General features: G+C 53.7%; 2 protein-coding genes, 1 long non-coding RNA gene and 2 other non-coding genes across 10 annotated transcripts; 2 read left to right on the forward strand and 3 right to left on the reverse strand.

Moving 5' to 3' along the window:
• Positions 1 to 35311: 35311 nt before the first annotated feature.
• NR4A2 (nuclear receptor subfamily 4 group A member 2) lies at positions 35312 to 41011 on the reverse strand. Of its 4 annotated transcripts, none has more exons than XM_077181802.1 (8): positions 40851 to 41011; positions 39782 to 39903; positions 38762 to 39627; positions 37844 to 37973; positions 37682 to 37770; positions 36865 to 37067; positions 36274 to 36452; positions 35312 to 36195 (listed from the first exon to the last, which is right to left on the reverse strand). In XM_077181802.1, exons 3-8 carry the CDS (start codon positions 39623 to 39625, stop codon positions 35939 to 35941), a joined length of 1722 nt encoding a protein of 573 aa, XP_077037917.1. In that variant the 5' UTR covers positions 39626 to 39627; positions 39782 to 39903; positions 40851 to 41011; the 3' UTR covers positions 35312 to 35938. The 4 variants fall into 4 exon arrangements, with proteins under 4 accessions (XP_077037917.1, XP_054492336.1, XP_077037915.1 ...); XM_054636361.2 differs by having other exon boundaries at positions 37607 to 37770; XM_077181800.1 differs by having other exon boundaries at positions 35312 to 36452; positions 37607 to 37770.
• A 5838-nt stretch (positions 41012 to 46849) lies between these two features.
• On the reverse strand, positions 46850 to 49355 carry LOC143694544 (uncharacterized). Of its 2 annotated transcripts, none has more exons than XR_013183120.1 (2): positions 49177 to 49355; positions 46850 to 48171 (listed from the first exon to the last, which is right to left on the reverse strand). It is a non-coding gene; the product is annotated as an uncharacterized LOC143694544 (long non-coding RNA). The 2 variants fall into 2 exon arrangements; XR_013183121.1 differs by having other exon boundaries at positions 46850 to 48193.
• Positions 49356 to 64252: 14897 nt separating this feature from the next.
• Positions 64253 to 64324, forward strand: TRNAA-CGC (transfer RNA alanine (anticodon CGC)). The gene has a single exon. It is a non-coding gene; the product is annotated as a tRNA-Ala (tRNA).
• A 201-nt stretch (positions 64325 to 64525) lies between these two features.
• TRNAG-GCC (transfer RNA glycine (anticodon GCC)) lies at positions 64526 to 64596 on the reverse strand. Its single transcript has one exon. It is a non-coding gene; the product is annotated as a tRNA-Gly (tRNA).
• A 6927-nt stretch (positions 64597 to 71523) lies between these two features.
• On the forward strand, positions 71524 to 121272 carry GPD2 (glycerol-3-phosphate dehydrogenase 2). Of its 2 annotated transcripts, none has more exons than XM_077181804.1 (17): positions 71524 to 71828; positions 81507 to 81614; positions 86230 to 86398; positions 88195 to 88319; positions 90012 to 90109; positions 90997 to 91160; positions 103097 to 103249; positions 104773 to 104917; positions 108922 to 109115; positions 111717 to 111851; positions 112097 to 112272; positions 112738 to 112869; positions 113371 to 113529; positions 114302 to 114414; positions 114494 to 114572; positions 114668 to 114766; positions 118305 to 121272. In XM_077181804.1, the coding sequence occupies exons 2-17, from the start codon at positions 81513 to 81515 to the stop codon at positions 118425 to 118427; spliced, it is 2166 nt and encodes a 721-aa protein (XP_077037919.1). In that variant the 5' UTR covers positions 71524 to 71828; positions 81507 to 81512; the 3' UTR covers positions 118428 to 121272. The 2 variants fall into 2 exon arrangements, with proteins under 2 accessions (XP_077037919.1, XP_077037920.1); XM_077181805.1 differs by lacking the exon at positions 71524 to 71828 and adding an exon at positions 80936 to 81023.
• Positions 121273 to 123901: the final 2629 nt, after the last annotated feature.

Here is a 123901-nt window from a genome sequence, read left to right on the forward strand (position 1 = left end):
TATAAATCCCACATTTGTTTGTGTGTTTTGAAACTGGTGAGCTAAAGCGTTATGCAAACAGCATTAAAGCAAACCCTTCCCACAGAACATTCCCTCTAAACCACCCCAGAGGGACAGGGGGGACCATGCACACAGGAGGGACATTTCCAGGTGATGGCCAATCCTCATTGGCAAGGATTGCTTTGTTATTTAGAACCAGCCCTAGGAAGAGAATCTGTGGGACCTGAATTAGAAACAAAACCCGTATGATCTAAATTAAAGGTCGCAACATCACATTTTACCTCCCCTCCAAGAAACACTTGATTCCTCACTCAGAGCCCCTGAGGAGGGCGTGGGGATGAGGGCAGCCTGTCCCCCCAGGAGCCCCCAGCACATCACATGCAGAGCCCTCTGCTGCTCCCCAGCACCAGCTGAGCCCTGCTAGGGCTGGGAAAGAGCAGAGCTGTCCCACCTGTGAGGCACAGACACACCCTGAGCCCCAGGCTAGGCACAGCAGCACCTGGCTGTGCAGGGCCACTGTGTCTGTCACTGTGCAGGGCCACTGTGTCACTGTGCAGGGTCACTGTGTCACTGTGCAAGGTCACTGTGTCACTGTGCAGGGTCACTGTGTCACTGTGCAGGGCCACTGTGTCACCTCCAGGCAGGGGACAGGGGTGGCACTGGCCGGGCCGCCCTGTGCCCTGGGCAGGGCACTGTTTAATGCCATCACTGGGACAGCACATCCTGAGGTCAGAACAACCCCTCCCTCGGCAGCAGGAGCAGCCCAAGGCCATGCTCAGAGTAACAGATGAACTCCTTGCAGTGGAAGTTTTGTGATGATAAACACCCGGCTCCTTCTCCGTGCGTGAGCCACCCCTACACGAACTTCTGTTGATGCTAATTTAGCACTTTCATTTATAAGTTGCTGTGATCCATTCAGCAGCTCGTTTTCAATAGCAGGGATAACCACAGATTGCCCACGGACTGTTCTCGAGTCTGTTGGCTGCAGCGTTTCTTTTTCTGTCTGATTAGTCACTTCAGCCACACGCTGCCGTCTCTGGGCCTCGCAGCTCCCTACAACTCCAAGGCTCGTGTCCCCAGCCCAGAGCTCAGCCCAGCTGCAAATGCTCTAAAGCTGTGGCAGGGAATCCTCAATTAAAGGACTTCGTGTCTGGAGTTTTTTATTTGCCCTGACAATCCAGCCCAGGCTGGGTTTCAGAGCAAGGCACAGCTTTGTATGTGCACTGGAGCTGAGAACGTGCTTGCAGCTGCTCCTTAAGGTTCTCACTTGCTGAGGATTTCATTATTTCAGGTCACTCCCCCCTTCACTCCAACACTCACCCCGAGTTTTGCTAAGAAGGCCAAGGTTTGTGAACTGCAAAAACAACTGCTACTTGTTAGACTGACACTAAAAATGGCAATCTTAATTTAAACTAAAGCTCCAAAGACAAGTTCTTTAGCGTTCCCTCTGGGACTTAGTGTCACCCTGAATTGCCATGTCACACCAGGAGCTCCCTGCACCCCTGGCACTCTGGGGGTCACACCTGAGGGCCCTGAGCTGGGAGGGGGCAGCTCCAAAGCCCCCAGCTCAGCCCCTCTGCAGAGCTCCCAGGGAAAGGCAGGACCTAAGTGGGGCTAGACAATGTAAATTCTATTTAGATGGCACCTCAGACAATGAGATAAAGCTCATAAACTCCGTTTTATCATCCTCTCTCTTTGAGGATGAGTGAAATCCTCTTTCCTTGTTTGCAGAGCGTGAGAAAGCCCCTGAGAGCGAGGCAGAGTGCACACAGGCTGCGGTGGGAATGGGAGCAGGGAGGGCACTGCCCTGCCCTGCCGACTTCATCCAGGGGACAGCAGAGCCCCGGGGCTGCCAGGGCCAGCCCAGCAGTGGCTCTGAGGGGCAGCAGCAGCACCACCCACCCTCCCTGTGCCCTGGCCCCATCCTGGGTGTGCCAGCACATCCCTGAACGCAGCACCCTCTCCTTCCTGCAGAGCTGCCTTTGCACCTTCCCTCTGACACTGGGAGCACTTTACAGACAGCCCTGCGACTCCAGGCTGGTTTCCAGAGAAACAATCCATCTGTTCAAGCCAGCCCAGGACCAGGCACAGCCCCGGGAGCCAGGCATCCAGAGCTCCTTCCCTCCCCTGGAAGTTCTGCTGCCTGCGAGGGGCTCCGAGCTCGAGTTCTTGTAGATAAATACAGAACATACTTACAGCTGCCAATGACAGATGTTCAGTGTAAATATTATTCCAGCAGATTTCTTAATCAGATGGTGTAATGCATGATAGTGTCATTTAAAAGAAAAAAAAATATGGGTGAATACAGTGAAAAAATTACCATTTGAAAGGCAGAACTATTTTTGGCAGAATTCGTAATGAGCTAATTTTTCTCGTCAGCAAAAATTATGCTGAAAGAGACACAAAACTTATTTCTTAGTTGTAAGAAAGCGAATAATTAAAAATTATATACATGTTCACCTTTATGTTCAGGTGCAGAGGAGTCCCACACACCATGACCTGTATTTGTTCAGCACCATGGAAACCATTTCACTCCATTATCCAAACATTATTTACATAAAACCAAGGGGGAAAAGGTAAGAGAAAATAAAAGTGACACAGGCAGAAATAATGACAGCGATCGGATTCATGGTGGAGAAGTGGGCAGGGAACCAAGAGGGCTTTAATGAGATTTACATTCACGGAGGGGAGCGGGTTCCGAGCAGCTGATTGCATCCAAATGGGGTGGGATGGGAAGGCAAAGCCAGGGAGTGGTGTAGGATTGGGATTGCTCCTTCCTGCCCCAGAGCAGTGTAGGATTGGGATTGCTCCTTCCTGCCCCAGAGCAGTGCAGGATTGGGATTGCTCCTTCCTGCCCCAGAGCAGTGCAGGATTGGGATTGCTCCTTCCTGCCCCAGAGCAGTGCAGGATTGGGATTGCTCCTTCCTGCCCCAGAGCAGTGTAGGATTGGGATTGCTCCTTCCTGCCCCAGAGCAGTGCAGGATTGGGATTGCTCCTTCCTGCCCCAGAGCAGTGTAGGATTGGGATTGCTCCTTCCTGCCCCAGAGCAGTGTAGGATTGGGATTGCTCCTTCCTGCCCCAGCACTGCCCCATCAGAGGGACAAACCCCGGTGAAACAGAGCGGGGACAGCTCGGCAGGACAGGCACAGGGGACAGCAGGGACAGGGACAGGGATGGGGATGGGAATGGGGAATGAGAATGGGGAATGGGGAAAGGAAACAGGAACAGGGACAGGGACAGGAATGGGGCACAGGAATGGGGAATGGGAACGGGGATGGGGAATGGGTAGAGGAATAGGGACAGGAATGGGGAATGGGAACAGGGACAGGAATGGGGAACAGGAACAGGGACAGGAATCAGGCACAGGAATGGGAACAGGAATGGAAATGGGAACAAGAATGGGAATAGGGATGGGAATGGGGAATGGGAACAGGGACAGGGACAGGAATGGGGACAGGAATGGTGATGGGAATGGGAATGGGAATGGGAACGGGAATGGGGATGGGAATGGGGACGGGGACAGGGACGGGGACAGGAATGGCAAAGGGAATGGGGATGGGAATGGGAATGGGAACGGGAATGGGAACGGGGATGGGAATGGGGATGGGAATGGGGATGGGGACAGGGACAGGGACAGGAATGGCAAAGGGAATGGGGATGGGAATGGGGAATGGGAACAGGGACAGGAATGGGGACAGGAATGGCGATGGGAATGGGAACAGGAACAGGAATGGGAACGGGGATGGGAAATGGGAACAGGGACAGGAATGGGGATGGGAATGGGGATGGGAATAGGAATGGGAACGGGGATGGGAATAGGAATGGGAACGGGGATGGGAATGGGGAATGGGAAGAGGGACAGGAATGGGGATGGGAATGGGGAATGGGAACAGGAACCCAGTGCCATGCTGTGTTTGGGAAGGACAGCTGGACAGAGAGCTGGACAGACAGCTGGACAGACAGCTGGACAGCAGCCCCGCTGTCTCAGGCTGCAGGGAGGGACCCTGTCCCACAGCAGCTCCTCAGCAGGGTTTTCATGTCCCTGCCCCAAAGCTGCCCCTGCACCCCCCAAACGCTGCTGGCAGTGACAGCCCCGGCCCTGGGCACCCCACACACCCCACACTCGCTAAAATGCTCCTCCTTTGCCACCTGCTGAAGCTTGCCAGAGTTATTCCCTCCCTCTCTCCATGGATAACAGCACGGGGACAGCCAGCAGATCCAGGGAATAGCAAGGAAAGCTGCACTGAGAGCAGACACCTCCCTGGGTGCACAGCTCAGCGAGAGCCAACCCAGGATTCTGCACACGGGGAAGGGAAACGGGCAGAGAAAAAACAGGAGAGAACAGGCAGAAAAAAACAGGCAGAAAACAGGCAGAGAACGGGCAGAAAACAGGCAGAGAAAAAACAGGCAGAGAACAGGCAGAGAAAAAACAGGCAGAGAACAGGCAGAGAAAAAACAGGCAGAGAACAGGCAGAAAATACGTAGAGAACAGGCAGAAAACAGGCAGAGAACAGGAAGAAAACAGACAGAAAACAGGCAGAAAACAAGCAGAGAACAGGCAGAAAACCTCCCCAGCCCTGGGGCACAGGGGACACCCCGGGCTGAGCCTGGCAGGGCAGCAGCTCTGCCCTGGCTCCAGGAGCCAGCCCTGGGCTTCCAAAACAATTTACAGCTGAGTGCCGGAGCACGGAATGCTTATTGTCACTTAATTAAAAGAATTTCATTTTAATGCCTTTTGCCCATTTAGAGCCAATTAATGCAAGGTGCTAAGTACTCTTAAATCACATTGCAGCCAAGGCTGATCAGCCGTTCACAAGAAGAACCTTTTCTGATTTGATTCTCAGCTGAGATCCTGAAGTGCTCTTCCAAGTGCCTTCTTTGGGATGGGAAGTTGGAGGGAAGCAGAATTGGAGGCTCCCTGTGGCAGCAGCACCTGCAGAACGTGGCAGTGCAGCTGCTGCTACCCCAAAACACACGGAAAAGAACTTCAGTGCCATGGCAGGGACACCTTCCCCTGTCCCAGGTGCTCCAAGCCCTGTCCAACCTGGACTGGGGCACTGCCAGGGATCCAGGGGCAGCCCCAGCTGCTCTGGGCACCTGTGCCAGGGCCTGCCCACCCTCACAGCCAGGAATTCCCTCCTGAACAATTCCTTCCTAATTTCTGAATAGCCCAACCAAAGTTCTCAGTGGCAAAGGAAAACCCAAAGCACCTGATCAGCTTCAGAATTCCACCACTGGAAGCTGCTCAAATTATTTCCAGCCAAGAGCACACTGGAACCACTGGTTCCTGTGCAAACACAAGGGGCACAGGAAGCTGCACTGCAGCAGGAAATACAAACACACCCAGATTCTGTGTCCCTGTCACACAAGCACTGGGAGGGACCGGTCCCAGTAAGCACAGCCTGCTCTGAACAGCACTGACAGGCACCAGCCATGGTCCTGGGGCAGCTCCTGCCAGCCAGGGGCACCTGCTGCAGGAGAGAGCACAATGCCCATCTCACCTGGCAGCAGGAGAGGGCACAGTGCCCACCTCACCTGTGCTGCAGGAGAGGGCACAGTGCCCATCTCACCTGGCTGCAGGAGAGGGCACAGTGCCCACCTCACCTGTGCTGCAGGAGAGGGCACAGTGCCCACCTCACCTGGCTGCAGGAGAGGGCACAGTGCCCATCTCACCTGGCTGTAGGAGAGAGCACAGTGCCCATCTCACCTGGCTGCAGGAGAGAACCCAGCCCCACCTCACCTGGCTGCAGGAGAGGGCACAGTGCCCACCTCACCTGGCTGCAGGAGAGGGCACAGTGCCCATCTCACCTGTGCTGCAGGAGAGGGCACAGTGCCCATCTCACCTGGCTGCAGGAGAGGGCACAGTGCCCACCTCACCTGGCTGCAGGAGAGGGCACAGTGCCCCCAGTGCCCATCTCACCTGGCTGCAGGAGAGGGCACAGTGCCCACCTCACCTGGCTGCAGGAGAGGGCACAGTGCCCCCAGTGCCCATCTCACCTGTGCTGCAGCTCCCACTGGCGCTGCCCTGGCCTTGTGGGCAGGTGTGAGAGGCAGGAGCCTGGCAGGCAGCACAGGGGGCTCTGCTCCACCTGCAGGCTCTGCAGCTCTCCTGGCTTTCCCTGTTCAGGAGCTCCTACCTGCTGCTGCCTCTGGGTTCACCCCATTTACAGAGGCGTGCCAGAGCCCAGGGTGCTTCACAGAAAAAAGGTGTCAGGGAGGAGCAGCAGCACCACCAACAAGGACAAGACATGGCAAAACCCTGCCCAAACCCTGCCCACACCCTGCCCAAGCCCTGCCCACACCCTGCCAAAACCCTGCCCAAACCCTGCCCAAACCTTGTACAAACCCTGTCCAAACCCTGTCCAAACCCTGCCCAGACCCTGCCCACACCCTGCCCAAACCTTGTACAAACCCTGCCCACACCCTGCCCAAACCCTGCCCAAACCCTGTCCAAACCCTGCCCAAACCTGCCCAAACCCTGCCAAAACCCTGCCCAAACCCTGCCCAGACCCTGCCCAAACCCTGCCCAAACCCTCCCAAACCCTGCCCAAACCCTGCCCACACCCTGCCCAAACCTTGTACAAACCCTGTCCAAACCCTGTCCAAACCCTCCCAAACCCTCCCAAACCCTGCCCAAACCCTGCCCACACCCTGCCCAAACCTTGTACAAACCCTGTCCAAACCCTGCCCAAACCCTGCCCAAACCCTGTCCAAACCCTCCCAAACCCTGCCCACACCCTGCCCGAACCCTGCCCGAACCCTGCCAAACTCTGTCCAAACCCTGCCCAAACCCTGCCCAGACCCTCCCAAACCCTGCCCAGACCCTGCCCAAACCCTGCCCAGACCCTGCCCAAACCCTGCCCAAACCCTGCCCAAACCCTGCCCAGACCCTGCCCAGACCCTGCCAAACCCTCCCAAACCTGCCCAAACTCTGTCCCCGTGGTGCAAAGCCAGGGCTGGGCCTCGAGGCCCCTGGCCATTAAAGGGGGCAGAGTGAAGGACAGAAGTCACCCATAACTGCAGAAACTGGAAGTGAAAATTCACCAGCAGCTGCCTGACCACTGGGAAGGAGCCCAAGCACATCACAGACCGCTCATCACTGAATGAACAGAAGCACAAGAGGTTTAGTGACGTCCCAAGACTCAGTATTTGATCATGAAGAGCCCTTGCTAATTGCAGAGGGACACCCAGGGCCTGAAGGAAGCCAGCAGCTCTTGCAGTGCCCTAAGCCCAGCGTGCCCTTCCCTGGGGGTGGCCCCAGCTCCCCCTGATTGCTCTGGGTGAGCCCCACCGGGGGCCAGGGCCCAGCTGGGCTCTGATCTGGTTCAATATTTCCTTTGTGGCTGCTGCAGGATCATCCCTGCCTTTGGAGAGCTCTGCTTTGATGTCTCCTGCACAGCTCTGCTTTTCATGTGCCAGTTGGTGAGAGGAGCTTGGATCCCCACAGGAGAACACTCACCAGTCCCACTGGTGCCTGCCTCAGTGCATCCCATAATTGCAGGCATCCTGAACTAGGTGATGATAAAGCTGTGAAAAATGGCTTTCCAAATCACACTGCTGCATGCAGTAATGAATAACCATAGGCTAAAACACACCTTAAAGCTGGGGGTTCCGTGTTTTAATTTTTAACTTTTATTTTGAAAGAGGTGTCTGATGTCATTTATATTTTTTTTTAATTCCCTTTCTCAGTCTTAAATAAAGGTGCAAGACTGGTGTTTGCAGCAAGGCAGACTCCACCTGGCTGGTTATTTGCCTTTAGGGAGGACAAAAGGCAAGCTAAGCATGGGCAAAAATCTGTAAAAATTTGGTTTTGTGGGCAGGGCACAGAGCAGCCCCTTGCAGTGCCCCCACATTGCTGAGCTCAGGGTGACCAGGGGGACCCGGGCAGGCTCTGCCTGCAGCCACAGCAGCTCCTGAAGCAGGGGATGCTGTCCAGGGAATGCCCCACAGCCCTGGGGGAGCCCCAGGCAATGCACAGAGCCGGGCACACCCTGATCGCATCAATTCTATTGTATTTGTAATTACCTTCATTCATCAAATGTGCTGCGGGGCTCATCATCATCATCATCATCATCTCACAGAGCCATGGAAGCCACCCCAGCCTGAGCTGGGCACGCACAACCTGCAGGCAAGGAGCTGGGGAAAGGAAACTTCCCATGGAAGTTATTGTATTTAGAGACCTGATTTTCACTAAATATTATCACACAACCTGCAGGCAAAGAGCTGGGGAAAGGAAACTTCTCTTGCAGGTATTTAGAGACCTGCTTTTCACTAAATCTCATCTTCCCATGCTCCTCAGGCCTCCATAAAAAATAATCTCAGGTAAAGCCCTTAAACACCCCCACCTGTGCTACTAATGGATAAAGGAGGAAAAAAATGAATGGAAGGGAAAAAAGAGAGTCAAACCCTTTAATTTTGCCTCTAAGTACAGATTTTATCCCTGAAACACTGACAGCCTGGAACCTTGGTACAACTGACCAGAGGGTAGAGAGCAGGGCAATGCAAAGAATGTGACTGCAATTAAACACACCTCAAAAAAGACCCAGGATCCCCGAGGCTGGAAAAGCCCTCTGGAATCATCAAATCCCACCCTGTCCCCAGCCCAGAGCCCTGAGTGCCACCTCCAGAATCCCTGGGACACCTGCAGGGATGGGCACTGCAAACCTCCCTGGGCAGCTGCAATCCCTGAGCCCCCTTTGCATGGGGAAATTCCTGCTGTGCCCACCCTGAGCTGCTGTGGTCTCCCCCAGACCGTACCTGGGGCCACAGGAGCCCATGGCAGGCAGGAACTGCACCTACACAAACCTTGCAGGTGCTAATTGATGGCAATCCACTAAAGGGGGATTGGCAGCACAATCTCAGCCGTTAGGATCGGTCTGTGAGTGGGATGTGGGATCAATTCCCCTGCAGACAGGGGTGCTGCAGCCTGGGGTGCGTCCCAGCCCAGCCCACACAGCAGCAGCAGCAGCACTCGTGAGGCGCTGCAGGGCCCCTCGGCCGTGCCAGAGGGTCACTCACACCTGAGCCATGAACTCGGTGTTTGATTGCATGGGATGGGGCTGGGCTGGGCTGGCTGCACACGTGAGGAATGCAGGACCCTCGTGCCGGCTCAGCAGCAGCTCTGAAGGACGAGCTTGGTGCCATGGCAGGGCTCAGAGCGAGCAATCAGAGCAATCAGCCGTGAGGGGAGCAGGGCTCAGGGCAGCACGGAGCCCTTTGGCCACGGCTCCAGCAGCAGCTCCAGCCACGCCAGGCTGTGACCCAGCCCTCCTGCTCCCCTGCCCAAGGTCCCCCTGCAGCTCTCTGTGCTTGTCTGCTTGGCTTAAATGAGTTCTCGGCCATTCCAGCAACCTCTCCTCTCCCCATGGATGTGTCCCTCTGCTGAAGTGGCAGTGACAGCTGCCCTGCAGCCCCACTGCTGTGCACCTGAGACCAGGAGATCAGCACAACCATTCCAGCACAACCATTCCAACCGGCTGCCAGGGCTGCACCACAGCTGCTCCCACTGCCCCAGGCTGCTCCAGACCCAGCCTGGCCTTGGGCACTGCCAGGGATCCAGGGGCAGCCATGGAATTACCTGGGCCAGGGCCTGCCCAAGCTCCCAGGCAGGAATTCCCAATTCTCAATGTCCCATCCATCCCTGCCCTCTGGCACTGGCAGCCATTCCCTGGCTCCTGTCCCTCCATCCCTTGTCCCCAGTCCCTCTCCAGCTCTCCTGGAGCCCCTTCAGGCCCTGCCAGGGGCTCTGAGCTCTGCCTGGATCCTTCCCTTCTCCAGGGGAACATTCCCAGCTCTCCCAGCCTGGCCCCAGAGGGGCTCCAGCCCTGGCACAGCTCCGTGGTCTCCTCTGGGCTCTCTCCAGTGCTCCCACGTCCCCCCACACTGGGGGAATGCCAGGGTCAGGTCACCCCCTCCCCTCTGCCCCCATGGGCTGCAGGGCAGAGCCCCCTGGGCACGGCAGGGCTCATCCCTGGTGCCCTGAACAGCAATCAGGCAGTGCCCTTTGGGGGCTCCATTTTCACTGCCTGGATACCTGAGGGGAAAAAAACAACATTTCCCTCAGTGCTGCCCCACGGGGCCAAGCTTAAAAAGAGCTATGGGAGCTTTTTAAATAGCTGGAGCTGCAGGGAGGCTGCTGGAGGGCATATAATAAACGGGTAAATAAATGGATAAATAAATGGATGAATAAACGGATGAATAAATGGATAAATAAATGGATGAATAAATGGATAAATAAATGGATGAATAAACGGATAAATAAGTGGATAAATGAAGGGATAAATTAAACAAACGGGCACATCCCGGTCCCGGCGGGCGCTCCCGGGCGGGGCAGCGGCGGCGCAGTTCCGGCAGTGCCCGGCAGAGGGCGACACAGGCGGCACCGCCCCGCCCGCAGCGGGGACGGCACCGGGACAGGAACGGGAACGGGAATGGGACAGGAATGGGAACGGGACAAGAACGGAACGGAAACGGGACAGGAACGGGAACGGGACAGGAACGGGAACGGGAACGGGAACGGGACAGGAACGGGAACTGGAACGGGAACGGGAACGGGAACGGAATGGGAACGGGACAGGAACGGAACGGGAACGGGACAGGAACGGGAACGGGACAGGAACAGGAACGGAACGGGAACGGGAACGGGACAGGAATGGGAACGGGACAGGAACGGGAACGGGAACGGGAACGGGAACGGGAACTGGAACGGGACAGGAACGGGAACGGGAACGGGACAGGAACGGGAACTGGAACGGGACAGGAACGGGAACGGGAATGGGACAGAAACGGGAACAGGACAGGAACGGGAACAGGACAGGAACGGGAATGGGACAGGGGAGCTCAGGGCTCCAGGCAGAGCTCAGAGCCCCTGGCAGGGCCTGAAGGGGCTCCAGGAGAGCTGGAGAGGGACTGGGGACAAGGGATGGAGGGACAGGAGCCAGGGAATGGCTCCCAGTGCCAGAGGGCAGGGATGGGATTGCCAGAGCAGCTGGGGCTGCCCCTGGATCCCTGGCAGTGCCCAAGGCCAGGCTGGACATTGAGGCACCCTGGGACCGTGGGAGCTGTCCCTGCCACTAGAGTGGCACTGGGTGGGCTTCTAAGCCCCTTCCAAGCCAAAGCATTTTGTGCCTCTCTGGTTCCGTGACCTTGCAAACAAGAACACCACCACAGACAAATGTGCTCCTCTGCAAATGCCCTCACTGTGCCAGGCAGGGACAGCCTGGCAGGAAGCCCTGGGCACCTTTGGGTGTCCCTTGGTCACTGCAGAGCTCACCTGCCTGAGCAGAGCATCCCATTGCCCCCCTCCATCCTGCACCAGTGCACACCTTTGCCTTTGAATAAGGAAATCAAGCCCAAGCCCGTGTAAACCCATGAAATTCAGACACTTCAGACTCAGGATTTATGGCTAAACACCTGTAAATTCTTCTGAAACAACACCAGCAGTTGGTCCCAAGACAGCCTGGTTGTCTCATAACAGACAAGCACAGCGTTTGCCACTTCAAGAACACTCAATGACATCACAAAGACTGCAGAGTAAAGTTTGGAATAGATGCAGATTGTGAGAGAGAGACATAGCAATAATTAAACATCTGTCATGTCCATCCACCTTAAATCTGACATAAATCCCCCACCCTGTGCCACAGCTGGATCAGATATGGCCAGAACTCGTGAACAGGCTTTTAAAACCATCTTTGTTCTTTGATAACCTTTCCACAGCAGCACCCTCCCAGGAACCAGCCCTTTGCCAGGGAGCACAGGTCATTAAACACCCATGAGAGAGAAGCTGAAGGGAGCAGTGCCAGCCTGCTGCCCTCCCAGAGGGCTCACCTGGACAGCTGGGGCTGCCTCACCCTTCCACGCTCCCATCCCAGCATTTCATCTTGGAAAGAGAAACAACCATCAGGTGAGAAGCCACAGAACCCAAAGAGCTTCCACAGAGTGTAGGATTTTTAAAAATATCAAAGAGAAAAGCAATAAATACACGCCAAGGGGAAATGGTGAGTGGCAAATGATTGAAGTGTGAGGGATTGGTCCTGGGAAATATTCCTGTTAAGGAAGCAGGGGAAATGCAGCCAGCCTGGCAGAGGAGGGTGTGTGGGTGCCTCTCACCTGCCCTGGGACAGCAGTGCCATTGCCTGGGAGCTCTGGAGCTTTTGGTTATTGGAACTGAAGGATTTGTGCTCACATGGACCAAGGTGAGCTCAGCCTTGGCATTCACCTGTCTGCTGCCCGTGCAGGGATCTGGGGGCACAGATCCTGGGCAGGGCATTTAGAAACATGGGCACACCAAAACATCCACAGAGAACATGGGCACATCAAGGAATCCATGAACTGGAGCTCAGAGAACACGGGCAGATCAAAACATCCACAGAGAACATGGGCACATCAAAACACCCATGAACTGGAGCTCAGAGAGCATGGGCACATCAAAACATCCACAGAGAACATGGGCACATCAAAACACCCATGAACTGGAGCTCAGAGAACATGGGCACATGAAGGAATCCATGAACTGGAGCTCAGAGAACATGGGCACATCAAAACACCCACAGAGAACATGGGCACATCAAAACACCCATGAACTGGAGTTCAGAGAGCATGGGCACATGGAGGAATCCATGAACTGGGGCTCAGAGAACATGGGCACATGAAGGAATCCATGAACTGGGGCTCAGAGAGCATGGGCACATCAAGGAATCCACATTCTGGGGTTCAGAGAGCATGGGCACATCAAGGAATCCATGTTCTGAACGTGGGCACATCAAAGCACCCCTGTCCTGGGGCTCAGAGAACATGGGCACATCAAAGCATCCATGAGCTGGAGCTCAGAGAACATGGGCACATCAAAACATCCACATTCTGGGGCTCAGAGAGCATGGGCACATCAAGGAATCCATGAACTGGAGCTCAGAGACCATGGGCACATCAAAGCAGCCCTGTCCTGGGGCTCAGAGAACATGGGCACATCAAGGAATCCACATTCTGGGGCTCAGAGACCATGGGCACATCAGAGCACCCATGAACTGGAGCTCAGAGACCATGGGCACATCAGAGCAGCCCTGTCCTGGGGCTCAGAGACCATGGGCACAACAGAGCAGCCCTGTCCTGGGGCTCAGAGGCCATGGGCACATCAAGGAATCCATGTTCTGAACATGGGCACATCAGAGCAGCCCTGTCCTGGGGCTCAGAGACCATGGGCACATCAGAGCAGCCCTGTCCTGGGGCTCAGAGACCATGGGCACATCAGAGCAGCCCTGTCCTGGGGCTCAGAGGTCACATCTGCTGCCTGCCTGTCCCTGCAGGATGGCCTCAGCCACCTGCAGAGCTGCCAGCTCCCAAATGGACAATTCCCTCTCCCCAGGGGCTTTGAGCACCGCAGCCAACAGGAGAATTTTGGTGATTCGGGTAAAGGCAATCCAGCAAGGGAAGTTTCCCTGCAGGGTGGGCATTCCCAGGAGGGTAATGCCTGGATTGCTTCAGAATAAATCCCACCAGGCTGTTGATTCAGTGAATCACTCACATCCCTGTGATTGCGCCCCTCATGCCCCCCCATTTCCAGCAGTATTTTACCTTAATTGATTACAATCAAATTCCTTCAATTGATCCCACATCCCTCAAAGTCTGCTGGCCTAAAGACTAATCCTTCTGAGCTACTACCTTTCACACAAACCTCAGGTGGGTTTCCAATCTGATCTGATTACCAGACCCTTGATATTCATCACTTTCCATCATATTTATCATACTTGCTTCATTTCCTAGGAGAAAGGGTCTGATTCATTAAAAATTATATGCTCCATTTAAGCAGGTTTTCTGCATACTTTACCCGGGAAAAAATGCTGAATGCATTTTTTTCCACATAAAAGTATGTCTTTTTTTGTGATTTATCAACCTTTTATGCCCTGCCTATCAGCAGCTGCCTCTCAGCCACGTACCCCAGTGGTGCAGGACTCCTGGAAAGGGTGATAACAGGCATTTCCAGCTCCCAGCTCAGAAACCACAAGCATTTCAGACAGAACAAATGCCACGTGCTCTCAGCCTCTCTGATATTTCTGTGGTTTTATTCCAGCCCCACCATTCCCGGCTCCAATTCCCTGGAATGGTTTAATTAACGCTCGATTCCGTCTCCGTTTGGAGGGAGTGTTTGTGGGTCAGATGCAATGCAAATGGTGTGGGGGCTGGCGTGGGTTTTCCTGCAGGAGCAGAGATTTCCACAGGGCTGTAATTCCTCTCTCTTTATTACTTTGGAGATTTAAGCGATCGTTTGCTGCGAGCCACGCCACAGTTAAGGAGGGAAACTTTTAATAACATCCAGGACGGGATTCACTCCTGGGCACAGAGCTCAAACAAGGCTCAGGCCCACCTGAAGCCTTCAGGATGGAGTTTACACAGGCAGGCACCTTTTCACAACCTCTCCACAAGCTGACAAATCTCGGAGCCGAGACAAAAAAGCCTTTTGAACACTCACCTCCTGAAAGTGCCTCCTCCTTTTGCTTCCTTTCCCAGGTGAGGGGAGGGAAAAGGGGGTAAAAGAAGGAGCAGGAGGCTGATGATCAAAAGGAAGAAGAAGAGACTGTTCTCAGCTCTTTTCCCAGGATCCCTGAGGATGGAAAACCCTCCCAGCCCATGGAGCTCCAGCTGTGCCCATGCCCACCCTGTCCCCAGCCCTGAGTGCCACCTCCAGGCCTTCCCTGGACACCTCCAGGGCTGGGCACTGCAAACCTCCCTGGTCTGAGAGAGGTTCACCTGCAGTTCAAACCAAAAACGCCCAGGATGTCCCCAGAGCTCTCCAGCATGGAGAGTGTCACATGTTTCTGACAGAAAAGAAAATGCCACTAATGAAATATCAGGAGGATGAAGCAGAACAAAGGACAGCTTTGGCATCACTCTCCACACAAACAGCAGATATTCCTCATGCAGCACCAGGCTCCTGGCCTGCTGGAAAGTGCCCTTGCCCATGGCAGGGGGCTGGAACTGAAGGAGTTTTAAGGTCCCTTCAACCCAGGCCAGCCTGGGATTCTGCTGCTGTGACATTTAGACAGGGCTTGAAACCAGGGCAGCCAAACCAAACCTTTCCTTCATCATTACCCAGCACTAGAGCCCGCCTCAAGCTCCTTTAAAGAGAAAAATTGTCTTTTTCCTGCAACTGAAAGTCAGCTTGCACAGGAAAGACCCCCAAAATTGGGCTATTTGCTCGCAATGCCAGGGGCAGCGATTCCACAGCCCCTTCTCTGGCATCCAGACAGCCCTGGCAGGGCACAGCCTTTGCTGGGCGTGGGGACAGGGAGAGCCTCAGTGCCTGGGGATGCCAGGGAGCCCCAGGCAGGCCCAGCAGGGCCAGGTCTGAGCGGGAGCAGAGCAGGAATTGTCAGGAGCGCGCCTGGCCCTGGAGCTGAGCACGAGCTGCGAGCACCAGAACAGGGGCTCAAGCTGTTCTGTGACTCTCAGCTCCATTCTGAACTGGTAATTATACAGCACAGGAGCTGGCAGCTCACACACAGAGCAGATTTAGCTGTGACAAAGCGCTCCTGTTCCCAAAGGGCAGGCAGCAGGGCTGCAGCATCTCTGGGCTCTGGGCACGGCTGCAGGGGAAGGGGTCCCTGCCATGCACAGGGATGCCATGGAGGGGCTCTGAGCCCCCTCCCACCCCAAACACGCTGGGATTCTGCTCCTGAGGGCAGGAAAACAAAGCACAGCCACGACAAACTACACAAAACTTTCCCTCTCTATCGAACACAGCTGTGAAAGCAGCCGGTTCCAATGCTCTGTGGAACAAACAGAGCACACCCACACTGCAGGCCAGGCTCACCTCACCCGTCATCAGCCTGCTCCTAAATCAGGGCTGCAGCAAAGCCATCAGGCAATCATCTCCCCTGTTCTGCTGAAACTTGCTCAGCTTCACCTCAAGATCCCTTCTGGTACTGGCGACACAGTTTCTTCTAATTATTTATTATATTCTAATTATTTACTATTCTAATTATTCTAATTATTTATTATATTTATTATTAATTATTAATAATTATTTATTATTTATTAACTGCCTCACTCTGGGTTTGGGAGGCCACACTTCTGACCCCACACACTCAGAGTCCCAGACTGGCAAGGACCTTAAATGCCATTTATTCACCCTATCCATGGCAGGGACACCTCCCAGTGTCCCAGGCTGCTCCAAGCCCATCCAGCCTGGCCTTGGGCACTGCCAGGACAATTCCCAGGGCTGGTCACAGCAACAGCAGCACAGCAGCTCCTGTGCCAGACACAAACCCCTCAGGTGCCACGGTGAGCTCTCAGCTCAGTGTGCAGTTCACAGCACTGCTGCCTTTTTTGGGGAAAAGTTACACTTTGTGCAAACTACAAATTCAGTTTACAGGATTTCCCTCCTCCCAGCTTCAGCTGCTCCTTTAGTGCACGCTTTCCCCTTACTTTGCTATCCAGAGCACCAATGTCCCCACAGGACTGCTTTACAACTTTAAACCTTCCCAGTGTTCCTACAGTTCCATCTGGTCCATTTGCCAGGCACCTCAATGCTGGAAAACTCCTTTGTGCTGACGCCCTTTCAGCCACACCTGCCCCTGGCCTGCATCCCTCTGCACTCACCACTTTTATACATTCGATATAAAACACTTGTTTATCTGTAAATGGGAGAAAATAAAGGAGCCAGCCCAAGATTCCCTGTGAGTTTCCCTCCCTGGAGCATCCCTCCCATGGAGGCAGGGTGAAATTACCCAGTGTTTGCTGGGAAAGTGCCTCTGAGGAGGAACACGAGGAGATTCAGAGATTAGGAGCCCTAATGGAGTTTGGAGGGGCTGCATTCTGAATCTATCAAACCCTGACATTTGAGGGAGCTTTATATTTTCCTTTAAGAGTAGTGCAGGCCCCAGTGAATTATGTAATGGAATATGGCTCCCCAATGTAATCAAAGTTGACCTAACAGATTTGTCTTTCTGGTGCTACAATCCACTGAAAATCTTTAAGGAAATCAGAACTGGATTCAAACAACAAAGAGGAAAAAATCACTTTTTAAATATAAAACAGGCCTAGAGAAAGCAACTCCTACCAATCAGGAATGCTGCAGCCATGGAATGGTTCAGACTGGAATGCATTGCTCAGGGTGGGACACCCAAAGGCAGCCACAGCAGCACTGACTGAATGCTCCAGGGGAGGCTGAATAAATCCAGGTTAGAGCACAAAAACTGTATTGATCAGCTTGAGGAGAGGACTCCTTCCTCACCCAGAGGAACAAAAGCAAAGGACTCAGGCTTGCCTCACAAATGCATTTCAAGAAGCATTTTCCCATTTTTCCCTAAAGAAATGGCACAACATTGAACTGATTTGATTAAATCCCTCAATATAAAAACATCCAAATGAGCCTCCCCCCAGATGGTTTAATCACACCTTAAGTCAAATTTACCTGTAGCTAAAATATCTCAATTCCAGGATTGCTGTTAACTGAAGAACGTAATGCTGATTTCTATGAAGTTAAGAGCAAGGAGTAAAATTCTAAAAATCCAAATTTCTCTCACCAAGCAACTGAGCAGAGGAACCTGGATCAGAAGGCAGAGCCACTGCTGGTCCCTGAACACACACAATAAAACCAGTCAGATCCCATTTGCTAAAACATGTGATTCAATTAATTTCGCCATCTTTACTGAATAATTCACTTGATGAATCAATTCTTCTGGTAAATAAGCACTTCCACATCCCATTGACCTCTGTGTGGGCACAACTGACTTTTCCTCTTGGCATTGATGTTCTTTGGGGCCAGGAGGGACGGTGGCTGGGTCAGGAGGCAAATCCAGAGGAGCCACTGAAGAGCCCCTGGCACTGAGGTGTCGCAGGCATCTTTTATGGAAAATCTTTTCCTTGGGATTTCTCCTCCTGAGAAGCTGAGAGGCCTCAGGAACAAAATGTACCCAATGGTTATCTGCTGCTGTGGGATGCAACAGGAACAAAATGTACCCAATGGTTATCTGTGCTGTGGGATGCAACAGGAACAAAATGTACCCAATGGTTATCTGTGCTGTGGGATGCAACAGGTGCATCTGGATTGGGCTCATGGGGTTGTTTCTAATTCATGGCCAATCACAGCCCAGCTGGCTCGGACTCTCTGGTCAGTCACAAGATTTGTGATCATTCTTTTTCTATTCTTAGCCAGCCTTCTGATGGAATCCTTTCTTCCATCCTTTTAGTATAGTTTTAATATAATATATATCATAAAATAATCAATCAGCCTTGTGAACCATGGAGTCAGATCCTGGTCTCTGTCCTCACCCTGGGACCCCTGTGAGCACCATCACACTGAGGGACCCACCTGGGCCCAAGGCAGCCCCTGCCAGGGGCAAGGGGGCCAGGAGAAGGTTCAAGCCGAGCCCAGGAGAGGAACAGCCCCAGGGAATGACCCTGGAAGCTCAGCAGGGAACAGGGAATGCCCCTCGGGACAGCCCCATGTCACTCCAGCCAGCCCAGGGGACAGTGATGCATTTGGAGACTTTCCCCTCGTTTGGTTCCCTCCCAAAGGCGCCTTGGCCATGCAATAGGATTTGGGGGCTCTTAAGGACAATTTTTTCTTTGGCTGCTTCTATGACTAGTGAAAAATGTTATAACATTTTTAAAGAGGAGGCTTTCCAGTAAGCACCTCCAATTTCCTTAAAATGTTTGCCGTGGAACCTTTATCTCGGAGAACAGCTAAACATAAGGACACAGAGACAGAGAGGAGATATTCCTGCATCTATTTGAAGAAATCTCATCCATAAAGAAGCAAATTGCCATGGTAATTATCACTCCCTTCCTTGTAATGGTAGGAATAACCGTGCCTGGGTTATACATATGGACCGCTCTCATCCCATGCGTTCATCCTGCCTGCAAAGAAATGATCTTTTATGGAGCACCAGCCTGAAATGTGTTCTGGCAGGGGGAGCGAGGTGCTCAGAGCTGGAACTGCTCCTGGGGGGCTGCAGGGCGCCTGTAGCCACCCCAAACCCAGGAGAGCAGCTCTGTGCTCCAGCCAGGCTGAGCATCGCCAGCTGGGCACAGGCACAGGGGCAGCTGCCCTGGGGCACAGCCACATCCTGCCACATCCTGCCAGATCCTGCCAGATCCTTCCAGGCTCCTCCAAAAGCCCCAGACAGGCAGGGGCTGCACTGAGGGTGCCAGGAGTCACTGAGGGACCAAGGGGTGAGTGGCTCTGCCATGGGCTGGGCTGGAGTGAACAGCTGGTGTAAAACTGAGCCTCAGATCTGCCTCGTTAATCCACATCTGGCTTTGTATTTAGTTCCTCTGGTCACTGCAAAGAATCCATTCCAAGAGGTCAAGGAGCTGGAGCGCTCCTGTCCCTGGTCCATAAAAATAAATAAGTAAATCATCACATTCTGCTGGACAGTGAGCAGGGGCCTTTTGGGAATGGGAGCTCCATGCCTGCTCAGCTGGGCTCCAAACCCTGCAGGACAGACCCACGGACAGAGGGACCCTGCAGGACAGACACACGGACAGAGGGACCCTGCAGGACAGACACACGGACAGGGCAGCCCCACAGGACAGACACACGGACAGAGTGACCCTGCAGGACAGACACACGGACAGAGTGACCCCACAGGACAGACACACGGACAGGGCAGCCCTGCAGGACAGACACACAAACAGAGCAATCCTGCAGGACAGACACACGGACAGAACAGCCCCACAGGACAGACACATGGACAGAGTGACCCCGCAGGACAGACACACAGACAGGGCAGCCCCGCAGGACAGACACACGGACAGAGTGACCCCACAGGACAGACACACGGACAGGGCAGCCCCGCAGGACAGACACACGGACAGAGTGACCCTGCAGGACAGACACACAGACAGAACAGCCCTGCAGGACAGACACATGGACAGAGTGACCCTGCAGGACAGACACACAGACAGAACAGCCCTGCAGGACAGACACACGGACAGTGACCCCACAGGACAGACACACGGACAGAACGGCCCCACAGGACAGACACACGGACAGAGTCCCAGCTGTGGCTGCCCTGCATCCCTGGCGGTGCCCAGGGCCAGGCTGGACGGGGCTTGGAGCAGCCTGGGACAGTGGGAAGGGGCCGTGCCCATAAAATCCAGCAAGCAAACACCAGGAATCCCCTCCAAAGCAATAAATGCCTCTTTTCCAAATCCCCGTCCTTCTCTACTGAGCTAAAGGAGGTGGCCAGGCCAGGCCTTTGCCAGTGCAGGAATGTTTGAGCTCCCTGCTCCCCTGGCTGTGCCATGGAAATGTTGCACAGGAATCTCCCTCCAAAGCCCTGAGCCCCAGCCCTGTCTGTGCAGAGCCCTTCCTGCCCCTGCACCCCAAATTCAGCTCCTCAGGAGCGTTCTCTGTGATTTGCATCGGGCTGGCTTTGACTCATGGATGTTTCCAGCAGCTGCCCTGTGCAAACCTGGAACTGGAATCTCTCATTAGTCAGATTTCCCTGCCTTCTGCAGGGAGCAGCGACTGCTGCTGTGAAATTGTCTGTGAACAGTGGAAAAGGACGAGGATCTCACTTATGGCACCGAAAACAGGAGGGTTTTCATCACGAGTACAGCATACAGGCACAGGGCTGGAGAGCTGTGCTGCACCTGCAGCTAGAGTGTGCTGGGGACTTTTTTGGTCAGCCCTGACTGCTCTCCATGTGCAAGGAGCAGAGAACTTGGAAATATCCCACGCTGAGCACTCATCCTGCCTTTCACTCCCAATACTGGTACGTGTGTGAGGAAAACGCTGATTTTTTTAGAAGTTTTTTCCTCAGATTTTTGGCCTCAAGTTTACATTTTAAAAAAAGTTTAAAAAAAAAGCCCCTATTGCTATTAACAAATGCAATTAAACTGCAAGCTAGAATGTTAATTTGGGCTCTTAGTACTTCCTAATATGTTTTTTTCCCTCCAAAATCAGCTCCAGGATGAGGCTCTGTCCTTCTGGAGGTGTCTGAGACCCCACAGACGCCACCACCCGTGTCCTTTATCCCCACTCACATCCCTGGGGGTGCCACTCTCGAGGACCAAACAGGGAAATGACCATTAACAAGGTCCCTAATTGCATTTAGGGCGTGGGTTTGGCTGTGCCAGGAGGGAGGCAGCAGAGGAGATGTCACAGACATCTTTTATGGAAAATCCTTTCCTTGGGATTTTTCCTCCTGAGAAGCTGAGAGGCCTCAGGAACAAAATGTACCCAAAATGTACCCAATGGTTATCTGCTGCTGTGGGATGCAACAGGTGCAGCTGGGATTGGGCTCATGGGGTTGTTTCTAATTAATGGCCAATCACAGCCCAGCTGGCTTGGACAGAGAGCTGAGCCACAAGCCTTCGTTATCATTCTTTCCTATTCTATTCTTAGCCAGCCTTCTGATGGAATCCTTTCTTCTATCCTTTTAGTATAGTTTTAATATAATATATATCATAAAATAATCAATCAGCCTTGTGAAACATGGAGTCAGATCCTCGTCTCTGCCCTCATCCTGGGACCCCTGTGAGCACCAGCACAGAGGAGGGGACCCATTCTATGTGCCCAGCCCTCCTGTCCGTGTCCCCAGGACACACACATCCCATTCCCATCCCATTTCTATCCCATTCCCATCCCATTTCCCGGCTCCTGTGCCCCGGGGCTGCTCTCCCACGTGCTGTGGAGCTGCAGGAGCGGCTCAGAGCCGATGTGCTGTGACAGGTAAAGGGCACCGTGCGGGCTCGGGGCTCCGGCAGCCACAGGGGCTGTGCTGGGATGCGCTGCACCCTCTGTGTGCCGGCACGGAGCAGGAGAATCGCTGCTCCTGGCAGGCGGGGCTCCCTCTGCCCGGTGCCTGCAGAGCCAGGGATGGACACCAGGAACGGGCAGCAGCACACATTGCCTTCAGGGGAATAATGCACTGCAAACAAACCCTCTGTGTGAAATCCAAACACCCCACAGCAGCTACGGGAAAGCCTAAATCGTGGGGACATCTTAAAACCCCTTCTGATTTTGCTCTGATCCAGCCTAAATCGTGGGGACATCTTAAAAACCCTTCTAGTTTTGCACTGATCCAGCCTAAATCGTGGGGGCATCCTAAAACCCCTTCTGGTTTTGCATTCATCCAGCCTAAATTGTGGGGACATCTTAAAACCTCTTCTAGTTTTGCACTGATCCGGCCTAAATTGTGGGGACATCTTAAAACCCCTTCTGGTTTTGCACTGATCCAGCCTAAATCGTGGGGGCATCCTAAAACCCCTTCTGATTTTGCATTGATCCAGCCTAAATTGTGGGGACATCTTAAAACCCCTTCTGGTTGCTCTGATCCAGACTAAATCATGGGGACATCTTAAAACCCCTTTTGTTTTTGCATTTGTCCAGCCTAAATCGCGGGGACATCTTAAAAACCCCTTCAGGTTTTGCATTGATCCAGCCTAAATCGTGGGGACATCTTAAAACCCCTTCAGGTTTTGCACTGATCCAGCCTAAATCGTGGGGGCACCCTAAAAACCCCCTCTGGTTTTGCTCTGATCCACTCAGGAGGAAAAGTTTACATTTTCATGGAGCACAAGCACGAAAGTTCAGAATGCCTCCAGGCTCTGTGTGTCACAGAGGGGTCTGGGCTGGGAGGGACCATAAAGCTCCTGTGTTCCCAAGCCCTGCCCTGAGCAGGGACAGCTCCCCCAGGGCAGGAGCAGCCCCTCCTGGAGCCCAGGCACCTCCTGGCCATGGGCACCGACAGCTCTGCTCCCTTCTGAGAGAAAAGGCTTCAACGTGTTGCTCTAAAAGTTGCATTTTAGTGCATCCAATGGGCTTTGTACTCAGCATAACTCCCAGACAATGCCACTGGGCTCAGCAGGGCTCCTGCAGCCACGCTCCCAGGAAGAAAAATGCTGTAAATAGTGCGTTCCAGGCCGCTATTTCAGGATGCACAAGGTTGGAAGGCACAAAAAAACTATTACTGCAATAATTCCTGCTTCTCCAGTTCCGTCTGAAAAATCTCAGCGCTCACTGCCCGGCCTTTGCAAGGCTCGTGTTTGTGTTCCAATTTTTCCCACATATTTGATGACGACTGTTTTCGCCAGCAGAGCGGCCAGACTCCCTCACAGAGCAATTACACAAGGAATTAATTATAGCAGGAGCAGATGAGAGCAGCACCCAAAATAACTCCAGGTCAGATTGATGCTGGGGGTCGACTTCATGTAATCAGACTGGGCAGCCCAAAACTGAGCACCCCCAAACCTGAGCACCCCCCAAAACTGGGCAGCCCCAAAACTGAGCACCCCCAAAAACTGGGCAGCCCCAAAACTTGGCACCCCCAAAAACTGGGCACCTGTGACCGTGTTCCCAGGGGTCCCAGGATGAGGGGAGAGACGAGGATCTGACTCCATGTTTCACAAGGCTGATTCATTATTTTATGATATATATTTATTAAAACTATACTAAAAGAACAGAAGAAAGGATTCCATCAGAAGGCTGGCTAAGAAAAAGGAAAGAATGATAACAAAGGTTTGTGGCTCAGAGTCTGAGCCAGCTGGGCTGTGATTGGCCATGAATTAGAAACAACCACATGAGCCCAATCCCAGCTGCACCTGTTGCATCCCACAGCAGCAGATAACCATTGGGTACATTTTGTTCCTGAGGCCTCTCAGCTTCTCAGGAGGAGAAATCCCTAAGGAAAGGATTTTCCATAAAAGATGTCTGTGACACGCACCCCCAAAAATCTGGGCACCCCTTCCAAGGGGAGCCCAGGGCAGGAGCCTCCATTGGGTTTTTCTCCTCCTGCCAGTGAGGAGCTTGCAGGAGCAGAGGAAGTTTTCCAGAGCTGAGGAATTGCATTTTGTCCTGGGGGAAACCTTGCCTACCTTGCAATTACAGCTCAGCAGGTGGACAAAGCCTTTCCCCCCCATGAACTGCAGCCTTTTAACGCAAGGAGCCCTTCCTGCTCCAGCTCTCCTTTTCCCAAACATCTCCCAAACTGTGGGGTGAATCCCCTGCCATCCCAAAGCTGGGAGATGCTGCCTGGAACAGCCCCAGCGCTGCTCAGGGCTCTGATGGGAATGAAAGCCCAGCCTCACACACTGGGTTTTACACCAGATCATGGCAGTTTCACACCAGATCATGGCACCAATGACAGATGGACACACATTGAATGCACCAGAGGTGACAGATCCGGGCTCCAGGGTGGGTGACACCTCCAGCCTCATCCAAACACCTCAGGGAAGGGAGGGAAGGGCTGAGGGACACAGCAGGAGCTGCAGCCAGGGCAGGGCCACCTGCACGGCAATCCTGCTCATCTGCCAAAAAGCCACGTGGAAATTAAACTAAAAACAGGAAATTCACCTGTTGGAGAGAGGCCAGAGGAGGCTCTGGAGCTGCTGCAGGGCTGGGAGAGCTGGGAATGCTCCCCTGGAGAAGGGAAGGATCCAGGCAGAGCTCAGAGCCCCTGGCAGGGCCTGAAGGGGCTCCAGGAGAGCTGGAGAGGGACTGGGGACAAGGGATGGAGGGACAGGAGCCAGGGAATGGCTCCCAGTGCCAGAGGGCAGGCATGGATGGGACATTGGGAACTGGGAATTCCTGGCTGGGCTGGGATTCCCAGAGCAGCTGCATTTTTTGGAATTTTGTTTGGGTTTTTTTTTTTTTTTGTTTTTTGGGTTTTTTTGGTTTTGTTTTTTTTTTTTTTTTTTGGGGGGGGTTTTGTTGGTTTTTTTTATTTAGTCTCCTTTAACATTTTGAGTTCACTTGTGCCCAAATCCAGAGGCATTCAGAGCTCAGCTCAGCCCCAAAGCCAAAGCAGCTGGGTTTCATAAACATTTGCTGCCAACACTTAACGTTGATGAGGATTTTCTCCCTCTGCAGCTTCATTTCCCCTAAAAAGTTGGTATTTTGCACTGCTCTAACTCAGGAAAATTTAAGGGCTTTTTTGGAGATATTTGGTGGATTTTATTTTTCCCCACACCACTGTCTGGTGGGAATCTCTATTTTTCCCTTTGGAAATCAGGCACATCTAGGGGCAAGGCAGAGAAATGCCACCTGGTAAACTTAAATACAGATGTGCTCTCCCAACACCCGAAATTAAGCCATTGTTATTTCACCATTCAGGAATCCAATGACTCCTAACCATAATTTAGCTAAGATCAAGTGTAAAATCTGTTTAATAATACCCGCTACATCCTCTATCCTGGAGATTATATCCTGCATTTGCAGGGCATTGACTCCATAATCTAACAGGTCTTTTCCATCTCTGACTTCTATTAGCCTATGAATTATAACAAAAGGACCATTAGGCAAACCATAATTGTGGAAACAGCCTCTGACATGTGAGACTAACTCCTGCCATGGCAGGGAAAACTAAAATTAAAACTCAGACAATTGGAGGGAGAGCATTCCCTTTATCCAAGAGTTAAGTTGCTTGGTTAAAATCAGGAAAGCTCAGTAAGTCACAGAAAAGGCTTTTTTCCCCTCCCTACCTCTCCAGAGAAAAGACTTTGGGCAGCACAGCAGGTGCTGGTCTGTCCCTGCAGGAGGGATGGGACTGGGATTATTTGGGATATTTTCCTTATCTGCTGCCTCTGCCCAGCCCAGCCTTCACCCTGGAGCCATTTCTGCCAAGCAAAGTCACATCTGCCACTGAGCCTCACCTGGGGAAGCAGAGAACAGCCCAGGGGCTGGGGAGGCAGGGAGCAGAGGCATCCATCCTGCAGGGACAGGGGGCTCAGCCATGCATCCTGCAGGGACAGGGGGCTCAGCCATGCATCCTGCAGGGGGCTCAGCCATCCATCCTGCAGGGACAGGGGCTCAGCCATGCATCCTGCAGGGACAGGGGCTCAGCCATGCATCCTGCAGGGACAGGGGCTCAGCCATGCATCCTGCAGGGACAGGGGGCTCAGCCATGCATCCTGCAGGGACAGGGGGCTCAGCCATGCATCCTGCAGGGACAGGGGGCTCAGCCATGCATCCTGCAGGGACAGGGGCTCAGCCATGCATCCTGCAGGGACAGGGGGCTGAGGCATCCATCCTGCAGGGAGCTCAGCCATGCATCCTGCAGGGGCCTCAGCCATGCATCCTGCAGGGACAGGGGGCTCAGCCATGCATCCTGCAGGGACAGGGGCTCAGCCATGCATCCTGCAGGGACAGGGAGCTCAGCCATGCATCCTGCAGGGACAGGGAGCTCAGCCATGCACCCTGCAGCAGCTCTGGCTGCAGCTCACTGCTGCAAAGGTCAGCAGCTCTGCAGACAGCCCCGGGCAGAGGGGATGGCACAGGGGGCACACAGCAAGGGGAGCAGTGCAGGAGCCAGCCAGAGCCACCCCAGCTCCCTGAGGGGCTCCCAGCCTGTCCTGGGCTCTGTCCTGGGCAGGAGTTTCCTTCCTCCCCAGCATCATCCTCCCACAGCACTGCCTGCCACAGACCTGGGGGCCGTGAGCACTGCCCGAAGGGGCAGGATGCCCATCAGGGGCTGGGGGAGCTCCAGCCCTGCTCCCTGGGGCTCCTCACCCTGAGCCCAGGCCTCGGTGCCCAGCACGGACTGAGCCCCACAGGTGAGGCAGGGACAGCCCATGGGGTCCCACCCCAGCAGGATGGCACTGGCCCTGTGCTGGGAGCAGGGCTTGGAGCACCTGGCATAATTTGGGACCAGCAGAGCACCCAGCACTGGAGTGAGCCATTCCCAACACCTTCCTGACAAAAACCAGCTTTCAGTGCTCCAGGACACTCCTCCCGCTTAATTAAGAAACACTTCTCACATGCCCAACTGCTCCTTTTCCCCACTACTCCTACCAGGACTGTTTATGCAAAACACACTCATCAGAGACAGTTCTGCAGGCTCATCCCCTCTCCCCCTACCTGCACAGAAAGACAGGGACTCATCCCTTACCTGCACATCCCACTGCTGCTGAGGAGCTGCAGGCTGAGCCCAGCCCAGTGCATGTGCTGCAGCAGGCTCTGCCAGCCACCATGCAGCACTCAGGGCTGCAGCAGGCTCTGCCCTGCACCATGCAGCACTCAGGGCTGCAGCAGGACCTGCCCTGCACCATGCAGCACTCAGGGCTGCAGCAGGCTCTGCCAGCCACCATGCAGCACTCAGGGCTGCAGCAGGACCTGCCAGCCACCATGCAGCACTCAGGGCTGCAGCAGGACCTGCCATGCACCATGCAGCACTCAGGGCTGCAGCAGGCTCTGCCAGCCACCATGCAGCACTCAGGGCTGCAGCAGGACCTGCCAGCCACCATGCAGCACTCAGGGCTGCAGCAGGACCTGCCAGCCATGCTGTGCCCTGCACCATGCAGCACTCAGAGCTGCAGCAGGACCTGCCAGCCACCATGCAGCACTCAGGGCTGCAGCAGGACCTGCCAGCCATGCAGTACTCAGGGCTGCAGCAGGACCTGCCAGCCACCATGCAGCACTCAGGGCTGCAGCAGGCTCTGCCATGCACCATGCAGCACTCAGGGCTGCAGCAGGCTCTGCCCACCATGCCTTGCACCATGCAGCACTCAGGGCTGCAGCAGGCTCTGCCCTGCACCATGCAGCACTCAGGGCTGCAGCAGGCTCTCCCAGCCGTGCCCTGCACCTTGCACACCCTTGCAGCCCAGCTGTTTGGTGCTCCCAGCCATGCCAAAGGGGGTGGCAGGGAGGGCTGGTTGTTATTTATGGAGCAGAGGGACATCCAGGAGGGGTTGGGAGGACTCTCAGGATCACTTCTGTTTGCAGCTTGAGCGGGGTTTGAGAACAGGTCTTCTCAAGCAAGTAAAATGGGTGTTTTCAGAGAGTAGAATCCTACATTTCTGCTCCGGCACGCTCAGAGCCACATTAACACTTCAGTTTAAAAACCAGCTCTGCAAGGGGGTCAGGACTTGGCAGCAAGTGCTCTCCATGAGCTAGAGGTGGCCACACCTGAATGGCATTTCTCATGACAATCAGATCCTGAGGAACATGCACACAGAGCTGTTGGCCGAGCAGAACCCATGGAAAAGCACTTGGCAAAGTCCCCTCAAGCTCAGCAGGGCAGGGTCACCCTCGCTGCACTCCAGAGCCCCTGGCTTGGGCAGGCAGGCAGGAAAGGATCCTGCAGGGCCAGGACAGACAGGGGGGCTCACCAGGAGAGTGAACACTGCCCCTGTCCAGCCCAGGCACAGCAGAGCTGCCCAGCCCTGGTCCTGCAGGGCCAGGAGAGACAGGGGGGCTCACCAGGAGAGTGAACACTGCCCCTGTCCCAGCCCAGGCACAGCAGAGCTGCCCAGGCTGATCCTGCAGGGCCAGGGGGGCTCACCAGGAGAGTGAACACTGCCCCTGTCCCAGCCCAGGCTCAGCAGAGCTGCCCAGCCCTGGTCCTGCAGTCACTGCCTCACCCCAGCACATCCCCGCTCCCCATTGTCAGCGGGGTTGCAGAGGTCTCTCAGGGTCAGAAAAGTGCCCCCTTTTCAGTTCCTTTTTCAGAGAGGATTTGGTGGGACCCTGCCCTGGGATTTCCAGCCTGCTCCCACCTGCATTCCCAGCTCTGGGCTATAATTCAGCCTGGAGCTCAGGGTGCCATGCCGTGGCATCTCCTGCACCAAAACAGGCAGCTCCTGCTTTACTTCTCCCTTTCCCTAAAGGAAGATCTCCACAGTGTTAATCCCCATTAAATATCATTAATAAGCTTGGGAAGGAGCTGGGGCCGGATGCATAAAGCCAGGATTCCCTGCTGGAAGCACAGAGCCCAGCTCAGACACCTGGGAGTGCTCCCAGGGCCTGTACAGCCTCTGATCCCTGCAGAAAATGAAACTGCTCCAGCTCTCCATGGCACAGGCACTCCTGGGACTACGGTGCCAAAGGTTTCTCTGCAGCCCCTGGTTCCCTGAACCTGCAGCTTTCTGCCCTGAAACGTCTCCAAAGGCAGAGAGCAGGGCTTTGGAATTCATTCTAGCATCACCTCACTAATAGCAGGGACTTCCTCCTGGTAACTTTGTCATTAAATCATATTTTGTTTGCAAATCTATTAAAGATACAACTCTAACCCAGCTGTATTTTATGGAACGTGCATTTCTCATTGTGGCCCTGCTGCCCACTTACAGATGAGGAAAGCATTGTGAACACATGAACTGTATTTGTTTGTGTCAGGAAATGCAAGGAAATAAAAATGTAACAATTCTTTTAGCTCTATAAGGTTCATCTTCAGGAATTAGCACAAAGAATCCTTTTTACAGAGGTTTTCAGGAGAAAAGACATCAGCGTGTGACTTGAAATTAATTTGTAATGGGCCCAAGTGTGTTTTATTGTCCTTCTTTGTGCTCTCTGCTACACAGGAGATTATTCATGGCATAAATATCATGAATATATGAATTTGGGGTGCTGTTCTTTGGGACTCTCCATAATTTACATTTTACAAATATTTCTATAAAATGTTGTGATGCTGAGCTGACCAGCCCTGAGTTTCAGCAGTTTGTTGATGCCACATACTCACATGCCAATGGCTGCAAAATTCATGATCAGTTACTGGAAATCACATCACTCCAAAACCACATCCCTGCTCTTTGGACACATCCAGGGAAATACCCAATTTTACAGAAAAATAGGAAAAAATGTACAATGAGAGTCATTTAAAGGCAGCTTTAGGGAAAGGCTGTGCTCTGGAAACAGAAGCCCTGAACCTTCCCTAAGTGCAGGGACAAACCCCAAACACCCTGAGGCAGGAGCAGCCAGCCCTGACCCATGGACCCCGCAGGTTCCTGCTCCCACCCCCGTGTTTGCCATCTCTGACACAGCAAGGGAAAACTGCCACAGCTGAGCATCCCAAACGGCTCTGCAAGAATCACCCAGCCACGGGACAAGGGCACAGCTCCTACAGAGAGCACCTGGAGCATGAAGGAACCACAAAACCCCGGAGTGGCTGCGGTTGGGAGGGACCTTCCCCATTCCACCCTCCCAGCCTGGCCTGGGCCCTGGCAGGGATGGGGCAGCAGGGAGGGAGCAGAGGGGAGGCAGGGCAGAGCCAGGCTCAGAGCAATCCTGCAGGAGGGCAGGGCTGCAAAGCCTGGCCAGAGGCGGTGCCCCTTGCCCCTGTGGGGGCTCAGGGAGCCACTCTGGGCAGAGCCAGGCTCAGAGCAATCCTGTGGGAGGGCAGGGCTGCAAAGCCTGGCCAGAGGAGGTGCCCCCTGCCCCTGTGGGGCTCAGGGAGCCGCTCTGGGCACTGGGGGAGCTCAGGGTGTCTCTGCTCTGCAGGGTGGCAGAGCACAGAAAAGGGTTCTTGCTCCTTGTGTTGTCCCTGTGGCACAGCAATTCTGGCTGGGGTGCTGCAGCTCACCGTGGCATTTGTACGGAACGTTAAAATGAAATCATAATTAAAACTTTGGGGTTTTCTTCGTAGCAAACCAAATTAGCCAAGAAAAATGAGCTCAGTAACGTTGTTTGGTGTTTATTAACACGTGCAAGTCCCTGTGCCTTCAGTAAGGCACACAACAGGCATGAAAAGCCGGGTTTGCCAGTGCTGTAGAGCAGAGCCATCCTATCAAAGCCATTAACTCAGCCAGAGCATCAGCCCAGCACACACAGAACAACCAGAGCCTGCCAGAGCCACCCCAGTGACCCCACACTGGGCAGGGCCCCAGCTCCAGCCCCAAGGGGGTTGCACAGAAAAGCTGAGGGCCCACACACAAAACCTGGCCCAACACCGCTTCTCCTCAGCGGGAACATTCACCTGAATTAAACTCCTCCACCTCAGCAAAGCAGCTCAGCTGTAAACGAGGAGCTGAGGAGGAAAGGCTGAAGTGACCAAAACACCTGAGGTTTGCCATGGGAAATTCTCATCCTAATGGTGGTCCCAAAATTACAGAGGAGGTTTGGTTTCTGACAGAGAATCATAAAGACTTGAATAAAAGTCAGAAATCATGTGGCTAGACAAGAGGCCCGTTCAATGAAAGGTGCTGCCACACTGCTCCAAGAGCAGATTTCCCCGAGTCCCTCGGCCTGGCACCTGCCCCAGGTGCAGCAAAGAGCAGGAGCTGGAGCCAGCCCAAGCCTCCTCCTGGCTCCAGCAGCGCTGCCCTGCCCGAGTCCCACCCCTCCAAACCTGTCCCTGTCCCAGCTGCAGGAGCTCCAGCCATGCAGGCATTCCCCAGGACCTGCAGCCCAGACAGGCTGCCCTGGGAGCAGAGCACAAATCACCTTTTTGTCTGAACCAGCCCTCCTGGCCACCCCTGCGGGGACATCGCTGCATTTGGCCCTGATAAAATGCAACAATCCCATCAGAATGCAGGTATGCCACTGTTTTGATAGGCATATACTTTTAAATAAGAAATTTAAAAAACCAAACCCACAAAGCTCCAGTTTCTCTACATTGTGCCACAGCACCAGAGTGGGAAACTCTTCACTGCTCAACCAGGGGAGCAGAGACAGGAGGAAATCAGGAAAGCAGAGAAAGCACACCATATAGGAAATGTCAAATATGTCAAAACACTCATGAATACCAACATCTCCCTCTGCACCATCCCCAGCTGCAGAGGTTACTCAGGGCTAACGTTTCACAAGTGCAGATTATGCAGCACGGGGTTTACTTATACATAAAAAATCAGCTACAGGTGCATCCGAGGTGCATTTTGCACGCAGCCAGTCCGGGGATTTCTCCCGCTACAGAAAAGCCAGGAGGGTAAAATCACATAAAACACGAATTTCCCAGCTCGGGCCGCCCCAGCCGCGAGTCCTGCCGGCACTCAGGTGAGGATGGGGAGGCAGGGACACGCAGGTGAGGATGGTGAGGCAGGGACACGCAGGTGAGGATGAGGAGACAGGGACACGCAGGTGAGGATGAGGAGACAGGGACGCGCAGGTGAGGATGAGGAGGCAGGGATACTCAGGTGAGGATGAGGAGGCAGGGAGCGAGCGCTGCCGGCTGCGCTCCCAGAGCGGCACGGCTCCCACCGGGAGCAGGAGCAGCGCACACGGCCCGGCCCGAGGCTCCAGCTGGCATTTCTGGCAGCCCCCTTCGGTGGCACTCGGAGCTCAACACACCCAGGGCATCGCTGCATCGTCCAGAGCCGCCGGAAAACGCGGCCGGGACTGCGGAACACAACAGGCGGGGCGAGCGGCACGCACCTGGCCTGAGCCCAGCCCCGGTTCCCTTGTCAGGTTTGGAGATTTCGGCATGTTTGGGAGAATTGTGCCTTGGTGCAGCCCCCTCAGCCGCGCACAGCGGGAGGAGGAAGGTGCCAGCCCTGAGAGGAGCAGGGAGCCTCCCGTGTGCGCGGCAGGGCGGCCTCCAGACAAAGCGAACGCACTCCACCCTTACACCTCGGTGCACCCGAGGAGTAACTCCACGGAAAACAGCGGGAGCAGAACAGAACGCTGGGTTCCGATCAGCCCGGCGGGTTGGTAAGGAGCCACAAAAGCTGGAATTCCGAGGGAACAAACCGGGATGGGTCTGGCTGCTCCTCACACGAGCCCAGCAGAACGAGCAGTAACAAATTCCAGCAGCAGCGCGCGGCTAAAATAATTAAGATAGCTATTGATCTGGAATATTGCGAGCCCGGAGAAGTGAAACCATTTAATAAATCCTCCCATTGATACCACCAGTTAAAAAATCATTCCTCCAGCTCCACATTCTGCCTTGAGCTCCCACTCTGAGCGTTTTTCCCAACGTCTCTGCACAGTGCTCAGCATTCCCCCCTCGCTCTCCTGCCTCGCCGGAGCCTGCGGAAGGCAGGAAAGCAGGGAGCACGGAGGCTGTGCCCCGCTCTGCAGCTCCCAGAGAGGCTGTGCCCCGCTCTGCAGCTCCCAGAGAGGCCATGCCCCGCTCTGCAGCCCCCAGAGAGGCCATGCCCCGCTCTGCAGCCCCCAGAGAGGCCATGCCCCGCTCTGCAGCCCCCAGAGAGGCCGTGCCCCGCTCTGCAGCCCCCAGAGAGGCCGTGCCCCGCTCTGCAGCCCCCAGAGAGGCTGTGCCCCGCTCTGCAGCCCTGCCCCTGCCCGAGCCCACCTCGGTGCCCGTGTCCGGCCGGGCCGCTCGCTCCAGCCTCGGCTCCTCCGCTCCTCCCGCAGCGGGACACGGCCAGGGGGAACGGAACTGCGGGGGAAAAGGCGCGGCAGGTGTGAAATGGCCGCCCGGGAAGGATAAATTCTGCTCTGCCCAGGTGCAGAGGGTTAAACCTGTTAGAAAAGTTACTGCAAAGGGCGCTGATTAGAGCGGTGGGAGCAGCTGATTTCTGGGAGGGATTGGGAGCAGCTGGGGGGATATTTAGAGGGGGATCGAGTTGTTAAATTCTTTCTATACACGGGTTTTTGTCTTTCTTTTTGCATTTTAAACCCCTTGTAGAGCATAGACATTTACGCTTTCATATTTATTTACACGTATTGAAGGAATGTCTGTATTCTCTCTATATATTTAGGGCATACCCGTATTCCACGTGCACTGTTTAGGTTAAAGCCACAGCTACTCCAGCCCCGTGCCCGTGGTGATCCCGAGTTCCAGACCCCGCTCGGGATGAGTTGGGCAGCGCCCGCATCTGCCCCAGCCCCGCTCCTTGTCCCCGCACAGCACGGGCCCGCCACGGCACCGACTTTGATTCCTCCTTACAACTCTTCATTCTCGGGATTTTTCGCCTGGCCGAGCCGCGAAGCCCCTTCCCCGGCAAACCGGGTACCCGGGGCTCGCCCGCACCGGGGGCTGCAGAGCCGCGGATCGCAGACCCCGGCACCCCGGGATGGGCGTGTGGCACCGGCACCGGGATGGGGATGCGGCACCGGGATGGGGTTACAGCACCGGGATGGGGTTACAGCACCGGGATGGGCTTGCGGCACCGGGACGAGAGTACAGCACCGGGATGGGGTTACAGCACCGGGATGGGCTTGCGGCACCGGGACGAGAGTACAGCACCGGGACGGGAAGGCGGTACCGGGGATGCAGCACCGGGCTGGGATACAGCACCGGGCTGGGATACAGCATACCCCGGGATGCTGCCCGCCAGCTGCGGGAAGAGGCTGCCCCTCACCCGTGTCCGTGGTGTTTTGGACACCGCGGGACGTGCGGCACAGAGGAGCAAAACCGATCACGGTCGTGGCTCGCTCCCCCTCCCGCGGGCGTTATATTGGCTCCCGAGGCTGAAGCTCCGTCCGCACCGGCCGAACCAGCAGAGTTCGGGTTCCCCCTCCCTCTGCACGAGCGGGACCCCGGTGAGCGCATCCCGGTCCCGGCCCCCGCGGGGCTCCGAGAGCCGCCCCGACCCAAGGCTGGCAGCAGCCCCGGGCTCTGGGACAGCGCTCCCCGGTCCCCGCTGCCCGTCCTGCCCCCCGAGCCCCTCCGCCGCCGCGGCTTTGGCAGTGAAACTCCTCCATGAAAGGTGTTTTGCTGAGGAATTGGCCCCCCGACGAAGGGATGCGCCTGAGCAAACGCCGGCGCGGGACGAGGGAGGCAGGGAGGGAGGGAGGGATGGCGCAGGATGCGGGTCCTGATGCGGGGTCTGGGTGCGGCGGGACCGAGCGTGCTGAAACGCGGGGAAGGACCAACCTCCGAGCCGCGGCTCTTCCTCCTCTTCCTCCCGCGGAGCCGGCGGCACCGAGCGGGAGCGGCCCCGGCCATCGCCGCTCCGGGATCGCCGCACGGGCAGAGGCTTTTGTCCCCTGGGTGCGGCGGGGGCTGGCGGAGCAGCTTCGCACTTCGGCAGAAAGGAGACGAAATTCGATTCGTTTACATGTTTTATTGTTGTAAACATTAAAATTGTCTTTCTCAAAGAAAGAGTTCTCGGGAGAAAAAATAATAATAATAATAATAATTATAATAATAATAATCCGCGTTTCTAACTGTCGTACACCATATTAAAAAAAGGCAGCGACTTTCCCGTGTGCCAAACCGGGGTATACAAAGAAAAATACTACAGAATATGGCAATATTAAAAATATTACTCGAACATAAAATAATATATTAACCGACAATTTTTAGACATAAAAAAACAAATGGAACAAAACAAACCAAGAATTCAAAGTGCTCAGTAATTTCCAGGGAGTTATGTATAGTATAAGCACTCTGGAAACAGTCAAAAGCTGCTGCATGCAAGATCTGTTTAGCTTTAGACAACAAAATAATCAAGATATAAACTTCTTCTTTAATCAACATCAACAGTACATACAACACTTACAAACAAGGGGTGTCGGGCGGTGTTTACAAACACTATGTGTCCCTTTGGGGGGGATTCCGGGGGTAACACTTGTGCCCACCTATTTTACAATTGAGAAAATGTTTGAAGCTTAGATAACTACCAGTCTTTATAAAAGCTACCAGACTACATAGTGTCTGAAATACTATTTATAGAATATAGACATTACTGAAATAGCAAGTGCCTATAACATTGTCACCCTGGAATCATCATGCTTCCCTGGTATGGACAGATTGGGTTTTCTTTCTTTTTTTTTTTTAATTCTCCCTTTTTTTTTTTTTTGTAATTTTTTTTTCCAAACACATTTAGCTTTTATTTTTGATTATTTTTGTTTTTAGAATTATTTTCCACCTTTCATCATAAATAGGCACAGAAGAATTTTTTCTTTTTTTTTTTTTTTTTTTTTTGTAAAAAGCCAAACTGCATCTGATAAATTTACAAGCCTTCGCCTTCATTAATGCCACGCCACCCACGCAAGGGTTGGGCTCTGGGTATTTTACAGCTTTCTTTTGCTGCAGAAAACTTTAGTCTTTAGGAGGGTGAGGCTGGCGGGGCGCCCCGGCGCTGGGTTTGGCACGGCGTGAGCCGGCGCCGCCAGGCAGGCTTGTCTTTGCACCAGGAGTCCTTAATCATAAACTCATTTAGAAGCTGATAATAAAAAGTTTATACCATGGTATTTGTGTAGTCCATGAGCTGCATCCATGATGGCCCAGAGCCAAAATGCCCATCGCGTTCTGCCTGCAGGAGTTGGCAGCACCGGCCGGGTGGGAGCTGGCACCCAGGGGTGCTGCTCTGGGCCCACACCAGCTCCCCTTCAGGCAGGTGGAGCTTCTCCTCGGGTCAGCGGAAGCGTGCGGGAAGAGTCTTAAAAAGGTAAAGTGTCCAGGAAAAGTTTGTCAATTATTGCTGGCGGTGGCACCAAATCTTCCAGTTTCAGGTAGAAAATGCGCTGCAGCCCCTGTGTGCAAAGCGTGCGGAGTTCGGGGAGCTTCCCCAAGAGTTTGGACAAATAGTTGGGGCGATTCAGCCCCCCGTTATTGAAAGTCACGTGGTCTTTGAGACAATTTACAATCTTGTTCTGAAGCTCTTCCACCCTCTTGGGTTCCTTCAGCCCGTGCCTCTCTGCAAAGAGAAGGGTGCGGACGTTACGGGTCTGGCTCGGAGCGGGGCGGGCAGGGGGGCAGGAGGGGGGACACTGACCTGTCACCATGGCCAGGGCAGCGATGCAGGAGAAGGCTGAGATGTCGATGTTCATGTTCTGCAAGTTGGAGGAAAATTCCACGATGGAGTCGATCCACTCCCCAAAGCCGCGGATGCACTGCAACCGGTGCAGGACCACCCCGTTGCAGAAGATCAGCTTCCCCTCCACGGGGTTGGACCTGCAAGGAAGGGGACAACCCCAGAATGAACTGATGGAGAGATGGATGAGAGAGGGAGGAAGATTAGATAGGAAGAGAAAACGGAGGAAAGGAAAGAAAAAGACAAAAGATAAGAGAAAGACAAAATATAAGAGTAAAGAAAGAGAAAATTAGCAAAAGGAAGAGAGCAAGAAAGAGAGGGAGAGAAAGATAAAATAGAGAAGAGGGAATGAAAGAGAAAAAACAACAAGAGAGAGCAGGAAAGAAATAATAAGAAAGGAGATGATGGGGGAGAAAATCTAAACAACTAATTACTTGAGGAGCGATAAATGAAGGATTTAAGAGGCACCTAATTACCGAGGAGTTAATAAAAGGCAGAGCAGTGGACCTTGAAAGGCTCTGATTCCCTGCCCGCGCCCCGACCCCCGCTCACCTGTACGCCAGCCGCAGCACGAACAGCTCCAGGAAGGCGGACTCGAAGAGCAGGTCCTGGTCCGTCTTGGGCAGGTCGGTGAAGCCGGGGATTTTTTCCGCCCAGCCTCGGATGATCTCCATGGAGCCGGTCAGGAGATCGTAGAACTGCTGGATGTGCTGGGTGTCGTCACCGCTCAGCTGGTAGTCGGGGTTAGCCTGGAACTGGAAATTCATTTTAAAAAGCACTTAATGAGGTTCTCTAAAGTCTATAACCCGTGAAATTGCTCACCCCGTCCCTGGCCGGGGAGCGGGCTGGGATAACAATTAAAGCTCTCTCTGACCGGTGAGGAAATTAGATGTTCCGGGGGCAATTAATTCGATTAGGAACGGCGCTCCGAGGCCGCCGCTCTCCGTGCGCGGGGGGCCCGGTCCCGGGCGGGGCCGAGCCGAGCCGAGCCCCCGGCCCCGGTCCCGGTCGGGCCGGGCCGAGCCGAGCCCCCGGCCCCGGTCCCGGTCGGGGCAGGGCCGAGCCGAGCCCCCGGCCCCGGTCCCGGTCGGGGCAGGGCCGAGCCGAGCCCCCGGTCCCGGTCCCGGGCGGGGCAGGGCCGGGCCGAGCCGAGCCCCCGGTCCCGGGCGGGCCGGGCCGAGCCGAGCCCCCGGTCCCGGGCGGGCTCGCGTGTGCCCCCTGAGCGGCCGCGGGGCCGGACCCCCCTCCCCGGGCGGCGGCGGCGGGGTCCCTCCGCGAGCTCGGTGCCGCTTACCCGGGAATAGTCCAGGCTGGTCATAGCCGGGTTGGAGTCGACATGGGCTCTCACCAGCGCACTGATCAGACTCACCGGGGGAGAGGGGGGAGAAGGCTCCTGGGGGCTCTTCGGTTTGGACGGCAAGCGGCCCCGCCGGCCTTTTAGGCTGTCTGTGCGCACCACTGCAAGAGACGGGGGTCAGCCCGGCGCCGGCGCCGCGGGGCGCGCCCGGCACACGGACACACGGACACTCACCCTCCTTGACCATGCCGACGGCCAGGCACTTCTGGAAGCGGCAGTACTGGCAGCGGTTGCGGCGGCGCTTGTCCACCGGGCAGTTCTTGTTGGCCAGACACACGTACTTGGCGTTCTTCTGCACCGTGCGCTGCAGCGGGCGGGCAGCGGCGTCAGCGCCGGCCCGGGGAGCGCCGCCGCCTGCCCGCCCCTGCCCGCAGCTTCCTTTACCGCCTTTCCCCCCTGCTTTTCTTTTTCCTTCCCCCCCTTTATTTTCCTTTCCGTTTTGCCGCTTTGTTTCTTTCCCTTTCCCCTTCGTTTTCCGTTCCCACTTTCATTTTCCCCCCTTTATTTTTCTTTTCCTTTTTTTATCTTTACTTCTCCTCTTTTTAACCTTTATATCCCTTCCCCTTTTTCCTCTTTATTCTCTTCTCCCTTTTAAGTTTTTCCTTTCTATTATTTCCTTTTTCCCTTTTAAGATTTATTTTATTTTCCCTTAATTTCCTTTCCCTATTTATTTTTATTTCCTTTCCCCCTTTATTTAGTTTCCCTTTTATTTCCTTTTCCTTCCCCCCTCCCTTCCTTTTATTTTTTTTTTTCCCAGGGCATTTAACAGGAGAAAATTGACAGCGTTAACATCCAAGCTAACCTCGCAGCTCCTAGCCGTGTTTTATATGCCAAGAGGAGGGAAAGAGACGCTCGGTAAATACAAATCCGTGGGCATTCATATTATTTACATTCCTTGGAGACCTCCTCTATTTAAAATGATAAGATTATTCAATCAGGATGGTGAAATAAAGAGATCACTTAATTTTACCACAGGGAATTCCGTTCCACACGGTTAGCTCAGACGCACTCCCCTGTCCTAACCCATTTCCATCTGCGGGCCCCGCGGGCTCCCCCGCCGCCCCCCGCACGGCCCCGCACGGCCCCGCTCACCTTGAAGAAGCCCTTGCAGCCCTCGCAGGTGCGCACGCCGTAGTGCTGGCAGGCCGCGTTGTCGCCGCACACGGCGCAGAGCCCCTCGTTGGACGGCGAGCCCCGGGAGGGCGGCGAGGGCACCTGGCTGTCCAGCAGCTGCGGCGCGGGGCCCAGCTGCAGCCCGGGGAAGGCCATGGAGGGCTGCTTGCGGATGCCGCCGGGCACGGCGAAGGGCTGCCCGTCCACGCCGTGGTGCGGCCCCGCCGGCTCGGCGCCCATGGGGACGTGCAGGGGCCCCTCGAAGCGCATCTGGCAGCTGGACACGGGCGTGCCGGGCGGGGACTGCTTGAAGGAGAACAGCGACAGGCGCGACACGGGCGTTTTGCGCTGCTCGATCATGTGCGTGGTGGCCACGTAGTTGGGGTGGAAGTTGTGCAGGGAGCCGGGCTCGTCCCACACGGGGCCGTGCTGCACCTGGAAGCCGGGCGTGGAGGGGGTCGGGGGCGACGAGGGCTTGTAGTAGACGGAGCCCGAGTGGGACATCATCTCCTCGGACTGGGGGGGCAGGTGGCCGTGCTGCTGGTAGCCGTGCATCTGAATGTCTTCCACCTTAATGGAGGACTGCTGTCCGGACAGGGGCATTTGGTACAAGCAGGGGGGCTTCACGTCGTAGCTCGTGTTGTAGTTGTCCATAAAGGTACTGAAGCTGGGGAGAGAAGTGGTGGCGGTGATTTCGGTGTTGGTGAGGTCCATGCTAAACTTGACGAACTCCGGAGTCAGGAAATCGGAGCTGTACTCTCCCGAGGAGTGGTAGCTGTAGCTCTGGGAGGCCGGGCTGGCTCCTTGAGGCGAGGACCCATACTGAGCCTGAACACAGGGCATGGCTGCGAACGAAACAGCGGCAGGTAGGCTCGGCCCGCGCCGCCCCGCGCCGGCCACGGCGGCCGAGCGCCGGGAGCACCGGGAGCACCGGGAGCACCGGGAGCGCCCTGCCCCGCCGGGGCTGCCGCCGGGGCCGCGGGGACGGAGCGCACCAACCTTCAGCCGGGGGAGAGGCGGGTTCGGGGCAGCCGAGGGCGGACAGCGTCGGAGCGCGGCGGGGAGCGAGGGGTCCGCGGGTTCAGAGCGCGGCGGCGGCTCCAGCCTGCCCGGCGCGACGGCTGCGAGAGACACACGGACCCGCCGGTGAGCGGACCGACACACGGAGCGACACACGGACCCGCCCGTGAGAGGATCGACACACGGACGGACACACGGAGCGACACACAGACCCGCCGGTGAGCGGACGGACACACGGAGCAACACACGAACGCGCCGGTGAACGGACGGACACAGCGACACACGGACCTGCCGGTGAACGGACCGACACACGGACCCGCCGGTGAACGGACGGACACACCGACACACGGACCCGCCGATCGGGCAGCAGGGGCGGGGGACTGACACACAAACCCGCTGGTGCGGGGACAGACACACGGAGCCGGAGCGGAGAACAGGCACACGGACCCGCCGGTCAGGCAGCCCCGGCGGGGAACTGACACACGGACGCGCCGGTGGAGGGACAGACACACGGAGCCGCCTGAGCGCGGACAGACACACGGAGCCGCCGCGCTCCGCCCGGCTCGGGGGAGCCCCGCCTGCGGAGCCCACGGGAGCGGAGCGGTGCCGGGCAGGGCCGTCCCGCGCCCCTGGAGGAGCCGGTCGGGCTCGGTTTGGGTTATCTCTCGGTAAGCGGGCAGGCGGCTCCCCGCGGGCGGGCTGTCACCGGCTGCCAGGCTCCCTTCCCCACGCCCTCCGGGAACCGCCGCGCGTCCCTGGGGAGAGCGGGCGAGGCGCGGGGCTCCCGGCGCGGCGGTGCCGGCACCGGAGCGGGGCGCGGGTGACAGCCAGCCCGGGCGGACCCGGCTCGGCTCGGCGCGGCAGCTCCGCGGGTCACACGCGTCCTCGGGCAGCGCCACCCGTCCCGTCCGGGGACCAACCCGAGCGGGGACCGCCAGCAGCTGGCACGGCACGGCACGGCACGGCACGGCACGGCACGGCACGGCACGGGTCGGGGGCGCCTCGCGCGGGAGGGGGGCGCGGGAGGCGGGCCGGGCCGGGCACTCACCGGGGAGCGGAGCGCGGGGCGCGCATCCAAGAGCGGGCAGCGGCGGGCGGAGCGGCGGCGGCGGCGGCGCGGGCGGCCGGACTGTGCCCGCCCGCAATGTGCCTTTGTTTATGTGGCCGCGGCCGCCGCCGACCAACGTGCGCCGCGAGCCCCCGCGCGTCACCGCGCGTCAGCGCCGCCCGCCAATCCGCGCCGCCCGCGGCCCGCCCCGGACACGCCCCCCCCGCGCGCCAGCGCGCCCTTTTGGTAAGTTTCCGAGCGGTGACGTCACGCGGAGGGACGCGCCCCGGCCACGCGCCGGGGCGGGGGCGTGGCCTCGTTTGCATAGAGGGCGGTGCCGCCCCCGCCCCCCCGCGCGCGTCACCGTGACGCGAACCCCGGAATAGCGCGCGCGACCGCGACCCCGGCCGGGGACAGAGCCGGGAATGGGACAGAACAGGGACAGAGCCGGGACAGAGCCGGGAATGGGACAGAACCAGGACAGAACAGGGAATGGGACAGAACAGGAACAGAGCCGGGACAGAGCCGGGAATGGGACAGAACCAGGACAGAACAGGGAATGGGACAGAACAGGGACAGAGCCGGGAATGGGACAGAACAGGGACAGAAACGGGACAGAGCCGGGAATGGGACAGAACAGGGACAGAGCCGGGAATGGGACAGAACAGGGACAGAAACGGGACAGAGCCTGGAATGGGACAGAGCCGGGACAGAACAGGGACAGAAACGGGACAGAGCCGGGAATGGGACAGAACCAGGACAGAACAGGGAATGGGACAGAGCCGGGACAGACCTGGGACAGGGACAGAGCCTGGAATGGGACAGAACCGGGACAGAGTCGGGAATGGGACAGAAACGGGACAGAGCCGGGAATGGGACAGAGCCGGGAATGGGACAGAACCGGGAATGGGACAGAGCCGGGAATGGGACAGAGCCGGGAATGGGACAGAACCGGGACAGAACAGGGAATGGGACAGAACAGGGACAGAGCCGGGACAGGGACAGAGGAGGGCCTGGACAGAGCCAGGCCAAGGCCACAAAAGGAGCCCAATGTGCGCCCGCTTCCACTTCCCACCTGGAATTTAATCTATTTTATTCTATTAGTATTTTGGTTTTATTTCAATATTAACTTTATTTTTAATTTATTTTATTATTTTCTTTCTTTTATATGTTGTATTGATTTTATTTTATTTTGGATTTATTTATTGTATAATTTTTCATTTTAGTTATTTCTGTTTATTCTTTATTTCTTATTTTATTAGTTTTTATTGTATTAGCTTTTATTATTATTTATTTCATTGCTTAATTTAATTCATTATTTTCCGGGCTTTATATTTTATTTTATTCGGCTTTTTTGTGTTATTTAACTTATTAATAAATTTATTAATAAATTTTTATATTAATAAATATTTATTTTTATTTATTTTAGACTTATTCATTTAAATGGCCGATATTTATTTACTTCAATGCACATCGGTTTTTTAAATTATTATTTTATTTTATTTTGCCTCTCCCCAGAGCCCCCGCGGGTTGCCCCATTCGCAGCCCAGTCCCAGGTGTGTGGATGGGGCGGGCACGGGGCGGGGCGGTGCAGGTGAAGGCGCTGCGTTCATCCAAGGCCAGCCCGCGGTCCCGGCTCCCCGCTGCCCCGGCGGCGCCGGACCCGGCTCGGGAGGGTGACAGGGACACGGCCTCCCCCTGGCTGGGCTCTGCTCTCCGGCCCTGCGTTTCCCACCGCTGCGTTCCGGCCTGGAAAAAAGCAAACAATGGCCTCAGGGGTGAAAGGAACACAGCCCGGGGCCAGAACCAGCCCCCGGCCCGGGATAAATGCCCAGAGCCCAGCCCGGGATAAACCCTCATAGCCCAGTGCAGGATAAACCCCCCAGCCTGGCCCAGGATAAACCCCCAGCCCAGCCCGGGATAAATCCTCATAGCCCAGTGCAGGATAAATCCCCCAGCCCAGCCCAGGATAAATGCCCAGAGCCCAGCCCGGGATAAACCCTCATAGCCTAGTGCAGGATAAACCCCCCAGCTCAGCCCAGGATAAATCCCCCAGCCTGGCCCGGGATAAAGTCTCAAAGCCCAGCCTGGGATAAACCCCCTAGCCTGGCCTGGAATAAAACCCGACAGCTCAGCCCAGCCCAGCCTGGGATAAACCCCCCAGCCCAGGATGAAACTCCATAGCCCAGCCCAGAATAAATCCCCCAGCCCAGCCTGGGATAACTCCCCAGCCCAGCCCAGAATAAATCCCCCAGCCCAGCCTGGGATAACTCCCCATAGCCCAGTGCAGGATAAATCCCCACAACCCAGGATAAACCCACCAAGCCCAGCCCAGCCCAGCCCAGCAGCCAGTGCTGGCTCCCACAGCCCTGCCCGGGAACACCGAGATTTCCCAGGAAACTGAGGAAAACCTTCCCAACGTGCTCCTGCCACTGGAGCCACCCCACAAACACCAGAGAAACTCCACAAACAGCAGGGAAACCCAAACTGCTCCCACTCCGAAACACCGTCCCACACTGTGCTCTCCTGATCCTACAGAGCTCCTGCAGAAGGAACACCCCAGGGCTGAGACACCCCAGGGCTGAGACACCTCAGGGCTGCCCAGAGTGGCATTTTTGGGGCAGTCAGGAACACCCCAAGGCTGAGGCACCTCAGGGCTGCCCAGAATGTTCTGAGGTCAGTCAGGAATACCCCAGGGCTGTCCAGAATGGCATTTCTGGACAGAATATTTGGACAGAATTCTGGACAGAATTCATTTCATGAATACCCCAGGGCTGAGACACCCCAGGGCTGTTTAGAACAGCATTTTCTGGGGTTGTCTCCACGGGGTTCCCCAAAGGAGGAGCTCAGGCAGCCTCCCTGAGCTGCAGCGCCTCAGAGCCATCGCCGTCAGTCACACTCCGACAGCTGGTCCAGCCCACAGCTCCACACCACAACTTCCAGCCAAGGCCCTCATAGGGCTGAGTGATACATCTAATTACCATATCCTTAGAATAGATGTAATATAAATTTCATTACTCACTTAAAAGTTCTAAAGTTAACAGCATAAACTTGAAGTTGAGTAATTAAGTAATCCTTATATAGACACTTATTAAAGTATTTATACATATTATCTTAAATCTACATCTATCATTTTGCCAATTAAAATTAGGACTTTAATTGCAATTAAGTAATTTAATTGCCAATTGAACAGCAAAATTGCTAAGTGACTAATTTTAATGCCTATTTTAATTACCAATCATGACTGGGGAGGGAGCTAATCAAGCAGTATCAGAGTAATGATGTGAAAAAAAGCGGAGAACAAACATTCCAGACTCCACGCTTTTCAAAAAAGAGCTCCAAATTGAATAAGTGCAAACACAATCGCGGCCGTGTGGGGGAATGCCGGGTTTGGGAGCACTAAGGGCGTGTTTAATCACAGCCACCTCGCCGTGCCCCGGGTGCTGCCGCCGGGGGCTCCGTGCGCCCGGCGGGGCTGGGCCGCCCCTCGCAGCTCCTGCGGGAAAGCAGCGCCTGCAGCCCAGCTCGGGGATCCCAGGGCACCCCAACGTGAAGTGCCTCTAGTGGTGCCATTTCCCACAAAAACCCCAAATCCCATAAAAACCCTGAATCCATGGCAGCCCCGGCTGCTATTTCCCATAAAAAACCCCAAATCCCATAAAAGCCCCAAACCCATGGCAGCCCGGGCTGCCATTTCCCATAAAAACCCCAAATCCCAGAAAAACCCCTGAATCCATGGCAGCCCGTGCTGCCATTTCCCACAAAAGCCCCAAATCCCATAAAAGCCCCAAACCTATGGCAGCCCAGACTGCTATTTCCCATAAAAAACCCCAAATCCCATAAAAGCCCACAACCCATGGCAGTCTGGGCTGCCATTTCCCACAAAAGCCCCCAATCCCATAAAAACCCCAAACCCATGGCAGCCCTGGCTGCCATTTTCCACAAAAGCCCCAAATCCCATGAAAGCCCTGAATCCATGTCAGCCCTGGCTGCTATTTCCCATAAAAGACCCCAAATCCCATAAAAGCCCCAAACCCATGGCAGCCCGGGCTGCTATTTCCCATAAAAAACCCAAATCCCATAAAAGCCCCAAACCCATATCAGCCCGGGCTGTCATTTCCCATAAAAGACCCCAAGTCCCATAAAAACCCCTGAATCCATGGCAGTCTGGGCTGTCATTTCCCATAAAAACCCCCAAATCCCATAAAAGCCCCAAATCCATGGCAGCCCGGGCTGCTATTTCCCATAAAAAACCCAAATCCCATAAAAGCCCACAACCCATGGCAGCCCGGGCTGCCATTTCCCACAAAAGCCCCAAATCCCATAAAAACCCTGAATCCATGGCAGCCCGGGCTGCTATTTCCCATAAAAGACCCCAAGTCCCACAAAAGCCCCAAATCCCATAAAAACCCCTGAATCCATGGCAGTCTGGGCTGTCATTTCCCACAAAAGCCCCAAATCCCATAAAAGCCCCAAACCCATGGCAGCCTGGGCTGCCATTTCCCATAAAAGCCCCCAATCCCATAAAAACCCCCTGAACCCATGGCACCCCAGGCTGCGGTGCAGCCGGTGCCCCAGGGAGCACAGTCAGTCCTGTTTGGGGTGAGGCACCCGCGGGGGCTCCCGGGGCTGCTCCTCCCTGGCAGGAGCCGTGCGATGGCATCAGCACCACCACCGGGAGGCCTCCACCCCTGCAGCCCCCAGGTGCCACCGGGGCGCTGGCCTGGCACTGGGGGGGCACTGGGAGAACTGGGGACACTGGGGGGGCACTGGGAGCACTGGGGGGCACTGGGGGGCACTGGGAGCACTGGGAGAACTGGGGGGCACTGGGAGCACTGGGGGGCACTGGGGGGCACTGTGGGAGCACTGGGGGCACTGGGAGAACTGGGGGGTACTGGGGGAACTGGGGGCACTGGGAGGGCACTGGGGGGCACTAGGGGGGCACTGGCAGCACTGGGGGCACTGGGAGCACTGGGGGGCATTGGCAGCACTGGCGGGCACTGGGAGAACTGGGGGGGGGGCACTGGGGGCACTGGGGGGCATTGGGAGCATTGGGGGGCACTGAGGATGCACTGGGAGCACTGGGGGACACTGACAGCACTCAGGGGGCATTGGCAGCACTGGGGGGCCCTGGCACCCCTGAGGGGCACTGGCAGCACTGGGGGGTCCTGGCAGCACTGGGGGGCACTGGGAGCACTGGGGTGGCACTGTCAGCAATGGGGGGCACTGTCAGCAATGGGGGGCACTGTCAGCACTGGGGATGCACTGGCAGCAATGGGGATGCACTGGCAGCACTCAGGGGGCACTGGCAGCAATGGGGGGCACTGGCAGCAATGGGGGGCACTGGCAGCAGTGGGGGGCACTGGCAGCAATGGGTGGCACTGTCAGCAATGGGGGTCACTGGCAGCAATGGGGGTCACTGGCAGCAATGGGTGGCACTGGCAGCACTGGGAATGCACTGTCAGCACTGTGTGGCACTGGCAGCAGTGGGTGGCACTGTCAGCAATGGGGGGCACTGGCATCAATGGGGGGCACTGGCATCAATGGGGGGCACTGTCAGCAATGGGGGGCACTGGCAGCAATGGGGGGCACTGGCAGCAGTGGGTGGCACTGTCAGCAATGGGGGGCACTGGCAGCAATGGGGGGCACTGGCAGCAGTGGGTGGCACTGTCAGCAATGGGGGGCACTGTCAGCAATGGGGATGCACTGGCATCAATGGGTGGCACTGGCATCAATGGGGGGCACTGTCAGCGTGGTGGGCAGCACCGAGGGCAGCACCAGCAGGGCCGGGCAGGGTCAGTGCTGTGCCCCTGGCAGCAGCTCCCTCCAACACCCCCTGGCAGGGCCTGAGGGAGCCCATAAATCAGAGGGGTTTGGGAAAGCTGCAAAGGGCAGCCCCAGAGACAGCAGAACTGTGCTCAGAGCCAAGCAGCAGCCATGGGATTGGGCAGCAGAAAAATTATTTAAACTGTAGAAAAGCAAGGACAAATAGAACAATGGTCTGTGCATTAATGCTTGTCTAGAATAACTCCCCAAGGTGCTGAAAAGTTTATCTAGTGAGATATTAGTGAGTTCTGAGCCTAATAATGGAGTTTTATCTGCTGCCTAAGATATGAGCAGATGACACCTTCCCATTTTCATATCCATGTAATGAGACTGATGCTGAAAAATAAAACATCTCAAGGCACGTTCCCCAACAGTCCCACCCTGTTTGTGGTTTGTAAATAGGCCCTGGCCAACGATAGGGCTCGGTGGGCATGGCAGGGCTGAGCTGGTGGGGCATCCTCAAGAGGCTCCTGCAGCCCCTTTGCAGCTCCTGCAGCCCCAGTGCAGCTCCTGCAGCCCCAGTGCAGCTCCTGCATCAGGCCCTTCCCTGCACAGACTCCCCTCACTGCTCACACCCTGTCTAACCTGCTGCTGTCCCAGCAGGCAGTTTTGGCAGGGGAGGGATTTGCTGCCTCTCCAACAGAGCAAAGTTTCAGACCAGGCAGGAGGTGCTGGCACAAAGGGACAGTCGTGTGCCAGGGCCTGGGTGCCCTGCCTGGCCCAGGGGGTGCAGAGGGCAGTGCCAGGCCCCCAGAGCCACCCCTGTCCCCACAGCAGGGACACGGGGACAGCTGTGCTGGTGCCCTCACCCTGATCCAAGGGTGCTGTCACTCCAGTGAGCCCCCCGAGGGAACGAGGGTGGAGTGTCCTTCTGTCCAGCGTCACACGAGGGCTGAAGTCCCCAAACAGAGAAGGAGGCGCGGCCTGGAGCTGGTGTTGCCCCTGGGCAGTGCCAGCGCCAGCCGGGGTTCGGTGTCTCAGGGCTGCAGCAGCAGCAGCTCCCAGCTCCCCTCTGGCCTCGGTGGCAGTTCCAGCCCCGGGCACTCGGTCCCAGGGCTCACTCTCGTGTTCCACCAGCCCACCAGGCCCCCAGCAGCTCGGACCCAGCTCTGATGTCCGTGAGGGGCTGGAGGCACACGTGAACCTGGATGTCCTGGTGTGAAGTCAGGGCGCGGGGGTCTCCCTGCCGGGCTGGGCTGTGAACGGGCCATCTCACAAGCACTCCGTTATCCCCCTCAGATATCCCAGAAACTTCAAGGGAGCGTTATTCTGCTCTTCCTCCCGCTCCTGGTGCCCTGCTGAAGCTCAGCCGTGCAGGCGGTGTCCGGTGACACGAGGTGTTTATCGCAGCAGTGCCCATTTCCCCGCAGTCCGTGCCAGTCCCGTGGGAGCCGCGTTGTCCCCGTGTCGCTGCCGGCCACTCGCAGCGCCTGCCAGGGCCCCGAACGCGGGGATGTTCCCGGTGCTCGGTGTCCGGGTCCGGTGCGGGCTGGGGCTGAGATCCGCGGGGGGAGAGGCTGAAGGGCCCGTATGGCGCTCGCTGCCGCCCGTCTGCTCCCGGCCCCGCCGCGCCGCGCCTGCCGCCGCAGCGTCTGCCCGCCCGCAGGCAGCTGTGCCGAGCCGAGCCGAGCCGAGCCTGGCTGCGGGGGCTGAGTGCCGGGACACCCTGTGCTGTCCTGTCCTGTTCTGTCCTATGCTATCCTGTCCTGTCCTATCCTAACCTATCCCGTCCTAATCCTATCCTGTCCTGTCCTGTCCTGTCCTGTCCTATCCTATCCTATCCTATCCTAATCCTATCCTATCCTATCCTATCCTATCCTATCCTATCCTGTCCTGTCCTGTCCTGTCCTATCCTATCCTATCCTATCCTATCCTATCCTATCCTAATCCTATCCTATCCTATCCTGGTCTGTCCTGTCCTGTCCTGTCCTGTCCTATCCTATCCTAATCCTATCCTATCCTATCCTATCCTATCCTATCCTAATCCTATCCTATCCTGTCCTGTCCTGTCCTGTCCTATCCTAATCCTATCCTATCCTAATCCTATCCTATCCTATCCTATCCTATCCTATCCTGGTCTGTCCTGTCCTGTCCTGTCCTATCCTATCCTATCCTATCCTGTCCTGTCCTGTCCTGTCCTGTCCTATCCTATCCTATCCTATCCTATCCTAATCCTATCCTATCCTATCCTGGTCTGTCCTGTCCTGTCCTATCCTATCCTATCCTTATCCTATCCTAATCCTATCCTATCCTATCCCCACCCCCATCGTCTCCATCCTCACCCCCATCCCACCCCCATCCCCATCCCCATCCCGTCCCCGTCCCCATCCCCGTCCCCGTCCCGTCCCGTCCCCATTCCCATTCCAATCCCCATCCCCGTCCCATCCCATCCCATCCCATCCCATCCCATCCCATCCCATCCCATCCCATCCCATCCCATCCCATCCCATCCCATCCCATCCCATCCCATCCCATCCCATCCCATCCCCGCCCGCTGTACCTGCCTCCGCCGCGGGCGCGGAGCGGGGCGGAGCGGCCGGAGCCGGGAGTGGGGCCGGGAGCGGAGCCGGGAGCGGAGCTGGGAGCGGAGCCCGGTGCCGGGGGCCGCCGCGCCCCCTCGCAGCCGCCGCCGCGCGTCAGCGCCCGTCACGGCCCGTCAGCGGCGGCGGGTGACGGCAGCGCCGGGGGAGCGGCCCGGGACCGGGGGGAGGCTGCCGGCGGGCGGGGGCGGCCCCGGGCTGACCCGCGTGCTCCCGGGCTGACCCGCTCCTTCCCGGGCTGACCCGCTCCCTCCCGGGCTGACCCGCTCCTTCCCGGGCTGACCCGCGTGCTCCCGGGCTGACCCGCTCCTTCCCGGGCTGACCCGCTCCTTCCCGGGCTGACCCGCTCCCACCCGGGCTGACCCGCTCCTTACCGGGCTGACCCGCGTGCTCCCGGGCTGACCCGCTCCTTCCCGGGCTGACCCGCTCCTTCCCGGGCTGACCCGCTCCTTCCCGGGCTGACCCGCTTCCCTCCGGGCTGACCCGCGTGCTCCCGGGCTGACCCGCTCCTTCCCGGGCTGACCCGCTCCTTCCCGGGCTGACCCGCTCCCTCCCGGGCTGACCCGCTCCTTCCCGGGCTGACCCGCGTGCTCCCGGGCTGACCCGCTCCTTCCCGGGCTGACCCGCTCCTTCCCGGGCTGACCCGCTCCCTCCCGGGCTGACCCGCTCCTTCCCGGGCTGACCCGCGTGCTCCCGGGCTGACCCGCTCCTTCCCGGGCTGACCCGCTCCTTCCCGGGCTGACCCGCTCCTTCCCGGGCTGACCCGCTCCTTACCGGGCTGACCCGCGTGCTCCCGGGCTGACCCGCTCCTTCCCGGGCTGACCCGCGTGCTCCCGGGCTGACCCGCTCCTTCCCGGGCTGACCCGCGTGCTCCCGGGCTGACCCGCTCCTTCCCGGGCTGACCCGCTCCATCCCGGGCTGACCCGCTCCTTCCCGGGCTGACCCGCTCCCTCCCGGGCCGACCTGTTCCCTCCCGGGCTGACCCGCTCCCTCCCGGGCTGACCCGCTCCCTCCCGGGCTGACCCGCTCCTTCCCGGCCTGACCCGCTCCTTCCCGGGCTGTCCCGCTCCTTCCCGGGCTGTCCCGCTCCTTCCCGGGCTGTCCCGCTCCCTCCCGGACTGACCCGCTCCTTCCCGGGCTGCCCCGCTCCATCCCGGGCTGACCCGCTCCCTCCCAGGCTGACCCGCTCCCTCCCGGGCTCTTCCTCTGTCCCCTCTGCGCTGTCCCACTCATCCCAGGCTGTCCCTCTGTCCCCTCTGTCCCTCTGTCCCCTCTGTGCTGCCTCGCTCATCCCGGGCTGTCCCGCTGTCCCTCTGTCCCCTCTGCGCTGTCCCGCTCATCCCAGGCTGTCCCTCTGTCCCCTCTGTCCCTCTGTCCCCTCTGTCCCTCTGTCCCCTCTGTGCTGCCCCGCTCATCCCGGGCTGTCCCTCTGTCCCTCTGTCCCCTCTGCTGCCTCGCTCATCCCGGGCTGTCCCGCTGTCCCTCTGTCCCCTCTGTCCCCTCTGTCCCTCTGTCCCCTCTGTGCTGTCCCGTTCATCCCGGGCTGTCCCTCTGTCCCCTCCGGGCTCTCCCCCGCCGCCGCTCAGCGCTCCCGCATAGCCGAGGACTGGGGAGTGGTCTGTGTTTTGATTTGAGGGGGGGTTTTTTGGGTTTTTTTGTTTGTTTGGTTTGGTTTGGGTTTAGTTTGGTTTTTCCCACCCACCACTCACCCCCCGATGTTCCATCACCACTCTGGTTCAGGGAGCATTCCTGCTGGAAGTGTTGGACCGGCTCCAGCCCTGGCTCTGGGGAGCTCAGCCTGGAGCAAAGGAGGCTCAGGGGGCCCCTGTGGCTCTGCACAGCTCCTGCCAGGAGGGCACAGCCGGGGGGTCAGGCTGTGCTCCGGGGAACAGGGACAGGGAACAGCCTCAGGCTGGGTCAGGGCAAGTTCCTTTCAGATATTGCAGAAAATTTCTTCCCTGAAAGCGCTGTCAGCCCTGACACAGCTGCCTGGGGCAGTGGTGGAGTCCCCATCCTTGAACGGATTTTAAACCCCCATCCTCGAATGGATTTGAAACCTGTGTGCATGAGGCACGTGGGGACCGGGGTCAGTGGTGACCTCAGCAGTGCTTGGGGACTGGTTGGACTCGATGGTGAAAGCTTTTCCAACCCCAACAATGCCGTGATTCCCTGATTTTGGGATCCCACGGGCCCAGCCCTGCCCAGGGTGCAGCTGCTCCCCTCTGTGACGAGGAGCGCATGGCTGGGTTTGATGTCAGACACGCGTCCCCTGCGTGCAACCGATCCCAGCAAACAGACTATTTAAAGTGCCTGCTGAAGTTTCCTTACATAAAACATCTCCAGACTCGCCCCCCACGCACACACGCTCACACAGGCGTCGTTGGGTTTTTAGCTTGGCAGCATTCTCCTAACAGGCTTGGCAATGCTGAAAGCAGTAACTACGCTGCAGAGTCTGTTACAGCTCCTCATGCTACGCACTCCTGAACTCCTGCTGGCTGACAGGCTGCCAGCCAGGCTGCAAGAATGGGAAAGCAGCCCCCAAACCGTCCCAGGAACAGCACAGCCCCCCTGGCTGCAGGTGGGGCGGGGAAGGATCGGGGACAGGCAGCCCAGCCCCACAGGGACAGACGGACAGAGCTGCCCCATTCCCGCTCCTCCAGCAGATTACAGGGACACAGCTGCACTGTCCCTCTGGAATTCACGTGCAGCTGCCCCTGGGTGCCCTCGAGCCCCGCAGGAGCACCAGGAGGGGGTCCCAGGGCCAGCTCTGCCCACGGTGCTGGGGAGGCGTCCAGGGTCTGCACTGGCCATCGCCCGCTGCTGTGGGAATGCTCTCAGGGACTGTCTCTGCCCCAGGCTCTGGAAAACCCCCAAAACACAGAGCTCAACTGATGTATTTGTGCCACAAACAGTCAAAAATAGCATAATTGCCCATTGTTTTCTCTGTATTTTGGGAATTACTGACACAAGACACAGAAATCTGGAATAATTAACTGCTTTCGTTAAGTGAAATGTATTTTGTTGTTTTGAGTGAAACCCTTCCTCGGCTTGGGAAGGATTTGCTCAATGTATCTGGGGTCCTTCCCCTCGGCAGCATATTCCCTGGAAGACACTGCCAAGCAGGAAAACCAGCACCCACGGAAGCAGGGAGAAGGAGCAGGTTTGCAGCGAGGTCACACAGGGAGGAGCTGCTGGCCCAGCTCCAGATGGACAAGGCTGTCCAGAGGTCCTTGCGCACGCAGAGGGGTCAGTGAGGAGCTCCAAAAGTGGCCCTGGGTCTGCTGGGAGCAGAAGCCAGGGGAGACACTCAACACAAAGCCCAGCATTTTTCCTCCAAGGTGTTTCTCATTGCAGGGGCCTGTGTGAGGTCCTGGGGCTCGGATCAGGAGCCGCATCCCCGGTGCCAAAGCTGCCCGTGCAGAGAGGGGATGCTGGGGACACCACGGCAGCTGTCACCCATCCCGCTGTGCAGTGCAGGTGTGACACAGTGCCCGAGGGGTGTCTGCTCCCTCCAGCCACCCAGGCTGCTCAGTGAGCCGGGCCCCAAACCAGAGGCTGAAGGGCTCCCCATTTTCTGTGGGATTTACGGCTCAAAGGAAACACAGGGGCTGCAGGGAACAGGGAACAGGAGCATCCAGGGGCTGTGGGAATGGGGAACAGGAGCATCCAGGGACTGAGGGGAATGGGGAACAGGGAACGGGCACAGCCAGGGGCTGAGGGGAATGGGAACAGGAGCATCCAGGGGCTGCAGGAATGGGGAACAGGAGCATCCAGGGGCTGTGGGAATGGGGAACAGGAGCATCCAGGGGCTGAGGGGAATGGGCACAGCCAGGGGCTGCAGGGGAAGGGGAACAGGAGCATCCAGGGGCTGAGGGGAACGGGCACACCCTGGAACAGGCACAGCCAGGGGCTGCAGGGAATGGGGAATGGGCACAGCCAGGGGCTGCAGGGAATGGGGAACAGGGAATGGGCACAGCCAGGGACTGCAGGCTGTGGGAACGGGGAATGGGGAACGGGCACAGCCAGGGACTGCAGGGAACGGGGAACAGGAGCATCCAGAGGCTGTGGGAATGGAGAACAGGAGCATCCAGGGGCTGTGGGAATGGGGAACGGGCACAGCCAGGGGCTGCAGGGAATGGGGAACAGGAGCATCCAGGGGCTGTGGGAACGGGGAACAGGGAACGGGCACAGCCAGGGGCTGCAGGGAACGGGGAACGGGAGTATCCAAGGGGCTGAGGGGAATGGGGAACACGGAACGGGCACAGCCAGGGGCTGAGGGAATGGGGAACAGGAGTATCCAAGGACTGTGGGAACGGGGAACGGGCACAGCCAGGGGCTGAGGGGAATGGGCACAGCCAGGGGCTGAGGGGAATGGGGAACAGGAGCATCCAGGGGCTGTGGGAACGGGGAATGGGCACAGCCAGGGGCTGAGGGAATGGGGAACAGGGAACAGGAGTATCCAAGGACTGTGGGAACGGGGAACGGGCACAGCCTGGAACGGGCACAGGGGAACGAAGCCCACGGCCCCACCAGTGAGAGCCTGGCCCGCCCTGCCCCGGGGCTGCAGGGGCCCGTCCTTCCCCTTCGCCCACAGCTTAACAAAGCCATTTTGCAGCGGGGCTGCGAGCCCCGAGGCCTCCCGAAGCGGAGCTATTTTGAGTATTTTCCGCAGCATCTCCGAGCGCTGCTGTGCTCATGACTGGTGGGTGGGAGATGCACGCACGCAGATCCCCGGAGTGTGCCTGCCCAGCCTCCTCCTCCTCCTCCTCCTCCTCCTCCTCCTCCTCCTCCTCCTCCCGGCAGCGGAGCCCGGGCTGAGGCGGCGGCTCAGAGTCCCCAGCAGCCCCGGCTGTCCCGGGCTGTCCCTGCGGGGCTGGGTGGCTGTCCTGGCACCCTGGGTCACACGGTGCCTGTCAGGGGCCGTGTCCCCTGCCCAGGACATGTCCCAGCAAGGGGCTGCTCCAGGGATGGAGGGTTTGCATCCCTCCGTTCCCCCGGACAGGACAGCCTGGTTTGCACAGCACGAGGGTAATTTCTAGAGGAGACCCAGGTGTGTTTTGAATTCATGCTCTGAACCAAGGCCCTGGCAGTGTCCCAGCCAGGTGTGACACTGGGGCTGGAGCAGCCTGGGGCAGTGCAAGGTGTCCCTGCCATGGCAGGGTGGGACACAGTGAGCTGTGAGGTCCCTTCCATCCCAAAACATCCTGCACTCTCGGGTTCTGTGTTGCTGAAATGGCTCCCGAGGTATTAAAAGTCTTTTTCCCAGCCCCGTGACCGAAGAAGTTGAGATTCTTCAGCTCTGCTTTTCAAGGTTGTTTATTTTTCCTTATCTATGACATTCTTTCTCTGACCTGCTGAGATCTGTCAGGCAGGTTGGGTTGTGGCACAGTCCCTGCCCTTGGGGTGGTGTTGGCTTTTTATACTAAGAACTACGAAATTATTTACAATAATTTCCAATACCCATCACCTATGTTAGACAGTCTGCCTCTACTCTAAACCAATCCAGAAGTGTCACCATCACAGCAGAAGATGGAGGACAAGAAGAAGAAGAAGAAGAAGAAGAAGGAGAAGGACAGGACACACCCAGATTCCTCCATCTTGCCTCTTGAACCCCCATTCTACATCCCCAAAATTCTACTTTTTCGCCCTGTGACAAATTAACCATCATTCTACTCAAACCCTTGTGGCTTGTGAACCTTCACACCAAATTGGGAATTGTTTCCATGGGCTAAAATGGAAGGCACAGGTGTCTGTGACTCCATGCCAAGGTCTCTGAGCCCCTGCCAGGGTCTGGAATCACCCAGGGCAGCCAGAGCAATGTCCTGGGCTCTGACACTGCAGCTCTGTGATGCTGAGCCCAGGCTATAAAGCACAAGCTCCTCTGTGCAGAGGCTGCTGGCACCTTCCATCCCTGCTGAAGGTCCTGATGACCAGGGACAGAGTGCGAGAGCCCCGAGCTGCACCCTGAGCCCACCCCGGCCTTGCCCAGGCTGCTGACACCTCCTCCACGGGGCAGGGATGTGGCTCAGCGCTGGGCTTGGCAGCACTGATGGGTTCATGGTTGGGCTCTGTGTCTGAGAGGGCTTTTGCACCCCAAGCCCTCCTGTGGCTCTGAGACAGCCCCCAGAGATGGAGCTCAGCACTGTCTGTTTGTCCTGCCGCCCGAGTGTTTGTCCTGCCGCCCGTGTGACAATGCTGCCTCCTGCTAAAAGGCTCACGCTGTGCTGCGGGCCCCAGAAAAGAGAGGGAAAACACAGAGAAAAAACAGCTCCTGAGAGTCATGAGTCTGCAAAACTCGCCGTGTCAGCGATGGCTGCTGTCATTAGGGGGAAATGGCAGGGACAACAAACCCATTAATGCAGCTGTTAATTGGACACAGGACCGTGTGGAGAACGGCGTTTGTAATGACGAGAATAGTTACTAAAATACCATTTTTGCTTTTTAAAATGCCTGACTTCAGTACAGAGTATGGAGGAGTTATGTTTTGAAAAGTTAATTATTTCCAGGAGCCGGGAGGGGCCGGGAGAGGGAACCGGGAGGGACCGGGAGGGGTTGGGAAGGTTCGGGAGGGGTCGGGAAGAGGAACTTGGAGGGTTCGGGAGGAGTCGTCCCGGTGCCGCTCCTGCTCCCGGCGGGGCTGAAGGCGGCCGGCAGCCGTGGGAACAGACAGACAGACAGACAGACAGGCAGCGTTCGTGTGCGGACCGAGCGCAGCTGGAGCCGGGCAGGTGTGAGCAGAGAACGGCTCCTACGGCAGGGCAGCACGGGCTGAGAGAGCGCTGGGCTCCGGCTGCTGGGACAGGGATTGATTCCTGCTGGGACAGGGATTCCTGCTGGGACAGGGATTCCTACAGGGACAGGGATTCCTGCTGCAGGGGCAGGGATTCCTACAGGGACAGGGATTGATTCCTGCAGGGACAGTGATTCCTGCAGGGACAGGGATTCCTGCAGGGACAGGGATTCCCCCAGGGACAGGGATTCCCCCAGGGACAGGGATTGATTCCTGCAGGGACAGGGATTCCCCCAGGGACAGGGATTCCCCCAGGGACAGGGATTGATTCCTGCAGGGGCAGTGATTCCTGCAGGGCAGTGATTCCTGCAGGGACAGGGATTCCTGCAGGGCAGTGATTCCTGCAGGGACAGGGATTCCTGCTGGGACAGGGATTCCTGCTGGGACAGGGATTCCCCCAGGGACAGGGATTCCTGCTGGGACAGGGATTGATTCCTGCAGGGACAGGGATTCCTGCTGCAGGGACAGGGATTCCTGCTGCAGGGACAGTGATTCCTGTAGGTGCAGTGATTCCTGCTGCAGGACAGTGATTCCTGCAGGGCAGTGATTCCTGCAGGGACAGTGATTCCTGCTGCAGGGGCAGTGATTCCTGCTGGCACAGTGATTCCTGCAGGGCAGTGTTTCCTGCAGGGCAGTGATTCCTGCTGCAGGGACAGGGATTCCTGCAGGGCAGTGATTCCTGCTGCAGGGACAGGGATTCCTGCAGGGCAGTGATTCCTGCTGCAGGGCAGTGATTCCTGCTGGCACAGTGATTCCTGCAGGGCAGTGATTCCTGCAGGTGCAGTGATTCCTGCTGCAGGGAGCAGCGTGTGCAGGTGTAACGCACTGTGCTGCACACTCCGGCTGTGCCTGGAGCTGCTCCCCAGGGAATTCTGCCCCTCTGCCCCTGTGCTCAGGTGAGAGCCCACCTGCAGAGCTGCCCCAGCCCTGGGCTCCCACAGCAGAGGGACCTGGAGCTGCTGCAGAGAGCCCAGAGGAGCCAGGAGCTGCTGCAGGGCTGGAGCCCCTCTGCTCTGGGGCCAGGCTGGGAGAGCTGGGAATGTTCCCCTGGAGAAGGGAAGGATCCAGGGAGGGCTCAGAGCCCCTGGCAAGGCCTGAAGGGGCTCCAGGAGAGCTGGAGAGGGACTGGGGACAAGGGATGGAGGGACAGGAGCCAGGGAATGGCTCCCAGTGCCAGAGGGCAGGGATGGATGGGACACTGGGAATTGGGAATTCCTGGCTGGGCTGGGATTCCCAGAGCAGCTGAGGCTGCCCCTGGATCCCTGGCAGTGCCCAAGGCCAGGCTGGAGCAGCCTGGGACAGTGGGAGGTGTCCCTGGGATGGGATGGGATGGGATGGGATGGGATGGGATGAGATGGGATGGCATGGCATGGGATCTAAGGTCCCTTCCAGCCCAACCCATTTTGGGATTCCCTGATCCTACAACCACGAGGGTCTCCAAGCTTCAGTTCCTCTTCTCTCCTCTCAGCACTTCTTTGCTGCCAGCCAAGCTCACTGGAATTCAGCACAAGTGTAGGATGGACGCACACCCAGTGGTGCAAAAATGTACACTCACCCTTTCCCAACAATGGAATAATCATGGAGAAACATGCAATTAATCATGCATAGTAAATAATTTAGTCTTTTTTGCAACACATGAAGCACAGTGAGTAAAAAATCAGTGATTTGAGAAGAGTAGTATTAAATAAAACTATGCAAAATGAAGCTCAGCCTGCACACTGAATGGAGGAAAAACTGGGTTTTATTCAATTTTAATTAAATGGGATCTGGTTCTTCAATATGGAAAAACTAGATTAAAACTGAGGCAAAAATTGAATCCCATTAATATTACCAGTAAATAAAAATACATTATTTTTTGGTTGAGGGAGCTTTAATAATAAGAGGCATCATAAAGAGAGAAATCAAAACTGGATTGTACATTCACCAGATTGTTCAATACAAAAGCCAACAAAATTAGCCCATATTGATGTGACAAGCAAGAAGAAATATATTAGTTTCCAGCTCACAACATTCCTCTACAAGGTATCATTGGAAAACCGAGTCAATTTTGATATCAGTCAGATCCCGATTAAATGAGGCCACGCTTGCAGCAGCAGCAGCCCCACGGGCCTGGCCCCTCCAGGAGAGGAAAATGGATTTATTGCAGCCCCTGCCCTGCCCTCCAGCAGGGCCTGGGTGGGCAGGGCTGCCAGGCTGGGGTGGGCAGCGCAGCCACTGCCACCTCTGGGGCTGGAAAGCCCAGGAAAGGTCTTGTTTTAATATTTGCAGTGAGATTTCATGTTTGAAACGATGCTGTGGGTCAGCCTGGATAGTGAGGGCTGTCTGCTGCTTGTCATGGAAGGTGACGTGATCCAGGGATAGAAATATGTGTTTCCAAGGCTCTTCCAGGAAAAGAAAAAAAGAAAAAATTGGGTCCAGGAGAGAGAGTTCCTAATATCCATACCTTAAAAACGTGATACTAAGCAAACAAACTGAAAACCAAATATTTTTTACCTGAAGTGTTTCTGCTGGCTGGGGACAGAGCAAGAGCTGCAAATGGAGAGTGAGGTTCAGGGAATAAGTCAACATTGAAGGAAATATGATAATAATATGAACAACAATATGAACTATATTAGTAACAATAATAGCAGTAATAATAATAGCATTATTATTATTATTATCATTATTACCCTTTATATATATATATATATATATTATTATTATAACCCTTTTTAAGGGTTAGGGTGAAATATTTTAATCAGGTATTCTCTGAGGCATATTATTATATTATATATTATATATTACATATTATATATTACATATTATATATTATATATTATTTATTATTATTATCATTATTACCCTTTATATATATATATATATATATATATATATATTATTATTATAACCCTTTTTAAGGGTTAGGGTGAAATATTTTCATCAGGCATTCTCTGAGGCATATTATTATATATTATATATTATTATTATTATTATATATTATTATTATTATTATTACCCTTTATTATTATTATTATTATTATTATTATTATTATTATTATTATTATTATTATTATTATTATTATTACCCTTTATGTATATATATTATTATTATTATAACCCTCTTTAAGGGTTGGGGTGAAATATTTTCATCAGGCATTCTCTGACAAATGGAAAGTGCCCTGTTGAGTGATCTGCCTAACAAGGCTCCACGCAGGTGTCCAGAGCAGCTCGTGCCTTGCTCTGCCGGGAAGGGCAGAGAATTAAAGGGCTGTGAGGAGGCAGGAGCACCCCGCTGCCTGGACAGCCTCCTTGCCAGTGTAACCTGGTAATTGTGCTGGAGCCTGGCCTCCTCCTTTGCCTCAAATCCTGAAATGTTAATTTTCATCTCTGATTAAGCTGCAGACCAGTCGAGGCTCCTTTTATTAAGTCAGGCAGACTCCTACCTGCTTCCCGAGGGCTAAATTTGGCTGGCAAAGCCATTGTAATATTGTGTAATTAATTTGCCAGTCAAATAATTTCTGCAGGGCTCTAATTTACTTATCTGTCTGCAACACTAATGAATCTCCCAGCTCAGTACTTTAATCATGTTTTCTGCCTTTTTATCTCCTTTTTTAACTCCAACTTTCCTAATTGTTTGCTATGGGCTCATCTGTCACCTGTATTTTGGGGCTGTGTTTGTTCTCACAACAAAAGGCAGCCAAGCACGTGGACTCTGTAGCTCTCCTTCATGGCTGGGAGCTGCTGGAAGCCTTCCTTGCTTTATTCTTCAATTCCAACAAGCAAGAGAGCTGAGTCAGTAAAAATCAAGATGCAAAGATCCAGGAGAAAAAGCCATTTGTATTTGGAGGAGTGAAGGTAGTAACTTCATTCCAGCTCGTGTAACCTGTGTGCAGAACTTCCTAAAGGTCATTCTGAGCACTCTATTGCCTGATTAGTGCCAGTGGGAAATAGGTTTCAAAAAATAGGGATATGACACCTGAGGACACCATTGGTGGCCATGGTGGTGGTGGGTTGATGCTTGGATTCCATTATCTGAAAGCTCTTTTTCAACCTTAACAATTCTTTGATACTTTGAAATGTAACATTGGCAAGTTTTTACTTGCTTAACTTTGCAAATCACAAGTCTGTAGTAATTTTTTGTTTTTCTAACAAATTTATGACATAAAATACTGCAGTAAGTGGCACATTCCTGTAGTGTTAAGTACTTCAGTGTGGTTCCAACACACCAACTCTGATGTTTGTCACTACACAGTTTTCCTGGTCTCTAATGGGAATGTTTTGTGAAGGAGAACAGGAATGCTCAATAAAAGATAAATAATCATACAGAATCACAGAATCCCTGAGGTTGGAAAATCCCTCCAGGATCATGGAGTCCCAGCTGTGCCCATGCCCACCCTGTCCCCAGCCCAGAGCCCTGAGTGCCACCTCCAGAATTCCTGGGACACCTGCAGGGATGGGCACTGCAAACCTCCCTGGGCAGCTGCAATCCCTGAGCCCCCTTTGCATGGGGAAATTCCTGCTGTGCCCACCCTGAGCTGCCCTGGGCCAGCCTGAGGCCGTTCCCTCTGCTCCTGTCCCTGTGCCCTGGGATGATCCCAAATCCCCCCGGCTGTGCCCTCCTGGCAGGAGCTGTGCAGAGCCACAAGGGCCCCCTGAGCCTCCTTTGCTCCAGGATAAGAGGCTGGAATTCAGGTTGGAATTCTGCACCCCCTCGTTTGGATACCTCAAACAAATCGATGATATGGCCATGTGATGAAAGAAAAAGAATCTGATGTATTTAAGTATAAATGGCTGGTGCCAGGTGGGCTCAGGTGTTACAGGAGGTGTCAGACACACCTGGGAGCAGAGACCCACAACTCTGGCATTTCTCCAGGGCTGGATCCACCACATCAATCCTCTCACCTGTTTGTTTTACACCATGGGGCTCTGCTGCTGCACTCTACTGAACGGGAGCGCTGGTTTTCAGAGGGAACTTGGAGTGTGAACATTTAATCCTGGGAACAAGTGCCGTGGTAGGAAGCTGTGCTAGGAGGAAACACAGACTTGTCCATCTGTGTCCTCAGAGCCCTGCTGTGATCCCTGTTCCCATGCAGCCTGGGGACTTGGGAGCAGAGCTCTTGTAGGCTCCACCAGCGTGCACAAGAGTCGCTTGGAAAACAGCGAGTTTATGCTTGGAAAACTCGAGTTTGTGCGTGTGTCTGACGAGAATTGATGAAAAATCAGAAACTTGAGTAGATCAAAGAAAAGCCCGTCCCCAGGGTCTCCCTGAAAGGCTGAGGTTCCCTCCCGAGGTACCAGGAATGAGTTAATCCCACCAAGGAATGCGGAGGGGCTGCCAGATAACAGAGTGACATTGTTTTTCCCTGATGTCAGCACAGAAACCCAAACACAAAGAGGTGAATGTAGTCCTTGGAGGCAGCTGAATGTGGAGCTTGTGCCGGCATCCAGCCGCATTGAAACAAGATGACAAAGTGTTTCCTGGAAGCAGGGGCTGGCTCCGGCCAGCTGGGCCGGCCACCGAGCTGGGGAGGATCAGGGATGTGCCCTGGTGGTGGGGAGGGGATGTGCCCTGGTGGGGAGCTCAGGGATGTGCCCTGGTGGGGAGGATCAGGGATGTGCCATGGTGGGGAGGCTCAGGGATGTGCCATGGTGGGGAGGATCAGGGATGTGCCCTGGTGGGGAGCTCAGGGATGTGCCCTGGTGGGGAGCTCAGGGATGTGCCATGGTGGTGGGGAGGGGATGTGCCATGGTGGGGAGCTCAGGGATGTGCCCTGATGGGGAGCTCAGGGATGTGCCCTGGTGGGGAGGATCAGGGATGTGCCCTGGTGGGGAGCTCAGGGATGTGCCCTGGTGGGGAGGATCAGGGATGTGCCCTGGTGGGGAGGATCAGGGATGTGCAGTGGTAGAAGGGTCAGAGATATGCCCTGGTGGGAAGGATCAGGGATGTGCAGTGGTGGGGAGCTCAGGGCTGTGCCCTGGTGGGAAGGATCAGGGATGTGCCCTGGTGGGGAGCTCAGGGATGTGCCCTGGTGGGGAGGATCAGGGATGTGCCCTCAGGTGTGTGCCATAGTGGGGAGGCTCAGGGATGTGCCATGGTGGGGAGCTCAGGGATGTGACACAGTGGGAAGGCTCAGGGATGTGCCCTCAGGGATGTGCCCTCAGGTGTGTGTCATTCATGGTGAGGAGGCTCAAGGATGTGCCCTGGTGGTGGGGAGCTCAGGGACGTGCCCTCAGGTGTGTGTCATGGTGAGGAGGCTCAGGGATGTGCCCTGGTGGTGGGAAGGCTCAGGGATGTGCCCTCAGGGATGTGCCCTCAGGTGTGTGTCATGGTGAGGAGGCTCAGGGATGTGCCCTGGTGGGAAGTGGGGAGGCTCAGGGATGTGCCCTCAGGGATGTGCCCTCAGGTGTGTGCCATGATGGGGAGGCTCAGGGATGTGCCCTGGTGGGAAGTGGGGAGGCTCAGGGATGTGCCCTCAAGGATGTGCCCTGGTGGCAAGGATCAGGGATGTGATTGTGCCCGGAGCAGGACAGGGCCCCATCCTGCTCCCTGCTGTTTATGAACACACAGCTCTGCTAGGGCTGGAGCTTCACCCCGTAATTCACATCCATCCATGGGCATTTTATTTTCCTTCTTGGTCACCTTATGGCAGCTTATTTTCTCCTGCAGCATCCTAGTGCTGTATCTTTCCTGAATAATTCACCTTTTCTGTGTTTGGTAGGTGATGAGGTCTAGAGGATAGTTAGACCAGGCTAGAAGAGAAGCCTTGTTTCACTTCAGTATAGGCAGCACTTGTATTGCTGCCACAGGGACAGGAATTAAACACTTGCTGATAGGCTCTGGATGTGGAGCTGCTCTTCTCAGCAGACAGAATGTGCTCTGCCTTCATCCACCTCCCAGAGGGGAAGTTCCACAACTGAGTGACTGTCCATCACAGCTGACAAACCCATAACACCATAGTAATGTCTGTATTATTCCTTTTTGGCTATTCCAAACTCTACAGGAAAGTAAACAAAATGAGAAAAAAAACTGAAGAGAAAGATTTAAATTGCTTTGTGTTTTTATTGCAAGGTTGGTATTAGCACCCTTGGCTCAGCCTGGTGAGGAGCCACGGCCACTCTGTACATTAGGTTACACACAAACCAGAGTTTGTAACCAGATCCAGTAACTCCCAGAAAGCAGCTTCTTAAAATCTGGCTGGAAGAAAGTCAAGCCATAAGCACTGTTTTCTGACAGGATGGAAAACCTGAGTGGCCAGGGTTATGGATGTCAAAATGGGAATGGCTGGGTGAGAAGGGCCCTGAGGGATTGGTATTGCTGCTTGTGGGAGAATAAATTGAATTAATTTATTTAATAAATTAAATATAGTATCCAGTATTCCTCCCTGTGAGGGAGGTGAGGTCCTGGTACAGAGCAGCTGGGGCTGCCCCTGGATCCCTGGCAGTGCCCAAGGCCAGGCTGGACCCTGGGGCTGGGAGCACCTGGGACAGTGGGAGGTGTCCCTGCCATGGCAGGGTGGATGGGATGGCATTTAGGGTTTCAAACCCTCTACACCCGAATGGGATGGCATTTAGGGTTTACAAACCCTCTACACCCGGATGGGATGGGATTTAGGGTTTCAAACCCCCCAGGCTGTGAGCTGTGGGGTGGCTGGGCTGCACACCCGAATGGGATGGGATTTAGGGTTTACAAACCCTCTACACACGAATGGGATGGGATTTAGGGTTTCAATGCCCCCAGGCTGTGAGCTGTGGGGTGGCTGGGCTGCACTGAGGGCACGCAGCACTGCCATGGAAATGGCGTTTGGGTTCTGACACCGGCGGCACCGCGCAGCTCCGGTAAAGGCAATGGACGGCGCTGGTTCTGCTGGGTCTCCGCACGGGAACAACGTGTTTGGGTTCCTCTCCGTCAGCACCAGGGCTCCAGACCCGCCGGGTCCTGTCCCCGCTGGGGCATCAGCACCGCGGGCTGCCCCAGGCCCGGGGCTCTGTCTGCGGCTCCCCGCACACGGTCGGGCCGCTGCCGCCCACGGGGCTCCGAGTCTTGGTCCCGGGGCTCCGTGCCCGTGTCCCGGGGCTCCACGGCTGTGTCCCACTCCGTGCCCGTGTCCCGGTGTCGCCGGCGGGGCTCCGTTGCCGTGTCCCGGTGCGGGCGGAGCGCGGTGCCGGCAGAGGGAGTTGTGTGGGGACGGAGCGGGACAGGACCGGCACCAGCACAGGCCGCAGCCCGCCCTCCATTTGGGGGCGCCCAGCGAAAGGCCCTCACAGCCGGGGATGTAGCTCAGTGGTAGAGCGCGCGCTTCGCATGTGTGAGGTCCCGGGTTCAATCCCCGGCATCTCCAGGCGTTCTTTTTTTTCTTTTTTTTTTTTTTTTTTTTTCCCGTCTCCCCGCGCGGCCGCTGGTTCCGCCGGGCCACGCCTGCCCCGCGCCTCCGGCCCGGCCCGGCCCGGTGCTGCTTCCTCCCGCCCGGGAGCCCTGCGGGGAAAATCAAAGCACGGCGGCCACAAAACGCGGCGGCTTCTCCGCCGGCAAAAAGAGAAACTGCATTGGCCGGGAATCGAACCCGGGCCTCCCGCGTGGCAGGCGAGAATTCTACCACTGAACCACCAATGCGCGCTGTGGGAGTGTGTCCCGCCCCTGCCTGAAGGAGCTCAGCAACAGCACCGATGGCATCGACGGCACCGCGCCCACCTGCTTCATTCTGTCCCCCAGCCCCACGCAGCACTTTCCAGCCATCATTTCCAGGGCAAAAAAAGTTTTTAAAAAGTCAGCACTAGCCATTATACCTTGTTCCTCTAAAGGATTAAAAAAACCCTGCAAAAGTGTATAATGCACACACCATACACACCACAGAGTCTGGCCTGGCTGTTGGTTTTGGTCTTGTTCATCTCTCACAGATGCAAGATGTCACTAATGATTATTTCTGTAACAATTTTAAAAACTTTTTTTTCCTCTGCATATTCTTTGAAAACTTCTTTTGTTTCTAAGCATTCTGTTTGTATCAGGGATAAACTAATATTATCCCTTGAATAAGCAAGGAGTGATTTAATGGAAGAACTTCAGGAAATTACAGGTGAAGGTTTCCAAGATTCTTTACCCCTAGCACTATGGTTGGAGTCGATCTTAAAGGTCTTCTCCAACCTAAATGGTGCTGTGATCATTCTTTACATTTAAAAGCTTTCAGATCAAGTCACAAATGTGTATTTTTGTTCCTTTTCCACCCTGGAAGGACTTTGCCAGGGGAGGCCAGCGGTTAAGGGCTCAGAGGCTCAGCTGACCCACAAAGGAGTCATCAGAGTATGCCCACAATGGTCTCTGTGACTTGCCAGGTGATGACATTTCACCACACTGTGCTGTGTGTGGTGATGTCAGCAGTGAGTCCCAGATTGTGCTGTGACATGGCCGTGCTGTGTCCCAAAATAAACTATCAATTTGCCTTGGACATGCTCCCACAAACAGCCACACGTGAGCCAGAGTCCAAGGAAAAGCTGCAACAAGTGCTTCACATCAAGGGAACATGGAGATTTACGTAAAAAAGTGCTGGAGAACAGGGCCTGGACAGGAGGAACAGCTACAACCACCCACCTCGCACAGGTCAGAAGCAGGCGTTTTCTGGCTCAACCTTCTGGCACTGCAGGTCATGTTCCAGTGTCCTGTGCTTGGATGTGCATGGACACCACAAGGTAACAACCCAGCACAGCTCCCTTTCCTTCTCAGCTTCCGCTGCCAGAAGACAACATAGTAAAAACTGTAAGTAATAATTATCATTTAGGCTGTGGCTAACGGTTGGATTAGTCAGCCTAGCAAAACTGTTTTCTCAGACAAACCCGGGACCAAAACCCCACAAGCACTCAGGCAAAAGATTTTCATATTGGGAAGCCCTAACTCCCTGTTTTACAGTGTCTGGGAGTCAGCCACACAGAGGCCTCCCCTCCTGTTCTCCACCTCCTCTCACTGCCGGTGAGCCGGGGCTCTGCCAGGCAGGGACACCTGGCACCATCTGTGCCCAGCAGCTGGGACCAGCAGCGTGCCTCGGAGAGGGGCACGGAGCCAAAGAACCGTGGGCTGGCTGAGCCTGGAGAAGCCCTGGGAGATCACCGGGTCCAAGGGGTCACTCGGCGCTGGCAGGGCACCTCTGATCCCTGTCCCCAGCTGTCCCTCTGCTCTGGGGGGCAGGCAGAGCAGAACGTGCTGGCTGTGCCACAGTTTGGAGAATTATTGCACAGAGGGTCCCACACTGACAGACTGGGCACTGCCTGTTCCCAGAGCAGAAATGGCAGCTGTCCTTGCACTCATGGTTAGCAACTCACAGAACAGTTTCCCATGTCCCTTGGACTGTTGTGCAAATGCTCAGAACATCTGGGAGTGTTGGCTGAGGTCCTGCAGGGAATTCTGTCACCAGGAGGGGTTTGGGACTCCCAGGCCTCCCTGGGGCCCAATGTCACCCCAGGACATGCTCTGGGAACCCGTTCCTAAGCTGAGTGAGCCAGGCTCACACTTGGCTTCCCTCAGAACTGACTGGGAGCAGGAGGGTGCTGAACGGGGCAGAAATCGACACCTGCAATATGAGAAATGGTGCTCCAGAGCCTCAGAACTGCAGAAAATCTCACAGGGTCAGTTCAGCTGAGTAGGGATCAGAACCCTACTCCAACAGAACAAGGAGTTCTAAGGGGTTCCTTGCCTTAGTTGTTACAATGGCTGGGAGAGTATTCCCTGCCAAGCTGCAGTGCAGAGGGATCTGTTCTGTGTGCCCCAATGGACACAGCACTGTGGCAGCAAGCCCAGAGCAGGTCACAGAGTTGGTGAGGGGACTGGAGCTCCCTGCGAGCCTGAGAAAGCTGGGCCTGTTCAGCCTGGAGGGGAGCAGCCTCTGGGGACACCCCAACCCCTAACCCTAAACCCTACACCCTGAGGGACACCTAAACCCCTAACCCTAAAACCTGAGGGACACCTCACAGTCCTTTGCAGTGTCTGAAGGGGTGTACAGCAGAGCCAGAGAGGGACCCTTCACCAGGAGCTGCAGGGAGAGGGCAACGGGGAATGGCTTCACACTGACAGAGGGGAAATGTAGGTTGGATATGTGGAATAAATCCTTCTCTGGCGCAGGTTCCCACAGAAGCTGTGGCTGCCCCTGGATCCCTGGCAGTGCCCAAGGCCAGGCTGGACACTGGGGCTGGGAGCACCTGGGACAGTGGAAGGTGTCCCTGCTTCTGGCTGAGGCCTGACAGGGCAGAGCCCAGGAGCTTCAGGTGTTCCCGCTGTGCCCCTCTGAGGAGGATGCTGCAGCTCAGGGCCACCCGCAGCCTCTCTCCCCAAGTTCAGCTGGTGCACTGTGACAGGAACAAGGCTGGGTTCATAGGCAGTGGTAAATCCACTCAAATCAAGCCTAAAAGTGCAGGTGTGGCTTACCTGGGGTGTGGCAGTGGGTATTGTTGCTTCCCTCCTGCCTGCTGGCTTGGACACGTGCTCCCCTGTCTCGTGGAGGGACTGTGCAGTCATCCCATATAAAATGGGCGTTGCACTGATCTTTGTCCTGGCACATGAAAATGGGAAGTGTGATGGCACAGCTGTACCTGTGCCGCTGGCTCTGGTCCACCTCCTCATGTGGAGCTGTATTAAACCATGTAACACCTGAAGGAGCAGCTGAGGGAGCTGGGAAGGGGCTCAGCCTGGAGAAAAGGGGGATCAGGGAGGACCCTGTGGCTCTGCACAGCTCCTGCCAGGAGGGGACAGCCAGGGGATTTGGGATCATCCCAGGGAACAGGGACAGGAGCAGAGGGAACGGCCTCAGGATGGGCCAGAGCAGGCTCAAGGTAGACATCAGGTTGAAAATTTTTAGAAATCCAGGAAGAATTTTTCACAAAAGTGTGGTCAGGCCTTGGCAGGGCTGCCCAGGGAGGTTTGGAGTGCCCATCCCTGGAGGTGTCCCAGGAATTCCACAATGTGGAACTCAGGGCTCTGTGCTGGGGACAAGGCAGGCATAGGGCACAGCTGGGATTTGGTGGTCTTGGAGGCTTTTTCCAACCTTAGGGATTCTGTGATTCTCTAAATGGAGATCTTAGAAATAAAGCCCAATGAGTAAATCAGAGCACCATGAAGCACAGCAAACCTCTGTGTAAGAACCAGCTGGTGTTTCACTAACTCACACACCAGGCAAGCCCAGTCAAGACTTCCAAAGCACTGAAGATAAGAAGAGGCCTTGCAAAATGGCTTCTCAAAGCCTCTCCATAAAGGTTTCCCAAGCGTGTTCCTGTCTCCTCTTCCGGAGTGCAGAGAAATTGCTCCATCCCCGGCGAGTTCTCCGCTGAGTGGAGCACATGCACATCAACTCGATTTTAACAGGTCACGGAATAAGCTGGGCATTTAAAAATATCCACCTACCCAAAAGGACAAATGAATCCGTGCTGTGGAGCCCTCAGCAAAGATGGTTGGAACAAAACAAACAAAACAATCCTGGTAATCTTTTAGGGGAGACTTATAATGTAGAACAACTTGTCAGTGCGGGTTAAAGTTTTAAGGCCTAGCAATTTTGACAGCGTCCCTTTGAGCACAGCGAGCGCGCGGGGACGAGCAGGACAGCAAAAGGTCACTTGGTCACACATATCTGCTGCCTCTCTGAAGTTTAGCTCAAGACCCACCAGGCACGTCCCAATTAATTATTTAAATCTGCAGGGAGAAATATTTCAGTAGATGAAAAAGCATAATCTGAAATTCTGGGGAAGGTACAGGATGGCTGGCATGGTGCTGAGGGAAAATGGGGCGAGATATCCCTGCCACAGGACACAGAAGAGCCACTCCCATCCAGGAATGCTGATTGCTCCAGATACCAGCCTCTCAGGGATTTTCCAATATCCTTTCTTTTTCAATGGAATCGTTCTGGATCACAAAAGGTCACTGAAACCAAATTGACAATGATACATGTGGTTATTTAAAATAACTCTTCCCGGCACAATTATTGATGATGTTGCTGGCAATCTGTAAGTTCCTTATAAATGCATGGACACCCTGAAACTGTTCATCCCAGATCCTGCCTAAAGTGTCCCAAAGGAAAGCCATCAGGCAGGCAATGCTGGGGAAATGGGCACTGGAAACAAACAGGAGACTCAAATCCTGGATTTATTCATTACAGGATACCAGGCTGGGAATTTTAAAAAGTCACTGTATGTGTCTTTGAACAGGTTTTCTAAGCTTTTCCTAATCAATTCAATGGAGAAAATACCTGGATAAACAGCAGACATGTACAGTCCCAGGGCTGGTTTTCATCTGTCATTGTCTGAGAGAAAAAAATAATACAGCACAAATTCTGAAGAGCCTTTTGCCTTGCTTTTGCTGAATACAGTTTCTCACTCCAGCACATGTACAGAAAATAAATTTAATAGGTTTTTCTTTTCATATTTCCTGCCACAACAAAGCTCCTTAAACGTTTAAAGAGAAAATAACTACTCTTGACTAGTCCAAGCAGTCTGGCTTTCTAAAAGATACTGTCCTCCTTCTTTTCTTTACCAACGAATTCACATTGTCCACCAGACCTAGCTGGGCCATTTGCCCCAGAAAAACACGGATGCTCCACATCCCTTCCTTCCATTCCCTCCTGTGTTGCCATTGCAGGGAGAGGCCAATTAATTACGGTGTTTGTTCTGCCACCAAGAACGTGACCCGTGACCTTATTCTTTTAAAGCTGCAATTCTTGCACTTGTTTCTGTGGCTCAGCCCTGGTGCGGGATCTCGATGGGACAGCCAACAATCAGACATAATTACAGTGATAACACACCGTAACAGGAAAACCAGCCCCTTTCTCTCCCTCAGAGCGCTGGATTTATCTGCTGCAGGGCAGGGGAACACCTGAGCAGCAGCAGCAGCAGCAGCAGCAGCAGCACATCCTGCTGGGCGGTGAGCTGAGCACGGGGAAAGCCATGGGCTGCACCTGCAGTGACACCCGACACCCCCGGGCCGAGACGGGAATGATTGCAATGCCTCACCACAGCCACCACCGGGCACTTGCATTTTCCATCGGCAGGACCTACCCTGGATCCTGCTGGAAAAATCCCAGCAGAGAAATTCTGCATCTGTTTCTGTCCCTTTGTCTCAGCTCTCCTGCAACTGTCACCACCCTTGCTCCTCACAAAGACATTTTCCTCAAGACAGATTAGCAGAAAACATATTTGTGAACGTATGAACAGATTTTCTTCTTATGATACATAACTTTGGCATGCAGTCAGGAAACGATGATGATCTTTTTCCCCATCTTCCCTTGCTAATGAAGAGAAACTGCCTCTGGGGTTGAGGACAAAAGGTGAACTCTCCCTGCACACAATTTACACCTGCTGAGCACATGATTTCGGGCATCTGAAATTCCTGTCTTGGCAGGTGTCCCGGGGACCAAGCCACACGCACGGAGACTTACTCTGGAGGTAATATTTTCATCCAGGCATTAAATAAAAAACAGACTTGAGAGGGATGAAATTTGCAATACTTTCAGGCATCTCATTTTTTTACTTAACCTTGTAAAATTCTTTCACTCTTCAAACTTATGAAGCCCAATGTTAAACAATCAGTAACGAAGATAAAAAGACTCTAGTAGTTGAACAGAAGCCTACAGTAGGGGAGGGAGCGGCCCATCCCTGTTTATTGGTAGCTGCACTGTGAAGGTGAGGAGAACCTTCCCTAGAAAGTGAGACTGCTTGCGATCTTTATGAAGTTTTCACTTTCCCTTTATGAGGAGAGTAGTACAATGCTCTCATTTTCTTCCCCCTTCAATATTTTGCAGGTAGGAAAAAGCTGATGAGACACAGCAGTACTGGGGTGCACAAAAGGATCACTTGGAAACCGGCCATAGATACATTTTGCACTCAAAAACTGCCCTGTATCAATCAAAATTTGTCATACATGAACACTGACAGTGCAGCTACATGTGGGTAGACAACCACTTTGAGGGGTGGGAAGAAAGGGGATTCTCCTAGCTCTAACAAATATTTGTTAGAGATGGATGAAACAACATCTAGTGCCATCTTGGAACACATATATGGGGTAGGCATATACATCCAGAATTTGTGTGTTGGGTCATGATGAAATTATTTGCCAGAAAAAGCATATTAATCCTTTTTTTTTTTTTAAATTTTATTTTATTTGTATCCCAATTATTCTTCCTTTGTGCTCCAAACACCACACACCTTAAAACCATATCCTTAGAAAACAATGAATCATTGTCTGGTCTTTTCCCTTCTATTTTCAATTCTTTCTCTTCAGTTGACAGCTTCTAAGCCAGAGTATCTTCTAATTCCAGCTGCCACTCAAGATCTTAGCTCCTTTTAAGAGCACTAATGTTCCTGGGATAAACACTGCTCTCCCATCACCCATCCCCAGTGACTGAATATCACTGACTTTGCAGAACTCACGAAACCCAATCCTTGCAGTTGTTTACTGACTGGAAATGACACCCAGACAGCTGAAGACCACGATCATCTGCGCGGGCGGCGGAGCCGGGCCCCACGCGTGGGCCGCAGGCCTCCGGTACCGCCTCCGGTACCGCCACGGGCGCGGTCCCGGGGAGGGGCCGCCATGGGCGGCGACCCCCATCACGCAAGGCCGGGGATGAGGAGGCCGCAGCGGGCCCCTCCCCGCGGGCCCAGGCCGCAGCGGCGGCGCTCCCGCGGCCTTGGCGGGGCAGCCGCGGCCCCGGGCGGGGAGCAGGGCGGGGAGGCGCCGGCGGTGTTCGAGGCGGAGCTCGGGGGAGCCCGGCTGGCTGCTGCAGGCGGAGGGCGGGCAGGGAGAGAGCCGCCCTCGCTGATCTCCTCCCGCGGCCGGCGAGCAGCCCGCAGAGGGACGCGGGCTCCCGGCGCTCCGCAGTAAGTGCCTCTCGGGTCCGGCTCAGCGGGGTCCGAGCCGCGGCGGGCGGGATGAGGGAGCGGGGCCGGCCCGGACGCGCGGGTGGAGCGCCTTGAACACCGCAGTGCTTTTATTATAAACGCGTATCAAACGCATCCTGCCTGCCTGCCCTCCACATGCTGCCCTGCTGCCCAGAGCAGCTGGGACTGCCCCTGGATCCCTGGCCGTGCCCCAGGCCAGGCTGGACACTGGGGCTGGGAGCACCTGGGACAGGGGAAGGTGTCCCTGCCCATGGCAGGGTGGGACCGGAGCATCTTTAAGGTCTCTCCGCACCCGAACCATTCTGGGATTTTATCATTCCCTGTGGAAGGCTCAAGAACAGCACGGGTGGATGGGATGTTGGGAAGAAATCCTTCCTGTGAGGGTGGGCAGGCCCTGGCACAGGGTGCCCAGAGCAGCTGGGGCTGCCCCTGCATCCCTGGCAGTGCCCAAGGCCAGGCTGGACACTGGGGCTGGGAGCACCTGGGACAGGGGAAGGTGTCCCTGCCATGGCAGGGTGGCACTGGATGGGCTTTAAGGTCCCTTCCAACCCACACCATTCAATGACTCTATGATCTTATATAGCAGCTTTCACTACCAAGTGCTCTCAGCCTTCTCCCCCTGTTTTATTTAAGCTTTTGGATGGGAAAAAAAAACCCAAAAAACAAAAAAAAGGAGAGTGTGGCAGTTTTACAGAAGTGGTGCAGAGCCCCTGGCAGCTGTCCTGTGTGTGGGTCATCCCGAAGAATGTCCCACAACAAGAGGTCCAGCCTTAGTGTCTCCCTATCAGGACAGCTGCTGTGTGCCTGTAGGTATCCATATATAATAAATAAGGAGGTTGCAGAGCTCATTAACTATATTTTTTTTCCTTGGCTGGAGCTGACAGAAATAATATCTCCCATTATAAAAAAGCCCCCAAATTCTTGGTAAGAAATAGCACAGCTGTAATTATACTGAACTTTGTAAAATGAAAGTAAGTTATTACTTCCGCTGAACGTACTCGTGGGACTATTGCTTGGTGTCCTAAACTTCTCTGAGTTCTTACCTCTGTTAAGCAGTCAGTGAATGTTTGTAAGCCTAATTCTACAGGAAAAGATGTAAATGTGTGTGTGGAGAGCTTGGGCTCCAAAGCAGCCACATTTACTTCCTCCTTGATGTACTCTGGTGAACAGGTAGTACAGGTGTGCTGAGAGCAGCTCCTTTCACCTGCTGGGAAGTAGGGGCTCCCCTCCAAAGGATTTGCATTTTCTTCTCTTCCCTGCTCCTTTCCTTCTTTTCTTTTCCTTGCTTATTCTTGGTTACAGTTCTTCAGGAATTTTCAGTGATGGGCAGTGACTGATTAGCCAGTAAATACTTGGTCTGATAGTTCAGGATCTGTCTGTGTTAATATGTAAAGCAAAGTCCAGTATTGCCCCTTCAATAGCAATAACCAGAATATTATTCATTTTAACATTAGGCATTAGGAGCTTACTTAGTCTAAAGTTGGATGGAAGTTTTGGGTAGACAGAAGTGTGCATAAAAAACGATTCACACCCCTTGTATCTAATTGGTAGCCTTATTTTGGTTGTGCATGTATATGGATTTACACTTTGTTTTGCTTAATTATGTGTGTGCACAGGAGCACAGTAATAATAACAAGGTTGTGAGCTGGACCTTGCTGCATAATGTAGTATTTTCTCTAGAGATCCATTTCTACCTGCTGGCTGTCCCCGACAGGAATTGAGGAAGCTGGCAGGATGTGGTCAGTGCAGAGGCCATTCATGCAGAGCAGTTTTCCAAAGGACAGCTCCTGCAGGTTCCTTGCTGCTGCCTGCTTTGTCTCCACACAAGTCTCTGCAGGCTTTAGCAAACATTTGAAAGAAATGTGGGTTTTCTGCTGTCAGTCTGCAGTTGTGACTTTCACCTTCCACTCGTAGCTGATGGTTTCAAAACAGGGCTTGGCATTTGCAAGTAGCTCAGTTAGGCAACATCTTCCTTGTGCTGGTGCTTGTTTGTGTGCTGGCAAATGGGGCCTGGGGAGTTATTTTGCCTTTTTATGGGCTGGAGGTGGCACTCAGGGCTCTGGGCTGGGGACAGGGTGGGCATGGCCACAGCTGGGACTCCATGGGCTGGGAGGGATTTCCCAGCTTCAGTATTTCTGGGGATTCTGTGCAATAAAAATTAAAGGGTGGGAAAAGAAAGCTGAAGTAAGTGGGACAGAAGTAGATCACCCTTTAAGGAAGGAAGGATTCCTGCACTTCCACTGCTCTGTGGGTGCTTGTGGGTCACTGGAGCCACTTGGGGTAAACACTGCAGAGCACAGAGACCACAGAGCTGTTTGCAGCAGCTGTTGGGCTCTAGGGCTCCACTAATTAGCTCTAATGTAGATGCAGCCTATTTCTTCCAAAAAGCTTCACTTTAGGAAATAGCTTTTGTTACGTAAGGAACAGACGGTTTGTAATCAGAGCTCTTCCACAACATCGCAGTATTGATTTTGGAAACATTCCATATCACTAAAAGGGTCTCTCTGGGCCAGGTTCCCGAGCCAGCGTGTAGCTCTGTCTCCAGGGGTTTCCAGGTGAACTCAGCCCGAATCACAGCCAGATCCTGTGGATGGAGTCCAAAGTCTTGGACTGGGTTGTTTTTATTTGCTTTGCAAAGCTTCTCAAATGAAGCGTTGGTTCTGATTTCAGAGTGATTCTGAACACAGGCCCCTCCTCCAGGATTAGATTTGCATGTGCTATCAGGTCTCAGTCTGTATCCCAGGATATAAAATTAGGCTACTTCCTTGCCACACCTAAGTGTTCACCTAGTTAGCAGCTATTTTTTGAGCAGGTTCCTGATTGTGTGTGCAGGTATATGTCCAGTCTTGTAAAAAGCGAAACACCTTGTTTTCTAACCCCTGCTCCTTGAGTCTTTGGCCAGGGAGTGGAAGGAAGAGCATGGGTAAGGTGCCAGCATTGGGAGCAAGTTGAACTGGCAGACTGTCTGTTCCAATATCCACATTAAAAATGAGGGGAATGAAGGATATATAAAAAAAGGGAAACAGCTATAAATTAACTGTATCTGACAAGTGCATTTCTTTCTAGTGGCAGTAATTGGCTCACAGTCATTGTATTGTGTGCCTGGTTGATGGCTGATATTAACCCCCGCCAGCAGTGAAAGCAAGAGTGACTATCTGAGAAGTTTAAGCTAAAACAATATTGGCACAAGAACACAAAAGTGTGGAAAACATCCTGCACACATTAGTCAGTGATCAGGCTGGGGACCAGGCTTCCCACTCCTTCCCGTGGGACAGGAGGGAATTGAAATACTTTCATCTAGAACTTGATAAATACATTGCGATGTGTGTATGCTGGGAAAGCTCAAAGTACCTGTTGAGATTGGAGTTTCTTTGTATTCCTGTTAGTCCTTAGATACAGTTCTTGGGATTACAGCCATCCCTGTCTGCAGTGTTGCCTCGTTGCCAGAGACATGCTACTGTCTGTGGCAAGACTATTGCTATTGAAATTCCAAGAGGGATTTACACAGAGGACTTTTCCCCTTATCATCTGTAAGTGGGAGGGTAATGAAGCAGCAGAAAAAGAAGTGGTTAGGCTAAAATCGAAACACTCGACACTAGACATTCGAAAGAGGAGCTAAAACGGTTTGTTCCTTGTGGGACAGAGTTCACAGCAGTGGTTCCATCCTCTAAAGCAGGGTGGGAATATCTTGGTGTCTGGGTGCAGAAGGCAGATGAAGCAGTTGGAAGCAGTAGGACCAAGAGGAGGAATGAGGATAGGATACCTATTTTCTGCTCTGTTTCTCCTTTATTTTTGTGCCTGACAAGTGCCACAGCCACTTTTGGGCATGGGAGCCGAGCTGGTTGCCTGTGCTGGAGCGTGGGAAGGACTTTCCCCATATGGTGAAGTGCTGCTTGGCTTCCACTTATGGCACGGGGGGGTTGGGGGTTTAAATCCTGCATGCAGGATGTTCCATGGCTGTGGGGTGACTCTGTGAGCTGGGTGGATATCGCAGGTTGTGCTCCTGTGCTTGGCTGGAGAGGTGGTCTTGGATAATGACTTTAATTGCAGTGCCTGCCTTGTGTTTGAGAGCCCAGAGTGACTGGGGAGGTTCCAGGGCAGGCTCTGGAGAGTGGACGTGTCCGTGCTGTGTCAGCCCTGGTGGGACCCTCTGGAGCCCTTCCTTGGGCTGTGTTGGGTTGTTCCCACCAGAGATCTGCCCCGCAGGGGAAGCATCTCCAGCTTGGCTTGGGTTAAGCTTTAATCAGTTCCTTTCCAGCTACTTCAGTTGCTCTGGCCTGACATCCCATGTAACATTAACTACTCCCGGCCTCTCAAAGGCACACGAGAGACAGCTTGCTAGATGACCTGCTTAACAGGGTGCTAATTGGGCTCTTTTCTGGTTACATCCCCTTTTCTGGTTAGTTGGCCGCTTCCTGCACTGACACACCCTGAAACTGCGGGTAACAGACCAGTAGGGCTTTAAAGGCTGAAAGTGCCCCAGTCAGAGCTTAACCCAGGCCTTGCTGCTGGGCCACCGTGGCCACCTTATGAGTAGTCCTTCGAGAGGGATGAGAGCTGGGTTGGAGGCAGCTGAGGGTGGGACTGCAGCTCTTTGGAGGGGCAGGACTCAGCTCAGCCCGGAGGGACATCAGTCTGCGCCTCTCATCGTCCCAAACTCACCTGAGGAGCTTTGGGAAGGAAGGAATTAGACAATGCTCCTGCGCCAATGGCAGGTTATGCAAACCATAGTGGAGATGATTATAAGTTTTCTATTTTTAAGCCTTGCATGGAGTGACTCACTTTATTAGACGTGTTCGTTTGCAATGGAATGCGAAGCGCCCGGATTCCATGGTAATGGCCTCGTAAGGCACACGGGTATCCAACATAACAGATTGGGTTTCTCCTCCCGGGGTGTCTCAGAGCCTGTCTGATGGCAGCGCGGGGCGGCTCACGCTGCTGCGGGCGCAGCTCTGCAGCCTCCATCCATCTGTGCCTCTGCTTCTGCTGCAGTACCCATCCTGCTCCATCCTCCTGGCCCCGGGGCTGAGCTCCCTGCCATTCCCCTTCCCTCATTCCTTTCATTCTTTCCCCAGGCCTTGGCCATGGGCTGCTCGTATCCAGCCTGTACCTGGCGGTTGTGGCACTCCCCTTTCAGCCGCCTGCTGCCTCGGGTGGGAGTGGGTTGCACAAGTCCCAAGAACATCCAGGCAATGGTCTGGCAGCTGGCTGGGCCGGGCATTACGGGAAGGAGGAAGGCAAGTCCCTCCCAGGAGCTGTGCCAGCCTGCTGAGGGCTGCAGGTGACAGAGGTCTGCCGTGTGGGATGTGCTGTGCAGAGGCATCTGCTGAGGATGGCTGTTGAAATCTCTTCTTTGAAACCCAGGCTGTAAGTGGTGCCTTGTAGGGCTTTTTTGGGGTTGAAGCAGTGTCAGGAGTGCGTTGACTGCTGAAGTGGAGCCCTTGCCTTTGACACAGCAGGTCCAGGGTCTGATACCTGGGGAGGGTCACCTGGGGACCTCACCAAGGCAGGAGCTGGTCACCAGCCTGGGTCTGGAGTGGGAGACTCCTCTGGAAGTGGCTATTCCATGTTGCTGTGCTCCAAGTGAGTGTGACTGATGGTTAAGGAATGCACCAAGGACTTCCTACTGTGACTAGGGTTTGTATTAACTTTTGGAAATTGAAAGCAGGAACTTGTGCTGATAAATCTTTTGTGTAGTTTCCATTTTCTGTAGACTGCTCTCCCCGCCCCTTTGTGTCCTTTCAAGTTTAAAGCCTGTTTCTTCTTATCATGAATCCTTTAATAGCAGTTTGAGCTCACGTCCCTCTGAATCTTCACCAGTGCTCAGCTGTTCCTGAGAACTGTTCCCTGGGGATATTGAACTCCTTGGACAGATCACTCCATGCAGTAGCTACTCCCTGTGACGTGCTCCTGGCTCTTCCCACGCCAGCCAAGGGCTCCTGCTCCTGCCACAGCTTGTTCTAGAGCCTGTCAGGGACCTCAGCCCACCCTCCAGGTGAGGCCATGGGTCCAAAGGTGCCATTTATGGCTTCTATTGAAATCAAGGGTAAGGCTTAACATGCAGATTTAGTGTGTCAGATGGCTCTGACAGCACTGAAACACTCTGAGCCAATTTTAAAGGTGATTCAGAATATTTGCGTGATGGAAAGATGACATTTCTGACTGTAGCGCTTCTCATGCTGGTTGCTATTATAATTTTCATTAAAGTAAAATCCCATTTCTGTCACAAGCTATTGATCTCAGCTTGGAAGAGAGGCAGGTTTCAGTACCTGCTCCCAGCAGAGGAGGGGTTTGTGAGCGTGGGCTCTTCCCTGGTGCAGCCTGTGGGAACCACATGGGCTGCATTCCTTCCCCTTTCATCTGCACTGGGGTGGATCCTGCCCAAAGCTGGCAGCAGCCTTCCTCAGCCATGTGGGACAGAGCTGGGGCAAAAACCCAGTGTCTGACCAGAGCCTCTCCTTTGCCTGTGGCTTGTGGCCACCAGGCAGCGTTCAGGTCATCTTCCTTTCCAGAGGAGACCTTGTGAGCCACTTGCTGCCTGCAGAGCCGTTCCTTTGGGAACAGCCAGAGCTGAGCCGTGCCCTGGCAGAGCCTGGAGCAGCCTGGTGCCAGCAGTGCCCGGGCCCTGCCCACCTGCAGTGCCCTGAGCTCACCCAGCCTCATCCAAACACATCCTCAGAAATGCAGGCTCGTGTTTGCCGGGATGCAATTGAGCTGTTCCAGGTGTAAAAGCGCCGTCTGGCTGGAATGCCTGTCTGCCTTTGTGCTAGAGTGGCTTATGCTAAGCCCTATTTTCCTTTCTCTCCTGGATAAGCTCCTCTTAGGGATGGTGAGCAAGATTGATGTGGCAATTTGAGCAGCTGGTCTGCTGGGAGAGTTCCTTCTCCTTCAGGGAGAATTGCCTGTAATCGGCTCCGGCTCTGAGGAGAGCTAATGCAACACGCCCCGGGGCCAGGCAAGGAGTGGGGAGCCCTGAGGCCAGAAATCCTCTTGCAGAGGGCCATCGAGTGCCTTTCTGGGTGTTAGAGATGCTACCTGCAGGATGAAAGTGGGAAAGCTGTGCGCTGTGGCATGTCTAATGTCCCTTCAGCTGGAACAGCTGGACCGGGCTGGGCTCAGGTGACAATCGCTGAGCCTCTCAGTCAGTGGTTAGTGTACCTTGTGCAAATCCCATGGAAAGGAATGCTGTAGCTGGCTGGTGTGTCCCTGGTGTCCCAAATGAAGTCCCAGGAGAGGTCCAAGCCAGGGGATGAGAAGCAGGGCTGAGGGGTGTCTGTGCTTGCAGGAACCCTGTTCTGAGCAGGGATTGTGCTTCAGCCTCACCCTTCCTCCTGAGCTCATACAGCATGGAAAGGGCATGCTTCCCTTTGTCTTCCTGCAAGCCAGCATCTCTGCAGATATGTGACATGGCTCCCTGGAAGATGCTGATTTGTTCCTTTTCAGCTCCCTGCATTGTTGTGTTCTGGCACAGGTGCTTGGAGGGCTCCAGGCTCTCAGAGACACTCCTTTGCTGCTGCACGAGGGCTGTGGAGGTACTCCAGTACTGCCACCAGCCTTCCTTGGGCAGCAGAGCTGTCATTCCTGCCTCCTGGCAGCCTCGGGCACAGCTGAGTGTCCTGCAGTGCTGCCTGGGGTGTGCAGTGCTCCTGTCACCATCTGTGTGCTGTGGCTGCAGGCAGTGGGAGTGACGCCTGAGCTCCTTCAGTGTGGGGATGGCCACGGGAATGTCCCAGCTGCTCTTCAGCTCCTGTGCTCTCCTCCTGTGCTCTCCTGGATGTTCCAGCTGCTCTTCAGCTCCTGTGCTCTCCTCCTGTGCTCTCCTGGATGTTCCAGCTGCTCTTCAGCTCCTCTGCTCTCCTGGATGTTCCAGCTGCTCTTCAGCTCCTGTGCTCTCCTGAATGTCCCAGCTGCTCTTCAGCTCCTGTGCTCTCCTCCTGTGCTCTCCTGGATGTTCCAGCTGCTCTTCAGCTCCTGTGCTCTCCTGGATGTTCCTGCTGCTCTTCCAATTTCTGTGCTCTCCTGCATTCCACCTTGTGATCCAACTTAGTGACTGTCCATAGTCTTCCTCTCTGTTTTTATGGAGTGTTTAAGGTGTTGTTGTGTGTTATGGAGTGCTGTAGTGTTTAAGGCCAGACCTCCACAGTAAATTCCCTCCCAGGAGCTTTCTTTGCTGGGGTTTGTCTGTCTCTTTTCTCTTTCACTCCCTGTCATGGCTCAAAGGAAAGATGAAGCTGATCTTTTCTTTGCAGCCATAGTAAGAAGTAAATGGAAAACGTGATACGGGAAAGGCAGTCATGGTGGGAGTCTCCAAGAGCATAAATGCCCCTCTTTGGAAAAACTTGTGGGAAGCTGCAAGTCTTGGCCTTCCGTACACGATCCCTTACACAGTTTGTACACTCAGCAGCTCTGCATCAAATGCCTGCCCCAGAAATTGTGTGGGGAATTTCCCCCATGCTCAGTGTGCTGCAGGCAAAGTGCTCAGGGAATGAGGTCAAGCTTTGGCTTGGGAGGGACTTCAGAACTCCTGTCATTCCGTGGGCAGGGACACCTTCCACTGTCCCAGGGGAAGGTGGGGCTTTACATAGCCCCAGTGTCCAACCTGGACTGGGGCACTGCTAGGGATCCAGGGGCAGCCACATCTGCTCTGGGCACCTGTGCCACCCTCCCAACCAGGAATTCCTTCCTTTGAGGCATTCCAGCCTGGGAGCATGTTTCCATGTCTGCCATGGGGAGCTGGCTCCCTGCTGCTGGCCCAGGGCCGCTCCCCATGCCTGGTGAGAGCGCTGGTGCTGCGGTGCTGGCGCAGGGCTGCACACACGGTCTGCCCCTGCTTTGAGCCTTGGTGGTGCTGAATCAGTGTCTGGGGACTGCTGGGGAGTGTGGCCAGGCCAGGGTGTCCCGGGGAGTCCTGGTGCTGGCCCCAGGTGGGAGAGATGCTGTCCCTGGCGTGCTCCAGCCCCGGGAGCACGGGGCGGGCTGGGCCTGTTTAACATTCCGCTCAGCCCCGTGCGCATTTGTCATTCAGGATCCGAACACTGGGTCTATTAAGAACTTGCCTGACCCACATAGGGCTGGTCTCAAGCCCTCTGAGCTGGGTGCAGAGTGCCACTCGGTGCTGTCCCTGTGTGCACTGCTGCTGCTGCTCGCTGCGGGCCCCGCTCCTGCTGCACCCGGGTAGGACGGGCTGGGCTGGGGCAGCTCCTGCCCGCACGGCAGCAGGGCTGCAGCAGGGTGTGAGTGATGGGACGGGCAGGCAGCTGCAGGAGGTGGCGAGGAGCCCAGCCGGTCCCTGTGCTGCTGGGGTGAGGGTTGGTGGCACTGTCACTGCAGACAGGCTGTTCCTGCTCTGTCCTTCCGTGGCATTGGCAGTGCCTGTCACGCTCAGGGTCACTGTGGGGTGTGTCTGTCTGCTCTGATCTCAATCCTCTTTCATCCTGCAGCTTTCTCAGCAGACACCAGAGCGCTCCGGCTTGCCTCTGTCTAGACTTTGTTTAGAAGTTACTAATATTGCAGTGAAAATCTCTAATTAAGATATTGCTACCCTAAATTTCAACTTGTCACAACATTGTTATTAGTTTCTTCAAGTGGTTTCTTCTGTGTGTACCAGATCCTGACATGGTAAAACTGCCAATTAATTTTTATCTTCTTTTCTTCCAGTAAAAAATGGCATTTCAGAAGGCAGTGAAAGGAACTGCTCTCATTGGAGGAGGTGCCATAGCAACAGTTTTTGGCCTCTCTCAATTTTCTCAGCATAGAAACAAACACGTAAGTATTAATTATGATTTTTGATAAAATAGGGAACTTAAAATCTGTCACAGCATATGTCAGGCTTGTACAAATAGTTTTAAAAAATGACCTTTGGCTGCCACTGGGGGCTTTACATAGTTGGAGGAGGAGTGGGAAGACCTGCTGAAGTAAAGTGCTGTCTGCACAGTGTTTTCAAGCTGAGAGGCTGGAATTGAAACCACCAGCACTACCTGTGAACATCCCAGGCTCAGCACAGAGCTGGTGCCAGCTCCTGCTGGGTTCCTCGGGCTGGGGACAGGATGTGTGTGCCAAGGCAGGGGTAGGGCAGGCTCCTGCTGCCTCTGGTGGGTACAGCCCAGCCCTCGGTCCCTGCAGGGCTGTGGCCCAGCTGAGGGGGCATGGACAGGGTCAGCTCCCCCAGCAGGGCAGGCTGGTGCTGCAGCCCTGCCTCAGCAAAGCAGCACATCCCATGTCAGTCTGTGCACTGCATCTTGCTGCTGGAGAAAACAGATTTCCCTGGATATCTGCTCCTCCCAGCAGGGCTGGAGGGGCTGTGCTCTTGAGCTCCCTTATTCACCATTGCACCATGGACTTGCTAGGGCTGGCAAATTCCTCTGAGACTCCCAGTCCAACCATTCCCCCAACACTGCCAAGGCCACCATGACCCCCCGTCCACAATGGTCTTTAAATCCCATTTCTGGCTGTTTCTATGGGGAGGAGGAGGACCAGCTGGGAATGAGATGAGTCATGTCTGGGGAGCCAAGCTGGAAGTGGATAAGGCAGGATTCTTATGGCTTCAGATACTGTTGCAGAAAATAAACCCCAGCATTTCAAGTGAGCCCCCATCGGGCTGCCTGCCTTGCTCCGAGCTGGTAATGTTCTCTCCAGAGTCTCTGTCCCAGGGTTTTACAGCCTGGCTTCATTACTGGCAGAAATGGCACCTTTTAGGACTGCTAAATAAGAGGAGTTGGGAGGGAAAAGTCACCTGCAGAGCTCACTTGTTGCATCTTGTCTGCAGTACTCCAGAATTCAGGGAGTTCCTCTTTTTCTGGGGATGGATGGCTGCTCTGAACTTCCAGAGACAGATTAAACCCCAGAGTTTTACAGAGCATGCCCATGGAGTCAAAATCACAGAACCACCTGTGCTTTTATCCCAACTAATTTTTCTGTCCACACACATCTGCTGGCATTTTGAGTCACATTTATGCAACTGGAATTGAATCACAGAATCCCAGAACAGTAGGGGTTGGAAGGAGCCTTAAAGCTCCTGTCATTCTAGCCCTGCCCCATCCCTGGAGGTGTCTCAGGCCAGGCTGGACGGGGCTTGGAGCACCCTGGACAGTGGGAGGTGTCCCTGCCCATGGTACTGGATGAGCTTTAAGGTCCCTTCCCACCCAAAACACTCTGGAATTCTGTGATTTGGCCTCAGACACTCAGACACCTGCACGGCCCAGGTGGCACAGTGAGCCTTTGCTGGCTGCTCCACCAGCACTTCCAGCACTGATGGGGACACAGAGTTGGACACAGATGCTCCTGCTTCCTGGCTGCATTGCTGCATTCTGGTTTTGGACCTTGATTTAATGCATCAGCCTCCACAGGCTGGTGCCAGATGTGAGATGGGTGTTCTTGGCCATGCCAAGTTCAGCTGGAGACCACTGCTGGCTTTTCCTTGCCCTCTCCCCTCATGACCACTGAGGGGAAAGGCAGTGCTTTGGTTTGGAGTTGCAGGATTCTGCTGTCCTTTCCCAGCCCTGCTCTTCCTGGTGTGTGAGCACACTGTTGGTCAGTAGGAATGGCTCAGCAAGGTGAATCCAACAGTGTGATAATATGATAATGCATCAGGGCCTGCTTTGGGGAGTTCTAATTGCTGTATTTTTTTGTTTAAATGAGTAAGGATGATGAATTTGACTCTGCAACCTACCTGGAGATTTACAGTAGCAAATTAACGAGAGCACTGGATTATGGATTACTAGATCACTTTATAACTTGATGATTAAATTCAAACTGCCAAACTAAATTCCTCTCACTAAGAGCGTAATCAAAACCATTCAGGGAACTCTTGCCTGAGAAATTGTAGATATAAACAGCAATTGCTTATTTCAGTAAACACACTTGTTCACTGCCAAACTAATCATGTTACTGCAGATGGAATCCCTGTGTGCAGCTTTTCTTCACTCCCCCATTTAATTGACAGCAAGATGCATCATATCTATATCAATTCCTGGTACTAATCACTCTGCTTATATTCCAGGGCTAATCTCCACACTCTGGCTATGGCAGGGGCTGGATGCTGGGACTCTGCTCTGGGCTCTGCTAGGAGCCATTTGTTGTAAATAATGGGTTTAAAAGCAAACCTAGACATGGAGTCAAACCCACCTGATGCCAGTATTTCTTGAACTCCAAATCTCTTTTTTCTGGTGTTATTTTCCTGAAGTTGGGTAGCATGATTGGAAACTTCTCAGAAAATGTACTGCACAGTAAATTTGGAGGGAATTTTCCCTCTCCAGAGCTCGTGGAAGTCGATCACGTGTCGCTGAGCTTGATCAGCCAAAACACGTGCAAGATAGGGTGTTCTTAGTGTTCCCAATTTCCTGCTTGTCACTGCTGTCTGGCAGTGCCAGGGTGGCCTTTAAGGTCCCTTCCAACCCAAACCCTCCTGGGATTCTATTACATGCTTTTACTGCACTTTGGGGATATAAAAGTTTCATGGCAGTGCTGGAGCCGACAGGGCCGGCGAGAGAGCAGGGCAAGAGGCAGGAGGACCTGGGGATGGGCACAGTTCTGTGGCCAGGAGAGTAACGTGGCAGCTGAGTTTCTTTGAAGCTCCCAATCTTTCCAGCAGCCTCCCCCCAGCCCCAGCAGTGCCTCAGCAGCTGCAGGCCGTGGCTGGGGGCTCTGTGTGAGGGCTGCTGTGCCTGTGAGCCCCGGGCAAGGAGCAGAGTTTGCTGCCTCTGCAGCTGGGCACAGCTGGGCACTGCAGCTCCTGGGTGCCCTGCATGGGCTGGGGGACAGAGCTGATCCTGCAGGGATCACTACACTTGGGGAAAGATGGGATTTCTTACAACTCTAATTTGTTCTTTCTTGTCCCCAGTCCCTCTCCAGCTCTCCTGGAGCCCCTTCGGGCCCTGGAGGGGGCTCTGAGCTCTGCCTGGAGCCTTCCCTTCTCCAGGGGAGCATTCCCAGCTCTCCCAGCCTGGCCCCAGAGCAGAGGGACTGCAGCCCTGCAGCAGCTCCAGGACCTCATTAGATCCTCAGCATGAAATGGAGGACTCTGTCTCCAGCCCCACCTTCCCCAGGGATTGCATTGTACCACACAGGCAGTGACAGTGGCTGCTGCTGTCCCGAGGGATTTTCGTCAGCTCCTTTAGTCAGCATTATAGTCAGTATCATCCCTGATTGCAGGGTGAACCTGCCCATTCATTATCTTTGGAATATGCACTTCTTTGAGTCATGGCTACTAGTTTTTAGATTTTATTTTCAGCTCTATAGCAGAGAGAGGGACACAGAACTAATGCATTTAAATCATGATACTGCTGAGGAATGAGCAAATAATTTTGAACAAAAATATTTAGGCTGCATGCACCATATAATCTGAACTGAGGCTTTTTGTGCTTGGCTGGAAAGGAGTTTCTGTGGTTTGTCACTTGAATTTTTATTAGTCTGCTCTTTCCTGTCTGGGAGATCTGGGCAGAAGCTATTCTGCATAGTTAAGTCTGCCATTTGGCCTGGAGACTGCGCCTAAATTAGGTCTTAAATTAGGGTTAAACGGGTTTTTCTGGTGTTCAAAGTGTTTATAATTTTCAAGAAAGTCTGGAAATGTTTAGAATTCAGTTTAAGTTGATGTTAACAGCAGAGAGCCTTCAGAGACTGCTCAAACCCTTCCCGCTTGAGCCATGGTCCCTGGTAGGTGGCTGAGCCTCAGCCCTTCTCTCCACAGTCACTGCACACAGCAGCATTGGCTCTGGGAATATCAGCCCAAAGAGATCCCCAGGGCCCTTCCAGGAAAATGGGAACTTGTCTGGAAACTGCCACCTTGTTAAGCTTTGTCACTTTAAAGTTGTATTTTAGCGTGCTGTAGGACATAAACTGCATTGTTTAGAAGTTTCTCAAAAAGGAGGTGAAATTAGAGTTTCTTTGGTGCTTCAGGGCACTGTGTTTGACAATCCCATCACTCCTGAACCTCATTAAACTTGAGCTTGGATTAATGCCACTGCATGAGATGTGAAATGTACACTCAGCTCTGGTGAATGTTTTGGTGGAGAGTCCAGAGCCAGTGTGTCTGTTTATTAAAATGCTTCCTTTGTAGTGTTTATTAAAATAATAACAGTATCCTGTAGCATTTGAGAGTTCCTAGAAGTAATGAATACAGGTAGTAACACTTGAGTGCAGTGTTACGTTGGGGTGGGCAAGGTGAGGTAAAGGTGTGGTTTCCCTTCGTGGATTTAGTACTGTTTGCTCCTCAGTGTTTAATAGGACACGATTGTGAAAAGCGGGGGCAGTGGCTGGGAATAAGCGAGTTTTGCTGTGTGGTTGTAGGAAAGCCTGTGCCTTGGGGGTGTCTGTGCCCATGGGTGTGTGTGTGTGTGTGTGCAGAGCACAGCCGGGGCCTCACGGGCTGTGTTCACCTTTGCAGGGTGCCTTGGTGCAGGTGCAGGCTGCAGAAGCTGTTCCAGCGAGGAAGGAGCACCTCCCCACGAGAGAGCAGCAGCTGGTGGCCCTGCAGAGCGGCGGCGAGTTCGACGTGCTCGTCATCGGCGGGGGCGCCACGGGCTGCGGCTGTGCCCTGGATGCGGCCACCCGAGGTGAGGGGCTGGCTTCCCCTGCACGCTCCTCTGGGGCTGCAGCAGACTCTCCGAGGGGCTTTTCTGAAGCACTCAGAGGTACAGGGCTGGTTATGCTGGCTGGGAAAGCTCTGCTCTCAGAAGGACCCTGAGGAAGGTCATGTAGCTATGATATTTTCTGAAAAATCCTTTCTTTAGGATTTTTTGTCCTGAGAAGCCGAGAGGCCTCAGGAACAAAATGTAACCAATGGTTATCTGCTGCTGTGGAATGCAATAGGTGCAGCTGGGATTGGGCTCATGTGGTTGTTTCTAATTCATGGCCAATCACAGCCCAGCTGGCTCAGACTCTCTGTCCGAGACAGAAGCTTTGTTACTCATTCTTTCCTATTCTATTCTTAGCCAGCCTTATGATGGAATCCTTTCTTCCATCCTTTTAGTATAGTTTTAATATAACATATATCATAAAATAATCAATCAGCCTTGTGAAACATGGAGTCAGATCCTTGTCTCTCCCCTCACCCTGGGACCCCTGTGAACACCACCACAAGGTCATAGAGCACAGTCTCCCCACCTCTGGGGACCTGGCCAGAGCAGGGAGCCCTGAAGCTCTCAGGCTCTCTAACCTGGTCCTGTACCTCAGAAACAGAGGCAAAACCCCAGGAGAGCCTTTCAGTTTGAGCTGGGAAACGCTCATCCAGCAGGTGTGGTAATAGGAAATGGATAAAGCAGTAGGGACTGAGCACAGGGAGATAAGTCCAAACTCCAGCCTGGTTGTTATATTTAATAACATGGGACAAAGATCTTCTCACTTCTGCCTCTGCTGTGCTTTGGCAGAAAATGCAGTTGCAAAGCAGACAGAAATTATTACAGTTAATCTCTGTTTATCCTTTTCTTGGGTGTACTGGTTATATCAGTAGGTCTCTGAGGTGTGAAATATTCACAGGCATTTGGTTAATGAGTTGTGTCTCGTTGCTGTTCATTCATGGAACTTGCTCTTTTATCCTGTTTGCTTCGCTTAACAACAAATTTTGCTTTTCGTGTGTTTGATAAATCTTCACCAAATTATTTCTGATTGTGTCCATTAATCTTCAGTCACATTCGACAAAAATAAATTGCTCTGATCTTTCTAAGTTACCAGTAATAATTAGATTTTTTTAAGCACATAAAAGTTTTGGGACAGCAGTAGATGTTAAAATCTCAGTGTTTGTACTGCTGAGGGCCCTCGAGTGCTGTGTCCAGTTCTGGGTCCCTCATGACAAAAGGACTTGGAGGGGCTGGAGCTGGACTCAGTGGTCCTGGAGGTCTTTTCCAGCCCCAGGGATTCAGTGGTTAAGGCTGATCAGGCTGTTGCCTGTGTTTGTCAGAATTCCAGGCGGGCACCTCTGAGGCAAACTCCAAGTAAGCAGAGCTGCCAGTTGTCTCCCTCTCTGGAATGCCACTTAAATGGTTGCTGAAGAGGTTTAGAGCTCCCTGCTGCAAAGGGTTAAAAGTGTCCATGGAGCCCCTCTGTTCCTGCCATGCATCCAAGCTGTCATTTCCCTGGGGAGCGTGCCCCCGTAATGTGCAGTAATGCCTTTCCATTGTGAAATACCCAGCTTTTAATGTGCTGCTGTTTAAGTTCTGCTTTGACTTTTCCCTCAGGAAGAAGGCTAAAATTTTTCATTACAATATAGACAGTGCACTACACTTTGAATACAAATTTATCCATGTACAGAGTAATTTTTCTTGTGATTGTCTCTACCCTAGAGAAGTGTCTTTAATGAATTACATACAAATTGTGTAATTTAAGAAGTTAATTTGGTTTTCTGGTAACACAGGACTAAAAACAGCCCTTCTAGAAAGAGATGATTTCTCATCGGGGACCAGCAGCAGGAGCACTAAATTGATCCATGGTGGGGTGAGGTACCTCCAGAAGGCCATCATGAAGTTGGATTTCGAGCAGGTAATTTTTTGTGCTGGTTGTTCAGCAAGAATTGCTGGTAGACACTTCACTGTCCCAGTCAGAGCTGAGTGTCCTTTTGAGCTTCTCAGTGCTGGATTCCAGGGTTGTGTTCCACAGCCACTGTGCATGGGAAGTGTCTTCTCTGAGGGAGCTTTGATGGGCAGTGTCACTGCCAGGCCTTGCAGGCTGTGGGTTTTGGGAAAGGCAGGCAGAGACAGGGCTGATCTCAGAACAAAAAGAGCTTGAAATAAAATAAAATTAAAAGAGACAGGCAGTGTCATGAACTGGGGGGAGGAGTGGCTGTCCTGTTCTGGAATGGGGAGAGAAAAGATGGTAAATGAGTGATTTAGTTTGGAATGGGGGAAGAATATTGTAAATGAGCTACTTATTTTGGAATAAGGGAATAAAAGATGGTAAATGAGTGATTTATTTTGGCATGGGGAAAGGAAATATGGTAAATGAGTGAGAGTTTATAAATGCTTTTGTGCATTCTTGTGTGGGTGGAAGCCTGATATTCCTGTTTTGAGGAATCACATTGTCTTTCTATTGGAGCCTCTCAAAGTATGTTTTAGTGGTTGAAATGCTGCTGCAGGAATGGTGACTTTTCAGGGGAAATATCCAAACCCTGCAGTTATCCGCACAGAGAAACCCTCCTTTTCTGCCAAAGAACAACTGGACATTGACTGGTTTGGAGAAGAACCCTTCTGCATTTGCAGCTTGGAGTTCAGATGGGACTGAGCTGTGGGAAGTGGCGTGGAGCTGTGCTGTGGGATCAGTCCTGTGCCTCCTGCCCCTTGTTAGGGCAACGTGGCTTGTTGAGTTTATGTTCAAATGAAACATTATGCAGTTGTGCTGCCAAAACACCAAGATGAAACTACCAAAGCTTTATTTTATTGGGGATCCTTTCCCTTAACCTTTGGGTTTCTCAGCAGTGACAATGGTGGGAGGTGTTGATATTTGGATAAAGTCTGTTATTGAGTGTTTGCCCTGGTGCCAGGGCTGGCTGCTGTGGCACCAACCCTGGCTGGTGTTTGGCAGTGCAGGATGGTGAAGGAGGCTCTGGAGGAGGGTGGCTGCTGTGGCACTGACCCTGGCTGGTGTTTGGCAGTGCAGGATGGTGAGGGAGGGCTGGAGGAGGGTGGCACTGACCCTGGCTGGTGTTTGGCAGTGCAGGATGGTGAGGGAGGGCTGGAGGAGGGTGGCACTGACCCTGGCTGGTGTTTGCAGTACAGGATGGTGAGGGAGGCTCTGGAGGAGGGTGGGTGCTGTGGCACTGACCCTGGCTGGTGTTTGCAGTGCAGGATGGTGAGGGAGGGCTGGAGGAGGGTGGCACTGACCCTGGCTGGTGTTTGCAGTACAGGATGGTGAGGGAGGCTCTGGAGGAGGGTGGGTGCTGTGGCACTGACCCTGGCTGGTGTTTGCAGTGCAGGATGGTGAGGGAGGGCTGGAGGAGGGTGGCACTGACCCTGGCTGGTGTTTGCAGTGCAGGATGGTGAAGGAGGCTCTGGAGGAGGGTGGGTGCTGTGGCACTGACCCTGGCTGGTGTTTGGCAGTGCAGGATGGTGAGGGAGGGCTGGAGGAGGGTGGGTGCTGTGGCACTGACCCTGGCTGGTGTTTTGCAGTACAGGATGGTGAGGGAGGCTCTGATGGAGGGTGGGTGCTGTGGCACTGACCCTGGCTGGTGTTTTGCAGTACAGGATGGTGAAGGAGGCTCTGGAGGAGCGTGCACACCTGCTGCAGAGCGCGCCCCACCTCTCAGGTGCGCTGCCCATCATGCTCCCCATCTACAAGTAAGCTCTGCTGTGCCTTCTCTCCTTTACCTTGGCTTCTCACAAGCAAAGCCTGGCCTGGGAGGGGTTTCTTAAAGCTGTCCTGGGGGAAGTTCTCGTGTGCCCAGCCAGCAGTCACTGCTTTGGGGGGCACGTCCTGGAGTGCAGCCCTTCCAGCACCCCAGCAGGGACAGCTGCAAAGAGCTCTCATTGCCAGGATGTATTTGCTATTCTTTCAGTGCACCCTTGTCCCCCCCAGTGTTCCCAGCACAGTGCTGTTCAGTCCCTGTGGGCACAGGGCAGTTGGCTGTGCACAGAACAGATTCCTCCTCCTCTGAGGAAGACACTCAGTGCTTTGGGTTGGGTTTTCAGCCTGTAAGAGCAGTTACTCACTGGAACAGGCTGCTTAGAGCTGGGAGGTTTTGCTGAAGGAACTTAATTTTATTAAGATCATTCCTGTTTTTATTATTCCTGTCCTAGTCTGAGGGGCTTGTAAGAGCTGGAGCTTGAGTAGGCCAGTGGCTGCCTGCATATATTGTGGTCCTGTTTGTGCAGGAGGCCTTAGACCATGCCTTGGGGGAATCCTCTCAGCCTGCACACCCAGCTCCAGTATCTCACACAGAGGCACAACAGCCCCGTTTAGATCCTGATTTTAGAGCAAATAAATCCTTGAACGTGCTTGACTCACCACAGGGAGTAGCTCAGTTGAAAACAGTGGCAAACAGCAGCTAAGTCTGGAGTATTTACATTGTCTTGTTACCATGAGCTTGTAATGCTGAACAAGGTGGAGCTGCTGTAAGAACATTCTGTGTTGCTCACGGTGTTCTGAATTGCAGTACCGGAGTGTGCACGCACTTGTAAACGCTTCATTTGTCTCTTTTCTCACTTGCTGGTGCTGTTTCCCCCAGGTGGTGGCAGCTGCCCTACTACTGGATCGGGATCAAGCTCTATGACCTGGTGGCAGGCAGCCAGTGCCTGAAGAGCAGCTATGTCCTGACCAAGACGCGGGCCCTGGAGCTGTTCCCCATGCTGCGCAGGGACAAGCTGGTGGGAGCCATTGTCTACTATGACGGTGCGTGGCCTCTCTGCCTGCTGGGGGCTCCTGGGCTTTGCCTTTGGGCTTCAGACACAAGTGGGGGCCTGGAGGCTGTACCCTGGCTCTCTGCAGCTTGCCTCTTAATCGTTAGTTTGGGAGATAAGTCGTGTTTTAACAGCAGCAACTTCCTAGATGTGGGAGAAAATGCAATGGCTTTTCTTGGGTGTAGAACAGTGTGAAAGCGTTCTGGTGGAGATGTGGTTTCTGACCTTTTGGCAGCAGAAGGTCTTCACACAAGGTGGATTATAAAGGGAGTTTTTCCCTTTGTAGAACTGCATTTAGAGCAATTCATCTGCTCATCAAAGGGGCTCTGGACTGGGAAGAGCCCTGGAAACACACTGGACTCCAGTGGGGTTTGTGAGGCTTCTGGCTAAAGCTTGTGTTGTTAATTGCAGGTGTCTCAGTCAGAGCCCAGCAACATGGAAATTAATTAAAATTTCATATATATGTGTGGGAATATGTATGTGCAGATTCTTGTTTGAGAGGAGGGTTGGATTTAAAGGATGGACTTGGTGTTTAGTTGATTTTGCTACTGATAGAGGCTGCATTTTATCTTATTTTTAAGGTCTGGGGGAAATGAGAGCAAAATATGCAAATGTAGCAAAATTTGTTGTGGGATTATGTGGCAGTTTTTTACCCAGTACCAGGACCTGCCATACACAGCACACAGAGAGGGAATTCAGGTTTATATTTTCCATATCCCGAGCTATTCCTTAGCTTGTTTTAAGGGATCCCAGGAGCCTGCCAGAAGAACGAAGTGGTTCTCTTAACTGTAATTACACTTCTCATAAGAGCACTATAGCTTGAAATCTATTTATAATCTAGTGAAGTTTTTTCTGATTAAATAAATAATTTGGCTGGATCGTGGCTATTTACTACTCCAGCATTCCAAAGATACATCTTTCAGGGTAGCCTTAAAATTTGTCTTCTTGTTTCTTACATGAATAATTGTTTTAAACGGTGCTGTAAATGTAAAGATTCAGCATCGAGATGCCAGGTGGGCTTTGATGGCAAGCACAGGCAGGGCAGGGCTCCAAGTGACTGAGAGGTGTCTCTGGGGGTTTAGTGCCATCCCAACAGAGGGAAACAAACCCACACTCGGTATTGGGAAGGAAGAGTAAAATAGAAAAAAAGGGAGAAGAAATCTGTCTTGCTTTATTTTGCTTTCTCTCTAAGATACAGCTTAGTTATCCTCAGTTTTAGGCTAATTGTAAAGAAATGCTGTTTTGAATTAAAATTTAAAAAGCTCTCCAGGCTTGTACCTGCTCTCGTCCTGCACCAAACCTCAGTTTCCCTGAAGAGTAGGATGGGTTTGAAGGACTCAGGGATGACATTTGTGAGTGGATGATGCACATGTGAGTGTTCTGAGGCTGCACCCAGTGCAGAATGAGGGCTGTCCAGCTGGAGCATTAATTCAGTTGGGAACAGACCATGTTTCAGCTCACTCCTGCCTGTGTCAGTCCGCTCTGGGGTGGCCCCTGGGGCAGGTGGGCTCCCATGGGTCTGGGGCACATGGACTGCTTTGTCCTGATCAATTAACCTGTGCTCTGGCCACGGGAAATGGGCTTTAAGTCACAGCATTTCAGCAAGCTCCCCTTAGGTCTTGTAAATTATTGTACTTGAATTTTAATGATGTGCTGTCACACCCTAAATCCAGAGGGATGGAGCACAAAGGGAGAGGGAATGGAACTGAAAGTAGAGGAGAGGGTGATGAAATTAAACTTGTTTTAGTCCTTTCAGAAGGATTAGTCATAAAACGGAGTATTAAATAATGGCAAAGCAAAATACAAGTCTTAAAGCAGGTGATATCTTTCTCTTCTCTGTCCATCCCTCCTCTCTCCCAAAGGATGAATTGATAAATTGGCCTTTTAAGGATGTCTTAACTGTAAGTGCAGTTAAATGCAGTTTTACCCTATTTCCTCACTCTCCTTTACTCCTTGTCCCTGTAATTGTTGCAAACAGGGCCGTTAGTGGTGACAGCTGTGGATCCCCAGCAGCGAGGGGAAGAGGCGTGTGCAGGTTGATTTGGGTGTGCTGCAGCCCTGCCAGGGGTGCCTGTGTTCGTGTGGGCCCTGTGGGGCCGCTGGCACCTCCAGCCATCCATAATTCATGGGGACGCTGCGTTCCCAACCGCGCCGGGGTCGTCTTCATTACATCCTCTACATTGTTTATACAGGCACAAAGAAATGGTACATCATAAACGTTGGAAGTACCAGCAAGAGCAAATCACAGCCTTGTCCAGAGGCTATTCTTGCTCTGCCTGAGCATCGGGAAGCCAAAGCATATGTTGGATGTTAGCCGGGGTGTACACAATGTGTCCTATTTATTCAAGGTTTGCTTTGAAGCCACAACTTACAAGTTTGTTTCTTAGGGGGACATGTCAGACTGCATTTAGCATTTGTTGGTATTAGGATACTCCTGAATAGCAAAAAGGCAACATTTTGGGGGGAGAAGGCGGCTGCTATCTGAGCAGGGATCTGTCAGATCTACTTAGGGGCTGCGGGAGAACTGGAGAGGAGGCACAGGGAGAGGCTGGGCTGAGCTCAGGATCTCGGGCAGGATTGTTCCAAAGCACTCTAAATGGAAGAATTAATCTCCATTTAAATTATATAGAGTTCATTATGGTAAGAACTAGGAAAACCATTAAAGCAGGGATCCAGCTGGCCAGAGTGTGTCAATGTAAAGTGTTCAGCAATTCCAAGTGGCACGGTTCTCTTCATGATACATTATTTTTCTGTCTCTAGGTGCTTGCAGGCTTCTTTAACATATTTTGCCTTGCAAGAGCCCTTAGGTGTGTAAGGAAAATCTGTGTTCTGGAATCAATCCTGAATTTTAGATTCTAGGGCTCTGCTGACCGTGCTTTCTGAATTTGCTGTTATTTCCTGGAAGAAGAAATTAAAATATGCTGTGTCTGGGACTCTCTTGCCACATGGAGGTATGGGATTGTTTGATGTCTTGTTCTACAAATCAAAGTATGTTTACTGGGATGCAAGTAGTCAGTTTTTGCTTCTTGCATTCTCAGTAGTTTTGCATGCATTCTCTGCTGAAATATTTTAATATGGAGGTTATTTAAAAGTAGAAAAGGCCTTGGCAGAGGATTTTGCTTTCCCTGTTTACAGCAAACCCCCTGAGAAATCCTTCCCAGGCACACGTGCACACACAGACACACACACAAAAATCAATGCAAAAGAGTAGGGCATTCATTAAGCTGTCAAAAATGGAATAAATGCTTTTTTTTATTTGGGCTCTTGTAGCTATTTTTCCTAGGATTTGAGTGTGTCCTGAATTATGAAATGTTATAGCTTTATAATTCATGTTTGACAAATGGATATTTGGAGATGTTGAGCTGTAATAGGGGTATTACAGACAACTCTGTGGCTGTTTTCCTTCCCTGGATATAAAAACTCTGACAGTTTGTCACTGAACAGACTTTCCATAGGTGAATTTAAACACGCAGCTGCTCTTATTTCCTGGTGTTTCCAGCCTGAGGCTGGGTGGGAGAGAGAGAAGCCTTGCAGGCACGCCAGTCATGGTGTAGCTGGGATTGACTCGGTGTGTCCATAGCCTGTTGTGTGCCAGGGCATTCTGCATCTCAGAGCTACCCCTGAAATTCTGTGGGGTCTGGGGCTGGGAAGGGGCTGAGAGCCCAGCACAGAGCTCTGGAGCACAGACAGGCAGCCCCAGCTCCCAGGGGTGCAGGGAGCCCAGCACAGAGCTCTGGAGCACAGACAGGCAGCCCCAGCTCCCAGGGGTGCAGGGAGCCCAGCACAGAGCTCTGGACCGTGCTGGAGCTGGCACAGACAGGCAGCCCCAGCTCCCAGGGGTGCAGAGCCCAGCACAGAGCTCTGGACCATGCTGGAGCTGGCACAGACAGGCAGCCCCAGCTCCCAGGGCTGCAGAGAGCCCAGCACAGAGCTCTGGACCGTGCTGGAGCTGGAGCTGGCACAGACAGGCAGCCCCATCTCTCAGGGGTGCAGAGCCCAGCACAGAGCTCTGGACCGTGCTGGAGCTGGCACAGACAGGCAGCCCCAGCTCCCAGGGGTGCAGAGCCCAGCACAGAGCTCTGGACCATTCTGGAGCTGGCACAGACAGGCAGCCCCAGCTCCCAGGGGTGCAGAGCCCAGCACAGAGCTCTGGACCGTGCTGGAGCTGGCACAGACAGGCAGCCCCAGCTCCCAGGGGTGCAGAGCCCAGCACAGAGCTCTGGACCGTGCTGGAGCTGGAGCTGGCACAGACAGGCAGCCCCATCTCTCAGGGGTGCAGAGCCCAGCACAGAGCTCTGGACCATGCTGGAGCTGGAGCTGGCACGGACAGGCAGCCCCAGCTCCCAGGGGTGCAGGGAGCCCAGCACAGAGCTCTGGACCGTGCTGGAGCTGGAGCTGGCACGGACAGGCAGCCCCAGCTCCCAGAGCTGCCCAGCTCCCTCCGGCACACGCCGTGCCTCGCCGCTCCGGTCCCGCCGCGCTTTCCCCGCCAGGGCCCTTTTATCATTTTCAGAAGGGATAAAATCAATGGCCTGCACCAGCTGCATGTTTAACCCAGTTTTGCCTCTGTCGGAGGTGCGGGCGCAGCCGCGTGGCTGCAGGAGGAGCCCTTTGCTCCCGACAGAAGGGCGCTGCCTGCCCGCTGCCCCAGGCGCCTTCCCAAAAGCACCGGATGATAACTGCGTCTCCTGCTGTACCTGTAACAATTTAATCGTGTGAGTCAGCCCAGTCAAGCATCCCCAGCTCATGACTGGGAGACATGAAATTCATTGTCATTATTGTCCCTGTCATTTTGGATCATTATATCCTGCTGCAGAATTTTCCTCACTCCAGTGCTTTCTTACCTCCAGGAAGCAGGGATTATGGCTGAGGTTGGGGTGGGGGCAGGACTGTGAGCTACATTTACCTCAGGGGAGCCACAGATTAAATTGGCTTTGCTTTCTGACTTGCCGGATTCATCTGTTTGTACGCTCTGGGTTTAAGGTTGGAAATGATGAATATTCTGGTGAATTCAGGGCCTCTCTCTTTTCTTTTTTTAATGCTTGTATAAGCAAAGGATGGGGTTTGTGTCCCTTAAGAAGTGAACGGGGAATAATTCTTCAGATCGTGTTACCAAAAAGATTTAAGATTATTCCTGAACAAGACGCCGTTACTTGTTCATTGTGGCACAAACATCTGCGTGGTCCCCGGTGTGTCGTGGCGTTCAGGGCAAGGGATGGAGCTCTGCTGTGAGCCAGGGGCTGTTTGTGGGAGCTGCAGTGGGGTGCCAGGTGCGCTGCTCCCCATGGGACGCGTCCTTGGGAGGAGCAGTGGGCGATGGGATCCCTGCCCACCTCACTGGTCCCAGGGAACAAGGGACAGGAGCAGAGGAACCGGCCTCATGCTGCCCAGGAGAGCATCAGAATAACGTTAGAAATAACTTCTCACTGTAGGAGTGGTCAGGCATTGTAGTAAGTTGTCTGTGGAGGTGGTGGAGTCCCCATCCCTGGCAGCGTGCAGGAGCCATCTGGATGTGGCCCTTGGGCCATGGTTGTGGGGAGATTATGGCAGTGCTGGGTGGTCTGAAGGTGTGTTCCAGCCTCGCTGCTGTGGGCTCTGTGATGTGTGGGAGCAGGGCTGCTCTCTGCACTGTGGCAGGGCACTCTGTCCCTCCAGGCACTCCCTCCCTCTCCCTCTGGCCACTGTGGTTCCCAGGTGGGCTGTCCTGCACGGCACAGCAGCAGCTGGCTCAGCTCAGCGCACGGTGGCTGACGCAGCCATCACAGCTTTGTTGGGAGCTAGAAACCAGCACAGGCTGGCCCCAGTGGGAGCTCACCCTGACGGGATTTTCCCCTGGGAGCCGTTGGTGGCAGTGGGGACACAGCGAGCTGTGGTGACATCACGGTGCCTGCCTGGCGCGGTGGCACGGCCGCAGCGGCCCCGCCGTGACAGGCGCTCACGGTGACATTTTAGCGCTGTTTCCATAAACTGACAGTGACAATGTTTAGTTTCATTTTAACACGGTGCTTTTCCTGCCACTGACACGGCAGTCACAGTGTAGTGACAAGTTGAAGGCTGATACAAAAGAAGTGGGAAACAACATAATTATAAAGCAGTCACACAGAGCCAGAATTCCAAATTTTGTCTGTCACGGGATGTGGTGGATATTGTGGCTTATTTTTGCTTTCTGGGATCTTAGTTTCAGTAGGAGTTTTAGCTCCTGTGCTGTAACTTGGCAGCAGACGCGATCAGACAGACATTTGAAGGATATTGGGATTTCTTCTGTGAAAACATTTGATGGGTTTTCTGCCTCTTGCTTGCCTCTTGCTTTGTTTGTAACTGCAGAATTTGGAATAAATCATAGTAGAACAGGGGCATTGGCTTTAAACGGACAGAGGGCAGGGGTAGGTGGGAGATCAGGGAGAAATCCTTCCCTGTGAGGGAGTTGAGGCCCTGGCACAGGTGCCCAGGGAAGCTGTGGCTGCCCCTGGAAGTGCCCAAGCCAGGTTGGCTGGGATAGTGGAAATGGACCCTGGTAGGGGAGGTGGAATGGGATGAGCTTTAAGGTCCCTTCCAACCCAAATCATTCTGTGATTCCGAGAATAAGAAGGTTTAGCTCTTGTGATCTGAGCTGGTCCTAAATGGAGGAGGACAGAAATGAAGGTGACTACTACTGGGATATTTAAAGTGGATGTGTTAAATCTGAGTTTGAATCTGTTGGGATCAGTTTACCTATAAGAAGGCTGGAGGCTTCCCCTGCCATGAAAGCTCACACTTTGGGCAGGTGTTAAAGAGCTGAAATGTGGGGTGTGGTTATTTCCAGTGCATGTTCAGTTGCCCACCATCCTTCCCACCTGCCTGGGCCTCACCTCAGCAGCACGGGTGCCAGGGCACAGCAGGGCTGGGCTCTGTGTGCCCTGCAGGAGCTGCAGGCACAGCCAGGAGTGCTGTCACTGTGCTGCTGGGGGGATGGAGCTGATGGAGCCGAGTCAGAACGCGTCCCCTGGGGCAGGACAGGAGCAAGGACATGAGTGCTGCACAGCCTAGAAAGTCTGGGAGTTGGCAGCAAATTCCACTTCAGCTTCTTGTGATTCTGAGAGCTGCAGAGTTCCGGTCTGAGGGCATTGTTCTGACTTGTGACTCATGAGTCAAAGGGGACATTCCCCCTGAGCTTACTCTGCTTGTTTGGGGAGGAGAACTCACTGAGCTCTCACTCAGAGAAGTCTGGAACGATTTTGAGTCACTCCAGCTGATTCATCGTGCCTAACTGGGATCTAACCCTTTCCATATGCACAACAGCTCTGGGCTCCTGCTTAATGCTTGTAATAAAACTGCTTGTGCAATTAAGCACTTCCTTAAAATTACAGGAGAGGGACAGCCTTGGTGACTTAGTGCAGTTGTATATATCTAATGCACATGTATAATTGTGTCATCACTCACCAGCCTTCAGTGTGGTGAGCTTGGGGTAAGGTTTGTGGGTACACAGTGAGAAAACCTTGAACAGGAAAGGATTTGGTTTCCTGTGTTGCTTTGTTGTGTGCCTGCAGTTACCTGGTGCAGGGCTGCAGTAAGGAACACACCTGTAGGCAGGTGAGCTTTAAGGTCCCTCTCATGCCCAGCCTGGCTGGGGCTCTGTTAAAATCAGTGTGATGGGGTAATTGTCAGAGTGACACAGGACAGAACATACCAGAACTGCCAGAGTGCCTCATTCACACTCTGGTTTTCACACAACGCTCCTGAACCAGTCCCAAGCAAATCTCTTTGGTCTGTGGGCTTTGTTACCACTCCCTGCTGGCTGGGGCTCAGCTCTGATAAAAATAAAATTGAATGTACACTGTGTGCACTCTGGGGGAGGATCCTGTGAGTGCCAACGGAAACATTGTCTGTTCGGATGTGGAGAAATACAGCATTTGCTACTAAGGAGTGAAAATAGAATTCTCCCAAATTACACAAAAATAAGAAATTATAAACCAAATGGCATCACTGTTGGGCTTAACGTGGTGTGGGAGAGACTTACTCAAACTGTCTTTGCACACTAAATGTCCTCAGCAATGTGGCTTCCAGGGGTTTCTTAGAGGGTTCAGTGCTAATTTGGTGAAAGCACTTAGGCCAGTGTTTTGGGAAAAGCTGGGTTGAGTGCCCTTAGTAAAAATGAAAGTATCTCTTCATTGTCACCATGTTACAGCAGGTGAAAACAGCAAAGAAGGGAGGGATGGTTCTTCCAGTTTTCCTGGTCGTTTTCAAGAGGCACTATGCGAGGAGCTGCAGAGAGCTCAGCGTTTCCTCAGCTGGCTCAGGGAGGCTTCTCCTGGTGTGCTGAGCTGTGGCTGCCTCCTGTTGGGATGCAGCAGGTGAGAACTGGCACCATGCGAGGGACAAGTGCTCAAACCCAGCCCTGGAGCAGCCGCATCCTCTCCAGGCAGGGCACTGGTGAACATCCCTTCTTGGGGAATGCCACAGTTGCCTTTTCACTGGGTTGCCTACACTTAGGAGATTTAGGGGATCTTCAGAGGCATACTCACCTGTGGAGAAGGATGCCGAATTAATTTGGCTTAGCCACTCTGTTTTTGGAAAATAACTTTTTGGCTGAAGTATTTGAATATTCTGATTCTCTGTTCAAGTGCAGGATTTTAATGTCACTATCTAGGGAGAATACACACATGCCAGTTGGCAAGACTTTAAAAAAAAAAAAAGGCAAAACCCAGCTGTTCCTGAGTATGGAACCACTATCCTGTGACCCCATCTCTCCTAAACTGCACTGTTGTTCTCCACAGATGATAAATTCCCAAGGTGGGAAGTCAGTCTTTACTCCTTTCAAACCCAGACCTCTGCAGATCTCTGCTGTTCATGTTGTGAAATACTCAAGCACTCCACACTGTAGGTCACATCAATCTGAAGCCAGTGTGTTTTTCTAGCCGTTTAGTTAATCAGGAACTGGTTATTTCCCAGTCCTCTGCCTGCAAATGCATTCCATGGGCACTCAGTTGCTTTTGGACAGCTGAGGAGTGAGTAATAGCATGGGGGTTCTTGTGTCAGAATAATGATGAGGAGAAAATGGATGAGAGGTTCAGAGAAAGGAGGAAAATGTTATTTTGAGCACAGTGGTCCAAATCCTGGCATGTGCTGAGAGTGTCCTGAGCTCACTCTGACTTTAGGAGCATTGGGAGGCTCAACAAAACACTGAGCAGCCTTTGGATTTGGGGCTTGCTAAACCATTGTTACTTGGAAGTTTGGTTTTATAGAAGCTACCCATTTCCACATTATTTATTCTGCTGATTGGCTCCTCCGGATTGCTTTTGCTCTGGACAAATAAGTGACAAATCTGGGAAGAGGCAAACTCACCAAATTTAAACAGTCAGGGCTCCATAGACCAGAGCTAATATTGGCTGAAGTGGGGTCGTGCTGAATGTGATGAATCCCCACACCAGGGCACCACAGGAGGGGGGCTTTGTGTCGGTGCCACCTGGGGCACTGCTGGCAGGAGCAGACTGGGGGCCTGAACGCCCCTGGCCCCAGGGTCCTGCTGCAAGGGGGGAGCAGATCCCCTGGTGCTGAGGGCATGGCAGGGTTGGGGTCTGGGGGCCCTGCCTGAGGGGGGCTGCTGCATGATGCGTGACAGCTGAGTCCTGCGGCGCCACGGGTCAGGCTGGCCCGGTTCAGCCCCAGGGAAAGGGGCATGTCTGCAGAGCAATGAGCTCCTGAGAGCCCCTGGCCACAGGGTCCTGCTGCAAGGGGGGAGCAGATCCCCTGGTGCTGAGGGCATGGCAGGGTTGGGGTCTGGGGGCCCTGCCTGAGGGGGGCTGCTGTGTGACGTGTGACAGCCGAGCCCTGCGGCGCCACGGGTCAGGCTGGCCCGGTTCAGCCCCAGGGAAAGGGGCATGTCTGCAGAGCAATGAGCTCCTGAGAGCCCCTGGCCACAGGCTAGGGGAGCATTTCCTCGATTACAGAATCACTGAAGCATTTATGTTGGAAAAGCCCTCCGAGAGCATCGAGTCCAAGCTGTGACCTCACCTCATCAACCAGCCCAGAGCACCGAGTGCCACATCCAGTCTTTCCTTGAGTACTGGGTGCCTCTGGAATCCCTGTTGTTATGTGGAAGAGCCGCTGTATCGCAGCTTGTCGCTGTCCTTTGTCCCTTTTTCTCCCAGTGCTCCCTCTGCACACGAGCTGTACTTTCTCTCGACCCTGCTGAAACTGGGCAGCTTTGAGGTGAGCCTCATAAGGTCATTTATCCCTCCCTGCCGCGGCGGCAGCAGCAGGGCCCGTGCGTTTACTGAAAGCTTTGCCTGCCAGCTCTGACCGATGGTTGTTCCCTCTCGTGCATCTCGTGTGATGGAGCATCCCCAACTTTTCCTGACATCTTGCTCAGTTGTTTTGCTGTTCTTCCGTTGTTGCAGCTGATTTTGGGCATTGTTTGCTGAGTGGAATTGGAGTTACTGTTTGTTTCTTCATCGGTGCTTTATCATGCTGCCGTTTCTGCACACTTTGTGTAACTTTTTTTCTCCTAGCTGAAGACGGATGGCACTGCACAGCTTGGACTGGGTTGGAATGAGGGGTTTGGGGAGGGGAGGTGGTGCTTGCGAGGCCGTTGATCCCATCTTTATAACTTTGCCCTTTTAGCTGGGAACAGATGATTTGCACGGCGGTTGGAGATTTGCGCAGGCAGAATCCGAAGGACCAAACTTTACATAAACCATTTATACTAAATGCTGGGAGTGCTGGCAACATAAATCACCTACAGTATCTATTACAAATTTATCACTTTATCAGTATGGTCCGTGATAGGAGTGGTCCAAGCAGGTGGGGAAGTAAACCTCAGGAAGTTTAGCCTGCTTGGAAATTAATTATTCAGGACACACAGAGCCTGGCCCCTTCAATGTATAGTAATTCTTTCCAGCCAGCATCCAGGCCTCCAATTCAGTGCAATAATAAATAGGAAAAGTCTCAGGTGAAGCCAGTATTTCAGAGTAATTAATCATCTTCCCCTCACAGTCCCTCCACCTCTCTCTTGGTTTTCTTTAACGAGGGAATTTCAGTAATAAATCTTTAATGATATGTGTTAAGAATCCTTCATTAATTCTTGTCCACTTATTTCACTTTTTTGGTTGCTTTTATGTTATATGTTGGGAAGTTCAAAGGCATATACAAAAAAAAAAACCCCAGTTAAATTTGGCCAAGTCTCTAAAAGGATGTTTAGGATGTCAAATGTCATGTGTTCACTTGGTAATCGGACCTGTTGGTTAATACCAGTTGTATTGTCAAAATCCTGGGTGTGAGTACCGAGTTAGGGCAGGATGATAAAGGAAAGGTTTGTGTGCTGGCAGGGGTGGTTTGTGTGCTGCTCAGTGCAGCGCTGCAGACCCTCAGCGAGAGGCTCGGTGTGTGTGGGGCAGGCACAGCCCGTGTGGGGCAGGCTCAGCCCGTGTGGGGCTTGCATGGGGCAGGCACGGCCCGTGTGGGGCAGGCCCAGCCCGTGTGGGGCAGGCAGAGCCCGTGTTGGGCAGGCACAGCCCGTGTGGGGCAGGCACAGCCCGTGTGGGGCAGGCCCAGCCCGGTGGGGCAGGCAGAGCCCGTGTGGGGCAGGCAGAGCCCGGTGGGGCAGGCACAGCCCGTGTGGGGCAGGCACAGCCCGTGTGGGGCAGGCCCAGCCCGGTGGGGCAGGCTCAGCCCGTGTGGGGCAGGCAGAGCCTGGTGGGGCAGGCACGGCCCGTGTGGGGCAGGCACAGCCCGTGTGGGGCAGGCAGAGCCCCGTGGGGCAGGCCCAGCCCGCGGGGCGCGCTGGAGGCGGCGGTGCCCGCCCGGCCCGGCCCGGGCCGCGGGGCGCGCAGAGCCCGGGAGCGAGCGGCCGTGAGCGGTACGCGATGTGACAGGGACAGCTGTGACAGATCCGTGCTGACACGCTGCCGCGGCGCCGGCCGTGCTGCGGGTGACGGCTGTCCTTCCCTGCAGGACAGCACAACGACGCGCGCATGAACCTGGCCATCGCCCTGACCGCCGCCCGCTACGGCGCTGCCACCGCCAATTACACCGAGGTGCGGCACCTGCTCAAGAGCTCGGACACGGGCCGCGTCTGCGGCGTGCGCTGCAGGGACGTGCTCACCGGTCAGTCTGGGGTTTGGGGTCTATGGGGCGTGTATGGGGTTTGGGGGGTGTATGGGGTTTGGGGGGTGTGTGTGTGGGGTCTGTAAGTTGTGCTGCAGGGACGTGCTCACAGGTCAGTCTGGGGTTTGGGGTCTATGGGGCGTGTATGGGGTTTGGGGGGTGTATGGGGTTTGGGGGGTGTGTGTGTGGGGTCTGTAAGTTGTGCTGCAGGGACGTGCTCACAGGTCAGTCTGGGGTTTGGTGTCTGTGGGTTGTGTATGGGGTTTGGGGGATGTGTGTGGGGTCTGCAAGTTGTGCTGCAGGGACGTGCTCACCGGTCAGTGTGGGGTGTATGGGGTCTATGGGGTGTGTATGGGGTTTGGGGGGTGTGTGTGGGGTCTGCAGGGTGCACTGCAGTGATGTGTTCACCAGTGAGTCTGGGGTGTATGGGGTGTGTATAGGGTTTGGGGTGTCTGCAGGATCTGTGGGTTGCGCTGCAGGGATGTGCTCACAGGTGATTGTGGGGTCTGTGGAATCCCATTGCAGGGACATACTCACAGGTGAGTGGGGTCTATGGGGTGTGCGGGATGCACTGCAGGGATGTACTCACAGGTATTGGGGTCTGTGGAGTCCCACTGCAGGGATGTGCTCACAGGTGAGTGGGGTGTGCAGGGTCCCACTGCAGGGATGTGCTCACAGGTGAGTGGGGTCTGTGGAGTCCCACTGCAGGGATGTGCTCACAGGTGAGTGGGGTGTGTGGGGTGCACTGCAGGGATGTGCTCACAGGTGAGTGGGGTGTGCAGGGTCCCACTGCAGGGATGTGCTCACAGGTGAGTGGGGTCTGTGGAGTCCCACTGCAGGGATGTGCTCACAGGTGAGTGGGGTGTGTGGGGTGCACTGCAGGGATGTGCTCACAGGTGAGTGGGGTGTGCAGGGTCCCACTGCAGGGATGTGCTCACAGGTGAGTGGGGTGTGTGGGGTGCACTGCAGGGGACAGTAACACTCTGGGATAACACAAGAGGGAGGAGCAGGGCCACTGCTGTCTGCAAACAGCTCTGAACCAGCACAGGAACATCTTTCTGGGCCGTGCCATTAGTGTCACTCAGCTTCCACTTCCATCACATTTCTCACTCAAACCCCAGTGTTTTGGCAGGCCAGACTGAGCCTGGCATCCCAGCCCTTCTGTCAAGCAAAGATGACATTGTAAAAGGCTCCATGCTGTACAGTAGTAATCCCATTTACCGAGTCTGTGGGCTGAGACTGAAATCTCTCTTCTTGAGAGGCAGATTTCAGCTGAGCAACTTCCATCCTGCCTGCCTCTCTTCTGCCCTTACAGATAAGCTGGGATTCCACTCTAAAACATTTCTCTCAAATCTGGTGTTGAATGAACATTTAGTTAATTTTTAGAACCCGTCCCAGCTGTTGTGTTCAGACACACAGGGTACACTTTACAGTAGGTTGAGTTCATAGAGAGATGAATAACAAAGAGCATCAGTGAGCAGGAAACAAATGGTGTCTGTGATTGATACTGTTTTCTTTCACAGGGAAGGAGTTCGATGTCAGAGCCAAGTGTGTTATCAATGCCACGGGACCTTTCACAGACTCAGTCCGCAAAATGGATGATCAGGAGGTGCCCAACATCTGTCAGCCCAGTGCAGGCGTGCATATCGTGATGCCTGGTTATTACAGGTGAGGCCCGGGGAGCTGCTGCCCGTGTGACACCATTTGTAATCTCTGCTGCTGCTGAATAAATCAGCTGGGAGAGGCGCACCGCTGGCTCTGCGGCAGCTCGCAGCGCACAGTTGGACTCTGATCTTTGTTTGTGTTTTCCAAAGAGGATCCTGGCACTGTGCCGGTGAGGAGAACAATTTCATCTCTTCAGAGCACACTGAAGCCACGTAGTTTTTAGTTAGAGCCGCCCAGGGCAGGACTCCTGCTGAAGCAGAAGGCGTTTAGGCAGCGCATCCCCAGGTGTGAAAGCACCTGTTTCACTGATGCCTTTCAGCTGAGTGTGCTGCTGCTTGGTCACCCCCTCAGGGAAACAAGGAGCATGTTAAACCTTCCAGAGATGTTGCACCTTTGTACAGAATCTCTTGTCCTGTTAAATCATGGAGTCACAGAGTGGTCTGGGTTGGAAGGCACTTTAAAGATCATCTTGTTCCACTGCCTGCCTTCACATATGAAACTCCCTGTGCAGTGACTCTGCCGGGATGTGGCTGTGCTCAGAGAAAACAGAAGTGCAGAAGCACAGAATAAGTGAGAGGATGGGCAGTGTAATCAGTAATAATAATTACTATCACAGGTAATAAAAGTAGCTCAGAGTAGCACAACCACATTTGCTGTGGCCCCAAGCCCACGTGCCCACCCCTGGGGTTTTGGTGGCCAGGACGTGCCCTCTGTGTTCCAGGAGAGGCTCCCGTGGCACTCTGCTCCCTGCAGTCTCCTGCTCCTCTCCCTGTTTGCTGTGCAAAGCCAAATCCCCTTCTCCCGAGCCAGTCTTGTCAGTCGGAACTCAAATATTGCCTTTGCTTCCTGAAGTCATTAGCATCCTAATGGAAATTCCCCTTTATGGACTTAGCCCAGTTGTGTTGATACAATGCCCTTGCAGTAATGCCTTCCACAGCCCCTCTCAGAATGGGAATTCAGCCTTCCAGTGCACCAGGGGGTGCTTCTGCCAGAGCTGTCCCAACAGGACACCACCAGACACTGGAAAATTGAGGCATTTTTGGCCTGGTGTAAAATCACCCCTGCATTCTCTTCTGGTTTTTTTTTTTTTCATTTTTGTATCTTTCTCCATGAAAAATGGTAAAATGACCTGATAGCTGCTTTAAAGTACTAAAAATGTGGAGAAATGGGCTGTAATCCCAGTTTCCTCATATGGCTGGAGAAGGATGTGTGTGATTAGCTTTATGGCCCTACACAAAAACATGGAAAGCTTTAGAACCTGGACTCACTTGGTAAATTCAAAGTAGAAGAGGGCTGGATACACTTGAGAGCTCTGATTTATTTATTCTGTAATAACCCAATACTTTTAATTGGAAATGTGGAGAATTCTTGTTCTCCATGTTCCCCGGTGTATGTCAGCATGTGGGCATTACTTTCCTTGGAAAATAGTATCTGCCCACACACTGCCTCCACAGCACAGCTGATAAGATAACACTGCACTGAATTTCCTTGGAGTGGGATAGCTGAAAGCAGGGAACTGTCTGCTAAACAGAAAACACTCGTGGGATTTAATCTTGGTTGTACCAGGCCTTCCTTCTCGTGGTGCCAAGGAACACCGCTCAGCACAGCAAGGTTGGCATTTCACCGTGTCCACGTGTGCCCTGGCAATGTGTTACCGGATTTTGGCCCACAGTCACACAAATGATTTTTTTTTTTAACATCTAGAGGGTTTTAGTTATAAATATAGTCAAGATTTTGTAAAACTAATGTTAACCTAATGCGTTGACTCCCCATGGGTTTCTTACTCATTGAAGTCCTTCATTAGTAGTCCCAGAATTCCTCCCCTCATTAATTAGGCTTCCTGCCTGCAAAATGTCTGTGAAGGCAAGGCTTTTTCCTCTCCCTTCTGACCAATTTCAGATGTTTCTGCCTTTCTGGAATTTTCCTCTTTGCTCTGCATTCCACATTCCAGGTAAACTTGCTTGTTGCACCTCCCTTCTTCTCTCTGGAAAGTCACTTTTTATTGCTCTTTAACTGCATTTGTGGTGCTTTGGTCAAATGCTTCTTCAGCTGGAGATCTTCCATGGATCCAAGACCTTCCATGGATCTCCCAGACCTTTTGCCTCTACATTTCTCTTTAAAGGCATTGCTTTGTGCTTCATGCTGGAATTTCCAATCCTCAATTTGCCTATTTTAGCCATCTTTAAAGAGAAATCTCACCACGGCTACATGGCTCTTACCTCCTTCTCCCATCCATGGTGGAATCATAGGAATTCCTGCCTCATAAAATCGTGTTGTTTCAGAATTATTCCTGGTGTGCAGCAGCATGACTCCTGAGGCCTCAGGAAGGCCAGTATTTGGGTGTTAAGATGCTTCTTTCTGATGCAAAACACCTTATTTTGCATTTGTTTGGGTGGTTCTTTAGTTATTTAAATAAGCTGGAACAAGCATGGCAAAGGGCATGGAGAGAGAGCTTCCCAGGATAGCTGGTATCAGTGATTCAGTAAATAATTGGCATATGAAAAACTGTTCAGCCTTTCTCAGCACTTGCTGTGCAATCTAAAACACTTCAGTCCAGAGGTGCTGTGGGGAAACTTAGTTGGAAGTCTTTGCTTGTTTATCTTCCTTGTTTTTAGCAGTTTTTATGAAATCACATTAAAAAATTTCATACTTTGAAGAAAATGTCTATAAAGTTTCTGAATTCTGATACTGTATATTAAACCTCTGATTTCCTCTGTCTCTAAATCAACAGCTTTTTCATTTTAAAAAGTAATCATTTGTCAGAGGTGATTTACCTTTCCCAAACCTGTGTTGACTTCCCCTATTAGATTGTACCTCTGCCACCGTATGCCTAAGCTGTCTATAAATATCAGCTAAAATGGGTCTAATATACATGCTAGCTATGAAATTCTCAGCCTCTCTCCCAGCCTTGCCAGATATTGCCAACCTCCCTTCAGTAATCACTTCAGACTTCCTAAAAAAGCAATATTCAGCTTGAATAGGTAAATCCCACCCAAGCAGGTCTTTGCCTGCCTTAGGATTCGAGTCCACTGAATAATTCCCCTCTGAAGTCCATAACTGCCACCTAAATCTGCCTCTTGTGCCCTCCTTCCATGTGCTCCCAGTATCTCAGGAGCAGGGGCACAGCCTGAAGAGCCCTGACCTGACTGCACATGTTTGTAAAGGGAGTTGCAGCACCTGCAATGAAAGTCAGCATCAGTCCTTGAAGGAAAAATGATTGAAAAAAGGGACAGTTCAATGTTTTCCTACATAAAAGCTGTTTACTTTGAAGTGTTTATAATAAAAGCCTTTTGTTTTCTGAAATACAAGCAGAACTTTTTAATAAGCCATGAGGAGGTAGTGGGTTTGTACCTGTGGATATCTTTCTTACATTACACCAGAAAAACCTGATACATGAATTAAAATCTATCCAAAGCACTACGGTCTTTCATCCTTGTACTGAATCATTCTGTTGTAGCACGGGCAGAAGTAATGAAAAATGCCTGAGTAGCATCCACCGAGTGTCGCTTTTGCCTTTTTCCCTCAAAGCACAGTTCCCCATTCAGGAACAGAGCTGGAAGCACTCAGAGCACGTTCCTTGGTCCAAGTCCCTCGGGAGTCTGTGGGTGTTCCTTCCTGCTCAAGTGGCAGGTGGTGACAAACTCAGGCTTAGTGTCACGGCAAGGATATTCCTTAAATGTCTTCATTTCTCTTCTTTATTCTCCTTTTCCTCTCAGTCACCACCCCTCACCCCTCCTGCTCCACCTTTATTGTGGAGGCAGATCGGAGGAATCACTGTGATTTTATGGCATAAAAACATCCACAGGCCTTGTTTCACTAACCTCCTGGGACATCTGTTTAAAGCCATGTCTTGGCCACCTATGAAATCCATTATTTGTTGATTTATTAACCCCTTTCCCTGGGAACAGACGCTGTGTCGCAGTCCTTGTCTGGGCCCTGGGGGTGCAGGGACAGCCCCCAGGTGCCCCCCCCGTTCTGGTGTGAGCCAGGCCCCTCCTCTCTTCCAGCCCTGACAACATGGGGCTGCTGGACCCCGACACCAGCGATGGCAGAGTGATCTTCTTCCTGCCCTGGGAGAAGATGACCATCGCAGGGACCACGGACAGCCCCACGGACGTCACCGCCCACCCCATCCCCACCGAGGAGGACATCAACTTCATCCTGAGCGAAGTGCGCAACTACCTGGGCCCCGATGTGGAAGGTAACCCGGGGAAGCCTTGCTGGGAAGGGCTGGGGCCATTCCAGCCTGGGGGCATTTCATCCTGGGGCCATCCCAGCCTGGGGGCCATTCCAGCCTGGGGGCCACTCCAGCCTGGGGACATCCCAGCCTGGGGGCATTCCAGCCTGGGGACATCCCAGCCTGGGGGGCATTCCAGCCCGGGGGCCATTCCAGCCTGGGGGCCATTCCAGCCTGGGGCCATTCCAGCGTGGGGGCATCCCAGCCCGGGGGCCATTCCAGCCTGGGGGCCATTCCAGCCTGAGGCCATTCCAGCCTGGGGGCCATTCCAGCCTGGGGACATCCCAGCCTGGGGCCACTCCAGCCTGGGAGCCACTCCAGCCTGGGGGCCATTCCAGCCTGGGGGCCATTCCAGCCTGGGGGCCACTCCAGCCTGGGGACATCCCAGCCTGGGGCCACTCCAGCCTGGGAGCCACTCCAGCCTGGGGGCCATTCCAGCCTGGGGGCCATTCCAGCCTGGGGGCCATTCCAGCCTGGGGGCCACTCCAGCCTGGGGACATCCCAGCCTGGGGGCATTCCAGCCTGGGGACATCCCAGCCTGGGGACATCCCAGCCTGGGGGCCACCCCAGCCCGGGGGCCACCCCAGCCCGGGGGCCATTCCAGCCTGGGGGCCATTCCAGCCTGGGGGCATTCCAGTTCGGGGCCATTCCAGCCTGGGGGCATTCCAGCCTGGGGCCACTCCAGCCTGGGGGCCATCCCAGCCTGGGGGACATCCCAGCCTGGGGGCCATTCCAGCCTGGGGTCATCCCAGCCTGGGGACATCTCAGCCTGGGGTCATCCCAGCCTGGGGGCCATCCCAGCCTGGGGGCCACTCCAGCCTGGGGGCCACTCCAGCCTGGGGGCCATCCTGGCCTGGGGGCCATTCCAGCCTGGGGGACAATGTGCTGCTGCCTGAAGCTGTGGCTCTTGGGATCTGGCTCTCCCAAACTGGTGGGCTGAGGTGTCAGCATTTGCTGCTGCTGCTGCTCCAGAGCATCCAGTCCACCACCAGCCAGCACCACCACTAACACATCTCCCCAAGTGCCACATCCACTTGCTTTTTGGGCACCTCCAGGGAGGGTGACTCCACCACTGCCCTGGGCAGCCATCTTCCCTCCAGACTGAGGGTTTGGTTTATTTAGATTATTCTGTACTTCTGCGTTTCTGCTGTAGCATTGAAATAAGTCTGAAAAGCACTCAGGCAGGATCATTGTAACATACTTAGGTTTAGGAAAACCTGCTGTCTGAGATGGGAAATGATCGATTCCTTATTTCCTGAAGTGGAGAATTGATGTCTGCATGTTGGATGAAGTTCTGAAAGTGTCCAGGGAAGCTCCTGTTGGATGTCTGGAGCAGCAGTTTGTGTTGGAAGCTCAGGAGACCAGGGATGGAGATGGGAATGTGAATAGGACAGAGATTAGATAGGAGATTGGGAAGAAATTCTCCCCTGTGGGGATGGGCAGGCCCTGGCACAGGGTGCCCAGACCAGCTGGGGCTGCCCCTGGATCCCTGGCAGTGTCCCAGGCCAGGCTGCACAGGGCTTGGAGCAGCCTGGGACAGTGGAAAGTGTCCCTGCCATGGCAGGGGTGGGATGGGATGGGCTGTAAGGCCAGGCCATTCCCTGGTTTCCCACGTGTTTTCCAGCAGCACATTCGGAAGTGTTCAGTCGCTCTGGCTCAGCCCAGCTGGGCCTGTGCTGGTTTTCCTGTGCAATTACTGTTTATAGATGGCTGGAGCTGAAATAACAACGGCACTGCCCATATCACCCCTCGACAGCCCTGCCTCTGCTGCCAGAGCCAGTGCCAGGGTTATCAACTTCCACAGGCTTGGACACCTTCCAGCTGCTTAATTACAGCGTCACGCGTGCTGCTTTCTGTAGTTTCATTAGTTTATAAACCTAATACAGGGTCTTGTGTCTGTGATTAACACTTCATTTTGGCAGGTTGAACACGCTGGCAGAGCACATTGATTTCGGAAATCTATTCCGTGTTCTTTGGGGGATGTTTTTTACACCCTTTTAGTGATTTTTCAATTATCGGTCATTTGAAAGTTGTATTAAAACATGTTCCAAAGACTTCAGTATAAAGCAAATTGGTAACTGCACTTAGGGTGAAGGCTGGGGAAAAAGGCTTGTCAAGAGGAAATCTTGGAATAATAACCTTCAATCTAGAGGAAAAGCTTGAAAGATCTGAAAGGAAATGTTATACTCATGTAACAAACTTTATTTTGGTTTATAAAATACAATGTAAGGACTGTTCAGATTCATTGGGAAGAATTTTCATGGAAGGAGGGGGGGGGGGGGGGGGTCAGCTGTCCAGGGAACATCTGGATGTGGCACTCAGTGCTCTGAGCTGGTGACAAGGTGGGCGTTGGTACCAGCTGGACTCGATGGGCTGGGAGAGCTTTTCCAACATCAGTGGTTCTGGGATTCCATAGCCCAGCTTCTCCCCTGGCTCTGGGGGCTCTCCCCAGCTCTGGGGGTTGCTCAGGGTCAAGCAGGGTGTGGAGCAGCCCTTGGCAGTGCCCAGTGGGAGCTGGGCATGGCTGGGCTCGGGCTGGCCGTGCCTCAGTGTGGCTCTGCACAGTGAGAAGAGGAGATGTGCTGGCAGCCTGGAGTGGCATCCGGCCCCTGGTGACCAACCCCGACTCCAAGGACACCCAGTCCCTGTCCCGGAACCACGTTGTGACCATCAGCGACAGCGGCCTCATCACCATTGCAGGTACTGGGGGTTCCTTGAATACAGCTCTGCTGGGCTTCTCCAGGGTATTGCATGCAAAAATCCTCTTCTGTGGGAATCCTTCTGCTCCTGCAACCAAACTGCTCTGTCCGTGGCAGCGGGTGTGGCTTGGAGCAAGGCTGGCAGCAGTCATGTGGTCTATGGAATACAGAGATACGTCTGTAGGGTGTAAGAGCTTGTACTGCTGCTGCTTTCCCCAAATGACGAGGTGAGCCCTGTTCCCCCAGGTGGGAAGTGGACGACCTACCGTGCCATGGCACGGGACACCATCGACGCGGCCGTGCGCGAGCACAACCTGGAGGCAGGCTCCTGCCAAACCATGGGGCTGCAGCTGGAGGGGGCCGTGGACTGGAGCCCCACGCTCTACATCAGGCTGGTCCAGGATTATGGACTGGAAAGTGAGGTGAGTCCTGCCTTCTTGCCTTGGAGGGCTTTGGTCTTCCCCTAAATGAAACACCAACACAACTTGGGCAGAGGTCTGGTAGATCCGACCAGAGCTGGGGCAGAGATAGTTCTAACAGAAATAAAGTTAGTAATGGTTCATCATCTTCCCCTCTTTCCTTCCTCCTAATCTTGACTGTTTCCTGCTAAAAACTCTCTGACTTGTGGGGTCTGTGGTCCCTGGAGCCCCCCAAGCCGTGCAGCAGTGTGATCTCTGTGTGGCAGGAGAGCTGGGCTGTCAGGCCTGGTGGCACAGACACAGCAGGGCAGTGCTGGTCCAGCCTCCCACAGCACTGAGCTTCCTCCCACACTGTCACACTCCAGCACCCTTGGCAGCCTGTTTGTTGTTGGGGATGAGGGAATGGTCAAGGAAAATGTGTCTTTCATGTGCTTTCAAAGCATGCTGGATTTGTTTTCATCTCCACAGGTGGCTCAGCACCTGGCTTCCACCTACGGGGACAAAGCTTTTGAGGTGGCCAAAATAGCCCAGGTGACAGGGAAGAGGTGGCCTATTGTTGGGAAACGTCTGGTGTCTGAATTTCCGTACATCGAAGCTGAGGTATGTGGAAAAACTGTGTCACCTTCTGGGATTCTGTCCTTGGGACGAGCAGGTCGGTGGCTCTGAAACATCTCCTTGAGCCCTTTCCTTTGGGGAGGCCAAGATATTTTCTGTGCCTGTACCTGGAGCACACTTTGTGTATCGATTTATACACATAATAATATATTTATGCACAACTAAATATTTATATACCACCCATTTTGTACTTCATGTACAAACATTGGATCCCAGGTGGGTTCTGTAAAGTGTCCCGAGGAGAAGGGGCTCTCCCAGCCTGTTGTGGGGCTCTGGGGTGCCATTCCTGCTGTCCCTTGTCCCCAGGTGGGTTCTGTAAAGCGTCCCAAGGAGAAGGGGCTCTCCCACTCATGTCTGGGGCTCTGGGGTGCCATTCCTGCTGTCCCTTGTCCCCAGGTGGGTTCTGTAAAGCGTCCCAAGGAGAAGGGGCTCTCCCACTCATGTCTGGGGCTCTAGGGTGCCATCCCTGCTGTCCCTTGTCCCCAGGTGGTGTATGGGGTGAAGGAGTACGCGCGCACCGCTGTGGACATCATCTCGCGCCGCACCCGCCTGGCCTTCCTCAACGTGCAGGCTGCCGACGAGGCCCTGCCCCGCATCGTGGACATCATGGCCAAGGAGCTCAACTGGAGTGAGCAGAAGAAGAAGGTACAAAGGGCCCTTTTCAGCTCCAGCTGCTTTGTTTTGCTTGAGGAGTTTCTGTGTTAAGGATCCCAGTTGGTTGAATAGAGAGCTACAAGTGATGTTTTATTCCCGGCAGAATGAGTCACTTGGTGCATTTCATTCTAAAGGCTTTATCAAATGGCTGTGGGATGGGTTGGGATTGGCCAGGGGCTGGGGGGGAAGGGGAAGATCTGTATCCTGTTGCTCCCCAGCCTTAGAAATGAAAGCAGGCTTGGCATTGCTGTCCTATTCCTGTCAGTTATTTTGCTTTACTGACACTTTTCAACAGATCTGCCTCAGCAAAGGAAGCTCCTGTAACCATAAAGAACCTGCCTGGTGTTGAGCTCCCTGATTTTTTTTCTGATTTTGGACAGCTGAGTCCAAATCATCACACTAAAGATCACACTAAATCATCATCACACTAAGATATCAAATGGGAGAAAAATGACAAGTTGTAGGCCTAGTCTAAAAAGGCCATTTCTTTCTGAAAGGGGCAGACAGACTGTGTGTGACTGAAGGTGTGGATGCACCTGAAAGCATTTACACAGGAATTGGAAGTCTTTACTAGCATAGATACCTTTTGCAAAAAGTGCCTAAGTTTAACTTTTTGATACTTCTCAGCTGCCATCTGCTTAATTTTGGGACCTTGGAAAAGTATTGGTTATGTGAAAGAACCTAATAGTAAAGCATAAAAAATAAATACCTGCATAAGAACTTGCTATTGCTCAGATACTCAGGTTTTGTGTTTTCATTGTAGGAGGAGCTTGAAACCGCTAAAACATTCCTGTACTATGAAATGGGCTACAAAGTGAAAACAGATCAATTAACAGACAGCTCTGAGATCAGCCTGGTGCCTTCAGATATCGAGAGGTGAGTGGGGCAGGAGGGCTGCCCGTGCTGCTGTGCCCTGCAGCCCGTGGGGCCCTGACGCGCAGCCCCTCCCTCGCAGGTACAAGAAGCGGTTCCGCATGTTTGACAAGGACAAGAAGGGCTTCATCACCATCCTGGACGTGCAGCGTGTGCTGCAGGTGAGCTGCCCCTGCTCCTGACTCCCTCTGGGGGAGCTTGGCGAGGGGTGAGGCCCAGGCTGCTGAGCCCCCTGTCCTGTGCTCGTTCCGTGCAGAGCATCAGCGTGCAGATGGATGAGAACACCCTCCACGAGATCCTCAACGAGGTGGATCTCAACAAGAACGGGCAGGTGGAGCTCAACGAGTTCCTGCAGGTACGTGCTTCCTTTGGTTCCACGAATGGCTGCTTTCTGAGCAGCAAAGACACACTTAGGGAGCTTTCCCCTTGCCTAGGGCTGGGTTGGAGACCAAGGGAGCGTTCCTGTGCTGGTGGTGGCGGTACAAGGGGCACACAGAGCATCCTCAAGCAGCTTGGAAATTCAGGACTTTTTTTCCCCAGTCAGACTCAAAAAACGGGTCCAATTACAAAGTATGCCCCAGTCCAGACCTGAATTTGGCATTTTAAGCCCAGAAATGCTGTTTAAATGTATTTAAAAGGATACAGGTGTCCATTGGAAGGTGCATGGCACAGGTGTGCACACTGACATTATCCACAGCTGTTAAGAGTTGTTACAAAAATAAGTAGACTAAGAAACTGAATAATAAACAACTAAATAACCAAATATTTGTAATGATAAATAGTAATATAACCATAATGATAATAAACTAAATAACTAAATAATAAACTGAATATTATAAAGAATGAGCTTGTAGTTAGAGCCCATCCCAGGCCCTATAACCCATTTTAATTCCTGGATTGGCTAAATTGTCGCAGTTTCTCTGAAAAAAATGACATGCATCTGCTTTTTGGGGGGCTTTCAAGCAAACCCAAGGGTGCTCCCTTTGCATATGCAGTTTGTCAGCTGGCTTGGTGTTTGAGGATCCCTTTTTGGGGTGGTACTTCAGAGCCTGCCGTGTCTCCCCTGCCCAGTGGCAATGATGAATGCCAAACAGGAGAGAAATTAATGCTGGGGATTTTGGTCAATGTCAGCCCTTTCTTCACTGTGTCAAGTTAAACAAACAAGATCAAGGCAAAGGAAATGGTAATTGTCTCTCTGGAGATGAGCTGGGGATAAGAGCAGCATTGTTGAATCTAAATGCAGAAAATTTTCACAGGTTGTGTCCAGCATTAGCAAAAAGGAGTATTTATTTGCCTAAAATGCAGCAATTGAGCTGAGGGGCTGTAGTGAAATTGGGGGAAGGGGAAAAGCCAAACCAAACAAGCCAGGGGGGAAGGAGAACCAATGGCTTTGGGAGTTTATGCTGCTCTGTTCAAATGGGAGAGAATAGCCCAGCTGGGTTCTGGCTGCTGGAAAGGGACACCCTGGTACCTCCACTGCAAGCCATTCACTGGGGCAGCCCAGCCCTTCCTGCAGGGCTGAGCTAGCTGCAGTTTGCTTGGGTTGGGTACATTGGCTGGGGAGCTGAAACAACCAGTAATTGTTGTTCTGGGGGGTTTGGGGGCTTTCTGGGGTGTTTTTGCTAGGCTGACCAGGCTCACCAGGGGTTGCCAGCCCTGCATCATCCCATACAATGCAAAGGCTTAGGAGTATTTCAGGGTTGTTTGTGCAAACCTGTGTCCCTCTGTGGCTCCTGCGCATCTCCCAGAGCAGCAGTTATGGGGATGCCTTGTGCAGGCTGCCCTGGAGCAGAGGCTGGGCAGAGTCCCAGAATAAAGCAGGGATTCATTCCAAGCATCTCCTCCATGGATCCACCTTGGGCAGCACCAGAGCCCAGCCAGGGCTGCACCCAAGATGAACCAAAATGGCCCCAAAATGCACCAGCGCTCCCGGGCTCTGTCCCTGGGATCAGTTCTGCTCCATTTGCATCTTGCAGTTCATTGTCCCATCCCAGCTTTAGCCCCTGCAGTCCCACCCTGCTTGTTTTTCTCTCTCCAGCCCACGGGGTTTGTGCTCCTGGGCTGAGATTTGGATCATTTGTCCTTGGTGCCCAGCTGGAGCAGGAATTGTTTTGTCTCCCTGCTCTGTGCACAGAGCTCAGCAATGCTGAATGTGAAGCTCAGAGCTGCACACCAAAGCAGCACAGAGCCTGAAACATAGAAAAGCCAAACCTGAGGCATCAATGGCACTGCAGGGCTGAGCCCTCTCCTGTGCCTTGCACTGCTCCAGGGAAGCACTGAGTGCTAAGCACGAAGGTGCCACTGAAATGCACTGGGGTTGCCATGGAAGGAGCAAAATACATTAAATGTTTGTTTAATTTTTTAATGGATCTGTTAAGTCAGTGCCCAATACTTGAGTGTTTGCTTTCTGAAAACTTTGAAGTAATTGCATTTCAGCGCAGAACTTGTGCAAGCCCTGGGCAAATATTTGTGGAGGTTTGTGTTGGAAAATAGAGCAGGTTGTGCCTGGGGGCTGCTGGCCTGCAGGTGGGAGCAGAGCAGGGCCAGGCTGGGCCCCCTGCACGGTGCAGAGGGGCCCCAGAGGGCTGGCAGAGAGTGGTCCTGGCAGCCCCTGCTGCTCAGTGCCCATGGAGTGATGGGTGCTGCAGGAGGGACAGGAGCCTTGGAACTGCTGGTGGCATGTAAAGGCAACCACCCCCTGCTGCATCAGGAGGAATCATGGAATGCCAGGCTGGTTTGAGTGGGAAGGCACCTTAAGGCCCATCCCATCCCTCTCAAGCACGTTGCCCCAGGCTCTGGCAGGCTGGTGCCCAGGAGGGTGACTGGGCAGGAGGCAGTGCCTCTGCTGCTGGGAGATCCCTGCCTGTGCACAGGCCTGGCCTCCTCCCTGTGCCTCTGGAATTGCAAGGGAGGTCAGGGCATGGCCACACCACGTTTGCACAGGTCCAGCTGCAGGTGTAATGAGCAGCTTTTCCTAGGAGGGGAAGGAATCTGGGGGATTCCTGCAGAATTTGCAGGAAGAAGAAATTGCGGAAGAAATTGCATTTGGCAAGTGCCAATTGCTTCCTCAGTGCTCTCTGCAGAGCTGGCTGCAGGTAATTTCAGCTCTAATGCTGGCTTTATCCATGGGATAAAAAAGAATTAACTGAAATCTTAGCACTAGTGTGCTTGCAGTGGGAGAGAGCAGAGTCCAGCTTCCAGGACTTAGAGGCAAATTAGTTTTAAAAGTCTATAAAGGAATTTGGATTTGAAAGAATTGTGGGAGTCAAGTACAGTGTCTCTCCAGAGAAAGGCATGTGGGTGGAAAGGGCAGGTCTGGGATCAGTGATGGATCAGGAATCATGAAATCCCTGCATGATGTGGGTTGGGAGGGACCCCAAAGCTCATCTTCAAGCCAGGGCCAGGGACACCTTCCACTAGATCAGGTTGTTCCAGCCTGGCCTGGGGCACTTCAGGGATCCAGGGGCAGCCACAGCTTCTCTGGGCACCCTGTGCCAGGGCCTGCCCATCCTCATGGGGAACAATTTCTTCCTAAATGCAAAAAAATCCTGAATCTTCCATGAGCCGCATGTTTCAGATATTACAAATAACCAGAGAAAGCCTGTGCAGCTGCTGGGCTTTCCCACATTCTGAATGTCATGGAGGAACCCCAGTGATGATGGTTGTCCGCCCTGTTTCCAGCTGGATCCTGTTTGGTCCTTGCCCTCCTCCTGCCCCACAGGCCTGTCCAAAGCAGTCCCTGATAGCCCTGGGGGTGTGGGTGAGCCTGGGGCCAGGCTCTGGGGCCACAGCCGGGGTTTGCAGTTTGGGAATGCAGCTGTGTGTGTGTGTGTGTGTGTGTGTGTGCTGGCTGTGGTGCCAGCCCCTCAGTGACCCTGTCCCATGTCCCCCAGCTGATGAGTGCCATCCAGAAGGGCCGAGTGTCAGGCAGCAGGCTGGCTGTGCTGATGAAGAGTGCTGAGGAGAACCTGCGGCGCCAGGCCATCCCCGTGGACCGCAGCGGAGGCGGGCTCTGAGCTCCTGGGCCCCGGGGCAGCTCTCCCAAATGACTCCGGTGCGTTTGTCCTCCTCATTCATGATCTCCTTACTGCCCCGAGACGTGCCTGGCTGGGGAGTGCTGGCAGCAGCTCGGCAGTGCAGGCTGCAGGGCTTTGGGGCACACTCAGCACCTCCTGCCCTGGCCATTAACGTTTGCATTGCCTTCACCTTCAGAGCACGCCGTGCTCAGGGTGAATCCTGCCCTGGCCATTCACCTTTGCAGCACCTTCACCTTCAGAGCACACCATGCTCAGGGTGAATCCTGCCTCAGAGTGAATCCTGCCCCAGCCATTAATGTTTGCAGCACCCTCACCTTCAGAGCACACCATGCTCAGGGTGAATCCTGCCCCAGCCATTAATGTTTGCAGCACCTTCACCTTCAGAGCACACCGTGCTCAGGGTGAATCCTGCCTCAGAGTGAATCCTGCCCTGGCCATTCACTTTGCAGCACCCTCACCTTCAGAGCACACCATGCTCAGAATCCTGCCCTTAAACGCTCTGAGTTCTCTGAGCTGCTTCTGCCTCTTCACCAAGGAGCCAGAGAGGGAAAGCTGTGTTCTGGAGTGGAGATACCATTCCAAAGGAGCAAACCCAGCACCTCTGGGGGTGGGGGTGGTGGAGGCCTGCCCTGAGCCTGCTGTGGGTGGTAGGTTTGCCCTGTTATGCCAGCGGCCAGCACTTGGCCACTCAGAAATTGCAGCTGAAAAACAAGACACCTGGATTAATCACCCGAGGTAATAATGTAGCTGAAAGCTGGGCACAGCTTCCCTTCTCCACTGTTAACACAAATAAACTGCCTCTAATAAATGGCATTGTCTGCAGGTGGTGCTTTGTGCAGTGAAATAAAGGCAAAAGGTGTTTTATGCTAAAAAGAGCTTCAAGTTTGGGGCAAACCCTGATGCTCTGTAGGATGGGGCAGGTTTTGGTAGCACAACATTCTTAAATGTTAATTTAAAAATGGTCAAATGCTCACGGTGAAAAAAACAAAGTGTGTGTTTTGCATCCTACTAACTTTTCTAGAAAAAAAAGGCTGTTTTTCAGCAGGCTACATGAAAAACCAAAGCATGGAGCCCTCACTGGAGCTGTTTCCAGCACTGCTGTACCTGCCTGTTGTTCTCCTGCTGCTGGGCTGGGCTGAGATCAGCTGGGAGATTGCTGCCTGATGTAGAGCAAGGCAGGGAAGCCTGGTTTGCTGCTGGATTTGGCATCTGCTGTATTCCCTGAGTAGAGCAATTTCCACCTCAAACCAAGCTTCACTTCCCAGGGGTCAGAATTTCTGCTGAAGTAAAATTTGATGTATTTAACTGGTATCACCACGTCCACTGATGGAAAATAGCATCCATCAGGGGTGCCCAACAGGGCAGGAGTGAACAGCAAGGATTCCTTGGATATTTTAACAGGGAAAATGGCTCCAGGCACAAATGGAGGTGCTGGGGACTGGTGGGATGTAGCACAGTGAGTGCAGATGCTATCTTTGGCTGCAGAAGCAGAGCCCGTAAAAAACATGAAACATTTGGGTGTCGAAAAACAGTAGATACAAAAAAAAAGGGTAAGACTGACCTAAAATGAGTTCCTAAAATGGTTCAGATGGTTTTTGCATGTTCAGTTTGTTTTTTGATGCAGATGTTGTTCAGGTTCTGGCTTTGTGCTTCGAGCAGGGGCTGAGGAAGGGGGAGTTGGCACATCTGGCACCACAAGGACATTTCAGTGAACAAAGGGGTTTGTTCCTGTGGCCCTGTAGGCTTTTCCTTTGAGCTGTGTTCCAGAGTGTTCAGGTGAAGGATGGGATGCTTGTGTCCCAAACGCACAGTGACACATCTCACACGTCCTGCAGGATGGAGGGAGATGGATGTGTAACACACAGGCATTCTGGCTCCGTGGGCAAGGGAAGGGGCTCAGGATTCTGCTGTTAACAAAAATGTAAGGGGAAAGAAAACAAACTAAAAGTCATGAGACCTTTTCCAGGCCACGTGAAGAAAAAACTATTTCCCATCTTGAGCAGGTTTTTTGTAAAGAAAAAATATTTTCACTATTGAACAGTTTTTGTACAGTTTAAAGAGAAATTTCCACTCCTCTCTAACTGGCATTGTTAAAATAATAACCTGAACTTGCCTGGAAAGCAGGATTTCTGTGTTGCACCCAAAGTACGCTCTTTGTTCCCTTGTTCTGCTATCCTGCATCTGGGATGTGGCTGCGGGTTCTCCTGGCTGTGCGTGTCCCTGGACATGGATTTCTCCGTGTCCCAGGCACTTGTGTCACCTCCTGCTCCCCTGCAGTGACAGGGACAACTGCACGTGTCCCCACAGTCCCTGGCCAGCTCTCATGTGTCCGTGTGTCCCCTCGCTGTGCCTGCAGGAATGCTGGCTTTGCTCTCTGGGCCCTTTGGTGTGCATGCACTGTGGGAAAAGTTGTAAGATGTCACTGCCTTGCCGTGATGGGAAAGCAGGAGTGGGATGGTGTGTGTGAAGGGAGGATTTCTGAGTTTTCTGTGGGTATTTTGTATTGTAAATAACCTGTGGGGAGGGGGGGTCCATGCAGTGTCTGGGGTGTATAAATACGTGTACAGACACACTGCAGGTTTCCACGTGGCACTTAGGTTTGTTGTCAGGTTCCTGTTGCAGCCTGGGCTGTTCAATGCTGTGTTTGAAGCTGGGTTGTCATTTTTATAACTGTCTTGGTGTTTTCCTGCCATTATTTATTACCTTTGATATCTGGAATGAGCCGCATGCGTTTATTGAGCAATAAGAGGATGTATTTAATGTGCCTTGTTTTTAACTGAGTAAGGACTGAAAGCATGAATCAATAAAAGTGGCTAAAAAAGTTTGTTTGCCTGGCAGTTTGTTGTGGCAGGTGCAGAAGCACCTCGGAATCACCCTGGGGAAGTCTCTGTGGGAAGGAGGAGGTGGGGATGGCTGGGTTTGGGGAGCAGGACCCGGGTTTCCCATGCTGTCCCCTCTCACCTCAGCACTGGGTGCTCTGCAGTGTGGAAGTGAGGAGTGAGTGCAGCCCTCGGCACTGCAGGAGCTGACGGTGCTGGGTGAGGAGTCCTGCCCTGCCCTTGGGGCTGCAGTGGCAGCAGCCCCTGGCTTTGGCCAATGCAATAGGTGCATTTATCTCCTGGACTGCAGGAGCAGCCCCCAGGCACGGGTGAGTTTGATCCTGGCCAGATCAGCAGCAGTGAACAAGAGGAAAGATCTCCCAGGCCCCGTGTGTCGTGTTCCACATCGGGCGAGCCCGGCTGCCACATGCCAGGGCTGCTCCAGCAGAGCAGATCCATTTTCCCAGCTGGGGAATCAGCAGTGCCCTCAGCACTGGGAGCACAATCTTCATCATCTCCACGTTATTTCATGGTTAATGTACACTTGTAGCAGGGATATGGCACGGAGCTGTGCTGGTGTACAAGCAGCTCCCTCCATGTGGGGATGAACCAGACCGGAGGGGAACCACAGAAATTATGGATTTTCCCCTAATCCAGGGTGTGTAAGTGATAAGGCAAAGAATGCTTGCTGTGATCAGCTTTATCCCAAATATTCTGCAGCACCAGAATTGCCTCGTGTCAAGGTCCTGGCTTTGCTGCTGGAGGGCACAGGAGTCTGGGGCTGGTCCCTTCCTGTGGCGTCTCCCCAGAACGGTCAGAAATGCAGATTTATTGTCCCTGGTGTGGCTGCTGCAGCCTGGTCAGAAATATGATGGGGAATACCAAAGCAGCATTAATATCTCAGTGTCAGGGCCTGAGCTGGGTGTTCCTGTGTCAGCTGGCAGCTGATGGCAGCTGTTGGGGACAAGGCCACCCGTGGGGCTGTGCTGCTGGGAGAGCTCCGTGCCCCTGGATGAGCCGTGCTCTGCCTCAGGGCGGGAGTGTGCGTCCTGCTGTCCCTGTCCCTGCTCTGCCCAGGTGAGCTGTGTGCAGGGCTGGCTTACACACCCCACATGGTCCAGGTGAGCTGTGTGCAGGGCTGGCTCACACTGCAGCAGGGCTCACACATGGCCCAGGTGAGCTGTGCTCCCTGCAGCAGGGGTCACACACTCCACATGGCCCAGGTGAGCTGTGTGCAGGGTTGGCTCACACACCCCACACTGCCCAGGTGAGCTGTGCAGGGCTGGGTCACACATGGCCCAGGTGAGCTGTGTGCAGGGCTGGGGTCACACACCCCACACGGCCCAGGTGAGCTGTGTGCAGGGTTGGCTCACACATCCCACACTGCCCAGGTGAGCTGTGTGCAGGGCTGGGTCACACACCCCACATGGCCCAGGTGAGCTGTGTGCAGGGCTGGGCTCACACAGCCCACCTGGCCCAGGTGAGCTGTGCTCCCTGCAGCAGGGGTGACACCTGGCCCAGGTGAGCTGTGCATCACCTGCAGGGACGCCCCTCTCCCTGCCCCAGGGATTTTATTCGCCAGGCTCGGCAGTCTCGGCTCTGCCTCCCCGCACTCCTCCCCTCTCCAGCGGCCGCAGCTGGAATTAAAGGGATCTGTAAAACCAGCAGGGTCGGGTGGGTGCCCAGTGCCAGAACAAACCCGGGGCTGTGCTGCCCCTCGTTTGCTCTCCCGAATCGTTGCTCCCTTTATTTCGCACAGATTCATTTATTACTTTTGCATCTCTCCAATTAACTGATTTGCAATTCATTCCTATGCAAGCGGAGCTGTTCCTGTCCAAGTCGAGGAGCTGTAAATCTTGGATCTATTGAGCTGACAGGGGAATATATTTCATTTTTCCCCATGAATCATTTGCCATCCTTATTGCAGAAAAATGGCAAAATTATGGTGTACTGTGTTTTCATAAATTACTGCTTTTCTCTCCCCCCCTGCACTCCTCTAATTTGTAATTTCCTGGGAGGAAGAGGAGTGTGGGAGCCCGCAGTAGCCAGGTGAATAGGGCTTGTTTCTCCCCAAATTGTCTGAAAAACTGTCTCATCTCTTTTAAATTGTGTGTGGAACAACTAATAAAGCTTTCATATGAATTTAAAAACTGAAGTTCTTTTGGCTTGGTGTTAAGAGATTCTCCAGTTAAACTGTTGTAGGAAGGAGGGAGCAGTAAGCAGGGATACTTTGCTGGGATTTCCACCCCCCCCCACACTTAATTTAGATTTCAGCTCTCTTACATCAAAATCTTGTGAGCTGCAGAAAGGTCAGGATTTTTCTGGTTTAGGAATGTAAAAAAATTCCTCATCTAGAATACTATATCTGGCAGAACAACACTTAAAACCTTGCCCATAATATTTATTTTGAAATCCCAGAAATATATATGCATTTTCCACTTGAGGCTAAGCTGGGTGGCCAGTTCTGATTAGTGACTCGTTGCACCAGCAAAGGAGATGGTTTATCCCCCATCTCCTCTTGGAGCCAGGTTCTTCCTGGTTAAAAAAAAAATACAAAAATGTTCATCATAGTAAGCTGTTAAATTGTTTTCAAAATTGGCCATTTTTTAAATGGAGCTTATCCAGCTCTGGCAG

The sequence above is a fragment of the Agelaius phoeniceus genome, chromosome 7 (genome assembly GCF_051311805.1).
Source record: "Agelaius phoeniceus isolate bAgePho1 chromosome 7, bAgePho1.hap1, whole genome shotgun sequence".
In the NCBI taxonomy this organism is placed as follows: Eukaryota; Metazoa; Chordata; class Aves; order Passeriformes; family Icteridae; genus Agelaius; species Agelaius phoeniceus.

What these genes read in the sequence shown, in the direction of transcription:
- NR4A2 (XM_077181800.1), bottom strand. Translation starts at nt 39,625, where the DNA reads ATGCCCTGTGTTCAGGCTCAGTATGGGTCCTCGCCTCAAGGAGCCAGC. An exon ending in CCAGCCTGGACTATTCCCGG is followed by an intron (nt 37,068 to 37,606) that starts GTAAGCGGCACC and finishes ATGAATTTCCAG; the next exon opens with TTCCAGGCTAACCCCGACTA. An exon ending in GTGCTGCGGCTGGCGTACAG is followed by an intron (nt 36,453 to 36,864) that starts GTGAGCGGGGGT and finishes CCTTCCTTGCAG; the next exon opens with GTCCAACCCCGTGGAGGGGA.
- GPD2 (XM_077181804.1), top strand. Translation starts at nt 81,513, where the DNA reads ATGGCATTTCAGAAGGCAGTGAAAGGAACTGCTCTCATTGGAGGAGGT. An exon ending in TGAAGTTGGATTTCGAGCAG is followed by an intron (nt 88,320 to 90,011) that starts GTAATTTTTTGT and finishes GGTGTTTTGCAG; the next exon opens with TACAGGATGGTGAAGGAGGC. An exon ending in GTGCCTTCAGATATCGAGAG is followed by an intron (nt 114,415 to 114,493) that starts GTGAGTGGGGCA and finishes CCTCCCTCGCAG; the next exon opens with GTACAAGAAGCGGTTCCGCA.